Here is a 121896-nt window from a genome sequence, read left to right on the forward strand (position 1 = left end):
TGCTATCTACTGGACCTGCCCTCTACTTGTCCCATACTGGCTGATGGTGCATTCTCTGCTCCGATCCATCTTCGATGCCGAGGTGCCCTTCGACCCGAAGGTCTTCCTTCTAGGCTTACCACCTGTCTCCTTCTCTAAATTGTCACAGAAACTATTATCACATGTGCTAACCGCAGCACGCTGTCTGGTGGCCCTAAAGTGGAAACAGAAGGAACCCCTTTCCCTATTCGAGTTGCACACCACACCAGGATCAGAGATGTTAAAAGAATTGAATACCTGACAGCAGGGGCGGGTTGGGCCGGGGGGCAGGGTGGCAATTTCCCCCTAGGCTGCCCTAACATTATATGCATAATGGCCGGCAGCCGCTGCTCACGATTTTTTTTTCTTTTCGGGTCAGGGCAGGGGCTGCAAGCTGAGGCAGAGGGAGGGGCGCGGAAACTCAAGAGGCACTCACACTCACTTATGTAGTGGAGGCTGCTCTGTTCCCGCACCTCCCATCGGTCGCGCTCACACTAATCCACCGACAGTGGAGTGAGAGCCAACCTGACCTGTCAGTTCGTGTGGGGGATTCCCCCCCCTCCTCTCCTCCGAACACTGCAGCCTGTGTGAGCGTCCGCCCACTCTGTTCCCTCCCCTGCTTCCTCATTGGTAGAGGGAGGGAGCCCATCAGAGCCTCCAGCAGCTGCAATGCATCGTGGGACATGTAGTCCCGGTGGCCTAATAGCAATTCCTGGGCGCAAAAAATTCCCTAGCCTGACCACAGGAAGAGAACAAACGAGAGGCTGTGGGGGAGCAGACTGTCACCCCATGAGGCTGATCCTGAGGACAGAGCAGAGATAATGTAACTTTTTTGGTGAATGTGTTTTTTTTTTTTCTTAAAAAGAAAAGTCTTACACTATGAAGATTTCTCACTTCTTTCCCATTGTTTCAAGCTGGGAGCTGATATTATTAACCCCTTCATGCCTAAACCTTTTTTGACACTTGTTTACAAGTAACAAATCTTTTGTTAGAAAATTACTTAGAACCCCCAAGCATTATATATATATATATATACATACATATATATATATATATATATATATATATATATATATATATATTTTAGCAGAGACCCTAGAGAATAAAATGGCAATTGTTGCAATATTTAATGTCACACTGTATTTATGTAGCTGTTTTTCAAATACAATTTTTTTTGGAAGAAATACACTTTCATTAATTTACCACTTCAATACCGGGCATTTTCATCCCTTCCTGGCCAGATCAGTTTTCATTGTGCGGTCATGCAACATTGTACCCAAATACATTTTTTCCCACAAATAGAGCTTTCTTTTGGTGGTATTTGATCACCTCTGCGGTTTTTATTATTTGCACTTTAACCACTTGCCGACCAGCGCACGACGATGTACGTCGACAGAATGGCACGGGCAGGCATATTGGCGTACAGGTACGTCCAATATTCAATGCCGCCCTGCCATCGGGAGCTGGTCGGGACCCCCGTGAGTCCGGTCGCGGGACCCGCGGACTCGATTGCCGCGGGCATCCCCGCGATCGTCTCACGGAGCGGCCGAATGGAGGAAATGCCGTGTAAACAGCATTTCTCCATTCTGCCTAGCAACTAGTGACGCTGATCTCTGCTCCATGTGATTGGAGCAGAGATCAGTGTTCACTAAATGAAAGCCCAACCCCCCACAGTTAGTAACACACCCCTAGGAACACTTAACCCCTACACTGCCACCCCCTGGTTAACCCCTTCACTGCCAGTGTCATTTACACAGGAATCACTGCATTTATATAGCAGTGATTACTGTATAAATGACAATGGTCCCAAAAATGTGTCAAAAATGTCCGATGGGTCCCCCACAATGTCGCAGTCACAATAAAAATCGCTGATCGCCGCCATTACTAGTAAAAAAAAAAAAAAAAAAAAATTATTAATAAAAATGCTATAAAATTATCCCTATTTTGTAAACGCTATAACTTTTGCGCAAACCAATCAATAATCGCTTATTGCGATTTTTTTTACCAAAAATATGTGGAAGAATACGTATCGGCCTAAACTGAGGGAAAAGATGTTATTTTATATATTTTTGGGGGATATTTATTATAACAAAAAGTAAAAAAGAATGAGTTTTTTTCAAAATTGCCGCTCTATTTTTGTTTATAGCGCAAAAAATAAAAACCGCAGGGGTGATCAAATACCATCAAAAGAAAGCTCTATTTGTGGGAAAAAAAGGACGTAAATTTTGTTTGGGAGCCATGTCGCACGACCACGCAATTGTCGGTTAAAGCAACGCAGTGCCGAATCGCAAAAAGTGGTCTGGTCTTTGACCAGCAAAATGGTCCGGTCTGCAAGTGGTTAAACAAAGAAAGAGTGCCAACTTTAACCACTTCAGCCCCGGACCATTTTACTGGCCAAAGACCAGACCACTTTTTGCGATTCGGCACTGCGTCGCTTTAACTGACAATTGCGCGGTCGTGCGACGTGGCTCCCAAACAAAATTGACGTCCTTTTTTTCCCACAAATAGAGCTTTCTTTTGGTGGTATTTGATCACCCCTGCGGTTTTTATTTTTTGCGCTATAAACAAAAATAGAGCGACAATTTTGAAAAAAACGCATTATTTTTTACTTTTTGTTATAATAAATATCCCCCAAAAATATATAAAAAAAATGTTTTCCCTCAGTTTAGGCCAATACGTATTCTTTTACATATTTTTGGTAAAAAAATGGCAATAAGCGATTATTGATTGGTTTGCGCAAAAGTTATAGCGTTTACAAAATAAGGGATAGTTTTATGGCATTTTTAGTAATAATTTTTTTTTACTAGTAATGGCAGCGATCAGTGATTTTTATTGTGACTGCAACATTACGGCGGACACATCGGACATTTTTGACACATTTTTGGGACCATTGTCATTTATACAGCAATCACTGCTATACAAATGCAGTAATTCCTGTGTAAAGGACACTGGCAGTGAAGGGTTTAACCAGGGGGTGGCAGTGTAGGGGTTAAGTGTTCCTAGGGGTGTGTTACTAACTGTGGGGGGGGGGGGGGGCTGGGCTTTCATTTAGTGAACACTGATCAGCGTCATTTGTTGCTAGGCAGAACGGGGAGATGCTGTTTACAACGGCATCTCTCCGTTCAGCCGCCCCGTGAGATGATCACGGGTATGCCCGCGGCGATCGAGTCCGCGGGACCCGCGACCGGACTCACAGGGGTCCCGACCAGATTGGACGTACCTGTACGTCAATATGCCTGCCTGTGCCATTGTGCCGACGTACATCGGCGTGCGCTGGTCGGGAACTGGTTAAAAAAAACACAATATTTTTTACTTTTTGCTATAATATGCCAACTTAAGCCTTAACAGTTTAGGCTGATGTGTAATTTTCTACATATTTTTGGTAAAAAAAATTGCGATAAGCAGTAATAAGTTATAGCGTCTACAAAATAGGTTATAGATTTATGGAATTTTTATAATTTTTTTCTTTTTACTAGTAATGCTGCAATTTTTTACTGTGACATTGCGGTGGACAGATCGGACACTTTTGACACTATTTTGGGACCAGTGACTTTTATACAGCGATCAGTGCTATAAAAATGCACTGATTACTGTATAAATATCACTGGCAGGGAAGGGGTTAACACTAGGGGGCAATCAAGGGGTTAAATGTGTTACCTAGGGAGTGATTCTAACTGTGGGGGAGATGGGACTGACTAGGGAGGAGACCAATCCTATATACTAGGAACATACGATCTGTCTCCTCTCCCCTGACAGGATGTGGATCTGTGTATTTACACACACAGATCCACATTCCTGCTCTGTCATGAGCGATTGCGGGTGCCCGGCAGACATCACAGCAACTGGGTACGTGCATCGGCTCCTCGGTGACGTGTACCTCAGTGTACCGCTAGGAAGCCAAGGATGTCCTATGATAAAGAGCACACATCTATCATAGAACCTGGTCCAGGAGGCACGACTTCGTATGACAGAAGCCGCACTGGGTAAGCGGGAGATCTCCGCTCTGTGTTATCCAGCAGCTTTTCTCTCTCTAATCCCCATGCACTGAACAGACTGCATTGATGGGCTATGGTGAGGCTGCATTGATGGGCACTGACAAGGCTGAGCTGATGGGCACTGGTGAGGCTGCATTGATGAGCACTGATGAGGCTGCATTGATAGACACTAGTAAGGCTGCATTGATGGGCATTGGTGAGGCTGCATTGATGGGCATTGGTGAGGCTGCATTGATGGGCACTGTTGATGGTGAGCTGATTCGTGGATTAATGGGCCACTTGACTAGACTTGCCCCCCAGGCCTAAGGCTGCCAGCCCTCCCCTGCCTGACAGCCTCCCTAAATGACACTCTTCCGGGGCTGAAGTGGTTAAAGCGCTTCCAGCCGACCCTCTTCCTTTATCTCTCTTTCTTCTTTCCTCCTTTTCTCTCTGTCGCTCTTCCCGTCTCTCAATTTACTTCCTTTTTTTTCTTTTATTATTTAAATTGTTGCTGATTTGGTTATTGTTGCTAACTGCAAGATGCTTTGACAGAACATAGATCCCTATGATGACATGATACTAGTAGAAATGTATACAGGCGTTCCCTTTCTTTGACCTCTTTCCCCTTCCCTTCCCCACCTTTCTTCATTTCCTTACCCCTCCTTCCTCTATTCCTTACAGCATATCTCTTTCTCCCTGTGAAAGTCATTCCTAATGTTATAAGTTAAAATAGCTTGATGGGACAGTCTGCAACTGGTCCCTAGTTGATTGAACATGTATTTCTTTACAGTGAAAGACTTAATTTCTTTCTTTTTTTGCTTATATTATATGTTTTTGGTACTCCCGCCAAACACATTTTATGTTGAGATTGCTCTGTCTCGTATTCAAAGGTCCTATGTTCATGATCATTTGAAAGAAAGGCACTCTCTGAGGGTGATCGATTTTCACTTCTGTTTTGTCACTGTTTATCAATTGTGCCTTAAATAACATTTTTACTTCAATAAAAATATTGAAAAGTAAAGTAATGCAGTGCTGTATCGCAAAAAATGGCCTGGTCAGGAAGTGGGTAAATCCTTCCGGGGCTGAAGTGGTTAATGACCACATTGCATCAACTTCATGCACAAGACGTGGCTGTACCAGTTTTAAATGAGAGCACCTGCTTACTACCAGATTAAAAAATTTTAAAATTATTTTGTGTATCAACATTTTGGATGGAATCAACAAGATCTGTCATTGCTTTCCCCAGACAAGGGGAATTTCTGGCATCAGTAGATATACAAGATGACTATGTACACATCCCGATCATCCCCTTGCATGAACGCTTTCTGCCTTTTGCTGTGCGAGACCAATATTTTTAATTTGTAGTACTACCATTTGGATTCTCCTCTGCACCCCGAGTGTTCATGTAAGTGCTTGCCCCTCTTCTGGCTTTTCTGTAAACCCAGGGCATTCATGTCATAGCTTACCTAGATGACTTCCTATTGAAAGCCTCATCAGCAACACACTTGTCTGCCTACATCCAAAGGATCATTTGGATCTTTCAAATGCTTGGCTAGATAATCAACTTTTCCATGTCTGTTCTCCAAGGGGTTTTTCTTACTGTTACTCCCACCTTATTCAGAACAAGAAAATCCAACCCTTGCAAGATTTACCTTTTGTACAGGAAGGCTTACCTTGCCTGGTGTGTACGAAGACTGATAAACCCAAAGGAATACTCTATCACTCATATTTTAGCATTTCTTCAATCTGGTCTTGAACAGCATCTGGCACAGAGTACCATCAAAGGGCAGCTTTTGGCCTCATCTATTCTCTTCTAGAAGCCTCAGGCCTCACAATCCATTTTTAAACCTTCTCCAAGTTGCTCATACAGTATATATTCCCCAATTCAACTTCATTCATCACCTTGAGATCTCAACCTGGTGGTCTCTGTCCTTCAGAGACCCCCCTTTGAACTGATTAGAGACATTGCCTTCCTGGTCTCCATTATATCTGCAAATTTCTGAGTCTGCAGCTCTTTCTTGTACAGCGCTCTTTCTTCTTCTTACAGAGCCCTTTGTTGTTTAGCACTGGGACAAGGTGGTTTTGAAAACCACATCTTCCTTTCCACCTCAGTGGGGACATCCTATGTTCTATGAATACAAGTCCTGTGCCCTGTTTTGTACAACTAATGCCGTGTACACACGGGCGGACTGTAGGGCGTACTTAGTCCGTCGAAACACATTTCAGCGGACAGTCCGCTCGTGTGTGGGCTTCAGCGGACTTTTTCAGCGTGCAGTCTGGCGTACTAAGTATTTCGGATTTTTCTAATTTCTGTCCGTCGTAATTTGGTTTCAGCGGACAATCCGCTCGTCAGTAGGCTAGTTCGACGGACTAAGAATGGCGCATGCCCAGAAAGGATTTACACGGCGGAAGGGTGCTTTGCTGTGTATTGGACTTCCTATTTCTAGTCCCGTCGTACGTGCTGTACACGTCATCGTGCAAGCTTTCGACGGACTGTTTGTGCATCCGTGTGTGGTCAAGTCCGTTCAGTCGAAAGTACGACACTAAGTACGCCATACAGTCCGCCCGTGTGTACGCGGCATAAGATACAGTGGTGTGAAAAAGTGTTTGCCCCCTTCCTCATTTCCTGTTCCTTTGCATGTTTGTCACACTTAAGTGTTTCGGAACATCAAACCAATTTAAACAATAGTCAAGGACAACACAAGTAAACACAAAATGCAATTTGTAAATGAAGGTGTTTATTATTAAAGGTGAAAAAAAATCCAAACCATCATGGCCCTGTGTGAAAAAGTGATTGCCCCCTAAACCTAATAACTGGTTGGGCCACCCTTAGCAGCAACAACTGCAACCAAGCGTTTGCGATAACGTGCAATGAGGCTTTTACAGCGTCCTGGAGGAATTTTGGCCCACTCATCTTTGCAGAATTGTCCTAATTCAGTTACATTAGAGGGTTTTCGAGCATGAACGGCCTTTTTAAGGTCATACCACAACATCTCAATAGGATTCAGGTCAGGACTTTGGCTAGGCCACTCCAAAGTCTTCATTTTGTTTTTCTTCAGCCATTCGGTGGTGGACTTGCTGGTGTGTTTAGGATCATTGTCCTGCTGCAGAACCCAAGTTCGTTTCAGCTTGAGTACACGAACAGATGGTCGGACATTCTCCTTCAGGATCCCTTGGTAGACAGCAGAATTCATAGTTCCTTTTATCACGGCAAGTCTTCCAGGTCCTGAAGCAGCAAAACAGCCCCAGACCATCACACTACCACCACCATATTTTACTGTTGGTATAATGTTCTTTTTATGAAATGCAGTGTTCCTTCTACGCCAGATATACTTGGACACACACCTTCCAAAGAGTTCCACTTTTGTCTCATCGGTCCACAGAATGTTGTCCCAAAAGTCTTGGGGATCATCAAGATGTGTTGTGGAGAAATTGAGACGAGCTTTGATGTTCTTTTTGCTCAGCAGTGGTTTTCTCCTTGGAACTCTGCCATGCAGGCCATTTTTGCCCAGTCTTTTCCTGATGGTGGAGGCATGAACGCTGGCCTTAACTGAGGCAAGTGAGGCCTGCAGTTCCTTGGACGTTGTTGTGGGGTCTTTTGTGACCTCTTGGATGAGTCGTCGCTGCGCTCTTGGGGTAATTTTGGGCGGCCGGCCACTCCTGGGAAGGTTCACCACTGTTCCATGTCTTCGCCATTTGTGGATAATGGCTCTCACGGTGGTTCGCTGGATTCCCAAAGCTTTGGAAATGGCTTTATAACCCTTTCCAGACTGATAGATCTCAATTACTTTCTTTCTCAATTGTTCCTGAATTTCTTTGAGTCTCGGCATGATGTGTAGCTTTTAAGGATCTTCTGGTGGACCTTACTGTGTCAAGCAGCTCCTATTTAAGTGATGCCTTGATTGTGAACAGGTGTGGCAATAATCAGGCCTGGGTGTGGCTAGAGAAATTGAACTCAGGTGTGGACAACCACAGTTATAGTATGTTTTAACAAGGGGGGCAATCACTTTTTCACACAGGGCCATGATGGTTTGGATTTTTTTTCACCTTTAATAATAAACACCTTCATTTACAAATTGCATTTTGTGTTTACTTGTGTTGTCCTTGACTATTGTTTAAATTGGTTTGATGTTCCGAAACACTTAAGTGTGACAAACATGCAAAGGAACAGGAAATGAGGAAGGGGGCAAACACTTTTTCACACCACTGTATGAGAATGTAGACTTGCTTATCAATTACTTATCTTGGAGTAAGGTACACAGGCCCATCTGCTCTGTGTCTTGATCACTCCTTTAGCTTGCTAAACAAACTGGATCTCGTGGACTGGGCGAGGGTTATATGACTGTTCTCTAGGGGAGACCCAAGCAAGTTTTTTGCCCAATCACCACAAGGTAGCCTGTATAAAATCCATGGTCTATGAACACAATCCAATATTCTGTACTGTACTTCAAGATTTGGAATTCACAGGTAAGTCATAATTCTATTTTTCACATCAATATATATTTTTTGAATTAACAAGGTCATTGCTGTACAACATATCTAGTATTTTTTCTGACAACTTTTTGATTTGTGATAACCAAAATTGAATACTTTCTGTAGATGCTGTTTGGATCTGTGATGACTTAAATTTGCCACATACTCGTATTCACAACTATTTCAGTTCCTGTTTATTGTTAGTGATGATCCCCGAAGGGACCATTGGAAAAGATTACTTACCTGCTCAGAGGCTGCCTGCACTGCCTCTAGATACAGAAGCACACCAACAAATTCAGGCTCAGTCTAGGGATCTTTTTAATGTTTACTACAGATCTTGAACAAATGCAGGAACATACTCACAAATATCCCGGAGGACAGCTTCCTGAAAATCCTTGTTCTAGCAGTAATAGGCCCTATATTAGCAGCCACAAAATTATACTGAAGAAAGAAAGCACATCCAATCAATCTGTGACCCTATGAAAGCAGTCATAGTCCTTGCAGCAATTTTTGTTATCTCATCTTCAAGAAGTACTTTCATACCTGTAGCTGCAGGTGAAAGGCATCCACCTCTCCAGTTGAGCTTCCACAGGCAAGGTTCCTTCAGGCATGTGTCCATCAGCCTATCAGCACTTAGAAAACGCTGAAGCCTAGTAGTAGTAGCAGCTTCTCTGGAACACAAACACATGCCTTCTAGAGGGGAAGCCCCAGGGAAAGAGAAAAACTGATCTAAAACTCACACATATGTATCTTCTCCCCAGCCAAACCTTCTGCATCAGCCTCCCAAGGATTGGCTAGGGTCAGATAATTATTCATATTTCCAATGATTGATCCTCCCACACCACTTTTGCGGGAACTTTCTTCTAGCAGCAGACAGGAGCAATCAACCAGGTCTAGGGAAACCCTGAATAGACCTGAATAATTAATTGTAGCTCAGCTAATTGTAGCAGAGCCATATACTAAATGCTGCCTGCCCCAGGCAGGGGCACTCCAGCTGCTTTCAATTAGCATTTCAATATCATTGAGGTCAGGACTGACCATTCTTAAGCAAGGAATGCCTTATGTTTAAGCTATTCTTGTTGATTTGCTGCTGTGCTATGGCTCATTGTCATGTTGCATGATCTAATTGTTAAAATTTTAGATCACAGACAGGTTTCTTGACATTTTGCAATAGAATTTCCTGATACAACTTAGATTTTAGTAGTGCCAAAGTAGCGTAAAGCTGTCCGGGTCTTGAAAAGACACAACCTCATCTGACCATAGTCTCATCTAACCATAGAACATTCTTCAGTAGTGCTGTAAATGCTGTTCATTGTTTGTAGTGCTGTAAACGCTGGTTTCATTCCTCCTAATTATTGTATTGTATTGGAAACATTGCATTGTCTAGGAAACTACTGTTTCACCATTTACCCTGTCAAGGACATGGCAAGTAACTTATGTATCAGGGATGTCCACATAAAGTACACTGCCTCTGCTTTGGACATGGAGACTACATGGTGCATCCTGCCAGGGGCACATCAAATGCATGGACATTGAAACTACATGAGGTACTATGACAACAAATGGGGCACAGCACCATGGATAAAGCAGTTGCATTGCCATCCTGCCTTCCACATAGAAAGCTCTAAGACTATTCCACAATGGGCAATGCAACTCCACTGGGACACAGCAGTTGCACAGGGCATTCACAAGGGGCATGGTAACTGTATAGGGCAGTGATGGCGAACCTTGGCACTCCAGATGTTTTGGAACTACATTTCCCATGATGCTCATGCACTCTGCAGTGTAGCCGAGCATCATGGGAAATGTAGTTCCAAAACACCTGGGGTGCCAAGGTTCACCATCACTGGTATAGGGCAACAGACATTTTCAGGTCTTGCACATTATCAGAGGTATTGTTAGTGTTTTAACATGAGTGATGTACATTTTTCAGAATACAGCATTGTCAATATACTTGTGACACTGTTGGGTCTTTTTTTTTTACACTGTTGTACATTTTTATTCATCGTTTTGTATATATATATATATATATATATATTTTTTTTTTCTGTTCATTATTAGTAGTGATGGACGAACTTCCGACGGGACGTTTCGCGAACGCGAAACGCGAACGGACACAAACGTTCGCGAAAACGACCGTTCGCCGCGGGCTCCATTGACTTCAATGGGAGGCGAATTTCGCAAACCTTTAGGTCGAATTTGCGGCCACGGGGTAATTATTAGGGGGTAGCACGTAGTCCCACCACCTGGACAATAGCATAATACATGTATGAGGTGAATTTGGGATCGATAACTACAAGCATTTTTTTTTTATTTGGGAAATTGTTCTGACAATTCAGGACTATGGAGCTAATGAAGGCAATGGAGGAGAGGGAAGGTCAGGGACCAGGGTAGGCAAACAAGAGGGTGCAGGAGATACAGAGCACTGACAGCAGCACCGTAATACAGAGCACTGACATCAGCACCGTGACATACAGCGCTGACAGCAGCTCCGTGACATACAGCGCTGACAGCAGCTCCGTGACATACAGCGCTGACAGCAGCTCCGTGACATACAGCGCTGACAGCAGCTCCGTGACATACAGCGCTGACAGCAGCTCCGTGACATACAGCGCTGACAGCAGCACCGTGACATACAGCGCTGACAGCAGCTCCGTGACATACAGCGCTGACAGCAGCTCCGTGACATACAGCGCTGACAGCAGCTCCGTGACATACAGCACTGACAGCAGCTCCGTGACATACAGCGCTGACAGCAGCTCCGTGACATACAGCGCTGACAGCAGCACCGTGACATACAGCGCTGACAGCAGCTCCGTGACATACAGCGCTGACAGCAGCTCCGTGACATACAGCGCTGACAGCAGCTCCGTGACATACAGCGCTGACAGCAGCTCCGTGACATACAGCGCTGACAGCAGCTCCGTGACATACAGCGCTGACAGCAGCTCCGTGACATACAGCGCTGACAGCAGCTCCGTGACATACAGCGCTGACAGCAGCTCCGTGACATACAGCGCTGACAGCAGCTCCGTGACATACAGCGCTGACAGCAGCTCCGTGACATACAGCGCTGACAGCAGCACCGTAAGCAGCCCCAGGAGGAAGTCAGCACAGCACAGGGATGGTGTGATCCCCTCATAATAAGAACCCCCAGGAGGAAGTCAGCACAGCACAGGGATGGTGGGAGCCCCTCATAATAAGAACACCCAGGAGGAAGTCAGCACAGCACAGGGATGGTGGGAACCCCTCATAATAAGCAGCCCCAGTAGAAATATGACACCGCTCAACCTCTTCAAAGAGGAGGGTAGGGGCATATAGTACGGTGTGCTTTTTTGGGTCAGGGAAGTGAGCCAAATGAATTAAGAAGGTCTGTGTGCTTGATTCCAAAAATTGTTTATAGACATATACATGGTCTACTGATCACATGTGTTGAATTCCTCCGAGATCCATGCCTCATTCATTTTTAGAAATGTGAGGTAGTTAACACTGTGGTGAGCTAGGCGAGTACGCTTATCGGTCACAATCCCCCCTGCTGCGCTGAACGTCCTTTCGGACAGGACACTGGATGAGGGGCAAGCCAACAGTTCGATTGCAAATTGGGCAAGCTCTGGCCAGAGGTCAAGCCTGCCCACCCAGTAGTCTAGGGGTTCATCACTCCTCAGAGCGTCCACATCGGCCGTTAACCCAATGTAGTCGGACACCTGACGGTCTAGGCGTTCCCTGATGCTGGATCCGGATGACACCTGTCGATGGGTCGGCTGAAAGAATGACCTCATATCCGAAGTCACCAACACATCTTCAAACCGGCCTCTTCTTGCAGGCGCTGTTGGATTGGTACCCGCAAATCCTTCTCTGGGAGTGGGAATTGCTCCTCTGCCAGCGCACGCAAAAGCAGAATGCAGCATTTCTCGAAGCAAGGCCTGGAAGTGCTGCATTCTGACAGCCCTCTGCGACGGCGGTAACATTTCCGCCATTTTGTGTTTGTACCGGGGGTCTAAGTACGTTGCCACCCAGTACTGGTCCTTGACCCTCATGCTTTTTATACGGGGGTCCCTATTAAAACACTGGAGCATGAAGGCCCCCATTTGCACTAAAGTGGAAGCGGTGTGGTGGCCTGGCTCCTGCTCATCATCCAGGATAATGTCGTCCTCTTCATTCTCCTCTCCCCATCCTCGCACAACAGGGATCCCAGAAAGGTTTAAAGCATGCTCTTCTTGCTCCTGCTCATCCGCCCCGGCACCATCCTCCTCTGACTCCTCATCAGACTCCTGTTGTTGACTTGTCTCAGATAGAGTAGCCCCCCCTGGGAATTCATCCAGCATTGCGACTTCCTCATCTTCCCGCTCCTGCTCCTCCACAGCCTGATCAATGACACGACGCAATGCACGCTCCAGAAAGAAGGCATAAGGTACCATGTCACTGATGGCGCCATGGCTGCGACTGACCAGTTTGGTGATCTCCTCAAATGGCCGCAGAAGTCTGCATGTGTCGCGCATGAGCAGCCACTGGCGCGGTGAAAAAAAACCCAGCTCCCCAGAACCGTTTCTTTCGCAGAGTTCATACAGGTAGACGTTAACTGCACGTTTCTGCTGGAGCAGCCTATCAAGCATATAGAAGGTTGAGTTCCATCGCGTCGGGCAATCGCAAATAAGACGTCTGACCGGCAGATGGTGTCGCCGCTGAATGTCAGCAAGGCGAGCCATGGCCGTGTAAGATCTTCTGAAATGGGCCGAGATTTTCCTTGCCTGCCGCAAGATGTCCTGGACCCCAGGGTATTTGACAAGGAATCGCTGCACGACCAAGTTTAAGACGTGTGCCATGCACGGCACGTGCGTGATTTTGCCCTGTTTCAATGCGCTAAGCAGATTGGCACCGTTGTCACACACCACTTTACCAACTGTCAAATTGAGCGGTGTTAGCCACTCATCTGCCTGTGAACGCAAAGCTGAAAGGAGTGCCGGGCCAGTGTGGCTCTTTGCTTCCAGGCACAACAGACGCAGCACGGCATGGCAACGTCTCACCTGGCATGTGGAATAGGTTCTGGGGAGCTTGGGCGGTGCAGTGGAAGAGACGCTAGCAGCGGAAAAGGAGGAGGCAGCTGAGGAGGAGAGGGAGGAGGATGGAGTAGGAGGAGGAGAAGAAGAGTCAGGCCTGCATGCAATCCGTGGCGGTAAAACCAAATCTACACGGGTGCCACGGGTTACATGCTTGACGGCCGTCAGAAGGTTCACCCAGTGGGCAGTAAAACTGATATACCTTCCCTGCCCGTGTTTGCTAGACCACGTGTCTGTGGTCAGATGTATCTTGGCACCGACACTGTGTGCCAGAGATACATTCACTTGCCGCTGAACATGGCCATATAGCTCTGGGATGCCCTTCTCTGAGAAATACTTCCTTCCTGGGACCTTCCATTGTGGTGTTCCAATGGCCACAAATTTGCGAAAGGCCTCCGAGTCCACCAGTTTATATGGCAGTAGTTGGCGGGCTATGAGTTCTGACAAGCCAGCCGCCAACCGTTGGGCAAGAGGGTTATCCGGCGTCATCATTTTTTTACGCTCAAACATTAGGCCCACGGAAGCCTGCCTTTTTGCAGAAAAATGTGAGCTTGGCGTGATGGAAGGTGGAGTGGAGGACAATTGTGAGGAGAGAGGAGAAGGAGAAGTAGAAGACGAGGCTGGACGGTGAGAGCCTGCAGTGTGGCTTTGTGTGTTCCGTTGCTCCCACTGGGCTCGGTGATGGCTGCTCATGTGCCTTCTTAAGGCGGTCGTCCCTAGGTGAGTATTGGGCTTACCGCGACTAACGCGTTGACTGCAAAGATTGCAGATGGCAACGCTATTGTCAGCAGCGGACACGTTAAAAAAAGCCCACACTGCGGAGCCATGTGCCGGTGTCCTGGGAGCGCCAGATGTGACCGTACATGGTCGATGACTCGCTCCTGATACATTTGCAGTCTGCTTTGTCCCTGCTGTGCAATGTAAGTCATTGCTGCTTCTCCTCCCTATCTGCTGGTCCATATCTCCCTCTGAACTCCCCTCCTCTTCCTCTCTTGTGGGCACCCACGTGACATCACTAGACACGTCATCATCAACGTCACCTTCCCCACCGCTATAAGTAGAGTAGGCAGCAACACCGGGGACCAACCTCCTCCTTGGGCTGATCTGGGTACTGGCGTCAGACTGCTGAGTAGCGCTTGTTGCTACCTCCTCTTCCTGATCCAATACCAAGAGTGGCTGCGCATCAGAAATGTCCTCTTGATATGGATCGGAAAATAATTCCAGTGACTCAAGCGGAAGGTATGTGGTGGTGGTGGTGGTGGTCGTGTTGTTGGTGGTAGTGTCTTTGGGGGTGCACATAGCAGAGAGTGAAGAAGAGGGTGCAGATCGAGAGGATGAGGAGGGTGCAGAAGAGTAAGGCTGAGCGAGCCACTCAACCAAGTCTGGTGCATCCTTTAAAGTAATTGAACGCACCTTCTGCAACTTCCCACTTTGGCTCAAGCCTGTTGCTCCTGCCCTACCCCTACCACCCCTGCGGAAGGGCCTGCCTCTTCCTCTGCATGTCATTTTTTAAATGACCCTGTGACAAAACTCTTAGTCCCTATACCGCTGAAGGACTGCTGCAGTATAGGTGAGCGGTCAGCAGTGGTGCACGTCAACCCTATCTATTGTGGACCTATAGCGGTCCTTACAGAACAGCAGACTGTACCGCACTCAAGCCTATGTACCGTAGCACCCTATACCAAGTTACCAGTCCTTATAAGAACTTTTGTGGACCAAGCAGGTTGTGTATTAGTGTTTAGCAGACTGTACGTCAGTCCCTATACCGCTGAAGGACTGCTGCAGTATAGGGCAGCGGTCAGCAGTGGTGCACGTCAACCCTATCTATTGTGGACCGATAGCGGTCCTTACAGAACAGCAGACTGTACCGCACTCAAGCCTATGTACCGTAGCACCCTATACCAAGTTACCAGTCCTTATAAGAACTTTTGTGGACCAAGCAGGTTGTGTGTTAGTGTTTAGCAGACTGTGCGTCAGTCCCTATACCGCTGAAGGACTGCTGCAGTATAGGGCAGCGGTCAGCAGTAGTGCACGGCAACCCTATGTATTGTGGACCGATAGCGGTCCTTACAGAACAGCAGACTGTAACGCACTCAGGCCTATGTACCGTAGCACCCTATACCAAGTTACCAGTCCTTATAAGAACTTTTGTGGACCAAGCAGGTTGTGTGTTAGTGATTAGCAGACTGTACGTCAGTCCCTATACCAATGAAGGACTGCTGCAGTATAGGGCAGCGGTCAGCAGTAGTGCACGGCAACCCTATGTATTGTGGACCGATAGCGGTCCTTACAGAACAGCAGACTGTAACGCACTCAGGCCTATGTACCGTAGCACCCTATACCAAGTTACCAGTCCTTATAAAAACTTTTGTGGACCAAGCAGGTTGTGTGTTAGTGTTTAGCAGACTGTGCGTCAGTCCCTATACCGCTGAAGGACTGCTGCAGTATAGGGCAGCGGTCAGCAGTGGTGCACGTCAACCCTATCTATTGTGGACCGATAGCGGTCCTTACAGAACAGCAGACTGTACCGCACTCAAGCCTATGTACCGTAGCACCCTATACCAAGTTACCAGTCCTTATAAGAACTTTTGTGGAACAAGCAGGTTGTGTGTTAGTGATTAGCAGACTGTACGTCAGTCCCTATACCAATGAAGGACTGCTGCAGTATAGGGCAGCGGTCAGCAGTAGTGCACGGCAACCCTATGTATTGTGGACCGATAGCGGTCCTTACAGAACAGCAGACTGTACTGCACTCAGGCCTATGTACCGTAGCACCCTATACCAAGTTACCAGTCCTTATAAAAACTTTTGTGGACCAAGCAGGTTGTGTGTTAGTGTTTAGCAGACTGTGCGTCAGTCCCTATACCGCTGAAGGACTGCTGCAGTATAGGGCAGCGGTCAGCAGTAGTGCACGGCAACCCTATGTATTGTGGACCGATAGCGGTCCTTACAGAACAGCAGACTGTACTGCACTCAGGCCTATGTACCGTAGCACCCTATACCAAGTTACCAGTCCTTATAAGAACTTTTGTGGACCAAGCAGGTTGTGTGTTAGTGATTAGCAGACTGTACGTCAGTCCCTATACCAATGAAGGACTGCTGCAGTATAGGGCAGCGGTCAGCAGTAGTGCACGGCAACCCTATGTATTGTGGACCGATAGCGGTCCTTACAGAACAGCAGACTGTAACGCACTCAGGCCTATGTACCGTAGCACCCTATACCAAGTTACCAGTCCTTATAAGAACTTTTGTGGAACAAGCAGGTTGTGTGTTAGTGATTAGCAGACTGTACGTCAGTCCCTATACCAATGAAGGACTGCTGCAGTATAGGGCAGCGGTCAGCAGTAGTGCACGGCAACCCTATGTATTGTGGACCGATAGCGGTCCTTACAGAACAGCAGACTGTAACGCACTCAGGCCTATGTACCGTAGCACCCTATACCAAGTTACCAGTCCTTATAAGAACTTTTGTGGACCAAGCAGGTTGTGTGTTAGTGATTAGCAGACTGTACGTCAGTCCCTATACCAATGAAGGACTGCTGCAGTATAGGGCAGCGGTCAGCAGTAGTGCACGGCAACCCTATGTATTGTGGACCGATAGCGGTCCTTACAGAACAGCAGACTGTACTGCACTCAGGCCTATGTACCGTAGCACCCTATACCAAGTTACCAGTCCTTATAAAAACTTTTGTGGACCAAGCAGGTTGTGTGTTAGTGTTTAGCAGACTGTGCGTCAGTCCCTATACCGCTGAAGGACTGCTGCAGTATAGGGCAGCGGTCAGCAGTAGTGCACGGCAACCCTATGTATTGTGGACCGATAGCGGTCCTTACAGAACAGCAGACTGTAACGCACTCAGGCCTATGTACCGTAGCACCCTATACCAAGTTACCAGTCCTTATAAGAACTTTTGTGGACCAAGCAGGTTGTGTGTTAGTGATTAGCAGACTGTACGTCAGTCCCTATACCAATGAAGGACTGCTGCAGTATAGGGCAGCGGTCAGCAGTAGTGCACGGCAACCCTATGTATTGTGGACCGATAGCGGTCCTTACAGAACAGCAGACTGTACCGCACCCAAGCCTATGTACCGTAGCACCCTAGACAGACCAAGTTACCAGTCCTGATAAAGAGCTTTGTGGAACAAGTGAGTTGTGAATGATTAGCAGACTGCAGCAGAAGGGCAGCAGTCAAGTATAATATTCTTTCTATATTTGGAAGAAAGAATATTATACGTGTACAAGCCTATTACCGTACCACTGATACCAGTCCTGAAAAGAACCTTTGTGGAACTAATAGTAACAGCAAGTCTTTAAAATTATCCTCACTGCCTGACACACTGCTTCCTGCCTGTCCCTATACAAATTGGCAAAAAAGAGTAGGCTGGAACGATTAGCTGGAACAGCTCTTTTGTGGACCTGATAGTAACAGCTAATGATGATGATGATGATGATGATGAAGAAAGACTAATCTGGCTGAGCTGTCCCTAAAATAGCAGCATACAGCGCTCTGTCCCTTTATCTAAACTGACAAAAGAAACTCAGGCTGCTGACCTAACACCTATACCAGTCCTGAAAAGAACTTTTGTGTACCAAATAGCTAGCGTTTTCTCTGTCCCTACTCCACACAGGATCCTTTCCCTACAGTGACAGAAGAAAGAATGTAAAATGGCCACCGGATCGGGTGTATTTATAGGTTAGGGGGAATGTCCAAGTGTCCATGAGCTGTCATGTCTCAATTGGTTGTCCTGTAACACATGATAAACGTGTCACGAAAGGTTAAAGTTCTTGTATACATTAAACACGTAAGTCCGCCGGGGCGAACGACGGAAAAAGGCGTTCGAACCCGCGGACGGCGAAAGTCGGAAATTCGCCGCGAAACGACCGCCGGGCGAACCGTTCGGCCATCACTAATTATTAGGGCTTTAATGGGAATCAAATCACATTTTAATACCTAGTCATGTACAAATGTAGACAATGCTTAAGAATTTCCAACAGTTGTATGTACATATTTAAAAAAAAAATATTGTGATATATGTAATGCTTGTAGATGTTTCATCCATAAGCAGAGCCTCAAAGCCTAAACCAGCAGCTGATGAATATGCTGGAGGAGAGCCTGTGACACTACACATTCTGCTACCCAGCTGCTCTGCTGCTCAGCAGGTCACAATCTTACAGGATGCTTCACTTGAAAGTCCAGTTCTTGGATGACTCTCAGAAGACCTTTGTTGTTGATGTAAGTAGATCTATCAAACCCATTTCCATCATATGCATGACAGGATTTCACATTAGAAATGCATATAATGTAGTATAAGCTATTGCTTAAATGAAATCATACTTGCAGTCTACAGAATGTCCTTTACAAATTTGTTTGCATTTACTAGGACAATTATTTGCTTTTCTGTTTTAAAGAGACCCAGCTATTGCATGACATCAAGTATACCAGGTAGACAAAGCAGGTTCTTTGTAGTGTTGTATGATAAAATAAATGGTCATATACAGTATAGTCATTAGATAGCATATGAGGGAATTCCAAGAACAATCCTTTGCATCTATCCAACTCAGAATGATATCTAATAATTTCTTTAAAAACAAAACAAATCTTCATACCTCCATCCTTTAGTAAAGTAAGTAGGGTAACATTGCTATGCATAGGAGCCAGCTTAGGTAAAAAATAAAAGTAAATACATCAACATATTTTAAAACTCAACTTGCAAATCACAAGGAAATTGATTGACTTTTTGTTCTTTGCATGTTCTTTATTTTTGTCTTGATATGCATCATTGGTTTTCCAAGTACATTCTTCCAAAGCATTTATATAGTCAGAAATTTTAAATAAGAGCCTGTATTGATGGAAGCAAGTGATTAATCAAAAGTATACTTCAATCATACATTTTTTTTACATTGCAAAACAGTTTCTTGAAGATTATATTACCACTTAGTATAAAATGGTGACCTTTGTTATTATAACTGGACAGATACAAATTTTTTTAACAATATGTAGTCTCCAAAAAAATGATTGATTCTGCTACTTGAAAAATCTGGTTTTCAAAGATTTTTCCCACTGATTTGTATAGCCAGTTTATAATAGCACACTCCCAATAATTGTTTACCTTGTCTAAACATATTGTATAATAATAGCATATTTATTTTAAGAATTGGTGTTATGTATTAGTGTATTTACTATTTTTACTATGGATGTGTATTTAGGTAACTTTTTATCTCCTCCTGGTTTATGTGGCCATAAACACAAATATTTATTTAAGTTTAACATTTTCTGTGTTCTAATTCGATATCCTTGTTTAAGGTAGTATAACTAAATGCTTTTTCAGTTTCTGGTTTAGGTCCCACCAATAAATGCATGGACATACGTGAGAGCTTAGTATGTCTAATGCAGAGTACACTGCATTTACTTTACATGAATGTACCTATTATAAGCTGAGGTGGACTGTATATTAAACACATGGAAATCTATATATAGTTTCTTTGGAGTATAGCAAATTAGCCTAGTGGTCAAGTATATGTTATTGTAGCTAATGTGTCCATTAAAGCTTGTGCATGCCAGCTATTCTTCCAGAGTATGAACAGATCTGGCTCTTCACTTGCAGGCATTTCATCCATTTGAAGGGAATTGTGCTGTGCACGTAAGGAGCTTGTGAGTTCAGGCAGGATGAAAGGGAGAGTGGCCTGGGGCACACGGGGCCAGCACTAATACATGCCAAGACCTTATTCTATAACATAATTCTGTGAAGAAGTCAGCAGTAAAAATATTGAATCACTTAGATGTTCTCAAGAATCAAAAGATGGGGTTGTGCTATGATCTTCTTGTAGTAGACCTGCAGAATATACCACAAAAAATAATATTTTGGGTGAATCCAGGCATTTTCTTTTTCCCTGGGTTTTTTTTTTTCAATATCAATTGAGGACACTGCTGGGAGTTTTATTTCACCCTTGCCTTAACAAACGAAAAAAGGACAAAAAAATGGTTTTATTCTTTATTTTGTTATACACTTTTTTTTTACATTTTTGTTATTGTTGCATTCAAAATGTTGTAGACCTGTGGCCATAGGTACACTGTTTGAGTAAGAACTGAGAAGTTTGTAGACCAACAGGAAAAGGCAAATATGTGTACCTAGTTCTGTAAACAAGGGGTATTCCTAAATCTATAGGAACTATCTACAAATTTAAGACCGATTTCTATAATGACCTATATGCTTCAGTTTAGTGTTGGTAGTTGGGAATCACAACCAGTGCAATAGCAAGAGGAAAGAAGAGGAGTGGGGATTGGAGGAGAAGAGAGTAGTTAGAGAGAGTAGCTTCTTAGTAGAGGTTAAGTGTGGAATTCGGGGAGAGTGTTGGATAAAATAGAAGTCCCGTAGTTCTTATTTTTATCTAGTGTACTGTATATTCTATTATTTGGAGTTTTCAGCACCCTAATCTCCTTTAGGAGGTCAGATTTAGATAGTGGAGAACTTTGTTCCTCTCCTGCATGATCATCAGATAACTGCTGTTCATATTTTGATAGTACATGTTTTTTTTTGTTTTTTTTAAAGTTTAGATACTTCTTTAGTTGTTAAACCTAGATGATGGGTTTTGTATATGTTTTGTATATGTAAGACTATATAAATGTATCAACTCTTTATCATATTAAATAATTACTCCTGCATTCAACTATTTTGGTTTTAGTAATAATGATAATTATGATAACAGCGGTGTGTGTGACCCTCCTTTTCAACTGGCATAGAATTGTATTATTCTCATAATAATTTAAAGGCTATGACCAGAGCACCCCATTTCTTACATCAGATGTTAAGAGCCCCCCCCACCATCAGAAGTCAAGAGTCCCCCCACCCTCCCTTACATCACACTGCACTCCTCTTACCATGTGCTGCTGCAGGGAAAAACCTGGGAAGCAGAAAGTGCAGGGTCTTGAGGAGGGCTGGAGTCTGCTGAATGCTAAGACCAGGGAAGTCAGAAATATGGGGTGTGTGGCTGCACAGAGAGGCGCAGGATGGAGTTCTGTCCTCCGTTCGGCTGCAGACTGCTGAGATGAAGTGGAAGCAGAAGCTAAGGATTTGCCGCAGCTGCAGGAGAGGTGCAAATCAAATGGCCTGGCGGGTCACATTCGCTCACCGGCCTTGTGTTTGACACATGTGGGTTAAAGGATCAAAAGAACCTTGTACCTTCTATTGAAAGTGCACTGAAAGGCAGACAAGACCTGGTAGGCTGATATAGCCCACTGGATGGTTCAATCCAGCAGATTGCAAATTGAAATATCATTTTAGGCTGCCTTTAATCTCTAGAGTGTAAAGGACACCTGTATATAGGTTATCATTCCTGACCAGCTATTGGAAAGGCTAGTTGTCTGGCTGTCACACTAATCAGATTGCTCCAGTTTTTTCACTAACCTGGAAAAACAGTAAAGGTCTGTATATTCACTGACCTTCATTGGCTATATACAGGCAAAGGGCCAGTGACTCAAAAATATTAAAGTCAGGAGCTCTGCTTGACAGCCAGGCAACTAGCACTTGCAGATGAAGGTCAGAAAGAACAGCTTATATACAGTTTTCATCTGATGACAGATTTCCTATAAACCTGTGTCAAATAAAATGCATATTGGGCAGGTTATAGTTGTTAGGCCAAAGGACTATTGTTCTCCAATGGAGCTGATGTAACAGCAACAATGTGGCTCACAGCACATGCATATGTGTAGGATGTGGGTATGTAAAAAGCTAATTAGAGGAGAAGGTATCCAACTGCTAGAAGTTATGTAAAGATGTTTTTAGTGCATGGTCACTCCTCCTCCTTAGCTTATGTATAATCAGTGGAGTCCATTAGCATGATGGATTGGAGGGGTGAGCACAGACACGCAATCTGCTTGTCATTTTCTTGCACTGAATATTAGCTGCTCATCCAGTTCATGGCCAGCTTTGTTAAAGCCAGTTAATAGTATTAGGTGTTTTCAAAGCCCCTTGTTTTAACTCAATAGACTTCTTCTGCATTAGACTAAATTACCTTTAAATATCTCAGCATTTACTAAAGCCCTGCTACCTTATGTACATATTTATGAAGATTATTTCTGACACAACTACATCAGTTTTAGATTTCCTGGCACTTTTTAGAGAATTGCCTGCCCTTTCTATAACAAAGATGTGCACATTCTATGGGCATTAATATACTCCCTATCTTTGTATGGGTTAATGTTATTGTAGTTATTGCTGGCATTGTCTTGGATTCCATAGATATTCAGGGCACTGAGCACATGGCATGTTCCATTACTGAATGTTATAATTGTTTTAATTACATGAGGCTTCTTAACAACGACAGGAACTAGCACAGTTGTGCAGCAGAACCCACTATTAGCATGTCACTATAAAGGCAGCTAAATACCATAGCACAGCAATTTTATCCAACATCTCTTATTTTCTGGAAACTTGTTATGCTTATTCTACCAATACACAGTTCAAGTGATCGCTGAGTTATATCTCTGCTGTGCCAAACGACAGTGGAACTATATTGTTCATTCATTTCTTGATAATCACATTTTTGGCTGTATATCACCTCTAGAGATGTTTTAATCTAACAGAGGCCTATTTAAACTGTTGCTTCATTAGGTGCCCCAGACTAACACTTTGTTAGATTCCATAGTAGTTCTTAATCTGGTAAAACACCCATGTCTTTAACAGGATGTATGCAGTATGTGTTAATCAATTTCTTGAATCTATGCTTCAAATAAAGCATCAGTGGTTTGTGACTACAGTACCATTTCACAGCTGAAGTCCAAGAGCAGTGTTTCTCAACCAGGGTACTGTCCAGGCTCTCCTAGGGTGCCCAGGATAAGTGTCATGGTCCTCCTTCCCTGTCATGGCACTGATGAGCTGGCTACCAGCACCAAAATAACCAATGATGCTCTCGAGCCAAGATGCCTTTCATCCTTTTTTGCTGTAGTGATGGGAGCTGGCTCAGCAGGGCAGGTGACATGCAGAGCCACCCCCCCCCCCCCCCCCGCATTTAGGAGAAGACAGAAGTCCACCTCCTCCACCCCCTGCCCACTGCCTTGCTGCTGGAGCCAATAAGTAGACCTCTGATGTGCAGAGGGGACTGTGTGATTGGGGAGTTCTGTGATGTTGGGGACTGTGTGATTGGGGGCTCTGTGATGGGGGGGATTTTGTGGTGATGGGGAGCCTCTGCGGTGATGGGGTGACCCCAAAGTGATGAGGAAGCTCCCATTCATAGGGGCATTCTGACATGAAGGGAGTACTCTAATTTGGTTGTGGGCGGAGGGGGGCAGTAGTTGAGTGCATTGTCCCAGGCTCAGGTTTTCCTATTGATAAGTAATATTTTATTTTTTTAATCTGCTGTGCCTCCAGATTTTACATACATTTAAAGAGTGCAGTGACTGAAAAAAGGTGAAGTCCTAGATCATTGATATCTTGGTTATGTTATACAGTTTCTAACCTGGATGTCCCACAATGTACAGGCTCCTGGATTTTGTAGAACACTTCTCTGCTGGGCTGTCCTCTTGTCTTCCTGCTGCTGAACTTTCATTGCTGCGTTGGTTAACAGTTTCAGTTCTCCAGGCTCAGCATTGTCACTGTGACTGAAAGTGAGGGGCATTCCAACATCTAAGTTGTCACTGAACAAGGATTATGGGGTGTATTCAAACTGCCCACTCTGCAGTTTGGCTGCAGCGAGGGTGTGGTGCAGTGTGCTCATCGTAGACTTCTATTAGATTACACATTCTGGTTAATTTTCTGAAAGCGCACCAAAAATTCTGCATGCTGCATGTTTCAAAAAATGCACCAAAAACACACAATCGAATAGTGAATGCATGGGTAACACACACACAAATCAGGGGTACACTGCTCTGCAGTGTGAACGCGGTCTAGGGGAAATTTTTCAGTGTGTACACTTGTTCTGATGACAACTGTCTGAGAGAAGATTTCACTGGAGAGATTTTCCCTGATTTCCTGTGTACAGGACAGGAAGTGTTTTTAGTATTTTTGTAAAAAGAAGAAAAAAGCATATATATGGCATTTTCAGGTTCCCACGACTAAAACCAGAATATCAATAAAATATTTTTTATGATATTCAGACAAATCTTTCCTCTGCTTATACTCTTGCATCATTATATAGCTACATTTTTGTGGATAGTTCAATAATTTCAGCAGAGAGGCAATCCCTTCAGATGGGTGAGGTAAGGGTGGTGTTTTATTCTTCAAGGCATTTTGCATTATCACCTTTACCTCACCCACCTGAAGGGATTGCTTCTGCTGTCATTTGTGACCGATCCACTAAGGTTAGCTACTCTATCCTTCTGAACAAGCCCATCAGGGATGAAATACATTTGGGGATTGTGATTTCTTGGGCAGAGATTACATATATGCAGCTGCATACTTGCTATCAGAATAAAGTACAAAACAAGCTTATTATGTGACTCTCATCTTCTTCTATTCAATTATTTTATGGATGAAGCAGATAAAGGCTGATTGCTAGCTTCCTTTACATATGTGCTGTTGTCAGTTTTATTTTGCCAGGTACAACTACCATTGCAGGGAGGAAGATCAAGATGTATGAGGTACAGTCAATGGACTTTTTTTAGGGGGGTATACCCCATCCACTTTTAAATGTTAATGGTGTAAATAACGGAAAATTTATATCAAATACTTACCGTAATTTTCCTTTCCTGATAGGCTCCATGGCAGCATACGTGTGGGTAGCCCCGCCTCCACGATTACCCAATAGGACCCAACTCCCATAAATCTTTGCTCCTGGCTACTATCAGTGTTCCGTAACTAGCCGACTCCAGACATTTGGGAGGGAACTCCTGCTGCCATGGAGCCTATCAGGAAAGGAAAATTACGGTAAGTATTTGATATAAATTTTCCGTTTTCCTGAAAGGCTCCATGGCAGCATACGTGTGGGAAATAACTCGCCAAACACACCCGGGTGGGCAAAATGTCGAGCAAAGAACAAAAGTTTATTTAGCATTGTCAACCGACAAAACTTGCAAACCAAAATTAACAGAAGACAGAGCCGCTGGCTCTACACAGTAATGAGAAACAAAGGTATTAATAGAAGACCAAGAGGCCGCTCTGCAAATAACTTCAGGCGCCACATGGCGAGAAGCTGCCCACGATGTTGAAATACTCCGTGTTGAATGAGCCGTTAATGCCTCAGGAGGAGCCAAGCCCTTTGCTCTGTACGCCCTCTGAATGATCTGAACGATCCAGGTAGAGATAGATCTAGCCGAAGCTCGCAATCCTTTATTCTTGCCATGAGGGAGAACAAAAAGAAATTTCGTTTGTCTAAAGGGAGCTGTGACTTCCAAATATTGTTTAAGCGCGTGTCCTACGTCCAGAGGATGAACATCCTGACTCTCTGAGTTTTTGAAAGTGGGAAGCACAACTTCCTGATTCTCATGGAAGACCGAGGTTACTTTGGGATGCGATCCCAACATGGGAATCAATACTGCCCTATCTGGAAAGAAAGTCAGAAAGGGTTCTTCCGAACCTAGATTCCTAATCTCAGAAACTCTCTTGGCTGAGGTTATAGCTACCAAGAAGATGGTCTTGAGAGTGAGATCCCTTATGGACAGAGGCTCCGTAGAATCCTTTCCAAGGTTTGAGAGAAAATCCAGCACTAAAGGGAGGTCCCATTTAGGAAACCTTGGTTTTCTTTGGGGTCTGACCCTGGTAGCTCCCTTGAAGAATTGTTGTACCAGTGCATGGTTTGCCCAGGAAATACCCGTAAAGGCTGAAATAGCCGATACTTGGACTCTCAATGAACTGATAGCTAGAGGTAAATCAAGGCCTGTTTGAAGAAAGCTTAGTATGTCTTGTATTGTTGGAGAACTGCAAGAATTTTCTCTGGTAGACATATGTGCCGAAAACTTGGACCATATACGCTCATATACCCTATTAGTACTCCCGCGTCTGGAATTGAGAAGGGTTGGGATGACCTCTTCCGGACGACCAAGAGCTTCTAGCCTTTCCCTCTCAAAAACCATACCTTGAGGTTCAGACATGATGGGCATGGATGTAACCTTGTGCCTTGAGATAGCAAATCCGACCTGAGAGGCAGGGGAACTGGCTCTTGAAAACTGAGGAGCAGCAGTAGAGGGAACCAAGGTCTGTTGGGCCAGAAAGGAATCACTGCGAGAATCTCCGCCTTCTCTGACCTGAGTCTCCGAAGGAATTGCAGGATCACCGGAACTGGAGGGAAGGCGTAAGCTGTCTGAAACTTCCAATGTTCTGTGAGGGCATCTATCCCATATGCCTGTGGATCCCTGAACCTTGAGTAATATTTCGGAAGCTTCCGATTGCACGGGGAAGCGAACAAGTCGACTTCCAGGGACAATCCTAAGGTCAGGAGCCAATCGAATACTTCCCGGTGTAGAGACCACTCGTTGTTGTCCAACTCGACACGCGATAGGAAGTCCGCCTGAACATTCTGCACCCCTGGGATGTAGACTGCAGAAAGGTTGGACAAATTCTTCTGAGCCCAATTCATTATTGGCTCCGTCTCCTGTAACAGGGACCAGCTGCGAGTTCCCCCTTGCTTCTTTACGTAAGCCACCGCGGTTGTGTTGTCCAACCTTAGCATGACCGAGGCATTCGCTGTCAGATGATGGAATGACCGAAGCGCCTGAAAGGCCGCTCTTAGCTCCAGAACATTGGAGACGACTCTCTGTGATGGAAACGTCCACCTGCCCTGAGCGACCTCCGAAAGGCAGTGAGCGCCCCATCCTCGGTTGCTGGCATCTGTAGTTACCGTGACCCATGAGATGGGAATGATTGAATGGTGGTTGCGCAGGTTCTTCCCCTGTAGCCACCAAAGAAGAGACGTCCTCATGGCTGGAGTGAGGAATATGCGCTGTGTCTGGCTGGATAAGTCCCACTGTTGTAGAAACCCCTTCTGAAAGGGACGAGTGTGCCACTGGGCCCACTTTACCATGGGAATGGTGGCTGACATTGTGCCAATCACCCTCAGACATTGGAGAGCCGAGAGATGGGATGCTGCAAGGGCTGCATGAATCCTGTCTCGTATGACTCCAACCTTCTCTTCTGGAAGGGCGATAGTACCTTCTGCTGTGTTGAACTGCGCCCCTAGGAAAACAAGAGACTGAGTTGGATCTAGGTGACTCTTTTCTAAGTTCAGAAGCCACCCGAACTCCTGTAGAGTGGAGATGACTAGGTCTTTGTGCTCCAAGAGCTGATCTTTGTTCTGGGATAGCAGAAGAAGGTCGTCGAGATAGTGATGGAGACGAACACCTTTGACTCTGAGAAAGGCCACAACTGCCAAAAGAACTTTGGAGAAGACCCGTGGGGACGTTGTTAACCCAAAGGGAAGACATGTAGATTGAAGATGTTGAATGCCTACTGCAAAGCGGAGGTATTGTTGAAACTCCTTTGCCACGGGAACATGGAAGTAAGCGTCCTTCAAATCGACTGATATCATCCAGTCCCCCAGATACACGGACTGCTGGATGGTAAGCAGAGATTCCATCTTGAACTTCTCTTTGCGAATGAAGGAATTGAGATGGGTCAAATCTATTACCGGCCTCCATGTGCCGTTTTGCTTTTGAACCAGAAACAAAGGGGAATACATGCCCTCTCCACGTTCTTCTTCTGGAACGGGAACGGCAGCGCCTTGATCCAGTAAAGAGTTCACGTAGGTCAATAGGACTTGTTTCTTCTCTTTTGATTCTGGAAGATTTGTGGGAATAAATCTTAGCTTTGGGGTGCTGATAAAACCCCACTTGTGACCTGAGGAAATTGTTTTTACAGTCCAAAAATCCCGAATTGAGGCCGCCCAAACATGCCTGAAGTGGAGAAGACGAGCCCCCACCTGACAAGTTTGAGCGGGCCTAATTTCAAAAGGATTACGCGGAATCCTGCTTGCCGGACGAACCCCCTTTTGAGGTATTTTTGAAAGAAGATTGCCTGGATCTCCATGACCTTGAGAATTCTCGACCAGGTCTATAGCTCCGCGCCTCCCTGGCACGATCAGGGCCTTGTCTTCTAGGAAATGGACGCCTTTGATTTTGAAGACGTCTGTCCTGGGGAAGAAACCCAGATTTCCCACCTGTAGCCCGGGATATGGCAGTATCCAGCTTGTTACCAAACAAAGATGACCCCTCAAAGGGAATACGGCACCAGGCCTGTTTGGATGCTGGATCCGCCAGCCATGGACGGAGCCATAACGCACGGCGAGCTGAGACTGCTGCTAACATATCCCGAGATATCAGGCGGATAACATCAATAGATGCCTCCCCCAAAAAGGCAGACGCCATCCCGATTTCTTGAATAGGGGAGTCTTTTGCTGATTCAATAGAAATACCCCTCAGGAATTCCTCTACAGAGTCAGCCCATGATTCTATGGCCTTGGATACCGCTGCCATTGCAAGCACTGGTTTGCAAGCCATTCCAGAAGTCAGATATATCCTCTTAAGGTCTGAATCGATCCGCCTTTCCAAAGGATCTTTAAAGGATACCGTATCCTCTAAGGGTAGGGTTACATATCTCACCAAACGCATGAGTGCTGCATCCACCAGTGGTGCCGACTCCAGGTGCTTCACATCCTCTTCTTTAAAGGGATATAATTTCAGGATATTTGACTGCATGGAACCCTTTTTATCCACCTTGCTCCATTCCTCGGTAATAATGTCACCCAACTCTGAAAGGAAGGGAAAAAATTGTCGCTCCTTATTGAGCTGTTTAAAGAACTTTCTCTGCTTTGGTGGGGAAGTAATAGGGTCTTCCCACTTCAGAGCCTCTCTCACTGCTTTGACCAATGAAGGCACCAGTCCATAGTCAAAACCTAAACCAGGATCCTCTAAGTCAGATTCACTGTCTGAGATGGGAGCAGATAGGCGGCTTGGCTGAGAGGATTCCCATGTCTCCTGCAATGGGTTCTCTCCAGGTGGAGGAGCCAATAATTCTGACGGGGATTCACACAGCTGTAGAGCGTCCCTCTCCTGCAGAGACTCCTTCACAACCCGTCTTATTATTGACTCCAAACGCTGGTCTGCATCATCCCTTTCATCTGCAGCTTTGGAGAAGCAATGATCGCATAAGGATACGTCCGAAGGAACAGGCATCCTGCACCCCCAGCATGATTTTTCCGTACGCTTGCTGGAGTGAGCAGCAGGGGGGTGAGAATAATTCTTATTATGCTGTTCAGATCTTGACCTATGCTGGCTAGATCTTGAGGAGGATTTATGGCGGTGTGATCTTGATGATCCACTGCGTCTAGAAGTGATAGGTTGTGGATCAGACCCAGAAGGGCTGTAAGGGTAAAACAGACAGAGAGAGAAAAGGATATACAGTCAATCCTACCTATGCCAAACACTCTCTCCAATATATAAAAAGCATAAATACTAAAGACCTACCTAACATGAGCGGGCTGGCCACTAGGAGGCAGTAAGGCGTCCATATTCACAATAAACCCACAGTTTAAGAAACACTGCAACCAAAGAGAAAAATAAAACACACATTTTTTTTTTTTTTTTAAAAGCATTTCCCCAGCCTAAGGGACATGCTCTTACCTTAAACCGCCGCGCTGACAGCCCCGGGAAGTCGCTGCGACCACTGCAAACATTCCCAGGGTTCTGACAGCTTCCAAAGCCTTTTAAATTTGGCGCCCGTGACGTCATCGCCGACGTCAGACGCGAGGCGCTCGCGCACATGCGCGGGAACCAAGCCTCGGTCTCATACCGGGTTCGCACATGCGCAGAACGCCTGCATAACCCGGAAGTAGGAGAGAGGTTTGCTGGAACGCGGAAGCGAACGCAAACGGCATGGAGGAGACCGCAAGACAAACAAAAGAAATACACACAAATACAATGCTGCCATGGATAGATAAAAGGCTCACCACTCCACCAACGATCACCTGGCCGAACGGACTGGAACACACACGCCATACCTCCAGCAGATAATGGTCACCCATAGCAACGGGACACAGACCGTGCGCACTCAGGTAGGAAATCCTTTCTTCAGCGCTACTCTGCAAATACTCTCCATACCCTGCTTAACAGTCAGGGCCTATCGGAGGAAAAAATTCTCAGTCAATCAGCCAATCGATCGTCGTGAAGTTTTATTTCCAGGAAAGAAACCATCTGGTCCTACTGGGGAGGACAAAAAAGGAACACTGATAGTAGCCAGGAGCAAAGATTTATGGGAGTTGGGTCCTATTGGGTAATCATGGAGGCGGGGCTACCCACACGTATGCTGCCATGGAGCCTTTCAGGAAACCTAGATTTGCATGACTGACAGCTCATCTGTGTTCTGCTGCTCCTTCATTATCCAATTAGGCTGTGGGTATGTTCTTGACCACGTTGTGTGAATTTTGCAGTAGAGGTTGAGGATTTTGTTTGACAGAAATGTCTGGATCACAGGACGGGTTGAACAAAATTATAATTCCTAAAACAGGTTAAATAGTGCCCATATATGTATTTCTACATTTAGCTTCTAGAGTACACACACTGGGCTTGAAATAAAGTTAGTTTTTAACGCACGTACGTATTTGAATTTTAGGTAGGAATTCACTGCTAAAACCTATTCCCCAAATTTGTGTTGGCCTCAAAATATTTTACTGTAATCTTACAATTCTGTTTTCTTCTGATTTCATTACAAAATACTTTTATTAAACATGATACTGTCTGGGACTGCAGTGTGCTGGCTTATGCCTTCGAATAACAGCTGGGTCACTTGTGTCCGCACCCAAGTTATATCTATGTTTATTTCTGTTCACTCTGCTGCTTCTGTTGCCTCCTGTGCCTCGATGGGATCTCCATGTTGTGATGTCTGCCCTCTCGGCCTTTTGCAGCAGTTTAATTATTGAACTGACAGATGGAGATTAATGTCATTGACCTGACTGGATACCACTGAACTACTCCACGCTTTGGCGGACTGTGGCTAAGTCACAGTTATGTTTTTGCCCTTCTACGGTCCTGCGATCGTGGCTTATCTCACAGCAGATCTGTGTGTGTGTGTGGGGTGTGGGGGGGGCTTTTACTTTTCAGTTTCTCTATATATATTTTTTTCTCTTCATTTTGAAGTATGTAACTAAGTGTATGTCCCTGGGGTTACCCAGGAGAATATGGATTCTTGCATTTGTACCAGCAACTCTGTTGATCTTGCTAGAGGTTTCTCTTTCTCCTAGCTGCTTAAAGGCTAACTACATCTTTTATATAGGAAAATAAAGGTTTGTGACTTTGAATGAGGCATAAAGTCAGGATCAGCAAGCAGTCAAGGTAGAAAAAAAATATGTTTTATTTCTCTACAACCAAAAATGGCAAAATTGTAGCATACATGGATAGAAACATGGAAAGCATAGTAGAGCAAAAACATGTGGATAATCATACCGCATGTCAGCAATGTCATAACATATTGCATGGTAAAATAAATAAATAAAACCATCCTCCATATCAACAGATCAATGGGGCAACATACCACAACAATGAATTGCAGTCTGACAATATAGTATAATTGAAACACATGGATCCAACTGTAGAGCATATAGCATCAGTGTAAGCCTGATGCATTTTGTGGGATAATACCCACTCTTCAGGGGCAAATGCTGCATAAATCTGTAATAAAACATAGAATAAATATAACCGTATTGGAATAGTTGACCCAGGGAAAGGGGGGTGATTGAAGCAGAGGACATATAACATCCCTGGATACTTACGTCGGCCTGGTATGTGCGGCTAGATGGTGAGGACCACTAGACATGTTCCACACGAGACCTGAGATATCGGGCGCAGGAAGAAACAGGGAGCACTTAAAGTCCCCAAAGAACATGTCCAAGTGGTAATGACAATGGGCTCCACTATCTGTAGGTATAAATGTGTAACTATCTATGATGGTATATAAAATAAGAAAATAGGACGAGCCCATAACCAAATAAAGAGGAGTAGAAATCAATAGAGTGTGGAAGTGGATGTAGGGCCAAAACCGTGACCATTAAGTAGAAAAAGGCTGTGAAGTATAGAGTATAGTGATATGATATGCCACATACCAGGGTTAAACCAAGATTGGACAGTTGAACCAAGTAGAGTAAACATCGGGATGAAGAAAACTCACAGTGAAAGCTGCAAAAATTTTTTTTTTTTGCATTTAAGTCCAAATATGAGATCTGAGGACTCTTTCACCCCAAATTTCATATTTAAGAGGACCTGTCATGCTTTTTTCTATTACAAGGGATGTTTACATTCTTTGTAATAGGAATAAAAGTGTCCCAATAAAAAAAAACTGTTTTAAAATCAATAAAATAAAGTAAAATAAATAAGATTTTTTTTTTTTTAAAGCGCCCCGTCCCGACGAGCTTATGAAAACAGTGTTCAAACGACACATGTGAGGTATCGCCACGATTGGTAGAGGGAGAGCAATAATGCTAGAATTTTTTAAACGTCGCCTATGGAGATTTTTAAGGGTAAAAGTTTGACGCCATTCCACAACTGGGGCATTTTTGAAGTGTGATATATTGGGTATCAATTTACTCAGAGTAACATTATCTTTCACAATATGAAAAAAATTGGGCTAACTTTACCGTTGTCTTATTTTTTCATTATAAAAAGTGATTTTTTTCCAAAAAAAGTGCGCTTGTAAGACCGTTGCGCAAATACGGTGGGACAAAAAGTAATGGAATGGTTAAAACCTCTTTAAGATTTCATTGTGCCCTGCACAGATTCGGCACCCTGTGCCAGACCAAGCAAGCGACCCCAAAATATAACCCAACCTCCTCCTTGTTTTACAGTCAATATGGTGTTATTTTTTTATCACTCCCAAAACATTGTGGCTTGTCAATATGTATTTTAGCAAATTCCAACCTGGCTTTGATATATTTTTTTTTGTAACACTGGGATCTCCTGAGCCTTATTCCTTTGAGCCCATTGTCACAATGGATGTTCGATCACACACTGATGTACCTTGACCTTGAAGTTCAGCTTGTATCTTTTTGGAAGTTTTCCTTGGCTCTTTGTCTACCATTCACACTTATCCCTCTGTTCAGTCTGTGGTTGGTTTTCCTTTTGCAGCCATGTCCAGGGATGTTGGTTCCACCCCCAAGGACCTTAAAGTGGAGATTCACACAAAAATGGGACCTCTGCTTTTTGGAACCGCCCTCCGGTGTCACATTTGCCACCTTTCAGGGAGGAGAGGGGTGCAGATACCTGTATAATACAGGTATTTGCACCTGCTTCCGGGAATAGACTCCCGTGGGAGTCTTGCCCCTTCCCATCCCCCCTGATGTCTCCTGGGAAACACACAGGTTCCAGGAGATAGCGGGGACCAGTTAGGACGCGCATCGTGACTTGCGCATGCGCAGTAGGGAACCAGGAAGTGAAGCCGCAATGCTTCACTTCCTGATTCCCTCACCGAGGATGGCGGCGGCAGCTGCCGAGAGCTGAGCGATCAATCGACTTCTGCTGCCAACATCGCTGGACCCTGGGACAGGTAAGTGTCCATTTATTAAATGTCAGCAGCTGCAGTATTTGTTTCATAGGTGGACCTCCTCTTTTAAACTTTCCTAATATTATTTGCAATTTTAGTTATAGGAACATCAAGCTGCTTGGAAATGGTCTTAGCCTTACTTTTAACAAGTTGATTGATGTTTCTGATTTCCTCTGACAACCGTACATGTTCAGTATGGTGCACACAATGATATCAAACAGCAGAGTGACTACTATAAAATAGGCTGACTGATTTTAAGATTGAAGGCATGTGGACTACTAATTACAGAAAATGGTTTAAAATATCACTATGATCCAATTATGTCTAATCTTTTCTAGGACATTGTTCAAGCCATGAGAAAAAAGGTCATGGAAAAATGGGTACTGCCACGGGGTACATTTACCAACTCAAAAGAAATAAATAAGTACCATTCAGAAGAACTATATTAACCTTCTCCTGCCTGCCTTATATTGCAATGACAGCAGAGCGGGGCGGCTCTTGTTCTGGGCCGATGTCATATGACATTGGCCCTTTCAAATGGGCCATGCGTGTGATCGGGAACGCTTGGCGCTGTAGGTGGCAGCGTGTTCCCAGGACACAGCTCATCACCGACGGGTAAACACCAAATGACCGCGGCTGTTTACCACGTGATAGGCCGTGATCCATTCACAGCCAATCACAAATGTAAACACAGACCAGTAACTGGCTGTTACCGGCTCTTCTCTCCTCACACACCATTGGCAGTGTGAGGAGAGAAGAGCCAGGATCAGTGAGTTACTGATTTATGTCTGTATTGTACTGCACCAAAGCACACAATAAAGAGAACCTGTCACATCGCCCCATCAGCAGTGTAACAGTCCTCTCCAGTGCCCAGCAGTGTTACTGTCACCCACACCCCCCCCCACCTCCCCACCCCCAGTGCATCTGTCACCCATCAGTGACCACATCAGTACCCATCAGCGCTCATAAAGTTCACTTGTTACCTATCAGTGCCTATAACGTGCACCTGTCACCATCAGAGACTGCTATCAGTGACCGTCAGTGGTGCACCTGTCACCCATCAGTGACTGTCACCTATCAGTGCCCATAGAGTGCACCTGTCACCATCAAAGACTGCCATTAGTGACATTCAGTAGTGCACCTGTCACCCATCAATGACCGTCACTTGTCACCCATCAGTGACTGTCACCCAGTAACCGTCACCTGTCACCATTAGAGACTGCCAGCAGTGACCATAAGTGGTGCACCCGTCACCCATCAGTGACCGTCACCTGTTTCCCATCAATGACCTTCCCCTGTCACCCATCAGTGACCATCCCCTGTCACCCATCAGTGACCGTCACCTGTCACCATCAGAGACTGCTATCAGTGACCATCAGCGGTGCACCTGTCACTCATCAGTTATCCATCAGTAACCGTCACCTGTCACCCATCAGAGACTGCCAGCAGTCATCTGTCACCCGTCACACAGCCAATCACCAAAGTTTCCATCACACAGTCACCATCAGAAGTCCGGTACCAGCCAAAAGAGTTTACAGCAGTGAGGAGGCGTTTCAGATCCTCAGCATGACTGATGAGAGCAGCAGGGAGTTCTCACAGTCGTATTCCAGTTCTGATTCCGAACCTGATTTGAAGTTTGAACTGATTGAAAGCAGTGGATCGGCAACCGAATCTGAGGAAAAGGGGTCCCTCCTAAAAGGGTACGGCACTCTGAAAACCAGGCAGCCACCAGCGATAGACCCCAGGATGAAACGCCTAGGGCTGGTGCAAGGATTTTTGACACCCTAGGCGAAACCTCATTTTGCCACCCCCTGGCTCCACCCCTGACTCCACTCCCTTTCCCCTGTCCATGTATACCCCACCTTTTTAATGAAGCACCCATCAAACGCAGCCTCACCAGCGCCCATCATTTCAGCCTCACCAGTGCCCATCAATGCAGCCTACCAGTGACTATCAATGAATGTTTGCTTCCATTCATTCGGGGGTCAGGACACAGACACAGTCCCCCACCGCTGCTGTGCCTCTGACACCATTTGCGAATGAAGTGACGGCTGCCTGCTGATGCTGAGACTTAGTTGCTTTCTGCAGAGAGAAGAGAGTAGGAACACCAATGGCCGGTTGTCATAGGCGGGAGCCTACTTTGCCTAGTGGTAGCACCAGCCCTGACAACGTACCTCCCAGATGCTCTTTCTAACCCAACATGGCTGCCTTCCAACTCAGGATCAGCAAGTATTTCCCCTTTCACCACACAGCCAGGTGTGCAGGCCAATATCGAGAATTTCTCTGAAATTTTTTTTTTTTTTGCCAGACATTTTGCTTCAGTTTATTGTGGAACAGACAAATCTACATGCCCAGCAGTATATTTCTAACAACCCCCCAATCATCCTATGCCCATCCGTATGAGTGGAGAAATCTGACTTTGGAGGAATTGAAATTATTTATGGACCTCAAAAAAAAAAAAAAAAAAAATTGAAGGAGATGCTTACTGGTCCACTAACTCCATATGTCCATGTATTCTTGATATGAGGTGATTATGCACTTCCTTCACTTCAGCGACAACACCCAGTGCCCCCCCCCCCCCCCCCGAGATTATCCAAATTATGACAAATTATATAAAATGTATTTTTTCCCAAAGATTTGCTAAACTTTATGTCCCTGATCAGAATATTTGTGTGGATGAATCCCTGGGACACTTTACAGGCCGGCTAGGAATAAAACAATATATTCCTAGCAAAAAGGCCACGTATGGAGTCCAATTCTATAAGCTATGCGAAAGAGCCACGGGATATCTGTATGTGTTCTGCATATACAAAGGGAAAGATTCCCAGCTCCAGCCCCCCTGAGTGCCTGACCTACATGGGCACAACACCTGAAAAGCCATATGGGACCCACTGCTGCAAAAAATTTACCTGGGTAACTATTATGCGAGCCTGCCCCTTTTCAGACACCTACACTGTGCAAAAATCCTGGCCTGTGGAACCTCCAGAAAGAACAAGAAAGGCACAAGCATTAGTGAACAAAAAAAAAAAATGGAATGTATACATGCTGTTCACCATCCATAATGACACCATAGTCGAGGTTCACAGAAGTCGAGGTCTCCTTTAAAAACCAACAAGCGTTCAAGAATATAATTTTTAAATGGGGGTGTATTTCAATGACCAAATGCTTCAGCCCTATTTGGCGACAAGGAGGTCCGATTTCTGGTATAAGAAAGTTGCAATTTATCTTTTTCATTTGGCTATTTACAATGCATATATCACCTACACCAAATCTACAGGAAAAGCCACACCACCTTTCTAAATTTCATTGAAAAAAATAGTGACATCCCTCATCTATCAGCAAAGACCCCCCGCAGAAAACCTTCGCTCTGATGCTGTTAGCTGACTTCATGAGCGCCACTTCCCAGACAGCATTCCACCATCTGAAGCAACCCGAAGACACCAAAAAAGATGTGTATGCAGCAAAGGAGGAGTTACAAGAGATAGCAGCTACCATTGTCCCCAGTGTCCCTCCCAACCTGGCCTATGAATTGGAGAATGCTTCCAAAGTTATCATACATCCCTAAAATATTAGCCCATATTTTTAACCATTTCCCCATTTTCATTATCTGTGCTGACCATTTTCCATGCTTCCTCAAATAACCATCCCACTGCCTTCCACGTGAACTGACCCTGGCCTGTTTTTCGACTATGCCTCTGCCTAACGCTTGGAGGGCTTCCACGTGAACTGACCCTACCCTGTTTTATCGACTATGCTTCTGCCTACCGCTTGGACTGTTTCCACATGAACTAACCCTGGTCTGTTTTATCGACTATGCTTCTGGCTACCGCTTGGACTGATCTTGCTACTGTAGTACACAAGGGTCTCACGTATGTGAGGGGCTCTAGAAATGTTTTTCCAGAATGGAGAAAACAAATTTTTTGTTTTTCTAAGGGTTTCATCATTGCCAGATTAGGGTCTGAAGAAGAAGCCTCTACCCTTGTGCCCAGGTCTTACCTGACATAGGCCCACAGCCTGCTGCTGTTGACTTACTGCAATCATGCCTCTGCCTGCCGCATGCACTGACCACACCTCTACCTGCTACCTGAACTATGGAAATAATTAGCTGTAACAAGAGGCAGTATGTTTATGAAGGGCTGGAGAGTGGTACAATAATCAGTGTCTGTAGGTAACAGTGTGCCAGGACCAATATTTTAGCTGTGCTGACCACATCTCTGTCTGGACAATTCCTTTGGACAAATGCTTTGGCTGTGCTGACAATATCTCTGTACTGACTACAGACAATATTCCTGCCTGCTGCCTGGATAATTACTTTTGCTGTCACTAAGCACGTCCCTGCCTGCTGCCTGGACCAATGCTCTCCTCTGTGGACAACTGCACTTCTAAAGCCACAGGTAATATTTTTATTTTTTTTACCCTTTCCTCAATAGAATTTATTTTGGTATGCACATGCTATGTGTTAGAAATATAAAGGGCTTTTAAAAGTGTGATAGGTCCTCATGACAATAGTTGTGTAATTTATGCCTGAAGGTGCTAATTGAATACGTTAGGATGTTTACTTTCCAAAATGGGGTCATTTTGTGGGCATTTCCATTGTTCTGGTGCTCCAGGGCCTTCAAAAGTGTGATAGATTGTCACGACATTAGATGTGTAATTTATGCACCTAGAACACCTGAAGGTGCTACTTGAATGTTGGGCCTTTGTATGTGGCCAAGCTGTGTAAAAACCTCACACATGTGGTATCCCTGTACTCAGGAGTAGCAGAATGTAAAGACTCATTATGCCTTGTATAATATACATTGGGGTGTTTGCTTTCCGAAATGGGGTCATTTTTTGAGTGTTTCCATTGTCCTGGTGCTTCAGGGCCTTCAAAAGCGCGATAGGTCGTTATGACATCAGATGTGTAATTTATACTCCTAGAAAACCTGACGGTGCTCCCTACATGTTGGGCCTCTGTATGTGGCTAGGCTGTGAAAAAGTCTCACACATGTGGTATGGCCATACTCAGGAGGAGTAGCAGATTGTGTTTTTGTGTGTAGTTGCAAGTATGCATATACCATGTGAGAGACCCCAGATCCCCCTCCCCCATAAAGAGTAGCTGTCACTGCCTATTACTGACACAAGGGATGTTTACTTTCCTTCTGACAGCAATGATCTTTTTTTTTTCAAAGGGACAGTGTGAAAAAATAAAAATAGGGGAAAAAAATGTAATGTGCCCTATCCCTGCGTGCTTACACATCTGGGGGGAGGGGGGCTGTGTAATATGCAGGGGCAGGGCTGTGTAATATGCAGGGGGGCTTGTAATATGCAGGGGTAGGGCTGTGTAATATCCAGGGGTAGGGGCAGGGGCTGTGTAATATGCAGGAGGGCCATCTGTAAAATAAAGGGGTACAGAGGTTCGGCGGCTGTGTAATGTAAAGGAGTGCATAGGTGCAGGGGGCTGTGTAATGTAAAGGGGGCCGTGTAATGTAAAGGGGGCCAAAGGTGCAGGGGGCTGTGTAATGTAAAGGGAGCCAGAGGTGCAGGGGCTGTGTAATGTAAAGGGGACCAGATGTGAGGGGGCTGTGTAATGTTATCTTCATTTATTAGCATGTGAATATGGCCCTCCATGCATTCACATACATTGAATTGAGATCATTCACAAGCTCCTCCCATGTAGTTCTGGGCTGAATCCTCACTTTTCACATGATCATCCTTACCTCATAAAGCAAAATCCTGCATGGAGCTCAAGACCGAGGGCGATTGATAGAGAGATTATTCGCAAACTGAAGCAATACAAAATAACCAACAGTTATCTCTTTCTCACCAAGCTTCTTGCTGATGGTCTTGTAGCCCATTCCAGCCTTGTGCAGGTCTACAATCGTATCCCTGACGCCCTTTGACAGCTCTTTGGTCTTGCACATAATTGTGGGTTTGAATGGAAAAAAGAGATTCTATGGACAGATGTCTTTTACACACATAACAAATTATCATTAGGAGCATCTTCTTAAATTGACAGGACTAATCTGTGTACCACATGAGCACATACTGTAGCCAGTCTGTGGGAGACAGTATTATTGTCGGTTGGTACGGGATCAAATACTTATTTTACTCACTGAACTGCAACTCAATTTATATGATTTGCATCATGTGCTTTTTCTGGATTTTTGGTTCATATTCTGTCTCTGTTTTGTCTCTATTATTTAAAAAGACACCTATGATAAAAATTTTTAGACCCTTTCATTTCTTTGTAAGTGGGCAAACTTACAAAATCTGCAGGGGATCATATAATCATTTTCCCTACTGTGGACCCCAAAGAAACACAGTCACGTAAAAAAAAATTAGCCAAAAGTGTATCTAAAGGAGGTAAATCCACAGTGCAACTTGCTTCTCGCAATGTGCTAGACAACTGCCCTTAACACCTTGGTGTGCTCCGGCCCAGGCTCATGTGAAAATTACAACGCAAACAAAAGGCGGCGTAGGGCCCTATATACAGTATATCCCAGAGGGCAGCTTCAGTTCCCCCTCTAGCCCCCCACATCAAGCCCTTGACTTCTTTATGCTGCCCAGATGAACAGGGGGCTTACTTAGGAAGTAGTAACAGAGCAACATTACCTCTAGCAGGTAAAACAGACAAAATATATGCATTGCAACTGTGTATCTAGCTGTCTACCTGGAGTTCCACTTTAAAAATGTTTTTAGTCTGCTTTACAAAACTGTCACCCTACTTCACATGTCATAGATTAGCTGTAAAGTTAAATTATATAATATTTATTTTTTGTACAAAAAAAATACAACAAATATAAAATCTAAGTTTATCTTCAGCAACATTTTCCAAAAATGCCCCTATGCAATGCTATTACTACTAAATAGCACATAACAGCTGTCCATTTCAAATGCTGCACTTTCTCCCATTACACATGCACTGTGGAGGGAGGTAGGCGGCTTGCCGCAAATACTGCCAACCCCTTTATCACTCTCCATCCTTCTGGGATGGGATGGTCACTAAAATTGTGGCCACTCTACAGTGCAATTTCTCCATTTCTACCTGCAGTTGCTGACCTCAGCAAGAGAAGGTGCGAGAGAAAAAAAAAAAATAGATTTAACACTTTAATATTTTCAATGTTTTTTTACAGCAAAAAGCTCCTGGAAAGGAATTATTCAACATGAGCTGCAGCCATTTAAACCTGACAGAGAAAGAATACTTTGGCTTGGAATTTAAAAACAACACAGGATACCATGTAAGTAATCAGCTTTTTTTATTGCATATTTAAAGGTGACCATCAATGTTTTGTTGAAGTTTTTTTTTCCCCACAATTAGTGGGAATGTTATGGTGAGTGATAAACTCTGTCATTTTAGCGAACCCATCCAAACACTATCTGTAAGACTGAAACCAAGCCTTTTGATAACAAAAAAAGATTCACTCAGTTTATGCATTAATAATAAATAAATCATCAAAATATGTACATTCCATTTAATTGAGTGATCACTTTGGAACAGATTTCACAAAAATGTTGCTGCCGAGTTAGTAATCCATGTTCATTATGACAACCTTGCAGGATCTTATTGCATCATCTATTGCTAGATCTTTTTGCATCTGCTCTTATAAGCTATTTCTGGGCCTTACTACACTGCCTGCATATGTGCAATAGCTAGATCCTATTGCTTCTCCTGCTTTTCATCTATTGCTGAACCTTATTACACCTTCTCATCATTTATCGCTGGACCCTATTGCACTCCCCCTTATCAGTTATTATTGGACCTTAATGCACCTCCCCCTTATCAGTTAATACCGAACCTTATTGCACCTCTACCTTATCAATTATTACTGAACCTTATTGCACCTTCCCCTTACCAACTATTTCTGGGCCTTATTGCACCTCCCCTTATCAGGTATTATTTGACCTTTTTGTTATTTCTTTATTGTTTATTTTTGTACTTTCTGGTTATACACTATTGCTGGACTTTTATCACACCTTCTCATATGTAGCGATACCTCCAAAGGAGCTGCTTTCATTTGTTCAGTCAGTTACTCTGCCTCTCAACCCCAAAGAACTGTCTCACCCCCTCTGGCACACAAAGCAATGTGATTAATGGAATACCACAGTAATGACACACTGACACAGTATAAGTATTAATGTTTCTTTCAATTTACTTAGGCAGTAAGAACTCAAAATGGTATTGATCAGCCAGATCTGCCAGATCCTGGACAGACAATCAGGATTTGGTTGAAGTGATTTTAATAACGCTCAAACAAATATGGAAATGACAGCATCAATACAGTCAGTCAGTGACAGATAATCCGCAAATACCTTCTTCAAAACTATTGAGTACTTGTAGATATTACCAATACTAAAGGGGAACCCCAGGCCAAACTATTAATTGTTAACTCTAATGAGAGGTCTGACTTAAAGAGAGTGGTAAAAGGGCCCTTATAGCAGTAATGTCCCCATTGCAGATCTTATTGTCTTCACCGGCATGGAGGAGCTCATTAGCTTTTATCCAATGAGGTGTAGTAGCAAGCAATAGGTTTCTTAAAATAAGGAGAGCGAAAGGTGTCTCTGCACAGTGTTCAAAGTAGGTTCAGCAAAGAGTTCCTAAGGTAGAGATGTCTGTGCAAAGTGTCCCAGTAAAACCATGAGAAAGGATTTGCCCTCTCACCAATGACCAGGCCGATTTGATGCCCCCTGGACAGCAGCTCATGTAGTGACATCTGTGCAGTGGACCCGCCTTATCGATTTCCTGATGTGAAGCTCAGTACACAGGTTGGCAGGCGACCGGAGTGGTGCTGGATGGATGTCAGATGAACAGCATGGAGAGCTAGGCCCCTCTCGTCCAGGTTGGAATGTGGTATTCTGCGTGGTAGGCCGCAATCCCCCTCTCACGGCATTGGGATGGCTTCCACATGAGGGGATGCAGGAAGCAAAGAGCGGGGCCTAATCCACCCTGTACTTTTATAGCCTCTTCCACAACACAATTCTCTTGACTCTGCTGTGCAGCCTGGGATCTGTGGTCCTGTCACCGTAAAATTCAGTCAGGCTGCTCTGTGCTGGCACTTCCTATCCCACAGTTCTCTTCTGATGCTCCCTGATGATTGGCTCTCTGCCTCTGCAATAGGGAGGCAGGGGAAAGAGCAGAGTGCCTGTGAGGGTGTGTCACTCTGCACACAGGCAAATAAGAGGGTGAGAAGAGAAAACCTGCACAGGGGCCGACAGGCCCATCCATGCCTGTGTCAGTCTCTACCTGGTGGTCACTATCAAGGCCAGGAGGAACTGCTCTACAGACAAGGATTTTTTTTGCAAGAATATACAGCGATTCAAAAGCGACTCAAAGAAAGGGGCTACAATACACGAACAATAGCTAGAAGTAAAAATATAGCATTTCACAGAGATCGGGTGGATATGATTCAGAATAGTAGTGCAAATAAACATAAACAAACAGTGCAGTGTTTTCAATAGAAATAAAGTTAAGTTTGTCACTATATTCTCTTTAGAATACCCTGCACAGGGCTTCCTAAGGGAATTCCCTGCACAGGGCTTCCTAAAAGTTCTGGAAGTCACTGTGTTGCTATCTAAATACCCCATCAAGTTCAAATCCAAATAGTCTATTTGGGTTGGGTGGTGCACACAGGTGAACTCCAAATTTAGAGAGTTAGTATTAATATATTTCATAAAATAACCAATGGCATCGCCCAATCCATGCCATACTACAATCAGGTCATCAATGAAGCAACCATACCAGGCAATATTGGTTTTAAATGGATTACCGTGAGCAAATAGAATAGACTCTTCCCACCAGCCCATGTAGAGATTCGCCAAAGAGGGGGGAAATTTTGCCCCCATAGATGCACCTCGACTCTGAATGTAGTATCGTTCATCAAACATCTGACATCTATAGTGATCCAGATACATTCTGTAGACCAAAAAATTTCCTGCATGTGGGCTAACGAACGTCCAGAATCTATTATAAACCCAGGTAAATGAACAACAAGCGGTTGGAGAAATTGATCAACCCATTCTAATTTCTCCAATAGTGATCTTATGCCGGCAACTATTGGACGACCTTTCACTGGATTGTCTTGCTTGTGTATTTTGGGGATATGGTGAAAAAAACAGAATAATGGGATGTGTGACCATAAGATAATCTAGTTTTTTGATCTAGAACACCCATCTCCTTGCCTTCATCTAATAAGTGTGACAATTTTTGTTGAATGTTTGCTGTTGGATCAGAACTGAGGAGGTCGATATGTAGTGTGATATTCCAGCTGTCTAATGCCGCGTACACACGATCAGACTCTCCGGCGGACTTAGTCTGGCAGACAAACTGCTGGACTGTCCGAACGAGTGGACCTGCCCACACACGGGACTTTTCCGGCGGACTAGGTCTGGATGACCTAGTCCGCCGGACTATCCGCCGTACTTTTGAAATGAATGGACTTGCCCACACATGGAGGAAAGTCCGTTCATTTTTAGTGCGGCTCCAGGTAGCTCTGGGACTAGCGAAGGAAGTCAATGTCGCTTGCCCCGTCACCTGCTATGGACTTAAAGGGGAAGCCCTGTGCCGAAAAAACGCTGGACTGTCCGAACGAGCGGACCTGCCCACACACAGGACTGGTCTGGCGGACATAGTCCGCCGGACTATCTGCCGTAGTTTTGAAATGAACGGACTTACCCACACACACGGAGGAAAGTCCTTTTATTTTGAGCGCGGCACTAGGTAGCCGGGACTAGCGAAGGAAGTCAATGTCGCCGCCTTTGGCGGCGAGATTGACATGTCGCTGGCCCCGTCACCTGGTATGGACTTAAAGGGGAAGCCCTACGCCGAAAAAACGCTGGACTGTCCGAACGAGCGGACCTGCCCACACACAGGACTGGTCTGGCGGACATAGTCCGCCGGACTATCCGCCGTAGTTTTGAAATGAACGGACTTACCCACACACGGAGGAAAGTCCTTTCATTTTGAGCGCGGCACTAGGTAGCCGGGACTAGCGAAGGAAGTCAATGTCGCCGCCTTTGCGAGATTGACACGTCGCTGGCCCTGTCACCTGGTATGGACTTAAAGGGGAAGCCCTATGCCGAAAAAACGTTGGACTGTCCGAACGAGCGGACCTGCCCACACACAGGACTGGTCTGGCGGAAATAGTCCGCCGTACTATCCGCCGTAGTTTTGAAATGAATGGACTTACCCACACAGGAAAAAACGGCGTGGGGGTCCCCCCCTAGGTCCATATCAGACCCTTGTCGAGTCTTTTGAGTCAAAACTACTTTCTAAGTCCGCCGGATTTTTGGGTAAAAAAAGTCTGCCGGAGCCCACACACGGGCGGATTGTCCGGCGGACTCGAGTCTTTTCCGCCGGATAGTTTGATCATTTTTAGCGCGGCTCCAGGTAGCTCTGGGACTATGTCGCTTGCCCCGTCAGCTGCTATGGACTTAAAGGGGAAGCCCTGTGCCAAAAAAATGCTGGACTGTCCGAACGAGCGGACCTGCCCACACACAGGACTGGTCTGGCGGACATAGTCCGCCGGACTATCCGCCGTAGTTTTGAAATGAACGGACTTACCCACACACACGGAGGAAAGTCCTTTCATTTTGAGCGTGGCACTAGGTAGCCGGGACTAGCGAAGGAAGTCAATGTCGCCGCCTTTGGCGGCGAGATTGACATGTCGCTGGCCCCGTCACCTGGTATGGACTTAAAGGGGAAGCCCTACGCCGAAAAAACGCTGGACTGTCCGAACGAGCGGACCTGCCCACACACAGGACTGGTCTGGCGGACATAGTCCGTCGGACTATCCGCCGTAGTTTTGAAATGAACGGACTTACCCACACAGGAAAAAATGGCATGGGGGTCCCCCCCTAGGTCCATATCAGACCCTTATCGAGTCTTTTGAGTCAAAACTACTTTCTAAGTCCGCCGGATTTTTGGGTAAAAAAAGTCCGCCGGAGCCCACACTTGGGCGGATTGTCCGGCGGACTCGAGTCTTTTCCGCCGGATAGTTTGATCATGTGTACGCGGCATAAGTGCTTCCTGTTTGTAACTAGCAGTATCTAAGATCACTATGCCCCGTACACACGATCGGACTATCCGGTGGACAATCCTCCCGCATGTGGGCTTCGGCGGACTCTTTTCCCCTTAAGTCCGGCGGACTTAGAAAGAAGTTTTCACTCAATCCGGCCGTTCATTTTGAACGTGGCTCCAGGTAAATGGACTAGGGAAGGAAGTCAATGTCGCTGCCTCCATTGGCGAGATTGATACCTCGCTAGCCCCATCACCTGGTATGCACTTACATGGGAAGTCCTACGCCGAAAAAACGGAGTGGGCCCCCCCCCAAGGTCCATATCAGACCCTTATCTGAGCACGCAGCCCGGCTGGTCAGGAAAGGGGGTGGGGACGAGCGAGTGCCCCCACCCCCGAGCCGTACCAGGCCACGTGCCCTCAACATGGAGGGGTGCTTTGGAGAGGGGCGGCCCCCCACCCCAAAGCACCTTATCCCCATGTTGATGAGGACCCCCATGCCGTTTTTTTCGGCGTAGAGCTACCCCTTTAAGTCCATACCAGGTGACGGGCCAGCGACATGTCAATCTCGCCGATGGAGGCGGCGACGACGACATTGACTTCCTTCCCTAGTCCCGTCTACCTGGAGCCGCCTTCAAAATGAACGGACTTTCCTCCGTGTGTGGGCAAGTCCGTTCATTTCAAAAGTCCAGCGGACTCCCGCCATAGTCCGACAGTTTGTCTGCTGCACCTAGTCCGCCGGAAAAGTCCGGTTGTGTGTGGGCAGGTCCGCTCGTTCGGAAAGTCTGACGGACCTCCACTTCAAAGTCCGGCGGTTTGTCCACCAGGCTAAGTCCGCCAGATAGTCCGATCATTTGTATGCGGTATAAGCATTACATTTCTTACAAAACGATTGATATCCAAAAAAAAAGACAGAAATATGTACTGGGAATAAAAGATAAGCCCTTAGACAAAACAGAAATTTTTTGCTGGGATAATTAAATGCCTGAAAAGTTCAATACGTTGTTAGAAAAGTCAGTACCTAGTTCTGTAGTTTCTTGGCTTTCCTTGGCTATCTTCTGTAACCTGTGTTGTTTGTGTATTGACCCACGCCTCATCTTCTTTTTCCTCTTTGATCTGGTGGCTGTGTTGATGTTAGGCCGCGTACACACGCGCGGACTGTTCGCCCAACTTTGTCCGTCCAACAGTTTCGGCAAACAGTCCGCTCAAACTTAGCATGGACGGACATGGCCACACACGACGGACGAACAGTTTGCTGAAACCGTGCGCGATGACGTGAACGGCACGTACGACGGGACGAAAAATACAACGTCCTATACACTGCATTATAGCTTTCGGCGTGAAAATCCTTTCTGAGCATGCGCGCAACTTTGTTTGACGAACAAGCCTACACACGAGCGGACTGTTCGCTGAAACAAGGTTTCAGCGGACAGTTTTACGGAATTTCCGAAAAACCTTGTCCGTCCAACTGTCCGCTGAAACTGTCCGCTGAAAGCCCACACACGAGCGGACTGTCCGCCCAAACACTGTTCAGCGGACAAAGTTGGGCGAACAGTCTGCGCGTGTGTACGCGGCCTTAGAGGATTTATCGCAGGTTGCTGTAATGGTCCTCTCTACACATATATTGGTTGAACTAATTGACCCTACACATTAAATAGATATTCTTTCCTTTTTACAGTACCCACAAATTACAGAGTCGGACTGTAGTCCCTTATTGTAGAGATAAGTATAATTAGGGAGAATTTCAGATTGTATATTGTAGAATTTTACTGCACAGATGACTAATATATATGAAATTACAGATGTTTCCAGGGGGGCATATTTTCACACCCTGAGAAAAATGCTTAATTACATTGTAAAAATCTATAGACATAAACAAAATTATCTATTTGAAGAAAAAGTGTAACAAGTATGGTGATCCAAGTATTGAGGATTGCAGGTATGCATTAATATACACCAATTTTTCAAATACATTCAATTCTACTGGAAAATTGTGCTTTACTATAATGTTATATGGTACTGTCTAACTTATATACTCTTTAACATATATGTTTAAATACATTTTCTATCAAGTTTGTTTTAAAAGAAATATATATATATATATTTTTATACTACGCTATAGTATACTGACTTGTATGTCATGTTGCAGTTGTGTTGCTGAAAAAATAGGATTTTTATAACAGCTTACCTGCAAAATTCTTTTCTTTTGAGGTACATCACGGGACACAGAGACTCAGTAATTACTGGTGGGTTATAGGGTATCACTAGGTGATTGGACACTGGCACACCCTAGACAGGAAGTTTAATCCCCCATATAACCCCTCCCCCTACTGGAGGTACCTCAGTTTTGTAGAAAAGCAATATAAGTGTATTAGAAGAGGGGAGGGGCCTCTGTGTCCCGTGATGTACCTAAAAAAAAAAGGATTTTACAGGTAAGCTGTTATAAAAATCCTATTTTCTTTCTCGTACATCACGGGACACAGAGACTCAGTAATTACTGGTGGGATGTCCCAGAGCAATGCTATCTGAGGGGAGGGGAACCACACAACATAGGGTGTACTCAGACCTTAGGACCCTGTACCACTGCCTGCAGCACACTATGCCCAAAGGCGATGTCCTCATGCCTTCTCACATTCACCTGATAAAATTTGGTGAATGTATGGATTGATGACCAGGTTGGGGCCTTGCAGATTTGAGCCATGGAAGTCTGGTGATGCACCGCCCACGAAGCACTAATAGCCCTAGTGGAGTGCGCCTTGATCTGAAAAGGCTGAATCTTTTGCTTCAAACCATAAGCTTGAACAATTACTTGTCAAATCCATTTAGCAATGGTAGATTTCGACACTGTCTGTCCTCTCTTAGGACCCTCTGGCAATACAAACAAAACATCTGTTTTACGAACCCGAGCAGTCGCTTCCAGCTAGGCTTTGACTGCTCTCACTACATCCAAAGAATGTAGTGACTTCTCTTCCGTAGAACAGGGATTTGGAAAAAAGGAAGGCAGAACAATATCTTTGTTTAGATGAAAACCTGAGACCACCATCGGTAGAAAACTAGGATGAGGGCGTAACACCACTCTATCCTTGTGCATTATCAGATAAGGTTCTTTACAAGAGAGGGCTGCTAATTCTGATACTCTTCTGGCAGAAGAAATGGCCACCAGAAAAATGAATTTCCTTGTCAACAGAATCTGATGTATCGGTTCAAAAGGCTGCTTCTGCAAAGCTGACAGAACCAAATTCAAATCCCAGGGGTTCAGGGGCGCCCTAACTGGAGAATTAAGGCGCGTTACCCCTTGTATAAAGCTTCGGACCAAAGAATGTGAAGCAAGTGGATGTTGAAACAGAACCGATAAGGCCAAGACTTGACCCTTAATGGTACTCAAGGCCAGTTTCATCTCTAACCCATTTTTCAGAAATTTGAGGATTCTGCCTATGACATATTTTCTGGGGTGCTAACCCCTGGATTCACACCAGGAGACATATGCTTTCCAGACACTATGATGAATCATTCTGGATGCTGGCTTTCTTGCATTAATCAAGGTAGATATCACAGGGCCCGAAAGCCCACGATTCTTCAGAATGTGGGTTTCAATAGCCAAACCATTAAATTTAGAGTTTGTAAGGTAGGATGGAATACCAGTCCCTGGGATAGCAGGTCTGGATGGGACGGTAGGGTCCAAGGAGAGCATATCGCCATCTTCACTATTTCTGCATACCAAGCTCTTCTGGGCCATGCTGGGGCCACCAGAAGCACCGACTTCTTTTCCTGCCTGATCCTGCAAAGCAGTCTTGGCAGTAGCAGAATAGGGGGGAACGCATAAATCAGAGAGAACTGATGCCACGGAGTAACCAACGCATCTGTCCCGCATGCAAGAGGATCCTTCATTCTTGACACAAAGTTGTCGACCTTGTTGTTGAACCTGGACACAAAGAGATCCACATCCGTAACCCCCAATCTCTGGTATATGGCCAAAAAGACGTCTGGGTGGAGAGACCATTCCCCTGGCACTAACTGCTGGCAGTTCAAGTAGTCCACCTGCCAGTTCTCTACCCCCGGAATGAAGACTGCCGATATGCATGGCACATGTCTTTCTGCCCAGATTAAGATCTGGTTTACTTCTTCCTGCACGACTCTTGGTGCCCCCTTGGTGATTGATATAAGCCACTGCTGTGGCATTGTCGGACTGGATCCTGACAGGGCAACCCTGCAACCTGAGTGTCCAGGCTTTTAGGGCTAGATACGCTGCACGGATCTCCAGAATGTTGATGGGTAAGGCCCTCTCGGTCCTGGACCATCTCTCTTGGACAATCGACTATTCCAGGACTGCCCCCCAACCCGAAAGACTGGCAGCTGTTGTTACCACTGTCCAGGTAACTGGTAAAAAGGATTTTCCTTTCCGCAGTTTTTCGGGTATCAACCACCAGCTGAGGCTCCAACGCGTTGTAGGGGACAGATGCATCGGAAAATCTAATGCCTGAACCTTCTTGTTCCAGGCCGATAGGATACTGTTTTGCAGTAGCCTTGAATGAGACTGAGCATAGGGAACTGCTTCGAATGAAGCCACTATCTTCCCCAACAACCTCATACAAAGATGAATAGAAGGAACCTTCTTTGCCCTGACTTCCTGAATCAGTTCTCTTATAGCACTGATCTTTGCTTGGGGTAGGAATACCCTCTGCTGGGCTGTATCTATGACCAGACCCAAATACTCTAGTCTTCTTACTGGTTTTAAAGAAGACTTCTGTAAGTTGAGGACCCAACCTAGGCGTTCCAGGTAGTTGATTGTGGTGACCAAATTTTGGTCCAGGCAGGCTACCGACCGGTCTATCATTAGCAAGTCATCTAGGTATGCTATTATTGTTATACCTTGGGCCCTTAATCTGGCCAGAGGAGGGGCCAAGATCTTTGTAAACACCCGAGGTGCAGTAGCTAGCCCGAAAGGCAGAACTACGAACTGAAAGTGGCGTTTTTCTACTTCGAAACGCAGGAACTTTGGATGAGCAGGGAAAATAGGTACATGCAGGTACACATCCTTGATGTCTATTGATGCCAGAAGTTCTCCTCCTTGTAGGATGGAGACTACCGATCGGATCGATTCCATGCGAAAGGACCGTTTCTCTAGAAATTGGTTTAGATCTTTGAGACCACCCATTTGTCCCAAAATTCCTCCTGTCAGAGCCCTGAGAACTTTAGTAGTCTTCCCCCCACTCGAGTGAGCGGGGGCGCCCCTTCATAAGGAGGTCTTAGCGTTTTGTCTTGAAGACCTTCTCCCCCAGGACTTCTTTTGTCCCTGGGGTTGACTCTGAGTTTTAAGCTTAGAGTCTGACGGAGGAGGCCATCGTGACTGTGTGGTGGCTGATGCCCCTGGCACTGGAAAAAGCGCCCGTTTAAAGGAGGAATGTTTACTGGTTTTCTTTACTGGTAAAAGGGTGCTTTTCCCACTAGAGATCCCTTGGATATAATTGTCCAAGTCCTCTCCAAACAGTTTTGCACCACGAAAGGGAAATCCCGCCAGGAGTTTCTTACATGGTGATTCGGCTGACAAATTTTTCAGCCACAAGATTCTACGCATGTGTACCAATCCAAGCGTAAGGCGAGAGGTCTGAAGGATAGAATCTCTGATAGCATCAACAGTAAAACACAGAGCCGCTGGAAGGTTAGCTAACCCCCAGGCTTGTTGTTCAGGTAAGGCTTTAAGCACCTGTTTAACATGGTCTCTCAAATATTGACAGACTCCAATTGCTGCCACTGCAGGTTGTGCTACTGAACCTGCCAAGGAGAAAACATTTTTTAATAGGAATTCCATTTTCTTATCAGTTGGATCCCTAAGCATCTGAACGTTGTCAACAGGACAAGTCAGGCTTTTGTTTACGGAGGAAATTGTGGCGTCAACTGCCGGTATACCCCACATCTTAGTAAATTTTTCCTCCATAGGATAAAGTTTTTAGGAGGGAAAAAAAAAATGTTTATCTGGGTGATCCCACCCCTTTCCAGCAAACCATGAACAAGAAAGGCATGTGCAGTTTGAGGAGGTTTCAGTGAACCCAGAGAAGAAGTGGGTTCTTTAACTGACTCAGGTACGGGTAACTTAAATGTGGAACGGACCAATCCAGCAAGAATTTGCACCAACATTTTCTCATCCTGAGAAGCTGAAGCGGGCCCTTCTACACTAGATTCCTCAGAAGTGGAATCATCAGTTTCCTCCCGATCCTGTGGGGGATTCCTCTCCTTTATCCCAGAGTTCCTCACTCTGACGGTCCTGGGTGACAGAGGGGGGCCTAGTGCGTTTTCTTCCACTGAGTGAAGATGCGATTAAGGCAATTAATCTTTTCTCTAAACCATTTATGGTTGAGGAAAAAACTCCTGTGTAATGTACACAGGGACTGAAGTGCCAGAAGCAGCTGCAGCCCCTGACCCCGATGGCTCTCCTTGGCCAGCCTCCCCGGGTCCTGCAGGGGGGAAGGTGCTGCAGAGTGGGGGGTCCTCAGAGCCTGAAGGGGACCCCTTAGAGCCCCTATTCTTCGGGGTACTTGTACCTCTTTTACCCATAGTGCAAAGCAACAAAAGGTAGAGGTACCACACAAAAAATGCACTGACTGCTGAGCCCTGTAGTTTAGCAACTGCCGATCCTACTTAAGACTCAGTCTGGTGCCTAAGTAAATGCTGCCTGGGAATTCCTGTGTCTCCCACACTCACATGCGCCTGTCAGATCTGTGTCCCTCCATAGGCTGTGTGCATCTTAAAAAGAGTGCACTTTAAAGCCTGTGTAGCCTAGTGCTCTACCCCCCCTCCTCAGACCACTTCCACCCCCACCGCTCGTTTTAAAAAACGTGCGTTTCCCGCATGAGCAGAGGCTCTAACCCTGCTGGCAAGCATGGAGGGGAGGCTGGGACAGAGGAGAGGGAAGGGCCAGTGGATGTGAAGCCGATGTAATGGCGGCGGCGAACGGCGGTGGACGGGGGGCAGACGGTGGCGGGTGGTGGGGTATTTTACCGCTCTCAGCCCCCTAATCCATGGAGGGAGAATCCCAGAAGGAAAAAAACCCCTTACCTTCATCCTTCCTGGAGCATGGCTGGAGGAGCATAGAGCGTGGACACCAAGCAGACAGATCAGGCATGAAAAGGTATGTGCTCTTGGCAGCCCCCGGTGGCGACTATAGGCATAGCATACATTTACTTAAAAGGAGAAAACCTACTAGAAATAGAACATTTTTTGAGGAGTCTCCCTTACCTTATCCAGCAGCAGGGTCTGAATAACAGACCCAATCTTCACCTCTCACGGTGGTCTCCGTTAGGAAAAAAACCTTCAGAGACTGGGGCCCCCTTGAATAGGGGGGATCCGCCATTCTGGGCCCGTAAAGCACCCTGCCAGGAATATGGCTGAAAAAAACAAATACTGGATCCCAGGGTCCAGCTCTCTAAAAAGAGAAGTGTTACAGGTAAAACCTAGTTTCTTCGGACACGAGGCCCGGGTACCATCCAATTTGGTCTGGAAAAGACACTTTGAATAGATCCAGTTGCATAGCTGGCCCCAGTAAGGATATTCCAGGGAAGCTCAGCACAGCACATCTTTACTTGTGACCAACACCTAAGACACTGGCGAAAAAACTGAAGTACCTCCAGTAGGAGGAAGGGGTTATATGGGGGATTCAACTTCCTGTCTAGGGTGTGCCAGTATCAAATCACCTAGTGATACCCTATAACCCACCAGTAATTACTGAGTCTCTGTGTCCCATGATGTACGAGAAAGAAATGTATGTTTCTGTGACAGCACCATCTTGTGGTAAGTCAAGGATACAACATTTACCACCTGCATACAAAACTTGAGTGATCCTATGTCTGAACAGGCAAAGCACAGTCTTTACAGTCCTAGCTGAGATCTTTTAGTTCCAAAAACAAGTGAAAAAGTAATCATGCGTAAGCATGTCCCTGAACTGTAATTTATACAGTACCTAACACTTAATCTAAATCTGGGTTCACACCAGTGTGCTGCAATTTGTGCACAGCGCAATTGTAATTGCGTTTTACATGTGCTTTTAGGTGCACTCCCACTGACTTCTATTAAACCATGCATTTTATTAAAGTGCATTAAAAATGCACTAAGCAGTACTTTGATGCACTTTCATTAAAACTAACAATCCAATAGAAATCGATAGAAGCACACCGGAAAAATATGTATAATTGTACTGCACCCGAACCAAAACACACTAGTTTGAACCCAGTCTCACATGTTCCCTACCATTTAACATTCAATTACCTCTAAAAGATAACCTTAAAGTAGAACTAAAGGCAAATCTTTTTTGAAGTAGGGGAGGGTTATAAACCCTGTCAAGTTTTTGGTTTTGCTATTGGTGTCCCATTGGGAAGATTTCCCCTTGCTTTCTGTTGCAAAGCCACAAGAAGTGAGAGGAAAGCCCTCCAAATGGAGGAAATCCCTGGTTGTCACCGGGGGTTACCAGAAGTAGTGTCCCCATAGGACACTCTATTCCTGTTCTGGTGACAACCCAAAATGTGTTCACACTGTACACCTGCTGCCAGTTATATATTACAAACAGTGGGACAGACAAATATGCAGGACTGACACATGATGGGTGCTCTAACTACATGAACTGCTTGGCCTGCATTCTCTGTACCCTGAGCTTGTGTGGCAAGACAATCTGATTTGGGCAAAACTTAGCTTGTGTAGGGTTACAGAACATTGTACAGTGGTATTCAGTAGGCTTGTTAAAGTGTAAATTTCCCTGTCTGGGATCTGTCACAATAATTACATCTATTCATTTGAGCCTTCATGGCCATTTACTACTCCATAGCATGCTCACGCACATGCATAGTGTGCTCTAAATAAAAGCATGCAGTTGAAGGTAGTAAAACATATGATATGCCATACTCACAAAAAGAATTTTCCATCTTGCAAGATGCTTATTTTTTTAGTTAATACAGTTGTACTCATAGGTTTACATACCCTGGCAGAATTTATGATTTCTTGGAAATTTTTCAAAGAATATGAGTAACACAAAAACATTTCTTTCACTCATAGTTAGTGTTTGGCCATTTATTAATCAACTGTGTTTACTCTTTTTAAATCATAATGACAACAGAATCTACCCAAATGACCCTGATGAAAAGTTTACCACCTGCATACTTACCACCTGGTGTATATTCATGCATACCTGCAATCTTTAATACTTGGATCACCATACTTGTTACACTTTCTTCAAATAGATCATTTTGATTCTGTCTCTACAACATAAATTAAGCATTTTTTTATCAGGGTGTGAAAATATGCCCCTGGAAACATCTGTAATTTCATATATATTAGTCATCTGTGCAGTACATTTCTACAATATACAATCTGAAATTCTCCTTAATTATACTTATCCCTACAATAAGGGACTACAGTCTGACTCTGTAATTTGTGGGTACTGTAAAATACCCTGGTGATTTTGGTCTGATAACATGCACACAAGTTGACAAAAAGGGGTTTGAAGGGCTTTTAAAGGTAACCATCCTCATCTGTGATCTGTTTGCTTGTAATTAGTAGACATGTGCATTCGTTTTCGTCCGAATGCATTTTTGTCCGAATTTCAGCTATTTTCGTTTTCGTTTTGACAACCGATAACGAAAGCACAGAATCCGAAAAACGAAAGATCCGACATAAATAAATGCTTTTTCATTTTCATTGTTAAAACAGTTCGATATAGAATAGGAGATTCGACGTGACTCTGACAATCTGTGTCTATAGAACCTGTGGTCAAATGTGCCTAACCTTACCTCTATTAGTCCAAGATTATATAGAGAAAATATTCGACAGAGAAAAAAGATTTGACAGAGAGAAAAGATTCTGCAAGTTACTGTCCTAAAAAGTGTTTGAGGACCGGGGTCCTGCCCCAGGGGACATGTATCAATGCAAAAAAAAGTTTTAAAAACTGCCGTTTTTTCGGGAGCAGTGATTTTAATAATGATTAAAGTGAAACAATAAAAGTGTAATATTCCTTTAAATTTCGTACGGGGGGGGGGGGGGGGTGTCTATAGTATGCCTGTGAAGGGGCGCATGTTTCTGGTGCTTAGAACTGTCCCTGCACAAAGTGTAATTTATGCAGGAAAATAAGTCCTTTAAAATCACTCACAGCTATTATGAATTGTCGGCTCCGTAATACAGAGAACACTCATTGAAAGTCATTGATAAAAATAAATAAATAAATAAAAATTCATACCAGACCTTTTATCCGAGCACGCAACCTGGCAGGCCGCAGGAAAAGAGGGGGGGACGAGAGAGCGTCCTGTATGCCGGGTTTAATTCTCAGTATCTGTTCTTAGTCTGTATGTATGGACTCTGCACAGTACCACTTCTCTTGTCCTGTATGCTGGTGTAATTCTCAGTATCTGTTCTTATTCTGTATGTATGGACTCTGCGCAGTACCACTTCTCCTGACCTGTATGCTGGGTATAATTCTCAGTATCTGTTCATATTCTGTATGTATGGACTCTGCACAATATCACTTCTCTTGTCCTGTATGTCAGGTGTAATTCTCGGTATCTGTTCTCATTCTGTATGTATGGAACCTGCACAGTACCACTTCTCCTGTCCTGTAAGCCCCTCCCTCCTGAACTGTACCAGGCCACATGCCCTCAATATTGGGAGGATGCTTTGGGGGTCTGTGACCCCTCAAAGCACCTGGTCCCCCATGTTGATGCGGAGAAGGGCCTCATCCCCACAACCCTGGCCGGTGGTTGTGGGGGTTTGCGGGTAGGGGGCTTATCAGAATCTGGAAGCCCCCTTTAACAAGGGGACCCCCAGATCCCGCCCCCCCTGTTTGAAATGGTAAGGGGGTACAAAAGTACCCCTACCATTTCACAAAGAAAGTGTAAAAAATAGTTAAATAAGACAAACACACTTTTGAAAAATTCCTTTATTAAAAATAAAAAAAAATAAAAAAAAGATTCCAGAGGTGGTAATCCACTCTTGCTATCCAGCGACGGACGATCATCTCTCCGGGGTCCAGCGATGGTTCATCTGAATCAGCGCAGCGAATCCATCCATCTTCTGTCTCCACGGAGGAGACACTGCGGGGATTCCGGCGGCCTGACGTTTGTTATATGCGGAGGGCGGGGCCACCCGTCACCAGACCCCGCTCCCTCCTCTGACGCAAGGGGAAACCCGGGCTTTCCCGTGACGTATGGGTGACCCCGCACCCCTCTGATGTAACACAGGCAGGTTTCCGTTACATCAGAGGGGGGCGGGGTCACCCATACATCACGGGGAAGCCCGGGTTTCCCCTTGCGTCAGAGGGGGGGCGGGGTCAGGTGACGGGTGGCTCAGGCACTTCGCATATAACAAACGTCAGGCCGCCGGAATCCCCGCAGTGTCTCCTCCGTGGAGACAGAAGATGGATGGATTCGCTGCGCTGATTCAGATGAGCCATCGCTGGACCCCGGAGAGATGATCGTCCGTCGCTGGATAGCAAGAGTGGATTACCACCGCTGGAATCTTTTTTTTTTATTTATTTTTTTTTTTTTTAATAAAGGAATTTTTCAAAAGTGCGTTTGTCTTATTTAACTATTTTTTACACTTTCTTTGTGAAATGGTAGGGGTACTTTTGTACCCCCTTACCATTTCAAACGGGGGGCCGGGATCTGGGGGTCCCCTTGTTAAAGGGGGCTTCCAGATTCTGATAAGCCCCCCGTCCGCAGACCCCCACAACCACCGGCCAGGGTTGTGGGGATGAGGCCCTTCTCCGCATCAACATGGGGACAAGGTGCTTTGAGGGGTCACAGACCCCCAAAGCATCCTCCCAATGTTGAGGGCATGTGGCCTGGTACGGTTCAGGAGGGAGGGGGGGCGCTCTCTCGTCCCCCCCTCTTTTCCTGCGGCCTGCCAGGTTGCGTGCTCGGATAAAGGGTCTGGTATGGATTTTTAGGCAGACCCCCACGTCAATTATTTTTTTAAATTTGACGCGGGGTTCCCCTTAATATCCATACCAGACCTGAAGGGTCTGGTATGGATATTTAGGGGGAACCCCACGTCAATTATTTTTTTTAATTTGACGCAGGGTTCCCCTTAATATCCATACCAGACCTGAAGGGCCTGGTAATTGAATTTGGGGGACCCCCACGCTTTTTTTTTAATTAATTTATTTTTTTATCAATGACTTTCAATGAGTGTTCTCTGTATTACAGAGCCGACAATTCATAATAGCTGCGAGTGATTTTAAAGGACTTTTTTTCCTGCATAAATGACACTTTGTGCAGGGACAGTTCTAAGCACCAGAAACATGCGCCCCTTCACAGGCATACTATAGAGACCCCCCAGGTACGAAATTTAAAGGAATATTACACTTTTATTGTTTCACTTTAATCATTATTAAAATCACTGCTCCTGAAAAAACTGCAGTTTTTAAAACTTTTTTTTGTATTGATACATGTCCCCTGGGGCAGAACCCGGGTCCGCAAACACTTTTTAGGACAGTAACTTGCAAATTAGCCTTTAAAATGAGCACTTTAGATTTTGAACGTTGGAGTCCCATAGACTTTAATAGGGTTCTAAAGTTCACACGAAGTATGCTATATACTAGCTCTGTCGAATCTTCTTTATACATTCGACAGACACCATAAGCCTTCAAAGACAGATTTGACCGTAATTCATGTGGATTTTCGGACGAATGCAATTTTTGAACGAAAAAGGATATAAATAAAAACAAATTTTGGGAGTAACTAAATTAATTAATTTTTCGGGCGAAAACGAAATTCCGAAACAAAATTTTTTACTCTGCACATGTCTAGTAATTAGTGTGTGTGTGTGTGTGTGTGTGTGTGTGTGTGTGTGTGTGTATATATAAAAGGTCAATGAGTTTCTGGACACCTGACAGACCCTTTCATCTGACGTTTCTGGATTCTGAGTCATGGGGAATGCAAAAGAATTGTCAAATATCTGTGGGAAAAGGTAGTTGAACTGTATAACTGTAGTCGAACTGTATAAAACAGGAAAGGGATATAAAAAGATAAAGAAAGAATTGAGAATGCCAGTCAGCAGTGTTCAAACTCTAATCAAGAAGTGGAAAATGAGGGGTTCTGTTGAAACCAAACCATGGTCAGTTAGACCAATGAAAATTTCAGCCACAACTGCCAGGAAAATTATTTGGGATGCAATGAAAAATCCACTAAAAACTTCAGGTGAAATACAGGAATTTCTGAGAACATGTGGTGTGGCTGTTTCAAGATGCACAATAATGAGGCACTTGAAGAAAGATGGGCTGCATGGTCAAGTCGCCAGATGAAAGCCATTACTATGCAAATGCAACAAAGTATCCAGCTTACAATATGCCAAACAGCACAGAGACAAGCCTCAAACCTTCTGGCTCAAAGTCATTTGGTGTGATGAGACCAAAATTGTGCTTTTTGGCCATTACCCTAAACCCTACATTTGGAGAGTCAACAAGGCCTATGATGAAAGGTACACCATTCCTACTGTGAAACACGGAGGTGGATGGCTGATGTTTTGTAGTTCACACATCTCCAAAGGCACAGGAAATTTGGTCAAAATTGATGCCAAGATGAATGCAGTATGGTATCAAAAAATACTGGAGGAACATTTGCATTCATCAGCCAGGAAGCTGCTTATTGGACGTACTTGAACATTCCAACATGACAATGATCCAAAACACAAGGCCAAGTCGACCTGTCATTGGTTACAGCAGAATAAAGTGAAGGTTCAGGAGTGGCCATCTCAGTCTCCGGACCTCAATATCATTGAGCCACTCTGGGGAGCTCTCAAACGTGCAGTTCATGCAAGACAGCCCAAGAATTTACCGGATCTGGAGGCTTTTTGCCAAGAATGGGTAGCTTTACCATCTGAGAAGATAAAGAGCCCCATCCACAAATACCACAACAGACTTCAAGCTGTCATTGATGTTAAAGAGGGCAACACACGGTATTAAGAACTGGGGCATGTAAACATTTGATCAGGGTCATTTGGCTAGTTTCTGTTGTCATTATGATTAAACACAGTTGATTGATAATAAACCACTAACCATGAGTGAAAGAAAAGTTTCTGTTATAATTTATATTCATTGAAAAATGGCCAAAAAAAAAATCATAAATTCTGCCAGGGAATATAAACTTATGAGCACAACTGTATATACTAAAGAGTGCATCCTCTTATTGTTGCAGGTGTGGCTGGGACTTCTGAAACCCATAACCAAACAGGTGAAAAGTAAGTTTGTAAAACTCTAAAGAAAAATGTATTTCACTTGCATAACAGGCCAGAGCATTAGTTTGTCATACAAATATAATCTCATGCTATACATGTTTTATACTTCCCTGTGCAGAATGTGTTTTTTCTTTAAGATCCTAAGGAAACCATTTTCAAATTCATGGTGAAGTTCTTTCCGGTGGACCCAGGACAACTGCGGAGTGAGTTAACTAGGTAATACATATTTATTTTTGTGTTTTTCATGATAATATGCCTCAATCAAGACACTATCCTTACTTGTTTGACATAACACACCTAAAGCGTTCCTGGCTATAGCCTGTGATTGTCTGTGTGTGGAAGGCACAGTTTAATACATGGATCAGCTCTGAAAGTCTAAATAAACTTAAAGTGCCTGTGCCTAGACTATGATCTATAAAATACTATTAAAAAGTTACCAGGCAATAAAAGAACTTGGTAACAAACCATCCTTTACCTCTCTTGCTGCTTGTACTGTGCTGTAATTCATTCTCAAAGATCTTAACAAAGACTCAAATACTGCATTCACACCTTAGCTCTATGAATGCGGTAATTACTGCACTCACATTCCATTGAGAACTACAAGTCTGTTTGCTTTGGTGGCAGGTAATGATTAAGCACAAGATGTATGTGGGAAGTGTGTCTACATGACCTCATGTTGGTGTCTTTGGTGTTATCACTGTTAACAATTAAATGCAATCAGGATCTCTGGATGTGCAGCCGTTTCTTTCCTCTCTTACATGCTTTGGTGGCAGACAGGACTTGTAGTTCATTCACAGATCTCTGTGAACAAATGACACTGCCAACTCCACTGCAAATGTGGCGGCATCAGCATCCGGTGGGGGGGGGGGGGGGGGAATCACAGGGGATCCCTTCTGGGGTCGGGTGGAGTAACATGTAGTTAAAGTTGGTCTTTGAAGAGAACCATTCCAATGTGATCTTATACGTACAGTGCAAGGATTTGGGCAAACAAGCTGGTCAGTAGTACAAGAATTTCTTTCCATATGGAGCAGGAGCCCATATGGAGCCCATATGGCCAGCATCCCATGTGATTGGTCAGGCTACATTTTTTATTAAGTTTTGTTAAAATGCAGGCGAGAGGAGTGTACAATATATTTGTTATACAATGTACTTTTTCAGGTATCTCTTCGCTTTACAAATAAAAAAAGATCTAGCATCTGGGAAACTACCTTGTAATGACAACAGTGGTGCCTTGATGACATCTTACATCATTCAGGGTAAGTAATATTTTATTTCTATTGCACTGTTCCAAGATGCGAGTAGGGATTTCTCTCAGAGCTAAGGGTACAATGTCTGATGGAAGGAATTTGCATGTTGTTTCCTTTTTTTTTTTTGCTACTGTAGCTGAGTTGGGAGATTATGAAGAGGAAACTGCCAAGAAACATTTGGAACAAAATCAGTACCTGCCAAACCAGGAGTATCTGGACAATAAGATCCTTAAATATTATCAGCGACATGTGTAAGTCTAATCTCTTTGTATTCATTAAATGAAAACCTTTTAATGTAAGACCTTGGAAAACAGGAAAAGCCACAAGGCCAATGTGGGACCAAAATAAATAGTAGCTGTTAGTCACCTACAGTTGGACTTGTTCAGTAGTGTTGAAGGTGTTACCCCATTTATCATGTTCCTGAAACTAGAGAACTAAGGCAACCACTCAGATGAGTGGTGAAACATTACAGCTCAAGTCCAGTTAAATGTGAATAACTACTTCTGGTTTTATCATTACTTGGGTAAAATAAAGCTTTCGCCAATGTCTGCCACAGATCAGACCTCAGCCTTCATCTTGTGGCTTGCTGCAGAGTTACAATATCTGATCACCAGGGGAGAGAGGACTGAGGAAATGCTTCCTCCTGCCTTTAGCAGGCTGATGAAATCACCTCACCCGGGACAAAGTCACTTGACCAGAGCTCAAGAACTTATTCTTAATTATAAGCCCTTGTACACACGGTCGGAGATTCCGTTGGAATGTTTCCTATCTGAGCGTTTTGTCGGATATTCCGACTGTGTGTGGTCAGCATCGGACTGTTTCCGTCGGAATATCCGACGGACCAACTTTGCGGTAAAATTTTCAGACAAAATGCTCCGATCGGACATACTCCGATCATGTGTAGCCTACTCCGACGGACAAGGTGCCACGCATCCTCACAATCCAATTCGGACACGGAAGCGCTCGCTCAGGTAAAACTACTGCTCGTAATCGATATAGCACATTCGTCAAGCTGCAATGTTAAAAATTCTTTCATGAAGTGCATTCACTTGTTCTTTACAATGCTGCAAGAAGGAACTTCTTTTGATGCTCATAGTCACACACACTTCTCCCGAAAGTATTTCCTGACTCTTTTTTACTCATTTCATCAATACAATTTTTGAATTCGTCACATCTACACAATTTTATTTTTTTTTATTGTTTTTTGGGTGAATTTTGTGTTTTTTTTTTTTCATAAACATCTCCTTTTTTGACAGTTTTCTCATGTTTCCATTTTTTGGGGTGTGTTTTGTGTGTAAACTTACCACAACAACATTATTATATTTTGTTTTTCTTTTTTAATCTACAGGAGGTTGTTTAGTGTTGGTACCCCTTGTTATTCATTTCACTTTGTTTTTTTTAAATGTACCTGCCTGCTCACAAATAAACTGGCCTTTTCGAAGTAAAACACATATGCAAGTATTTCTTCAATCAAAAAAAAACCTTATTTAGGTGTCAGTAACAAATAAAGAGGGAGGCAGCGATGGAGAAACTGGGGAGATTAGCGAAGCCTTTGGCCCCCAGGGCACACATCAACTATTTAAACGCAAAACTTGGTGGCCTGAGGAGTACATATCTGAGGGAGAGAAGTCTGGTCCTGAAGTCCAAGAAACCCGGAACAGCAGCAGATGACATCTATGTTCCCAGGCTGTGGTACTACAACAGGCTGCATCTTCTGTCAGACCAGACTGAACCAAGGTCTTCCTTCCACGCTTCCTTCCAGGCTGTGGCTGTGGTGCTGGAGGTGTGGCAGAAGGAGGAGGAGGAGGGGCATGGGCCAAATCACACAAGTGTGTTTTTTGTGTCATTTGGCCCAACAGACCCTTGTTGAGGGTGTGAATAATTACCTCCTCACACAAGAGCTGTTCTCCCTTCTCCATTTTCTCCAGCTTGCACGCAGCCAAGGCGGCAAAGGCCTCTTGATAGGTGGGTTTGGCTTGGAGGGCCGCTGATGCCTCCCTAATTGGCCTCAGGGCCGACTCCTCCACATTCCCCCCCTTTCTCGCCCTTTTGCGTGGAAGGCGGAGGGGAGGGACCTGGCATTCTGTCAGGCTCCTTTGCCCACCCACCGCTTGGCTATCGCTTACCCCCGCCTCCTCCTGGCTGCCACTTTCCACAGCCACCTCCTGGCTGATGTCTTCCTGTGTATGAAAAAGGGACATAGTTTTAGTTTTTGGTTCATCAAACACACACAATTTTCACATCAAGACTGTTGCAAATTGTTAACCAATAGAAAAGACTATCATTCTGAGCCCAGCATTTTTCTTGTCCCCAAGGTTTTGGCCACTACTGGCTATTGATATGTGAAACACTTTCTAAAATCAGCAATTAGTGAGCAAAAATCAAGTTAACATCATTCATTTATACTCCCAAAATATGTAGAACAATACTATACCTGGCTCAAGCTGGGCTCCCCCAGTTCTTCCTGAGTGGAAGGCTGAAGACTCAGCGGGTGTGGAATGTAGCATAGGACGCATGGAAGGAAGAGTAGAGTGTGATTCTCTGGCCTCAGCCTGGTCTGACAGAAACTGCATCCTGTTATAATACCACAGCCTGGGGACATAAACGTCATCTGCTGAAGCACCAGATTGCATGGACAGCAGCACCTTCTTCCTCTCCTTCAGATATGTACTCCTCAGGCCACCGATTTTCATTTTTAAATAGTTGACGTCTGCCTTGGGGACCACCAGCTTCACAAACTCAACCAGTTTCTCCATTGCTGCCTGCCTCTTTCGTTTGTTACTATACTGAGGGTGTGTCGCTTGCCACAGGCAGGGCATCTCCCTGTATTTATCGATGAACAGAGGGAGGAAGCTATGATCAATGAACCCGTCCATAATGTCTGCAAGACACAACACAAGATAAACCCTAATGTCAGGCTAAACTCCACTAATGCAGGCCTCAATCTAGAAGCAGTATAGCCTAGTGATGTACCAAGTTCAAAATTTTACCTTCGTTCGCAAGTTCGTCGCGTCAGCTTCTCTCTCTGTTCACAGATCGTACGGACGGCACACGCGTGTTGCGTTTTATATACAGTGCGCATGTGTGAAACTCCGCCCACCCCTGACGTTCTTTCTAGACTATTCCCCGCCCCTTCGCTTTCGGCGCAGTGGGGAGAGCACATGGCGGAGAGAACGCAGGCGTGCAATCAGAGTTCCACTAACGAGGAGGAGGGTGAGGAAAGCCCGGAGCCTGAAACATCCTGATCCAGGAAGAGAAGATTTAAGGCCTCAAATATGTCTTTTGGAGAGATGTTGGAGATGGTGGACATATTGAACAGGACCGATTATGATGGGAATTATGGACCTTACCCAAACCCAAATATCAGAAAGGCCAAGATCATAAATAAAGTTGTGAAGAGTCTTCAGAAGAGTTTTGGGGTACGCCGGTCCATGGATCACCTGAGAAAACGCTGGTCAGACCTGAAACTGAGGGAGCACGAGCAGTACATAAGGATCAAGCGTGTTCTTCAAAAAAGTAAGTAGTTGTCGTGTGTTCATATGATTATTCTTGCTTGCATACATGCTCCATGTGCTTTGATTTCATGTTATGCATTTTAAAATGGCCACTTTCAAGTTCATGGTTTCATTCGTTCGTAAGAAACATCGTTCTGCAGGTAAGTATTCCAGCTCAACAGTGTCCACAATAATGTTCTCACCTTGAAACTCGGCCAAAAAACACAATTGTACAACACTTCCAAGCAATGTTTCATATTCCTATTTCTGCCCTCTGTGTGCTAATTATTCTTTTTTTACATTCTCATAGGGGAGAGATGACTCGGCAAGTATGAGGACACCAGGGACGCCACCCCTCCCAAAGAAGGCAAAATTCCAAAACCAAGAGCAGGAGGAGGAGGAGGAAGGAGAGATCGTTGAAGTTGGACAAATTGTCACCACAACAGGTGAGTGTCGGAGAACACAGCTTCCGGTAAGCTCATCAATGTATGTCACCATATTTATAATACATGGTGTGTTTTTTTGCTTTGTTTTGTAGGTGATGTGGAAGAAGAATCCCATTTTACCAGTGAAAGTGCCCAGATCCTGATTGGGGAGATAATGAGGTGCAATCAGGATTTAGAAAATATACAGCAAAACATCAATGATGTTAAAAATAAAATGAAGAACATCATTGATGTTTTGGGGAGAGTGTGAAACAGCCCAAACTAGCTAGGGTTTTATTTTTTGGCTTTTAAAACACAACTTTTGTATTTTTTGAAAATCAAAATTTGGAAGATGCACAGAGTGTGTCAACATGCGCTATCTCCCATCATGGGGGATCAATGTACGTGTTTTGTGGAAAGTGGCTGAGATGAAGGGGTTGCAGCCCCAAAACATGTACACTGATCCCCCATGATGGGGGATAGCACATGTTGACACACTGTTTGCATCTTCCAAATTTGGATTTTCCAGGGGTGACACCTCATGTGATGAAGGCAATATCAGCCCAGTTTGTACATACTCATGCCTGATATTGTCTTCACTTTTCAAATTTGAACTTTGTAAGTTCCTGTGTTCTGTATGTTACGCTTTGATACATGCCTGTTTACACAAAAACACAAAGTTAAAAAAAAATACCTGAAAGACTGTTTGTGATACACCCAATTTGTTGGTTTGTTGTAAAACCCTTTTCTAAACGCACATGTGAATGTGCTTTGATTAAAAAGTTAAATTATTAACAATGTGTGGCTTCCTTTTTCATTGCGCAAAAGATGTATTTGGAGTAAAATTGTTGTTTTTGGTGAGAATGGGTGTTATTTACTAAAGATAACTCCACTTTGCACTCCAAGTGCAGTTTCAGGTGTACTTTTGCAGTGCACTTGTAATGCATAGTGGATGTGCCTTTAGTAAATCACACCCACAGTGATGTGTTAATTTTCACAATCATGCCATTTTCCTGCCATGGTGCTGAAAATGAGCAAGATTTTGGTCAGTAATGCACTACATACATTAGTTACCAAAAACAAGGTGTATGTGTAGCAGACCCACAACATAATAAGATTATCTGAAGAAGAGACTGTCCCCTCATCTCGATCAGAACTTGGGTTTGCACTGTTGGTGAAAAAGGCACAACAAGAAAAAACATAAATTTACCTAGGAGACACCTAAAACCAAGCCAAGCAGTAAATGAAAACAAATCTTGGAGTTTCAAAGAAAAATGTATTCCTAAAATGCAGCTCAGACATTGTCTGGCATATCAATGGCCCCCCTACCCACAAAGTAGTCCATGTATTGGGTTCTGACCTCACAGGCGCTTTGGGGGGGGGGGGGGCAAGCCAGGAACGAGCAGCTTCAAGGCCCGTGAGGTTCTAATTTTCCAGAAAGTCTGCTTCTTGGCCAACTGAGACCGCATAGTTTGCAGAATGTCTTTTTAGGAAATTGTGAAGAACACAGCAGGCCAGCACAATGTGATTGATTTTGTATTCCGCCATGTGGATAGGTGTTAAAAAAGGCGGAACCGGCTGGCCAGTATTCCAAAGCTGTTCTCCACCACTCTTCGGGCTCTGGACAGGTGGAAATTAAAAATCCTCTGGTCCGGGGTGAGGGTCATCATCGGGAAAGGCCGCATCAGATGGTTTGCCAGGGCAAACGCCTCATCCGCGATGAAGACGAACGGGAGTCCTTCCCGATTCTCTTCTGGGGGTGGCAAGCCCAGACTGCCACTCTGGAGACGCCAGTAGAACTCCGTCCGTGAGAACACTCCACCATCCGTCATCCGTCCATTTTGCCCCATGTCCACATACAGGAAGTCATAGGTTGCAGACACCACCGCCAACATCACGATACTATTAAACCCCTTGTAGTTAAAATAGTACGACTCTGAGTTGGGTGGTGGGACGATGCGGATGTGCTTCCCATCAATTGCACCTCCACAATTGGGAAAGTCCCAACGACTGGCAAAGTGGGAGGCCACAGTCTGCCATTCCTGTGGCGTTGAAGGACACTGTGGAGTGAAACAAGACCAAAAATTTGTAATTTTGCAAATCAACATTGCAAGCAGATTAGACACCAACATTTTTGGCCAAGATCAGTATAACATTTTGGGAACGGAGTATTTAAAGCCTAAAGTATAAGGTCCGCTTATCAGAGTCATCACCCCCCCATCCCCCCCATCTAATGGGCCCTTGCTAAAAAATGAGGGGGGATGTTTTGGACAGGTAACCCTCTCCACTTGATTGAGAGCTGAATGCCTAAATAATGTGTGATACTTTGGGAAGCCCCTCCTTACTTACACTATTGGCAGCCCACCGGACAGGTAAGAAGTGATACCAAAAAGAAAACAAAATGGAAGCACATTTTGACATTCTACTATTACATATCAAGATAATAATAGGGGGAACATTTTTTAAAAATGATAGCATTTGAAAGTATTGAGGCAGGCCCTTGCACTACATGCTTTGGTGAACTTGTCCATAAATGTGAGCATCAAAAAGGTAGATATAGTGTGTATTGGGTTTGGTAAAGTCAGCAGATAGAGGATTGCTATCAGCTGAGCTAGCAGTTGGGGGGAGGGGGGTTCCTCATGAGTTTGTCACAACCAAAAAAAAAAAAGTCACTCTGCATGAATCGAAGCACACACATAACATTTGTAGACATTTTAGGGGGTGTTTAGGGGAAAGAAATACTATGGAGCTGACAAAAGACATTGGTAAGTGACTAGACTATAGTTTTATGGGCCAAGAAGAGCATGGTGAGGAAGTTAGTGAGGCAAATGTGCATGAGGACAAAGGGGCAGAGCATATGAATTAGAGAATATTGCAATGATGGTAATTAGGGAATGAGGAAAGAAATGCAAGACATTAGCAATCATGAAATACATAGAATGTGATGTTAAAGCTGAAAACTTACCTTCATATAGTCCTTCTGCAGGACCTGAATGATAGCAGGTATCTGGAATAATGATCCCCAGAGCCTAGGGGGAGATGCCTGTAGAGAACTTGAGGTCCTGAAGGCTTCTCCCTGTCGCCAAGTAGCGCAACGTGGCGATGAGCCTCTGCTCCGGAGTGATGGCTTGCTGCATGTAGGTATCCTGCCTGCTGATATAAGGGGTCAGCAAAGCCAGCAGACGGTGAAAAACGGGGTCCGTCATCCGGAGATAATTCCTGAAATCATCAGGATTATTCTCGCGGATCTCACGGAGCAAAGGCATGTGCGAGAACTGGTCATGCTGGCGCAACCAATTCTTGGTCCACAAACGCCTCCCCTCCCTGTTCATGGACCGGGCTTGTGTCAAAGTAAGAACCCCAACACAAAGCCCCTGCACAGCACAAACTCTACGACGAGTACGTACACGAAACATGGTTTGAAAACGGTCGGCTGGTCAGAACGGACAACAGAAACCACCGAAAAACAGCAATGCCTGAAAGAACGAACTGAATAGCAGAAGCAAGCAGACAATAAGCAATGCAAATCAAAGCGTACTATACCAAGATATAGTCCACAATGAGAAACAAATACTTACTGACTACACGCACTGATTATCAGATACGCAAAGACAAGCAGAAACTGAAGAGCAGTAGCGAACTGAATCACAAATCTGAAAAGCGCGAATCGTCTCTCACCAAACTTCTACTAACACGCGATACACACGAGATCAGCAGAAGGACCCCAAAGGGTGCCGGACGTGGTGCTTAACTTCCCTTTTCTAGTCCCGCCGTACGCGGCTTACGTCACCGCGTTCTTGGCAACCAGAAATTCCGACAACTTGGTCTGACCGTGTGTATGCAACATCACTTCCGGACCTCGTCCGGAATTAATCCATCGGAATAACTCCGACGGATTTGGTTGTCGGAATCTCCGACCGTGTGTACAAGGGCTAAGAGGTTATACTGTTGCCGTATAATGTGATATTCCAGGAATGTATTGAAGTAGACTTGTAAAGTTACTCAAGGGTCCACTTGTTAAAATATTGCCACTTACTCTTCTCTAGACCTTGCACACATAGGTGTCTGTACACCTTAAGTTTCAGCGTATTCCCCCACCCAGAAAGTCCAGGTGCTGTGTGTACCCATAGACATGAATGGCTGTGCACCAATGAACTCAGGTATATGCTAGTGTTTGCATAAACACAAGTAAAGTTTATGGTCCTATGCAAAGAATAGAAAATGTTCTTTTTTATCTTTTGCATACACTGCCGCTGGAAGAAGGGGGGTTGGCGATTCCGCATCCCAGACTTTACTACCTAGCGGCTCAGCTGCAACACTTAGCTGGAGCAATAACAAAAAATGAAGCCAATCCCTGCCATAGGCTATTAATGTCAGGGTGCCCACATAACACGCTTATGGAAGCGCTTGAAGCAAATTCGTTTAATATGCGTTGCCCAACGATTACCCAGATTGTTAAAATCTGGAAAACAGCTAAGGCCTTGTTGGGATACCAACAGGTATCCGTGTTGGCTCCCTTATGGGACAATAGGAATTTAGATGAGCTATTTAAAGTTGAAAGATGTAAGGAGTGGGTAAACCAAGGGATATATAAATTAGCGCAAATGCTCCAGGATTCAGATATTAGATCATTTGCTGACTTAAGGTCTGAATTCTCTTTATCGAATCATTCGCTTTATAAATATTTCCAGGTCAGACATGCAATCCAGGCCCAATTTAGATTACAGGAGATGCAGCTGATCGAGATCCCGGTGTTATCTCAAATTATGTCCAGGGACACGCTCAAAGGATTGATTTCATTCCTATATAACAGGCTGGGAGATAAATTGTTAGACCGAAGCGGTATGATTAAAAGTAAAGGGAAATGGGAGAGAGATGTGGGTCCGGTGTCCATACCCGATTGGGACTGGATCATGGAACAGGGAACCAAGGTTTCTATTTCTCCGGCACAGAAAGCCTCTCAACTCTTTTTCTTTCACCAGGTATATTACACGCCTAGGAAAATGTTTAAAATGGGATGGAGGGATAATGATCAGTGCCCCAGATGTGGTCGGGTTGGAGATTTCATTCATATGTTTTGGAGGTGTCCGAAACTGTTTAGATACTGGACACAAGTTATAGACCATGTGAATGAAATTTTCGGGTTGACATTGGAGGCAACAGTGAGGACCTGCTTGTTGGCTATACTGGAGGGATATAAAATCCCTAAAAATATATTTGAACCAGTTACTAGATGCCTTTTTCAGGCAAGGAAATTAATTGCCCAGAATTGGCAAGCATACTCTAGTCCACTATCAGATATATGGTTGGATAATATAAGAAAAACTATTGGTAATGAAAGGGTTTTCTTTATTAAGCAGGGTAATGGTAAGAAATTTAAAAAGATATGGGGCTCTGGATTGGGAAGACTGGGGATTCCCCTATAAGTTATTGTGATAGAAAAGGCGTTTCTTAGCTTATATAGTTCTTCCATTTATTCTCACTATGTATTCTTTTGCTCGGTGTGTCTTCTAATGGGCTGGGGATAGGAGGGGGGGAGTAGGGAGAGGAAAATTTTGTATTAGATATGGGATACCAGGACAATAGATACTGGCATGGTGTGTAGCCCGTAAATACTAGGGGATCTTTTATTACCTTTGTACTTAAATTAAATGATACAAAATTCTTAGGTGATTATACTAATCTTAAAATTTGTATAACTAAATATGCTACGATGATGTGGAATGGAGATTGAGACACGAGTGAGCGATAAGCTGAACCTAGTCTCTGGTATAGAAACACTCATGTGGCAAAAAAGAAAAAAAAAAAAAAAAAAAAAAAAGAAAAAAAAAAAAAAAAAACAAACAAAAAAAAAAAGTTGCAGGATCTCAAATGACTGTAAACAAGAGGCCTAAGGCAGGACTCAAAAAGGAAGAAAACCTTATGTGTAAAATTGGCAGGTGTATGAGAGGAGACAGGGCTTGGAGCACAAATGTTTATTTTTATCAATGTAAATCTACCCTTGATGATACAATTTGGAGCATAAAAGGTCTATACTGGAATTAGCCATTGCTACGGTAGTATAGTTAAGATGACAGCCATTACTAGGTATGCTTTTCTTACAGAGGGAAATCTCCAGCAGAGGCAGACATGCAGCTGTTAGACATAGCTCGGAAACTGGACATGTATGGAATCAAATCTCATCAGGCCATTGATGGAGAGAACATGCAAATCAATCTCGCAGTTGCTCATATGGGAGTCCTGGTAATACGGGTCAGTACAATCATGTGTAGGTCTATTACTAGGAAGTATTATACAAGGGCACTCTACTACAACCTCGGACTAAATTAAATATTTTAGATAAGTGGACCTTTATTCTGAATGTCGGTTATGTTACTCTGTCCTGGAAATTTTGTAAATAAAATATGCCATAAATGCTTCAAGAATTTTAAGGTTTTGCAGCTGTGGTTTGTCAAAGGTACAGGCCATGAACTCTCTGTTACAGGTGGGAGTATTTTATAAAGCTTATAGTGGGGTTGTTTTACCTGCATAACAATTTTCAGTTCTGCCCATCCAGTCCTGAGACTTACAGAGAGAGCTCTGTCACACAATAAAGCCCTGTTTGGTAGGGCAAAAAAACAACAACTCCCATATCAGCATGCTTATTGGTAGCACATGAGCACTGTGGCCTGTACCTTTGTCCCCATCTGAACTCGGGCTAGACAGAGACTGCAAGAGACTAATGCCAAGTCACATAAAGGTACATGCACTGCTTGCTTTGGAAAAAAAATACATTTTATGATGTATGAAATTTGTTTATTTGTGTCTTGGAGTTTAACATTAAACTGCAACCAACCCCAAGTAGAGAAGGCAGGAGGCATTTTCTGTTTACATATTCATTTACACCTAGCTTGGTGTGTCCCTCATCCACAGATTGGTACTGTTGGCTATTCATTTTCATAGTATACTGTAGGTATCAGATACATTTCTATCTAAGGTGAAATCCCCCAAAACAAGTGACACAAAATGGCAAGATGTAGCAGTTTCAAAAGCTTTAAAGCATTTTTTTGGGTTAATAAATAAATAACCTGATCCTGTTCCGTTAAAGCATGTTATACAGCACAGTGCTTGTGTTGTGTCATTTGGCCCCCTGTATACCCTAAAAAAAACCTGGATGATCCTGCCTGGCTATACCCTCCCCCCTGCAAACAGACCATGATAATCATGACTGCTAAGCCCCTGATACCGTGGTCTATTTGCATGATTCCATCAGCCACAGCTCTCCCTGTCTGTGTCCTCTGTCCTCCTCCCCCCTCCCTGCTCATACCTGGGCTGCCCCCCGCTCCTCTCTTACCTATCATAAATCTTCTTATCCCCTTTGTATTGTTAGAACATCTGTCCCTGTAAAAACTCCACCACTCTGTACCTGTATAAAAGGCTCCCGACGCCCAGCTGATCATCGGCTCTCTCCCCTGCTGACGTCAGCAGGACAACTTAGCCCCACCCACTGCAGCTGTGAGTCATAACAGAAGAGAGGAGAGCAATCAGCGGTGCGCCCGGAGTAGAGCTTATATCGTTACAGATCGGCTGATTTTTTTATATTACACAAGCACAGGGACACATGTTCTTATGATACAGAGGGAATAAGATTATATTACAGTGGCTTAACAACCACTTTAAGGCTGTAGATAAGTAAACAGTACACATAAATGTAATGTACATCAAGCTTTATATTTGCCAATCTACCATTTTAGTAGTTCTGTCATTTAAATGATATAAATCAAATCTATACTTAAAATTAAAGTATGGCTATCCAATTAGAAAAATAAGGTGTTATTTACACAGTCGAGCAGGGCCATACACATCCAAAAAATAAGAACATTGGTGCAGCGTGTAGCACAGGTGATCGCATTTACCTGTGCTACCCCCTGAACAAATATCTAATTTTTGACAATGTTTGATGTTATAAATGAGGTATAAAAATACTGTTCACATATCATTTATGATTAAAAGCAGCAGATCACCCCTGCACATGTAACAGTGCTTAGGTATAGTTCTGTATTCTACTCTCACAGGAACCTTTTATGTATTTGAAATAAGAGGCATATTCTGCCTATTGCTGATCGCTGGTTTACAATGATGTAATTAGAGGCCGGGTCTAAGAACTGGGAGTGTTGCCCAGGGACAAGTTGTGCTTCCAATAGTATAGCGGCACAGCAATGCTGAATAGACGATAAAGTAGGACTTGGAAAAAGCAGCAACAGAATGCCCACTGTAAGTACTAAAACTGATCTGTCTTTCTTTGTTTAAAAAATAGGGTTGCCTAAGTTTAGGTTCCCTTGAAATCAGTTTTTTCTCTTTTTTTCATTTTCTAGGGAAACACTAAAATAAATACCTTCAACTGGGCTACTATCAGAAAGCTGAGCTTCAAGAGGAAACATTTCCTGATCAAACTTCATCCCCATATTGATGTGAGCATTTCCGAAGTTGTTTATCCCTTTCATGACTAAGCCTATTTCTGATATTTGGTGTTTACAAGTTAAAATCCGTATTTTTTGCTTGAAAATTACTTAAAGCCCCCAAACATTATATCTATTTTTTAGCAGAGAATCTGGATAATAAAATGGCGATTGTTGCAATATTTTATGTCACACGGTATTGGTGCAGCAGTATTTTAAATGTAACTTTTTGGCAAAAGGGACACTTTCATGAATTAAAAAAAAAAAAAACAATGAAGTTAGCCCAATTTTTTTGTATAATGTGAAAGATGATTTGCATCATGTCACGCACTTATGGAATGGCGACAAACTACGGTAGCTAAAAATCTCCATAGGCAATGCTTAAATTTTTTTTACGGTTACCAGGTTAGCGTTACAGAGGAGGTCTAGTGCTAGAATTATTGCTCTCACTCGGACAATTGCAGCGATACCTCACGTTTGATTTGAACACCATTTACATATGGAGGCACGTATGTGTTTTCTTTGCTGCCCGAGCTCGCGGGGACAGGGGCGCTTTACATTTTTTTTCTTATTTAACCACTTTGCGCCGGTAGGACGTCCAGGGACGGCCTCGGCTTTCGGTGGTTATATCTGAATGATGCCTGAGGCCACAGACATCATTTAAATATCGGCGTTTTCAGCCGGCGATTCCCTGCACCATAAGAATGATCATAGTGGCTGTTCCGCCATTTAATCGTTCTTACGCGAGGCGGGACGTCCCTCCTCCCGCCGCCCTCCGGTGCTTCTACCGACTCACCGCTTCCATCAGTGAGTCGGTCACAGGATCCGCCAGCCCCCGGATAATACCATAGAGATTTCTGGCGGACCAGATCGTCCCCAGAGTCTCTATGATCGTTCGGAGGCCGGGCGCGATGTTATGACGTCACGGCCGACCTCTGCATTCAAAATAACGATGCCGATTTGGCTAGGAAGCCAGGATCGTTTTTAATTTTTTTTTATTTTAGGCTTCCCAGCCTAGAGGTGAGATATGGGTTCTTATTGACCCCATATCTCACTGTAAATAGGTCCGATCATGCCATATTTCTATTACAAGGGATGTTTACATTCCTTGTAATAGGAATAAAAGTAATCATTAATTTTTTTTAAGTGTCAAACTAAAAAAATAAAAGTAAAATTAACAATAAAAAAAAATTAAAGCCCTGTCCCTGTGAGCTTGTACGCAGAAGCGAACGCCTACGTAAGTCCCACCCATATGAAAACCGTGTGCAAACCACACATGTGAGGTATCGCCGCGAACGTCAGAGTGAGAGCAATAATTCTGGCACTAGACCTCCTCTGTAACGCAAAACATGTAACCAGCAAACATTTTTAAAGCAACGCCTATGGGGATTTTTAAATACCAAAGTTTGGAGCCATTCCACGAGCGCGTGCAATTTTGAAGCATGACATGTTGGGTATCTATTTACTCGGCGTATCTTCATCTATCACACTATGCAAAACAATTGGGCTAACTTTACTGTTTTTTTTTTTAAGCATGAAACTGTTTTTTTTTCTGAAAAAAAGCTTTTGAAAAATTGCTGCGCAAATACCGTGCGAGATAAAAGGTTGCAACAACCGCCATTGTATTCTCTAGGGTCTTTGCTAAGAAAACATATATAATGTCTGGGGGTCCTATGTAATTTTCTAGCCAAAAAATTATGAATTTTACATGTAGGAGAGAAATGTCAGAATTGGCCTGGATGCGAAGTGGTTATTTTTATATTATTAAATTGTGTTTAAAAAAAATAAAAATTTGATAACTTTTATTGCTGTCACAAGGAATGCAAACATCCCTTGTGACAGTAATAGGTGGTGACAGGTACTCTTTAAAAGACCCCCGATCCCTCCTTTACACTTCAAAGTATTCAGTTTGCCTTTTTCTGCGATTCTGAATACTGTAAATTTTCTTGAAACCGTTGCCACTGGCAGCCAAGTAAACAGGAAGTGACGTTGTGACGTCCCTTCCGTGTTGACAATCAGGAGTTGTTATCCCGGAGGAGCGGGAGGGGACGTCCCCCCCCCCCCCCGCCGCTCTGAACGGGTCTCCCGTTCCACCAGGAGACCCGATCGAAGATCCGGCTCTTCCAGAGGCTAGTGACAGACTGAAACAAAGCCGTTTCCTGCTTTGTTCCAGTTTGTCACTAGCCTCTGGAAGAGCCAGATCTTCGATCGGGTCTCCGGTGGAACGGGAGGCCTCCTCAGAGATAACAACTGAGCGGCTTTTAGACACATCAGTTGTTATCCCTGGAAAGCCAATCACCTGCTCTAAACAACAGTACAGGGATGATGCCTACAGCTGCAGGTATCCCTGTATAACCCCCGAAAGCCGAGGCCACACATTTGCGTACACTCGGCAGGAAGGGGATGCTAAGTTGTAGAATATCTCTTATTAGACGATGCAATGTATTTACTATGTGCTTGTAAGGTATCCACAGTGGAAGCAGCTTTCTTTTTTTATTGTTTCCTTGATTTAACCCAGCAAATCTTTTCCTATCTTTTTCTAGTCCATAATTCTTTGCAAGCGCTAAAGGCACCAGCCCAGTGGTATGAAATTGTGCCAATTTAAACAACGCAAGAAATAATCCTAAATATTGTTTAAACGTATTACTAAATTAGCACACATAGCAAATTTCCTTTGTGAACAATGAAATGAGCATGTGCAGTAGTGACTTGTTTTTATTGAGTTACCATCCCCCTCCCCTCAGAGGAAAGGTGACCACAGAAACAAAAACAATAATTCTTTGAGGTGCTTTGTTGGATCTGAGGCTGTATAATAATGCATTGCATGAAAAGTATTTACAAAAGGAAATACTATGGAGGTTATTTACCAAAGGCTGCAAGACTGCAAGTGCACTTGGAAGTGTAGTCGCTCTAAATCTTATGACACGTACACACAAGCGGACTTCTTGTCGGACTGAACTCCGAAGGACTTTTCAACGGAGTTCTGCCGAAACGGACTTGCCTACACATGATCACACCAAAGTCCGACCGTCTAGTACACGGTGACATACCCCAGGTCCGATGAGACTATAAAACGGAAGTTCAATAGCTCGTGAGCCACCCTTTGGGCTCCTTCTGCTAATTTCGTGTTTACCTTGAGTTAGTAGAAGTTTGGTAAGAGACGATTCACGCTTTTCAGACTCTTGTTTTTCAGATCATTTAACTGTTATTCAGTTTGTGCTTGTGAGGTTTGTATTTGCTTTTCAGTGTGTGTAGTCAGTTCGTATTGGTTTATTCAGTGTGTTTTTGTCCGCTCGTTGCTGATTTTCAGCTCGCTCGTCACAGGCCTTGCTGCTCATCAGTGCATTCTGTTAAGTTCATTCTGACCAGCCGACCGTTTTGAAGCCATGTTGCCTGTACATACTCGTCATAGAGTTCGTGATTTGCTTGGGCTTGGTGTTGTAGTTCATTCTTCAACCCAAACCCAGTCCATGAACAGGGTGGGGAGGAGTTCATGGATGAAGAATTGGTTGCTCCAACGTGACCAATTATCTCACATGCCTTTGCTTCGTGAGATCCGTGAGAATAATCCTGACGATCTCAGGAACTTTCTCAGGATGACCGACCCCGTTTTTCACCGTTTGTTGGCTTTGCTGACCCCTTATATCAGCAGGCAGGATACCTGCATGAGGCAAGCCATCACTCCTGAGCAGAGGCTAGTCGCCACGTTGCAGTACTTGGCGACTGGAAGAAGCCTTCAGGACCTCAAGTTCTCGACAGGCATCTCCCCCCAGGCTCTGGAGATCATTATCCCAGAGACCTGTTCTGCCATCATTCAGGTCCTGCAGAAGTACTATATTAAGGTAAGATTTATCCTTTAACATCACATTTTATTATATTTAATGTTTGCTAATGTATTGTATTTCTTTCCTCAATCCCTACTTACCATGATTGCAATATGCTGTGAATGTCCCCTTTGTTCTCATGCATGCTGTAATCTTTTAATGCTCCTTTTTTTGTCCTTCATGCATATTTGCCTTCACTAACCTCCCCAGTATGCTATGCTGGGCCCATATCCACCTAGTCTAGTCACTTAATGTATTTTGTCAGCTCCATTGTAGTGCTTTACCCTAAACACCCCCTTAAAATGTGTCCAAATGGTCTGTGTCTCCTTAAATTAATTTATAAGCCCCCCCTTCCCCTTAACCACTTGCTTACTGGGCACTTAACCCCCCCTCCTGCCCAGACCAATTTTCAGCTTTCAGCGCTGATGCACTTTGAATGACAATTGCGCGGCCATTCAACACTGTACCCAAATTAAATTTGTATTATTTTTTTCCCACAAATAGAGCTTTCTTTTGGTGGTATTTAATTACAACTGGGAGTTTTATTTTTTGCTAAACGAACAAAAAAAAGATGCAAAAAAAAATAAAAAATCATGTTTAATAGTTTGTTATAAAATTTTGCTAACAGGTAATTTTTCTCCTTCATTGAAATGCGCTGATGAGGCGGCGCTGGTGGGCACTGATAGGCACAGTTAAGGCGGAATTAATAGGCACGGATAAGGTGGCACCGATAGGCACAAATAAGGCAGTACTGATGGGCACAGATAAGGCGGCACTGATAGGTACCACTGATAGATGGGACTGATGGGCACTGATAGGTGGCTCTCATAGGTGGCACTGCTGGGCATCACTGATGGGCACTGGTACATGACACTGATGGGCACGGATATATGTGGCACTGAGGTGAAGCACTTTGTGTGCGAGGCAGATTGTGGGCACTGATAGGTGGCACTGATGTGTTGCACTTTTTGCTATATTTTAGGTGCCACTGGCAGGGGGCAGGTGGGCACTGATGAGCTGTCCCCAGCTCGCCGTGATCGGGACTGATGTCCCGATCACGGCCACCGGTGATCGAATTACCGGCTCTGTTATGATCACATGATCAGCTGTCATTGCCTGACAGCTGATCACGTGGCAAGGGGTCGGGATCGACCCCTTGCTCTGATCTGTGATCAGGCAAATCTCATAGACTCGCTGATCACAGAGCGCGCCGCGCGCGCCCATCAGGGGGCGCGCAGGCTGCTCATGCACGGGACTACGTCAATAGACGTAGTCTCGGCAAAGCAGGCCCGCGCTGTAGCCGTCATTCGGCTATAGCGCAGATCTCAAGAAGTTAAAATGTTGTCAAATGGTCTGTGTGTCCTTAAATTAATTTATAAGCCTCCCTTAAAATGTGTCCAAATGGTCTGTGTGTCCTTAAATTAATTTATAAGCCCCCCCCCCCCCCCTTAAATGTTATCAATGGGCTATCAGAGGGGGTGAGGAATCTGATAAGTGGGCCTTATATTTTTGTCTTCAAATAATACTTAAAATAAATGTTATACTGATGTTGTGCAAGAATGTTTTTTTGTATAATGTGTTTGCAATGTTATGTGCAAAATTACTTATATATTTTTTTTCTTGTTTGACTCCCCAGTTTCCTTCAACGCCACAGGAATGGCAGACTGTGGCATTCCATTTTGCCACCCATTGGGACTTTCCCAACTGTAGAGGGGCTATAGATGGGAAGCACGTCCACATCATGCCACCACCCCATTAGGGGGGGGGGGGGGGTTTCATAGTATCGTGTTAATGGCTGTGTGTAGGCAAAATATGAATTTCTGTATGTGGACGTGGGGAAGAATGGCTGGATGTCGATGGGTGAATCATCGCCCAGACAGAGTTCTACCAGTGTCTCCAGAGTGGTGGCCTGGGATTGCCACCTGATGCAGATAACGTGGAAGGACTCCCCTTTGTATTCATTGCCGATGAAGCCTTCTGTCTGGGCAAGCACCTGATGAGCCCATTCCCCCAAAGGACCCTCACCCCGGAGAGGAGGGTTTTTAACTACCGGCTGGCCAGAGCGAGAAGAGTTGTGGAGAATTCCTTCGGCATAATGGCCAGCCGGTTCCGCCTGCTTCTGACAGTCATACATCTGGTGGAATACAAACCTAATCATGTTGTCCTAGCATGCTGCATCCTGCACAATTTTTTAAGAAAAAATTCAAGAAATTATCTTGCATCAGTTGGGCCTGAGGCTGGACTTCCAGAGAATCCTCTGATGGGCCAGGATACTGGGCCTACTTGCTTGGCCCTCCAAAGCGCCCACGAAGTTCGGGATAAATATATAAATTAGGTAGGGGGGCCATTGCAATGCCAGACAATGTCAAATTTTTAGGGATAAAAAAAATTATCAAATAATCAACTTTTCAGAACATTTAATAAACTCCTTGAGGCTGTCTATTCTAAAAAAAAAAAAAAAAAAAAAAAAAATTATTATCAAATAAAATCTAGAAATGTATTTATTGCTTGCTTTTCTTTTTGGCTTTCCACCTAGGTTCTCCTAGTGCACTTGTAGTGGCAAGTGTATTTTCCTTTAGTAAATAAGCCCCATTGCCACTGTAAACACCAAATAACTTACAAAACCGGTATTGAGCATTGAAAGAAGAAGCCACACATTGTTGATTATCAAACTTTTTATTCTGTGCACATTCACATGTGCGTTTATAAAAAAAAAATGCTAAAAAATATATATTTAAAAAAATATTTTTTTTGGTTTAAAAAAAACTTTATTTTTTTAAAAAAAATTTACAAACAGCCATTTTTCACACATAACATATACACAAATCTGGAACTTACAAAGTTCCACAATGAAAAACTGAAGGCAATATCAGACAGTGTCAAAAATATTTCCATATTGCCTTTATCAGATGAAGGTGATGTCACCCCTGTAAAAGCCAAATTTTGAAGATGCACACAGTGCCTCAAAATACACGTCTCCCATCATGGGGGATCAATGGACGTGTTTTGTGGGTGCAATCCCTTTCTCTCACCTACTAGCGTTATGAGAAAGGGGTTGCACCCACAAAACGCATACATTGAGAGCTCCTGATGGCAGATAGCACATGTTGACACACAGTGTGCATCTTCAAAATTTGGCTTTTCAAAATTAAAAATCTTAAAACCAGAATCTAGTCATCTAAAAAGGAAATTAAATCGATTTTGTTTTAGGGAAAAAGGGATTCGTTTCTCCCCAAAACATCAATCAAGTTCTTCATTTCCTGCTGCATAGAATTGTGCATGATGTCCAGGCTATTGCGCATGGCTTCAATCTCCCCATGATCTGCCCAATCAGTCTTTGGGCGCTATCACTTGAAAATGGTTCCCCTTCCACAACCAGCACATCACCTAATATTGATGAAAAAAACATGTATTTAGAAATATACAGGCATACATAGATTCATAGATGACCTGAAGCTGGGGTATCAGACACTCACCTGGTGGGGTGCACATCTCGCCTCCTTCCTCCACATCCTGGGGGGGTGGGGCTGACTCTCCCCTATGAGAATGAAATAAAAGGTATACATAGCACACAGATATTTGATTCCAGAAATAGGAATATGAAACATTGCTTAGAAGTGGTGTATAATTGTCTGTTTGGGAAGAGATCCAAGTTGAAGACATGATTAAAATTCCCTTTTAAACAGACTGCAATACTTTTATTTTTTGGACAAGTTTCACAGATGAAGACACCCCAAGTATTCCCTGGAGCCCCTGTGTGGGTTACCCAAAAAATTTTCTCTGGTGTCCCACACTAGTACTCCTGAGTCCAGATGTGTAAACAGCTGCCAAGTGTCCTCTCCTTACATTTCACTGAATTAAGTTTGCTATTCATTCTAGTTTCAAAGACATCTAGCCAACAATGTCCTAAACTTCTTTTAATAAGGCAAATTATCAAGACCAAAATGTTGTTTAAACCCTGTATCAACTAAATACACTGTATAATTTTTCAAACAATGTTTCCTACGAACGCTTACTGTGTCCATGAACATGAAAGTAGCCATTTAAAACTGTACAACAGTAAAGAAAAGCACATGGAACAGCATGCAAGTTAATAATTAGGATAGGAACATGCGACAAGTACTTACTTTTTTGAAGCACCTTCTTTATTCTTCTGTACTGATCCAGCTCCCTCAGTTAAAGGTCGGACCAGCGTTTTCTCAATTGGTCTTTGGAGTGTCGTACCCCAAAATTCTGGTGCAGGGTCTTCACAACTTTGGATATGATTTTGGCCTTGCGCAAATTCGGCTGGGTGTACGGTCCACGCTTCCCATCATAATCCTTCCTCCGCAAGATATCCACCATCTCCTCAAAGGCCATATTGTAGGCCTTAAATCTCTTCTTCCCGGATCAGGATGTTTCAGGCTCTGGGCTTTCCTTGTTACTGGAAGAATTAACCAGCTGTGTCTCCACGATGTTGCTCCTACTGCGCACCATAGAGAGAAGGGGCGGGAAATATTTGTGAAAAAGAACGTCAGGAGTGGGCAACGCAGGCAGAGTTTCACACATGCGCAGTGTATATAAAGCTAACATGCATGTGCCATACGTGCGTGGAGGAAATGGGAACGGAAGTTGCGAGCGATGGAAACTAAGGTAATTTTGATACAAATTTTCGAACATCAGTGACCTATACTGCTTATAGATTGAGGCCTATATTGGGATAAGATTATGAGAGTTTGGGCTAACATTAGTGTTTTTGTCTTGTGCATTGTCTTACAGAAAAAAAGGAATAATAATACGTTTAAGGACCCTGAATTCATGACACAATTCACTGACAAGTACAGGGAGATGAGAAATCTGTGGGCGGTCAAGCACAGTGCATATTAGAACAAACCAGTAAGGAAGGCAATGCTGGAGAGACTTCTGGCATTTGTGCAGACTTTGATCCAAGAAGCAACCATGGAGATTTTGTAAAGGAAAATTGGGATCTTGAGAAATATGTATAGGAGGGAGCATAACAAGACCCAGAATTCCCTGAGATCAGGAGCATCAGTAGATGCGTATGTACCCAAGCTGTGGTACTTCGACAAACTGTTTTCTTGACGACCAGAGGAATCGCTTTCGACCCTTCCCTCCACCCCAGCAGAGGCTGATGAGGAGCAACCTGGGCCTTCCATCCTGGAAGAAGCGGATGCGCCCAGCTTTTATACATATTTAGTGTCCTAATATTAATGATGCTAACTAGATGTTCTAATTTATTAACTATTAATGATTTTATCCAAAAAATGATGTATACATATCAATTGACAGTAGTGTCCAAAAATGTTTGTCATCAGCTTGAAAAAAATGCTGGGCTCAGAATGATACTCTTTTATATGTATTAACATTGAATTTGCAAGTCATGAGCTGAAAATTGTGTGTGATTGATGAACCAAAAAATAAAACTATGTCCCTGAGCTCAGCCAAGAGGAAGTTCTGGAAAGTGGCAGGCAGGAGGAGGCTGGGTCCAGTGTCAGCCAAGAGGTGGCCGGGCCCAGTAGGAGCCTCACCCAATCGCAGGTGCCTCCCCTCCGCCTTCATACAAAAAGGCCCAGGAAGGGGACAGTGACAGAGGAGGCATCACTGCACCTCATTAGAGAGGCTACAAATGTCGTAAGGAGCCCCCCAAAGCTGAAGAGGCCTATAGGTGCTATATAGCCAGCAGGTTGCTCGAATTGTAGAGGGGCCAACGCCTCCAATGTGAACAAATAATTTTTGATGCACTTCACAAGGGGCTGAGTGACGAGATAACTGGCAACAGCCAAATATATGATCAAGCCCCTCCTCCTCCTCCTGCCGCAAGTCCACCAGCAGAGCTACAGCCTCCACGGAAGGCTGCAGGGAAGGGTGTAGCGAAGAGAAGAAATTCCTAAAGTTTCTCCAGAGTTGCCTTCATCTTTATTTTGTTAACCAGAATAAATGGATATTTTATTTTAAGAAAATAATACTTGCCTATGTGTTTTTTTTCAAATACATTTCTAAAAGACAATGTCAAATTAACAAGGGATACCAACCTCCTTGAGGTTCCAAAAAAAACCCAAAAAATAGAAATATAATGTTATTGTGTTAACTTGACACCAAAAAAAAACCCCATTAATAATGGTATTGTGATAACTTGACACAAAAAAAAAAATAAAAAAAAATATGGAGATCACTAGAAAATAATTTTTAAATGATCATAAAAAAGATCTTGATGAAATCCAAAATAATAAAAGATGACTACAAAAAATATTTCAAAACATTTTTATGGAGATCAGGATTTTAAAAAATACAATATCATTCATGAGATCAGGAGAAATAATCCAGAAATCTATTTGTGAGAACTCTGTGTGAATATGAGCAGCAAAACAACTTTGTTCTTCTAGCATTATAAAGAAGACAATAATGCGCTGCATTTAAACAATCAGAGAATTTGCAGCGTGAGGAATGTGCTAGCTCCAATACGAACTGTAGTTTTACCAGACCGAGCGCTTCCATCTCATACTTGCTTCAGAGCATGTGTCGTTTTTGGTCCGTCGGACCAGAATATAGACAAGAGTATTTCTCAATAGGAACTAGGTTCGGCTGAGTTCCGGCAGAAAGATTTGAAACATGTTCTAAATCTAAAGCCCGTCTGACTTTTAGACAACAAAAGGTCCATTGAAGCCCACACACCGAATTGTCCGGCGGATTTGTTCCGTCGGACCTTTGCTGTCGAAAAGTCCGGTCAAGTGTACACGGCATAAGGGGTAGATCTGAAATGAATGGAAGCTCTGCTGATTTTATCATCCAATCATGTGCAAGCTAAAATGCTGTTTTTTATTTTCCTTGCATGTCCCCCTCAGATCTACAGTGACTTCACTTCCAAGTGCACTTGCAGTGCAACGTGGATTTGCCTTTAGTAAATAACCCCTTATGTGTTGATCATCTTTTCAGTATCCTAAAAGCCTGACAATCATTGAATTTTGCAGACCTTATGCAAGGATACCCTGGAATTCACTATGGTTACTCGGGATGCCTGTAAAGCCTTCTGGAAAACCTGTGTGGAGTATCATGCCTTCTTTCGTCTGTCTGAAGAGCCTAAGTGCAAAACCAGGCCTTTCCTGTGTAGTAAGGGCTCCAATTTCAGATACAGGTAAGGAAAAATCTCCCCTACTGTAAGCTTACTGAATAAAGCAAAGAGCAATGCTATATCAGCCAATTGGAATTTTAATAACGTTTGATACAATGCAGAGGCAGAGCAAACAAATTATACATTAACATCTCAGGTATCAAGTGCTGCAAGTACAAATGAATAGAAGAATATACATGCCATCAACTAGACATGCTAAAGGCAAATTCCGGCAGGGGAAACCCAAGGATATAGATAATTGTTGGTTGGGTGGGAACAGGGGGGGGGGGGGGAGGGGAGGGATATTAAAGTGGACTTTAGAGGCAATTTAGCAAAAATGAGGGCAGTTGAGTAAGGGCCAGGGAAGGGGGTTAATGGCAGCCTAAATGTAAGATGTAGAGAGTAATAGGATACAGAAGTAGGAGGGGGTCTAGGAAGGGGGGGAGGGGGTCTAGGAAAGGGGGGGGAAGAGTGTCAGGGGCCTGGTTGGAGACTCCTATTGCATATGGTGATGTCAGAAATAGGTCTATGAATTAGAGCTTCTCAAGGGTTATGGATTCGATTTTTTGTTGAGAATAGCTCTGATTAAATCATATACCTGGATTGATAATTTCTGGACTGTTACAGATTGGGATAGGAGGGCTGAACATAATTTTGGACCACACTTGATGTTCTAATTTAGCCTGGAAAGATGCTGAGGGTGCGTTTGCAAACCCCATACAAATTTTACAATTTTCCCCTGTTCAATCTAAGAATATATCTGTGTATGGACATTTTTAAATCCCTAAAATAAAGAGGTTTAGGGAGATATGACATTTTGTTAGTGTGTTCCCTGCCAAAAAAAGAACACAGGAAAAGAATAGCAGACAGTTATTAGACTTGAGAGTTCCATGAGAAGGAATATTTAGTGTGCTTTGTATAGGGAACCAAATGAGGGGAGAATATTGATGCCTAAGTGAGGTAAGGCTGAAGGGTCAAGTGCAGTGGTAGTTATCCCCGATTTGGTGGCATAATTGGGGGTTTACAGTGATATTTAGAATTTTGGACTTAGCTCTGTTGACTTAAATCCTAAAACAACTATGAATCTCACTAGAAGGTTAAAAAGGTTTGGTCAAATAATGTGTGGATTGTAAATATTCAATAAAATGTCATTAGCGAAAAGCGTGAGTTTGGGTTGGGTATCTGCAAACTCAAGGCCAAGAATTGAGGCGTTCGCTTGAATTGCAGCAGTGAGAGGCTCGAAGGCCAAGATAAAGAGGATTGGGGATAAAGGGCAGCCCTGGGAAGTGCCTTGGAAAATAGGGAAAAGTTCAGAGGTAAAAGCTGCATATATTATTTTATTTATATATACAGAATCTCACAAAAGTGAGTACACCCCTCACATTTTTGTAAATATTTTATTATATATTTTCATGTGACAACACTAAAGAAATGACACTTTGCTACAATGTAAAGTAGTGAGTGTACAGCTTGCATAACAGTGTAAATTTGCTATCCCCTTAAAATAACTCAACACAACCATTAATGTCTAAACCGCTGGCAACAAAAGTGAGTACACCCCAAAAGTGAAAATGTCCAAATTGGGCTCAAAGTGTCAATATTTTTTGTGGTCACCATTATTTTCCAGCACTGCCTTAACCTTCTTGGGCATTAAGTTCTCCGTAGCTTCACAGGTTGCCACTGGAGTCCTCTTCCACTCCTCCATGATGACATCACTGACCTGGTGGATGTTAGAGACCTTGCGCTCCTCCACCTTCCACCATGCCCCACAGATGCTCAATAGGGTTTAAGTGTGGAGACATGCTTGGCCAGTCCATCACCTTTACCCTCAGCTTCTTTAGCAAGGCAGTGGTCGTCTTGGAGGTGTGTTTGGGGTCATTATGTTGGAATACTACCCTGTGGCCCAGCCTCTGAAGGAAGGGGATCATGCGCTGCTTCAGTATGTCTCAGTGCATGTTGGCATTCATGGTTCCCTTAATGAACTGTAGCTCCCCAGTGCTAGTAGCACGCATGCAGCCCCAGACCATGACACTCCCACCAACATGCTTGACTGTAGGCAAGATAAAACTTTGTCTTTGTACTTATCACCTGGTTGCCACCACACATGCTTCACACCAACTGAACCAACTAAACTTATCTTGGTCACATCAGACCAAAGGACATGGTTCCAGTAATCCATGTTTTTAGTCTGCTTGTCTTCAGAAAACTGCAGGCTTTCTTGTGCATCTTTAGAAAAGGCTTCCTTCTGGGAAGACAGCCATGCAGACCAATTTGACACAATGTGCGACGTATGGTCTGAGCACAGGCTGACCCCCCCCTCACCCCCTTCAAAAACGGCAGCAATGCTAGCAGCGCTCATATGTCTATTTCCCAAAGACAACCTCTAGCTATGACACTGAGCATTTGCACTCAACTTCTTTGGTTGACCATGGTGAGACTTGTTCTGAGTAGAGCCTGTCCTGTTAACCGCTGTATGGTCTTGGCCACCATGCTGCAGCTCAGTTTCAGAGTCCTAGCAATCTTCCTATAGCCTATGCCATCTTTATGTAGAGCAAGAATTATTTTTTTCAGATCCTCAGAGAGCTCTTTGCTATGAAGTGCCATGTTGAACTTCCACTGACCAGTATGAGAGAGCGAGAGCGATAACACCAAATTTAACACACCTGTTCCCAATTCACACCTGAGACCTTGTAACACTAATGAGTCACATGACACCGCAGAGAAAAAAATGGCTAGTTGGGCCCAATTTGGACATTTTCACTTAGGGGTGTACTCAGATTTGTCGCCAGCGGTTTAGATATTAATGGCTGTGTGTTGAGTTATTTTGATGGGACAGAAAATTAACACTGTTATACAAGCTGTACACTCAGTACTTTACATTGCAGCAAAGTGTCATTTCTTCAATGTTGTCACATGAAAAGATAAAAAATATTTACAAAAATGTAATGGGGTGTAGTCACTTTGGTGGGATACTGTATATATATTTTCAGGTACTTAATAGCACCATCAATTTACATTTACTTTTTCACATCAGTCCCTTACCCTCTAGGCGCTTACAATTTAAAGTCTCTAACATACATACACATACTAGGGCCAATTTAGACAGGATCCAATTAACCTACCAGCATAGATTTGGCATGTAGGAGGAAACCGGAGTACCAGGAGGAAACCCACACAGGCACAAGGAGAGCATGCAAACTCCAGACAGGTAGTGTCATGGTTGAAATTCAAACCAGCATCCCTTTTACTGCGAAAGTGCTAACCTCTACACCACTGTGCTGCCCAGATGCTGAGAGAATTTATCTTTTTTATTTTTGGTTCTTAGTGCTATAAATGCACTCTTGATCACTAATGTCCCTCTAACAAAGGGGTCTCAGCAGTAGTGAAACTACAAGTCCCATCATGCCTCTGCCTTTGGGAGTCATACTTGTAACTGTCTTGCCTTGCAATGTCTCATGGGACTTGCATTTTCTCAACAGCTGGAGGGCCACTAGTTTTGATACCCCTGCTCTAACAGAAGTGGGTTAACAGCTTCCTTCTTTTCTTCACGCTGATAGCGAAAGAAAAAAAAAGCAGGAAACTGGCTTCCGTTTACTTCCGTGATCAGCTGTCATTGGCTGACAGCTGATCATGTGGTAAAAGCCCACTGTGATTGGCCCTTTACTCTGCGGTCAGCCAATTCCTCAACAATCACCGAGTGAGCCACGTGCGCCCCCTGGGTCTGCAAGAATGGGAGAACTACATGGACTCCCTCCCAGCAAAGGAAGCCTGCCCTGTGGTCGTCTTTCAGCTATAGCACGAGCGCAAAGTGGTAAAGTGTCACTAAAGGCAAAACTTTTTTCCATTTTGGATAAAGTATAGGAGGGTTAAAACACCTGTTATTTATTTATTTTTGCATGTGCTCCTTTAGGGAGATTTCCCTTCGCTTCCAATCAAAGTAAAGTAAGAGAATCGTCATCCAATATCAACCCAAAATTTGTGATTTTCTTATACATTTGCTTTTGATGATAATGGTAAGCGGGACAAATAGAGAAGGTACATTTTCCTAATACGGACACAGACAGCAGTAAAAACCGACAGGGGTTCTATCTAATACCACCCCACTCTAGCCAAAACTAAAAAACATTTTGCCCAGTGACACTTTAGTTTGACAAGAAAATATACTACCCTTTTAGGGCGGCTGCTGGTGATCACCAATTCAATGGCATGGCTACATGGGGTCTCAATATAAAATTTAGCCTAGCCCATCTCCCCCTAGCTCTTTATGGCTTAGCAGTAGCAACACAATTTGGTAGAGTGCACCAAGCAGAAAGAAATGTTGTATAGAGAATCATTGTAATGCTGAGAAATCATTCAAATTGCATGGATGAAATTACCATTTAAGGAGAAAGGAAAATATAGATCCTTAAAGCAATACTCCAGGTATGATCCTAAATCCATAGTTACATTTGTTCAGCATGTATGCATATTTCATATCTGAAGGCCTGTTGTGCAGGCTGATGATCACTATAATAGTTGGCACTACTACAGTGATCACTTAGATCTTTTCTGGGTTCTGTGCCAACCCCACTGCATACTGACCACAGGGAGTTGCTTGCTTGGCAACTTACATAGGTTGAAAAAAAGACAAGTCCATCTAGTTCAACCATAAAAAAAATATATCATACAATCCCATATACCTATAGCTGATCCAGAGGAAGGCAAAAAAACAAAAAAAAAAAAAAAACAGAAAAGCAGGATCCAATTTGCTGCAGCAGGGAAAAATAATCCTTCCTGATCCCAGAGAGGTAAATCGGATTTTCCCTGGATTGACTTTAACTATAAATGTTAGTACCCAGTTATATTATGTACATTTAGTAAAATATCCAGGCCTTTCTTAAAGCAATCTATTGAGCTGGCCAGAATCACCTCGGGAGGAAGTCTATTTAACAGATCTTACTGTTGAGAAACCTTTCTGTATTTGGAGATGAAATATCTTTTCCACTAGACGTAAAGAGTACCCCCTTGTCCTCAGTGTTGACCGTAAAGTGACTAACTCAATACCAAGTTAACTATATGGACCCCTTATATATTTATACATGATGATCATATCCCCCCTTAATCTCCTCTTCTCAAGAGTGAATAAGTTCAGTTCTTCTCATTTTTCGCCATAGCTGAGCTCCTCCATGGCGCTTATCAGTTTGGTTGCCCTTCTCTGCACTTTCTCCAGTTCCCTGATATCCTTTTCGAGTACTGGTGCCAAAAAACTGAACTGCATGCTCCAGATGAGGTCTTACTAATGATTTGTACAGGGGCAAAATGATATCTCTCTCTCTGGAGTCCATACCTCTCTTAATACAAGAAAGGACTTTGCTCGCTTTGGAAACCTCAGCTTGGCATTGCATGCCATTATTGATCTTATGATCTTCCAAAACCCCCAGATCTTTCTCCACCATGGATTCCCCAGTTGTACTCCCCCTAGTATGTATGATGCATGCATTTTCTTAGCTCCCAAGTGTATAACTTTACATTGGTCAACATTAAACCTCATTTGCCATAGTCACCCAATTAGGTGAAGTAACTGATCACTTCAATCTATTATTATTATTATCAGTTATGTATTCCTTTGTTTAGTCCCTATAGTTCAGCTATCAATCAATACGCCAAGCACATGGTATCATTAATATCACAATACTATCACCATTGGCTATGAAATCAATACACGGTCTAAGATCAATTAAATCTCATTTATTTCCCAAGGAAATAATAAAGCGTGCATAAAATATCAATAGAAGTTACAATAATACATAGCATACAATCAAAGTACAATATAAGCCATACTTATCGACCCTTATGACTCGACCTCCTGATGGAATAGGGAGAGAGACCAAACTCATGGTTGCAACTCTTTTTGTTAAACATACCTCAGCCATACCACACCCCATAGTCCACCCTGCTTTTCCCGTGGACCAATCAGCGTCTCTGGGGCGTTTCCTCCCCCAGGCTAATCACCTCGGACAGTCCTGCCATACTTGGCCTCTGGGGGGCAGTGTCTGCCCATGAATTGCAACTGCTCTGACTGGGTTCCCATCTTGTGGCTCGATCTCGGACGCCCCCTCCCGCTCACTAACTATCTTCTTTGTTCTTGCAGACAGGCCGGCACCATATTTTCTTTGAAGTTCAGTACATTCCAGGTGGGCTGAATAGAACTCATTCTGCTATTCAAATTGTGTCTTGGTGTCACATTCCTTGCTTTTAAACATGTGAGACTGCATGGTATCAATATGGCTGAGTTCGGCTGTACAAACAGCTGTGTAGATGTATAATACTAATTCCTGTCTGATTCCAACATATGCCGCTTTGCGCCTAAAAGGCGCATACCACCCTTCTTCAGACACGGCTCCTTTTGAACAGTCCATAACTGTCTTAACGTGTGTGGTTCCCCAACATGTGCTTCCGAACCAGTACCTGTGGCACAGTCCTTAGCTTGTGTAACGCGTGGTTGTTTCCAACGAGCGCTCCAGAGACATCTCTTATGGAACAGTACACAATTGTCTTACCACGCTGTGTTTTCAACGTGTGCAGAAACAGGTCCTATGGAGCAGTCCATAATTGTTTTACCATGTGATGTTTCCCAACACGTGCCGCTTTGCCACTGAGTGACACATCTCCACCATTCTTCAGCGACAGCTTCCATGTCACCATTCTGCATCTTGGGTATCTTCAGGACGGCAGTACAGGCAAGGGGTGCCCATTCATTCACCATTCACCAGCACCCATTCAGAGCAACATATCACCCAGCTTTCAGACCCAGAGTCTTGAGGAGGGCCTTTCTTGCCCATATTACTAGCCTACAATACCCATAGGTCACACTCTACCACAAACATAAATCAACTTATTACCATAATATATACGTATATATGTATTACGCACCCCGCTCCCAACCTCCTATAACCTTTTACTGTAAATACGGGTCGGGATTAGGCAGGCTTGCTCGCAGCGGCGTTGCAGGGCTCTGACTTGGCAGCAACGTCTCCAATTTGTACACAGAGAGCTTACTGTCAAATCGTCCCTCAACTTGCATAGACAAATGGGAGACCCTTCTAGATAAATATCGCTTAACTACACATATAAGTTTACAACAATTACCAAACCCACACAATTCCACCCCTGTGCCTGGATTTCAGAGATCATGCCTATTGTATACCATGCACCTCTACCTACGGTTAGGTTCAAGGAACCCTCTAGTTCCATGACTAACACTACACCGGTATTCTTTACGACAAAGAAATAAACTCGCCTATGTCCTAAATAATACCTGGGTGCCTTCTTCCCAGCAATGATCTCTTCATCCAGAACACAGAGAGAAATAACTTCCCAACATTACTCGTTCATCCCCACGTATTGATCTGGCATACAACGGACATCGTGGTCACGCTTCCGACAAAGGGAAATATCCACCTGCCCCCAGCGTTCATCTTCTCTGATCACATGTGTGATATAGCCTCAAATGCAACAAGATAGAATCCCCAGTCAGTAAGCCCATTGATGCCACCAAATATACAGACCGAGTCTGCACTTCTGTATATGGGAACATACAGCATAACACCTTTCACAATCCAACTTAGTACAGCCCAAACAGGCATTCGACTACTACTTTGGATTAGTGTAAGCAACGTGTTTTGGCAAAATCTTACTGAGCGGTGATGCTAACTCATCAGGCCACGGTACAATCAGCTTGATGTTGGCTGATATTTCCACCTGCCACAGAGTGCGCGCCAGAGCCAATGACAGGTTTCTGTCCTCTCTACCAACCTCTCAACATGGTTGACAAAATCCGGAGCCATTCTAACCTGAGTGTTTCTGTGACTTCATTGAATGTTATCAAGGATACCACCAATCTCCCGGGTAACAAAGTCACGCTCCTTCTCTGAAGCTATGGCTGTGAGTTTGTTCCTCAGGAGGCTGATGTCCACTCCATTAACAACACCCATCACAGCTATTGTTCCCCCCCCAACATAGTGCTGAATACATCCCTCCTCTTTCGGGTTACTCCTCAGAAATAAGCATCCTACATGGACTTGATCGCATCTCTGGGAGTAAGTCACTGGTACAATGACCGCACTTGATTCAGTGTATACTTAGCACATATAGGGTGATAGGTTCCTGTCAACCACCGTGAGATGTTGCAGCGCCATGTGGTGAAGTCCTATGGTACCCTGGTAGCCAGCGTTTGTTCCCTTTATTTTAACGGAGCATGCTCCCGTGTGTATTTACTGGCATTATCTGTGCAGGGTTTCAACTTCTCAGGTGAGACATCAACCAGGCGTATCTTCCCCATGTCTAGTTCTGGTGTCCGGCATGTCCAGTAACCGAAAGCTTCTCTCTAGGACCGCTAGGATTGAGACACCACCCCTACGAGGAAGTTTTCACCCCATCGATGTGTCACCTGGCACCCTTTAGTCTGGCCAACAGCTACCTTATTATGCACAAGTGCCGGCCTGCCCCCTAGGTACCTGCACCCTATTAACTCCGTTACATCAATACATGTCATATGTTAAAACCTTTCTTCTTTCAATTCCTCCTTCCAACAAAAAAACACATATTTTACATTTTCATGTTTTGACGGATTGGATGTGTCATAATTCTTCCCCAACCTCCAACCCATTGCACATGTATTAATAACATGTTTGCATTCATCAGGAGAGACTTCAGCAAAAATATTTCACAAGTTCTCTTGCTAGGCACAGTCTTTCAGATTCAGCATTAGCACCAAATTGTCCATACGAAAAAAACAGGTATTAATCTGAATCTTTCAGTTTTCCTTCTCTCCTGATGTTTATCGGAACTAATTTGTGGTATGGTGTGGCACAGACAAACTGCCAACCAGATGATCATCTGTGATCCATGTTCCAGAAGCCTCTCCAATTCTCGCCCCACTTGGATTCTGGAAGTGAAGAACAAGAGCAGTATCAAATTCTTATCCACAATATCTGCTCGCTTACCATGTTTACTTATAGTTCCCTCCTTGGAGCCCAGGACCTCAGTATTCCTGGCTTCTGCAACTCTGACCAAACTATCCAAACAACCATGACCTCTTTAGGCTGAGCCCACTGTAAAATGGATCCCCGTGGTATGATCAAAAAATGTTTAAAACCGAACATCAATGTTGCTTCTCAAAAACATCCAATTTTACAAGCTACAAAGACAATGCATCTATCTGTATCTTTACGATGTATGCACTACCCCCTTTCAGGTGACTGGTTCTAACTGAGGGCATTGTCAATTCCCCCCCTTTCAGGTGGACTAGACCTACTACTCTTTCCACCTGAATAAAAATATAACTAAAACAGACGACTAAACCAATATCAAACAAAAAATTTTGAGAAAAAAAATAAAAATAATTAAAAAAAAATGTAAAAAAAAAATTAAAAATCTGGCCATGATCACACAAACAACATGACAAGACAACCACCATAAAACAATGACAAACACTCAACTTTTAGTTAACATCCATGGACTTTTCTCCTGCAAAGAGTGCTTATTCCAATCTGAAATACAATTAGTTAATGGGGGAAAATGGAAAACAAAACAAAACAAAGCATATGTATCATCACAACATTTTAGCTTCATTTGTAACTCTTTTTAGTACCGTATTTTTCGGACTATAAGGCGCACGTAAAAGCCTAAATTTTCTCCCAAAAACGACCGTGCGCCTTATAGTCCGGTGCGCCTTATATATGACCTGTTGACATCGCTGGAGTTCTTTGTTAACAGTATCTGTCATCTTGACGTAAACCTTCGGACTATAAGGCGCACGTAAAAGCCTAAATTTTCTCCCAAAATCGACCGTGCGCCTTATAGTCCGATGCGCTTTATATATATGGAAATATCCATTTTATCAGCCGGTCGTTGCTAGTGCGCCTTATAATCCGGTGCGCCTTATAGTCCGATGCGCCTTATATATGGAAATATCCATTTTATCAGCCGGTCGTTGCTAGTGCGCCTTATAATCCGGTGCGCCTTATAGTCCGAAAAATACGGTACTATTTATTTTTCTTTTTTTTTTTCACAAAAGTTTTATTTATTTTTCATTGTTTGCAAACAATTAGTAACTAATGAGCTCATGGTACCATGTGATAATCGATTATGCATTTACAATAACCTAACCCATGTTCTGCTATATTTTACCCACTGTTCTCACTTTGAGAGACCTGCAAACAAATGCAAATGTCCGTATACGAACCAGTTTAACTTCTTCCTGGTCTCTGGAAAACACAATTCTTATGTTAATCAGCAGTATTGGATCTTACTCAGGAAAAGTTTATAAAGACTGACAATAAGAGAAGATTAAAGAAACAAGAAAAACAATACTCATAACTGAAACATCTTTTAACCACACAAAAGAAAAACCACAATACCAATTCAGAGGTTTATTCCTGAAAGTACAAACCAAAAAATGAATATCTATATCAAGGTCCTCTATCATATTCTGAACCTGAAACTTACATCAACCCTTTTTCATAGCCGGGAAACATTGACCAGAATATTCTTATCATACCTGCAGCTCACTAAGTTCTGCTAACATCGTTTCCCCCAGTGCTATATATGAGTAACCATGCGTCTACCTCCATTTTGACTCTAAGCAACTGTCCTACATATTGCTTTTTAGTTTCTAGACCCCGCATTTGCGTTTTACAGGGGAAATGGGTTTGATTACTATGGGTTCCGTGCTGTGGATGGCTACCCCACCTGGCTGAATAACACACATGAAGCCTTGGGGTCGTTTTCGGGTATAATTTCCTTTCAATATCATTATTCGCCACCCGACAATATTTTGAAATGTGACCTCCCCTTTTACACAAAAAACATTTTAGTTCTGGTTTCCCTGCATAGGCCATTTTTTTTAGCATATGGCGCTGGAAACCCACACTACTGGATACTATTACTGCGATTGGAATGAACAGACTTTACACTTTCGTTGTCTGAGGAGTCATCAGAAGTTTCAACTCCTGAGTCAATTTCAAGTGCAGTTATCCCACCTTTATTTGCTTCTTCCACCTCGATTCCCATCACAGTACTATCATTTGCAGTAATAATAGCATCCGGGTTTTCTTCATGTTTCACTTCTAGCTTTTCTGTACACTGAGCATGTGCGGAGGGTACCTCCACTATTGCACACTTGGAGGATAACTCCATTATGGCTGCTTGTGCCTTAAGCCTTGTGATAACCTGCAAATTCTCAGCTTCCCTTTGATTCAAAGAGGCAATGCAACTTTCTCTTAATTTGCACGTTTGTTCTAATTCATCTAATCTCTGTTGCAATACACATTTCTCAGTCACTAATTGTTTAATCCGACTACGAGCATCTGCATCAGCCTTTTCAATCCTCATTGCTATATCACTTACCTGTTCCATCACTTTTTCTCTATCAGCAAACCATTCTAATTCTTTTTTGTTCCGCAATTTCTTTCATTCTCATTAACATGCATAAGGCATTGGCCATTCTCTGTTTCCTGCCTTTTTTTGATTTATTACTTATGAGACTGTTATGTGTATTACATTGTCTCAAAAGATCATTGAATTGATACATTAGCCTAGTCTCGTGAGTAAATTGAAATCTAATCCCACCATGCTTGCTAATGAAACCTTCAATGGCTTCCATTGATATGCTAATTAGCCTATCCACACTACGGTTGCTTAGACAATAGAAACCAGACAAACAACTAGATAACCCCCACAAAGACAGAGCTGTTTAAAAACTAGTCTACCTTCTAGTCGTACCAAAAAAAATAAAAAATAGATACGAACCGTTTAAATTTCCAGTGACTTGTGGTTCTACAGCATACAAGACACAAGGCATACTCTTAATGCCTTAGGCTGCAGGTTATTTTACCAGAGCTATTTCACTCTCACGTGGGTAGAAATAAAACCTATATTTCCCCCACTTTTTTTTTTTTTTACACAAAAAAAAAAACCCAAAAAAAAAACAAATACAAATCCGTTTACCCACGAATTTCTTTAGGAGAACACACTCTTATTCAATGCCCTCCTATCCGATAGCAGGCCACAGGGAATTTCTCTTGGGACCCTCACGTGGATATTTCCACTTTTCCCTCAAAATTGTGTGGTTTATCCTGTCAATCTGCGGTTATATCACATAACCAGGGATGATCAGTCCCTCTATCTCGCCAGTGCGCCAATTTGCCCTCTGGTTACAAGTTTGCAGCAAACACAACATTACGTACACATATATATATATATATATATATATATATATATATCAGTCACAGTTCTCACCAGGTTTTACGCGTGTGTTTATACCAGTGAAATATCTCACAGAATTTTCCTGCTCATCCAAGCGTGGTTTCAGAATTCGCGAGCCAGCGCCAATCTTGTCCACACTAGAGATGACTTTCAGTTCTGGGTGGCTTTGAGGGTCCTCGTGACTTACAGGGACTCAGAAACAAAAATACATTAGATTTTTGTGGATTCTGTGTAAAAATACGTTTTACACGCCTTCTGGGGTGCCAAATGAAGTAACTGATCACTTCAATCTATTATTATTATTATCAGTTATGTATTCCTTTGTTTAGTCCCTATAGTTCAGCTATCAATCAATACGCCAAGCACATGGTATCATTAATATCACAATACTATCACCATTGGCTATGAAATCAATACAAGGTCTAAGATCAATCAAATCTCATTTATTTCCCAAGGAAATAATAAAGCGTGCATAAAATATCAATAGAAGTTACAATAATACATAGCATACAATCAAAGTACAATATAAGCCATACTTATCGACCCTTATGACTCGACCTCCTGATGGAATAGGGAGAGAGACCAAACTCATGGTTGCAACCCTTTTTGTTAAACATACCTCAGCCATACCACACCCCATAGTCCACCCTGCTTTTCCCGTGGACCAATCAGCGTCTCTGGGGCGTTTCCTCCCCCAGGCTAATCACCTCGGACAGTCCTGCCATACTTGGCCTCTGGGGGGCAGTGTCTGCCCATGAATTGCAACTGCTCTGACTGGGTTCCCATCTTGTGGCTCGATCTCGGACGCCCCCTCCCGCTCACGAACTATCTTCTTTGTTCTTGCAGACAGGCCGGCACCATATTTTCTTTGAAGTTCAGTACATTCCAGGTGGGCTGAATAGAACTCATTCTGCTATTCAAATTGTGTCTTGGTGTCACATTCCTTGCTTTTAAACATGTGAGACTGCATGGTATCAATATGGCTGAGTTTGGCTGTACAAACAGCTGTGTAGATGTATAATACTAATTCCTGTCTGATTCCAACATAGGCAATCAGTGCACTGAGGTCGGCTTGTAAATTGGAGACATCCTGTAAGGTCATTATTCCACTGCATAGCTTAGTGTCATCTACAAAGACAGAAATTACTTTTACTTTCAGACCCAATATAATTTATAAAGATATTAAAAAGTAAGGGTCTCAGCACTGAACCTTGGGGTACACCACTGATAACCTTAGACCATTCAGAGTAAGACTCATTAACCACTACTCTCTGAATTCTGTCTTTTAGCCAGCTTTCTATCCATTTACAAACTGATTTTTCCAAGCCTGTAGACTTTACTTTACACATGAGCCATGGGTGGGGAACTGTGTGAAATGCTTTTGCAAAATCCAAGTATACCATGTCCACTGCCACCCCTCTCTCCAAGGTTTTACTTACCTTCTCATAAAAATAAATCAGATTTGAAAACTTCTGTCTTTCATAAATCCATGCTCTCTGTTGCTTAAAATATTTTTTTTTCCCAGCAAGAACTCGTCTATATGGGCTTTTTATTAAACTCTTCAGTATCTTCCTGACTATAGAAGTTAAACTAACAGTCTATAGTTACTTGGTAAAGACTCTGTTCCCTTTTTAAATATAGGGACCACATTGGCACCTACGCCAATCCAATGGTACTATTCCCGTCATTGAGTCCCTAAAAATTAAACACTATGGCTTTGAAATGATGAAGCTCAATTCTTTTAGGATCCGTGGGTGGATGCCACCTGGTCCAGGTGCTTTATCCACCTTTATTCTGTCTAAATATTTCTGGACCATAGCCCTCTTGAGGCAGTGTGGATCATTTGGGGCTGTGTCACTACCACCCCCATTATGGACATGAGATCCCCCATGCACCTTTGTATACACAAAGCTGAATAAAGTATTTAATAAATTTGGATTCTCTTTGTCCCCAGTCACCCACTCTAGATTATTTTGTAAAGGGCCTACATGCTCAGGCCTGACCTTTTTACTATTAATATATTTGAAGAAGTTTTGGGGGTTTGTCCTACTATCTTTTGCAACCTGTCATTTGTTTTTGTGTCCTTGATTTTTTTTTTACATAGTCTGTTATATTCTTAGTAAGATTTAAATGACACTAGTGTTCCTTTATTTTTTAAAAGCTAATTTCTTATTGCTTATAGCTTATTTAAATTTGGCCGTGAGCAATATATTTTTAGCCTTTTAAACTTATTGCCCATGGGAATATACTTTGCAGTCAGTTCACAAACAATCAATTTGAAGAATAACCATTTATATTCTGTGCCCATTGATGCCAATATTCCCACCCAGCCCTCATCCTTGGAAAAATTGCTCTCTTGAAGTCAAGTGTTTTTATTTTTCCTGTATGTGTTTTTTTTGCTTACAGCTAACATCAAATGAAATAATTTTATGGTCACTGCTACCAAGATGTTCCTTTATATAAACATTAGTAATACGCTCTGCATGGTTTGAGATTACCAAGTCCAACAGCATCATTCCTCGTTGGGGCCTCAATAAACCGGACCATAAAATTGTCCTGTAATAGGCTTATAAATTCTTGCCCTTTAACTTTCCCAGTAGTGCCATTACTCCAGTCAATTTCAGGGTAGTTAAAATCTCCCATTATTATCACCGTCCCAGCCCTTTCAATCTGTGCAAGGAGCTGAGTCTCCCCCTCCTCATTAACATTGGGTGGTCTCTAACAAACTCCAATGATTAACTTTGAACTACGCCCATCTATATGCAGTTCCACCCATAATGCTGTCATTCATGAATGCAATGTATTTTTTCAATGAATACAAAGCGTTCTTTGACTGGTGTCGGTTGAGGAGGGACAGCGACAACATAATCTCCAACTTGAAAAAAACTTTACCCACCTTCAACTGGTTTATTTCCACATAAATTGCAAGGAGGCCGGTGCTTGTGGCTGGAGTATGTACTCCGAAGGCCAAATACTTTGTTAGGCTACATTTAAAAGCATTTAATTTTCTTCACAACCTCTACCTTGTCCAATTAGAGAATGCTTTGTTTTTTAATTGAAATGAATACAAGGCATTTCTTGAATGGTGGCATTGCAGAATAAGCCCCCTGTGGTCAGTATGCAGTGGGGCAGCTGTTTGGCATAGTATCTGGAAGATAGTGGCAGTCAGTAATAGCTCAACTGCTACTACATACCAGTCTATCAGGTATGAGATATGCATGCTTCACTGGACCAATGTAACCATACAATTAATCCGGCTCAGTTCACCAAAGCAGAAGTATAATGGTCACTGTTTTTATCAATTACTTCCAGTGCTGAAAATGATAGACACTGATGCTGAAAGTGTCCCAGACTTCCCATTACCTTCAGTGCCCAAGGGGGGTTTTGTGAGATTCTTTTTGGGTTAAAACTTAAAAAGTTCCTTATTTATGTGGAGTAAAATAAATAGAAATTGTATCAAATAAAACATGCAGATCAGCAAATTGTAGGCAGGGTCATCTTTAATATTGATTGGACCCTAGGCAGACATTTTCTCACATGCAATTTTGCTCTCCACCACAAAATCCCATTGCACAGACACAGACTTATCAAAAAAAAAATAAAAAAAACGAATAATGTAAACAAAGAACTGGTTCACACTCACAGATTTCTAGACATTACTGTACATCATTACTGCTCACCCATTGGTTAATAGAGGTTACTGTTTATCATTACCGCTCAGCGATTGGTTGCTAGAGGTTACAGCACATCATTACTGTTCGCTGTCTTCCACCCTGCAGAACATCACACCTGTCTCACCTCTTCCCAGCTCTGCAGAACATCACACCTGTCTCACCTCTTCCCAGCTCTGCAGAACATCACACCTGTCTCCAGCCCTGCAGAACATCACACCTGTCTCCAGCCCTGCAGAACATCACACTTATTTCTCCCTATTCCAGCTCTGTAGACCATCATACCTGTCACCTCGCTCCCTGCAGACCATCACACCTGTCTTCTCTCCCAGCTTTGCCGACCATCACCTGTCTCCCCTCTCAGCTCTGCAGACCATCAAACCTGTCTTCCCCCTCTGCAGAACATTTACAAGAGGAGAGAAATTCTGTAGGACTGGAAAGGGGAGACAAAACACTGTCAGTAAACTAAGGAACTTGTATTAGTTTTTACCTTGCTACTGAGCCCCCATACCATGGAGCTCTCCAGGCCCGGCTTCACATGGCTGTAAAAGCTGTCAGAGCTCTATTCTTTAGCAGCCTGACCAATCTCTCCACCCGCAGGACAAAATAGGAACAGCAGCAAACCAGAAAGGAGGGAGAAGGCAGAGTCTGGAGAAAGGATAGAGTAACAGGCAGTGCAGAGGAGTCGGGCTGCCCTTAACCTTGGCAGCCTGACAACACTGAGGCAGGAGACACCTCATGTAGCAGGGTGATGGAAGCAGTCTGTGTCAGATGTTACCTCCACCCATACTTGCACCAGCCCTGCTCCAGCCATTCCCGGGTAGCCTGGGCTCAAAGGGCATCTGCTGGAAAAATTATCTGGGAAGTATAAACAACTTTTTAATCTTCTGTGACTTTCTTCAACATTTAGATGTGCTTTAGAGTGGGATTAGCCACATTTAGGTGAGATTAGAAATGTTTAGATGCGACTACATGCAATCAGATCCTGGAGTAGTGTCTCAAAATGCAGCTAACCTGACTGCACCTAAGGGCAAGCAAGTGCTTAGTTTAAACAATAATGTTGAAAAGAAAATTACATACATTTAAAAATGGCCTTTAAATTCAGTCTCTTGCAAGGCTGCAGTGGGTAGGCAAGGTTGGGAAGTGATCAAAACACAAAACTGCATGTCCAATATTAAAATATCAGTTTTGTATGGAATAACATTTCATACTTATTTATGAAAATGTGATTTTATTTAGTGGAAGAACCCAAAAACAACTGTTTGATTCCTGGACTAAAGGAAAAGCTAAGAATCTCCCTTTTGAAAGGTAAGCATTGGTTTTTAACATCCAATACATACTGCTGATAACTGCTCCTCACCCCTTAATGATTTTCTTATGTCATTCCAGGAAACACTTAAAAGCAAATCTTCATGACAGACAGTGTAGATCCTCTCCTGACCTCCTTTCTGAAGTGGCAAAACAGGTAGGATGTAAACTATATGCTAAAGCTTGAACTTTTGTTCTAGCCAGACTAGGCAGGAAATCAGACTTTAGTGGGGACGCAATCTAAGCGCATAACTGGCAATTTTCAAAATTACAGAAGGAGAAGCACAACTCTGAGCCAGGCTGCTATCTGGGGATTCTTCCTGCTTGTGCATGCCAGCACAGCAGGTAAAGCACTTCAGTATGCTGTACTCATGAGACACGAATCTCAGTGGATGGTGGTCTCCCTGCTGTACTGGCAAGCAAGATGAATTCTTAAGGCTTGGTTCACACACTACAGTTCATTTATCGTGGTTTTCGATGGATGTAGTTCACCTGTGCATTTTAGGGAAAGGGCTATGGACCTTTTTTTCTGGGTTTTGGTTCCAGACTTCAATGGATCAAAAATGTGTTTTAAAAAAACGCAAAATGTACCTTGAATATGCAACTGCAACCTGCATAGGTGTGAACCAAGCCTAAATGACAGCCCTGTTCAGAGTTGATATGATATGTGCTTCTCTTATTTTATAAGTTGCCAATTGTCTAAATGTGATCAGTACTGCACTTAGATTGCACCCTCTCTGTTCATTTTGTGTTAGACAGTTTGGCGCATTTCTCCAGTCTGAGGCTACTGCTGCTGCAAGTACACAGGCAGAAACCACGTTAACCCCCCTGGTGTACCCGATAGGACTGATATGGACTCCGCTTCTTGTCCTTATCCGTTTTAGTTTAATTTCTTGGTTACTTGAGCACAAGTTAATTCTAGCAATATTTGTTAGATATAAAAGTAGTTGGCTTACATTGTCATAAATTGTCTTTCAATGGTGAGGTTCCTATGCCTTTAAAGCTATCAGGGCCAAAAATAAAACTTTAGTATTTCACAAATGTGTACAGTAATGCAGCACAAAACCAGTCCTACACTTTGCCTCTGCGCAGTAGTAATAAGACATGTTTCTCTTGCCTTGTGCAGAGGACCAGTCCTGTATGTGCAAATGTAGAGAAAAATAGGAGTCCCGCCTAAATTAATTAACTGGTAGTACTCACCGACTCTATAGTGGAGTGGGGTGGGGGTAAGAAATGGGAACACAATCAAAAAAATAAAAATATATATATACACACACACACACCCTAAAGAGTTAACTACACTTTAATTTATTGCTTAAAAAAGCAAAATACAAAAAAAAAAAAAAAAAAAAAAAAAAAATCACAACAAGCCAAAAATCCCGCTTTTCCCCCTGTATATAGGTCAAAAAGGGAATATAAAATTCCCTAATGTTCAATACCTCCCTACATCAATAAGAACAGATAACCTATGTGAACATATAGCTGTCTCCCAAAGCTAGGGAGAAGATGGGCAAATACAACAGTCCACAGACCCCCTCCCTCCCCCTTGTTAACCACTTCCCGACCGGCGTACGTCGGCAGAATGGCACGGGCAGGCATATTGGTGTACAGGTACGTCCAATTTTAAATGCCTCCCTGTCACCGCGAGCCAGTCGGGACCCCCGCGAGTCCGGTCGTGGGTCCCACGGACTCGATCACCACGGGCATACCCGCGATCGTCTCACGGGGGCGGCAGAACTGGGGGATGCCATTGTAAACAGCATCTCCCCGTTCTGCCTAGCAACAAGTGACACTGATCTCTGCTCCATGTGATTGGAGCAGTGATCAGAGTTCATTAAAAGAAAGCCCAGCGCCCACAGTTAGTAACACACCCTTAGGAACACTTAACCCCTACACTGCCACCCACTGGTTAACCCCTTCACTGCCAGTGTAATTTACACAGGAATCACTGCATTTGTATAGCAGTGATTGCTGTATAAAATGACAATGGTCCCAAAAACATGCCAAAAATGTCCGATGTGACCGGCGTAATGTCGCAGTCAATAAAAAAATAAAAAAAATCGCTGATCACCGCCATTATTGTAAAAATATTAATAAAAATGTCAAACTATCACCCATTTTGTAAACGCTATAACTTTTCCAAACCAATCGCTTATTGTGATTTTTACCAAAAATATGTAGAAGAATACATATCGGCCTAAACTGAGGGAAAAAAAAATGTTTTTATATATTTTTGGGGGATATTTATTATAACAAAAAGTAAAAAATAATGAGTTTTTTCAAAAATTGTCGCTCTATTTTTGTTTATAGCACAAAAAATAAAAACCGCAGGGGTGATCAAATACCAAAGGAAAGCTCTATTTTTGGGAAAAAAAGGACGTCAATTTTGTTTGGGAGCCACGTCGCACGACCGCGCAATTGTCAGTTAAAGCGACGCAGTGCTGAATCGCAGAAAGTGGTCTGGTCTTTGGCCAGCAAAATGGTCTGGGGCTGAAGTGGTAAAAAAAACAAAACAAAAAAAAACACCTATAATACCTTATAAAAAAATAAAAAAAGCCACCTGTAAACGAATCACTAGCATATAATTCCTAAAAGGGGCACTGTGTCTCCATAAAACACAGATTAAAAATCACACTGTTCCATAATGGAATGATGCACGATCCACACTATTTTGAGGCACCCATATTGCTTGTTAATGTCACCGGTCGGTCAGTCAGTGGGGCTGAGTATAAACACAATGTACAGGTCACAATAATAAGTGAAAATATATGTTTATCCAAAATGGTAGGAAAACACCCTCACAGACAGGTTATTAATTATCCAATATCAATTAGTCCCTGTTGATCTCGTGCTGGTGTTAAAGTGCAATGATAGAGAAAAAAATCCAAAATACCAGAAATATTGTACAAGTCCCTAGGCACTGCAAATCCAAATAATATTGTCTCAAAGTCATAGGTTTATTCACAGGTATATTCAGTGTAACCATGTGCTAGGATTCCCACAGCATGCAGGTAAACTCCTATAAGCAACTGATATGATTTTGCAGTCTGTAGTGGTTACTCACGGATCCAGCTGGCAAGGCAGAGATCGCCACTAATCTTGCATGGGGAGCAATCTGTCAGTGTATGTGCCATGCATGCAGTTCCTCAGCAAGTGGTTCCTAATCTGTGATTTTTCTGTTGATTTGCAGTTTATGCAGTGTTTCAATGCTATCAAAGCAGGCTGATGATAATCCAACGAACAATTAGATCAATGTCCAGGAAATCTGGTACACAGAATAAAACTCAAATGGAGCATTTAGGTTAGTTGTTTCAGGTAGTGAATAATTTGCTTTCAAAACGATGTCCACAAGGGAACAGGTGTAGGCTTGGGTTAGGTATAAGACAGGGGTGCTGTCCCAGCGTAAAGGTTTACATGTTTCATTCCTATGATACCAAACCCCATAGGAATGAAACATGTGAACTTTTATGGTGGGACAGCACCCCTGTCCAATATCTACCCCAGCCTACATCCTGTTCCCTTGGCGACCATGTGGAGAGGCATAGCCTGATCGCTTCAAGCTCGAGCACGATAAATAACTGGGACTCCTCCCTCGACCAGAGGCCCTGGGTCGATTGTACTCCCAGTACTCCACCCCAGCTGGTCAGGCTGGCGTCTGTTGCGATTACCATCCAAGGAAGAGGTAGGAACGATTTCCCGGACTGAAGGGCTGGCGATCTCAGCCACCAGAGAAGAGAGTCCCTGAGTAACTGGCTCACCCAAATTTGCCGATCCAGGGAGAACGGAGATTTGTCCCATTTGGACAATATCTCCTTCTGCAAGACTCTGGTGTGAAATTAGGCGTACGGTACCACCTCGAAGGAGGCAACCATGAGGCCCAGAACTCGCATGCAGAAACGCAGCGATGACCACCTGTGGTTCATCAGCAGCTTCCTCGCGGCTCAGAGTCTGCAGTTTGTCTGAAGGGAGAAACACTCACTTCCACGGCATCCAGCAGTAAGCTCCAGGCACTGAGTAGGCACTAGTACCGACTTTTTGAGGTTCAACACCCACCTAAATTCTTGTAGAGTTTGCATGGTGATCGCCACATCCTCCCTTAATTCTGAGGCGGAAGCCGCTCTCAGGAGATCGTCTAGGTGACCAACGATTGGAGCCAATACCTTGGTAAAGACTTGGGGTGCTGAAGCCAGGCCAAAGGGGAGAGCCACAAACTGGTAGTGGTCTTCCCCTACTGCAAATCGCAGAAACTTCTGATGCTTGAGGCATATGGGTATGTACAGGTACGCATCCTGGATATTCAGAGACGCCAGGGAGTCCCCATGATGGAGTGCAGCGACTACGGAGCGAACTGATTCCATTCTGAACCTCTGTACTTTAACAAAGCAATTGAGGGCTTTCAGGTCCAGGATTGGACATACCCCTTCTTTTTTGGGTACTACAGATTGGAATAGAATCCCTGAAACCTTTCTGGCTGAGCAGGTCCCTTACTGCCCCAAACAGGGCCTCCCGGCAAGCTGGGAGTAAGGATATGCTGGAGGGAAAGAATCTCTTTGGTGGCCAAGAGAGGAACTCTATCTTGTAGCCCGATAAAATCAGTTCACAGACCCATTGGTTGGACAGCCGAGTGGTCCACCAAACTGCAAACTCCCGAAGGCGACTACCCACCCAAGTGTCGGGCGGGGACAAACCTTCATGCGGTAGCACTTTTGCTCGGTGGCTTGCGAGTGCAGGGACGCTTCTGTCCCTCAGTAGTCACCCTGTCGGACTGGGAGCATTTACCCGAGGTCCTGGGCAGACGAAAAAGTCTCTTTTGAGTGGAAAAGGAGGGCCCTTGCCTGCGGCATGGCTCCTTACCCTTCCTGGACTGTGGGAGCAACGTACTCTTTCCACCTGTGACATTCTTAATAATGACATCCAGCGAGGCTCCAAATAGCCGCTCACCAAGGAAGGGCAAATCCGTCAAGGCTTTTTTGGATGCCTGGTCTGCAGACCAGCATTTCATTTAGATCAGGTGCCGCAGCACCACTGCCGATACTGATGCTCTGGAGAGCAAGGGAAGTGTATCCAGGGCCATATCACAGACATACTTAAGGCCATGCACCAACTGGTCTGCTAGTTCCACACAGACTGGAGGAGGCTGCTGCTTCTCCAATTCACGTTGCAATAGTTTTGCCCACTCAGTAAGGGTTTTTGACACTAATGCCATGGCCAGTACCAGTGGTAGCGCTGACCCCACTACTGTAAACATGGACCGGGCCACTGCCTCGGCCCTCCTGACGGTAGGGTCCTTAAATGCAGGAGCCCCTTCTACCGGGATCGTGGCTACTTTGCTTAACCTGGATATTGGGGAGTCCACGACCGGGGGAGACTACCATTTTATAAGAAGGCTCTCCTCAAAGGGGTAACGCACCGTCATTCTTTTTGGGACCTAAAAAGGTCAGTCGTGGACTTCCCCACTCCTTGTATATGAACTTGTCAAAGTAAGTCAGATATGGGAACACCTTAGGCGTACGGGCTGGCTTACAGGACCCAAAAGGGACTGCCACCTCGGCAGAGGATTCTGCCGCATCCTGCATTTTCAGGGTATCACGCACAGTGGTGATAAGTGCTCCAACTAGAGCTTTTTCCTGCACGGACCCAGAATCATCCTCACTATCGATCGGTCCTGGTCAGCGTCCTCTGACACACCAGAGCAGGGGCCGCCAGTCACTGCGGGCCCAAGTCTGAATCAGAGCTCTCCCCGGAGGATAGGGGCAGGGGCCGTTTTTACCCCCTTTCAAGGACCGCTGCTAAAGCGTCCAAAGGCACTGCACTCTTTGCAGGCGAACCGGCTGCAATTGCAGGGAGGTCTAGGGAAGAAACATCAGCTTCTGACGCCACGCTGACCCACCCTGTCTGCCACCCTTGGGGACTTAGGACAAGGTGCTCAATCCCACCCACCTAGCTGCTACAGGGGCCCCCACCGCAGGACTCACCACCCTCACTGAGTGCTGCACCGTGCTGTCACTGATGGCTATGTCAGCTCACAAGTGCCCAGGAACAAATACTGCGCTGTTCTGAGGCACAGGAACCAGTGCTGTGGAGAAAAAACACGCCAGGGCTACAAGAAAATGGCCGCTGGGTGCCCTTGTATAGAAAAAATAACAGGGAAAATGGCCACTGACCATGTTTCTCACAGAGGCTAACAGAAAATGGGCAACGATCAAAACTGTACACAGAATGCACAGACAACGGCGGCGGTTAGCGCTATGGCGGCAGCACATGCAGAGCCCACAGACGACGCTGGAGGCATCCCATCACAGACCCACACCCGAGCAGTACAGGGTGGCTGTGGGCCACAGCACACTGTGACAAAGACATCCGTAGTCCGGTCATGTTTGTGCCCCGGAGCATTGCGCTCAACGGCTGCCCCTGGAGCCTGAGGGGCATGTAATGGCTGACCCAGCGCGTGGCTAGGGCCTGCACACGCTCGATGGCCAGGCTGGGGAGACTACAAGGATCTATATTATCCAGCCGGCTGTTGATAGAAGATCACAGGATCTTAAAATCTTGCGCAAAAGGCAAAAATCCAGAAAAAAATTCAGGCATGGAGCCTAGGTCCTTCTCCTTCACTAAGCAGAAAATAAACTGAGCTGCAGGAAGTAGGCTGAGGGGTTATTGCCAGAGGGACCTCGCCCTGAGCGGAACTGTACAGTTTTGTTGTTTTTTACATGTTCTGCCTAGTCCTCTCCTGAAGGTGGCATGATAACCCTACGGTCAAGATTAATAGAGCTGTGTCAGTCAATGAACGAAAGAGAAATCATATATCAATTGCTTATAGGAGTTTACCTGCACGCTGCAGAAACCTAGCACGTGGTTACACTGAATATACCTGTGAATAAACCTGTGGCTTTGAGACAATATTATTTGCAGTGCCTATGGACTTATACAATATTTCTGGTATTTGGATTTTTTTTTCTCTATTGTTGCACTTTAACACCAGGACGAAAGCAACAGGGACTAATTGATATTGGATAATTAATAACCTGCCCGTGAGTGTGTTTTCCTACCATTTTGGATAAACGTGTGTTTAAACTCAGCCCCACTGACTGACCGGTGACATTAACAAGCAATATGGCTGCATCAGAAAAGCATGGATCGTGCATCATTCCATTATAGAACAGTGCGATTTTTTTTTCTGTGTTTAACAGAAACACACTGCACCTTTTATGAACTATGTGCTGGTGGTTCGTTTACAGGTGGATTGGGTTTTTTAAAATTTTATTTTAAGGTGTTATAGGGGGTGTTTTTTTAAATAGAGGAGGGAGGGGTCTGTGGGCTGTTGTATTTGCCCATTTTCTCTCTAGCTTTGGGATACAGGTATAATGTTCACATAAGTTATCTGTTCTGATTGATGTAGGGAGGTATAGAACATTAAGGAATTTTATATTCCCATTTGGCCATTATACTGAGGATAAGCAGGAGTTTTGGCTTGTGTTTTTTGTATTTTACTTTATTAAGCAATAAATTAAGTTGTAGTTAACTCTTTAGGGTGTGTATAGAGCTCTATTTTTTGATCCAGTCCTGTATGTGCCTCCTCTGGTTTGCTGCAGGTAATGGAGAGGACCTGCTGGTTGCCTTCCATAGCTTTGTTCCCTGCTAGTTTTACAAAGCAACATCTGGATTCACAAAGGAGTTTAGTGAACAAAATGTAGATTTATGTCATTTGAGACTACAGAGGAAATAGGATTTTTGTACTCACCGTAAAATCCTTTTCTCTGTAATTCACCGACCGACACAGCTCCTCTCTGTAACTAAATGGGTTTGTTAGCCTGCCATTAGAACTAGGAAAAAATTGTAACAATACACAGAACTTTAGTCCCGCCCCAGGGGGCGGACCCTGTGCTAAACAACCCTCCCTGCTGCCCAGGCAGAACTCAGTACGTCAACAAGCAGTATAACGTAGAGAAAAGGAGGGGTGGGTGCTGTGTCGGTCGGTGAATTACAGAGAAAAGGATTTTACAGTGAGTGAGTACAAAAATCCTATTTTCTCTTATATTCACCGACCAACACAGCTCCTCTCTGTAACGAAATGGGACGTTCCCAAGCAGTGCCAAACGAGGGGTGGGGAAAAACAGCATTAAAAACTTAATCCACCATGGCAAGTGGGAACTAGTGAAACTAAACCCACAAAAAAACAGCAGTGTATGGAAAAACACACCGCCATAACCGGACATTCTCAACAGGAGAGATCCCCAACACCGCAAACTTTTTGTGGAAGCAATGCAACAGTGCATTAAAACAGTACTGCGCTTTTATTGAAAAACCAGGAAAAAAAATCTCAATTGCAACTACACGGCCGCCTGCAAAACTTTGCGGCCAAAACAGGCATCAGCCGATGCACTGACGTCTACCTTGTAGAACTTGGTAAACGTATGGACAGATGACCAGGTCGCCGCCTTACACACCTGAGTGACAGCAGCTTGGTGTCGGAAGGCCCAAGACGTTCCAATTGCTCTTGTAGAGTGGGCCGTGACTGGAAGGGGGGGCACCTGCCCCTTCAAGGAGTAGGCTTGGACTACAATCTGTCTGATCCACCTGGAAATGGTAGCCAACGAGACCGCCATACCCTTCTTTGGACCAGCCACCGAAACAAACAGCGAGTCTGACTTCCGAAATGGAGCCGTGGCAGACAAGTACACCTTCAGAGCGCTAACCACATCGAGAGCGTGAAAGGCCACCTCTTTGGGGTGCTTCGGCTTAGGACACAACGATGGTAATAAAATGTCCTCATTGATATGAAAAGCCGAAACCACCGTCGGTAGAAAGAACGGTTGCAGACGCAACACCACCTTATCCCTGTGGATGACCAGATAAGGCGACTTGCATGACAAGGCTGCCAATTCCGAAACCCTCCTGGCCAATGTGATGGCCACTAGAAAGACCACCTTCTGTGAAAGTGTCAACAAACGGCGGCTTCTGAAGCGCCGACAACACCAGGTTCAAATCCCATGGGGGGGGGTAACGGTGGACACACCGGAGGGACTACATGTCGTACCGCCTGAACAAAGGTACTCACTAATGAGTGAGACGCCAGGGGTCGCTGAAAAAAAAAAAAAAAAAAAGCCAGGGCTGAAATCTGCCCCTTAATTGTGATCAACGCCAATTTCTGGTCTACTCCTTGCTGAAGAAACAGCAGGATCCTGGATATAGAAAGGAGCGCGGATGCCACCCTTTCTCCTCATACATGGAGATGTAGGCCTTCCAGGTACGATGGTATACCTTCCGTGAAGATTTCCGCCCCCTCGGCATAGTTGGAATCATCAAGTCCGATAGACCCCAGTTCCTCAGCACCTGGCTCTCAATAGCCAATGCCTTTAAAGCCAGCGATGGTAAAGCAGGGTGAAAGATTGGACCTTGAGATAGGAGGTCCTCTCGCAGAGGCAGTTGCCAGGGAGCGTCTGCCACCAGACGCACAAGGTCTGCGTACCAGGGCCGCTGAGGCCAATCTGGGGCAACCAGGATTACTGGGATCCCCTCGGCTTCCACTCTGCAAAGCAGACATGGTAACAGTTTTAGAGGAGGAAAGGCGTAGATCAGCTGGTACTGATCCCACAGAGCCACCAGCGCATCTGACGCGTCTGCGAACGGATCTCTTGTCCTGGACACTAATCTTGGCACCTTCCGATTGAGACGGGAGGCCAATAGATCCACATCTGGTGTGCCCCATTTCAGGCACAGCAGCCTGAATATCTCCAGATGCAATGCCCATTCTCCTGGGTCCAGCATTTGACGACTTAGTCCGCCTGCCAATTTTCCACCCCCGGGATGTAAATGGCTGACAGGGCCGGAACGTGTCGCTCTGCCCACCCAAGTATGTGAGCGACCTCCCGAGCAGCGGCTGAGCTTCTTGTTCCCCCTTGGTGATTTATGTACGCCACACCTGTGGCGTTGTCTGACTGTATCCTGGTCGGACGTCCTTGAAGACACGTCAACCACGTGTGGAGGCACAGCCTGATCGCTCTCAAATCGAGCAGATTGATCGGCAACCTGGATTTGTCCGTCGACCAGAGGCCCGGAGCCGACTGAATCCCCATCACTCTACCACAGCCTGAGAGACTGGCGTCCATAGTGATCACCGTCCATTTCAGAGGAAGGAACGATTTTTCGGACTGAATCACCGTGGACCTCAACCACCAGATCAGAGCGTCTGACTGGCTGGCTCACCTGGACCTGTCGATCCAGGGACAACGGAGATTTTTCCCATTTTGTCAAAATCTCCTTCTGCAGGACTCTGGAACTGGGCATAAGGTACTGCCTCGAAGGAGGCTACCATGAGCACCAGTACTCGTATGCAAAAGAGAAGCGACGACTACTTGCGGTTCATCAGTAGTTTGACCACAGATCTGAGAGTCTGCAATTTGTCTTAGGGGAGAAAGACCCTCGCTTCCCTGGAGTCCAATAGTAAACCCAGGTACTCCAGACGCTGGGTCGGTACAATCACAGACTTCTTTAGGTTCAACAGCCACCCAAATTCTCGCAGAGTCTGCATGGTGATCGCCACATCCTCCTCTAATTCTGAGGCGGAAGATGCTCTCAGGAGGAGATTGTCTAGGTAACCCACGATCGCGATCCCGCGTTGCCACAGCAACGCCAATACTGGAGCCAGTACTTTGGTAAAGACTCGGGGGGCTGATGCCAGGCCAAAGGTAAAAGCCACAAACTGGTAATGGGCTTCCCTGACTGCCAAACGCAGAAATTTTTTATGCCAAAGGCATATGGGTATGTGCAGGTACGCATCCTGGATGTCCATCAAGGGGACTCCCTGGAGTCTTTGGAGTGTAGCGACTACTGAGTGAACCGATTCCATTCTGAACCTCTGCACTTTTACAAAGTGATTGAGGGCTTTTAAGTCCAAGATTGGACGTACCCCTTCCTTCTTGGCAACCACAAACAGATTTGAATAGAACCCCTGGAAGCGTTCCGATTCCGGAACTGGTACAATCACCCCGATTCAGCAAGTCTTACTACCCCTAGCAGGGCCTCCCGGCGTACCGGGGATGCAGGTATGCTGGAGGGGAAGAATCTGTTTGGCGGCCAAGATAGAAACTCTATCTTGTAGCCTGTGGAAATCAGGGCGCAGACCCATTGGTCAGATAACTGGGAGGTCCACCAGGCTGCAAACTCCCGAAGGCGACCCCCCCACCCGATACACAGGTGGGGGGCAAACCTTCATGCAGTAGCACTTTTGTTCGCAGGCTTGGGACACTTTTGACCATCCGTGGATGTCCTGTCCGGCTGGGAACATTTTGTTAAAGCACCGGGCGGAGGAAAAAGCCGCTTGTGAGTGGAAAAAGAGGGCCCTTGCCTGCGGCGTGGCTCCTTAGCCTTCCTGGCCTGTGGGAGTAGCGTACTCTTACCACCGTGGCATTTTTAATAATGTCATCCAACGAAGCTCCAAAGAGCCGGTCGCCAAGGAAGGGAAGATCCGCCAGGGTTTTTTTTGGATGCCTGGTCAGCAGACCAGCATTTAAGCCAAATCAGGCGTCTCAGCACCACAGCTGACACTGAAGCCCTGGATAACAGAGGGAGAGTATAAAGGGCAGCGTCACAAACGTACTTAAGGCCTTGCACTGGTCTGCTATTTCCACGCAGACAGGGGAGGAGTTTTGCTCTCCCAATTCGCAGTGCAAAACTTTTGCCCATTCAGTGTCTGCGACACCAGTGCAGATGCCAGTACTGGTCGCACGGCTGACCCCACAACCATAAAACAAGGAACGAGCCACCGTCTCGGCCATCCTATCCATGGGGTCCTTGAATGCAGGAGTCCCCTCAACCGGGATTGTGGTTACTTTATTTAACCTAGATACTGGGGGGTCCACGACCGGAGGAGCCGACCATTTTTTGAGAAGGCTTTCCTCAAAGGGGTAATGCAGCGCTATGTTTTTGGGGACCGAAAAGGTCCTGTGCGGCTGACCCCATTCCCTGTAGATGAACTTGTCAAAATAAAGGACAGATACATCACCAGAGGGATCCACTGGCTCCTGGATCTTCAGGGTATCACGCACAGCTGTGATAAGTGCTCCAACAAGCGATTTGTCGCACCCGGACGGAGAATCATCCTCATTGGCCGAATGGTCCTGGTCAGCCTCGTCCGATAGGTCAGAGCAGGGGTCACCAGCCACAGCAGGGCCCGAGTCTGCATCAGAGCTCTCCCCAGAGGACGGGGGCGGGGGGGTAGGGGCCTTTTACGTGCACCTTTCCTTCCACGCACCGCCTCTATTTTAGCAACAAAGGAATTAAGGACCGCTGTCAGGGTGTCCATGGGCACGGCGCTATCCGCAGGTGACCTGGTTGCAATAGCCTGAATTTTGGGGGAAGAAACACCAGTTTCTGAAGCTATGCTGACCCTACCCTGTCTGCCACCTGCAATGGGACTTAGGACACTGAAGGCCCCACCCTCCTGCTGCTGCCGCCATCTGGGGGGGAGGGAGGGGGGGATCCTGGTGCCAGACTCACCACCCTGGGGCATTCTGTGATGGTCACTAGCCGTGCCTGTAGTCCCCAGGAGGTTACCCAAGTGCAGAGTGAGGAAACTGACGGCAGCAGCTGTAGAAAATAGCGGTGAAACTATCTGCAGAGCTTGCACCAGCGTTCAAGGAATTGCCATCCAGCGACCTGTATACACAGTGGACACAGGAAACGGCATGTGAGAGCACATGTAATGCTGTCACAAGGGAACTGCGGTGAAAAGAGCGCTCAGGCTTCAAAAAAAATGGCTGCCAATGCAACTAATAGGAAAATCCTATAGAAAACGGCTGCTGAGGCTCACAAGGTGAACCTGCTTTGCCCACAGTCAAAATGGCTGCTGGAAAGCGCCATGAGGTGACAGGAAAAAAAAATAAAAAAAAATCACAGAACAGTGCTGCCTGCATTCAGCAAGAACACCTCCACAGACACCTTTTGGTACCCCCCCCAAAAAGGGACCAGGACCATCGCTAGCCACGCAGAGCCCCCCCCTACAGGTGAGAGACCCAGCGAAACACACACACACACCCTCCCGGAGGGGGGAAGGTGGGGAGATAGGGACGTGGGAGAGAAGAGAAGGAGGCGAGGTGGCCCCCGAATCGACCTCCCAGGGAATTCCCAGCTGCTCACCCCACCGAAGCAGGTCCAGTTCTGAAGAGCTGGGAAACATTCCATCACAGACCTACTCCTGCGTAGTTACAGGGTAGCTGTTGGCCCGGTATAATATGATCCAGACATCAATAGCCCGGTCATATGTATACCCCGGAGCATTGAAGCTCACTGACCCTGGGGCATTCTGTGATGGTCACTAGCCGTGCCTGTAGTCCCCAGGAGGTTACCCAAGTGCAGAGTGAGGAAACTGACGGCAGCAGCTGTAGAAAATAGCGGTGAAACTATCTGCAGAGCTTGCACCAGCGTTCAAGGAATTGCCATCCAGCGACCTGTATACACAGTGGACACAGGAAACGGCATGTGAGAGCACATGTAATGCTGTCACAAGGGAACTGCGGTGAAAAGAGCGCTCAGGCTTCAAAAAAAATGGCTGCCAATGCAACCAATAGGAAAATCCTATAGAAAACGGCTGCTGAGGCTCACAAGGTGAACCTGCTTTGCCCACAGTCAAAATGGCTGCTGGAAAGCGCCATGAGGTGACAGGAAAAAAAAATAAAAAAAAATCACAGAACAGTGCTGCCTGCATTCAGCAAGAACACCTCCACAGACACCTTTTGGTACCCCCCCCAAAAAGGGACCAGGACCATCGCTAGCCACGCAGAGCCCCCGAATCGACCTCCCAGGGAATTCCCAGCTGCTCACCCCACCGAAGCAGGTCCAGTTCTGAAGAGCTGGGAAACATTCCATCACAGACCTACTCCTGCGTAGTTACAGGGTAGCTGTTGGCCCGGTATAATATGATCCAGACATCAATAGCCCGGTCATATGTATACCCCGGAGCATTGAAGCTCACTGACCACCTCTGGAGCCGAGGTATGTCGTGGCCTGCCGAGCCTTAGCTGCGGCCTGCACACGCTTGATGGCCGGACTGGGGAGACTACAAGGATATCATTTCCAGCCTGTCACCCAGCCGGCAGTTGATAGAAGATCTCAGGATCTTTCATCTTGCACAAAAACATCAACCTGTATCAAAAAAAATGGACCAAAGGGCCCGCAGGGTTCCTAGGTCATTCTCCTTTTCTAGGCAAAATAAAACTGAGTTCTGCCTGGGCAGAAGGGAGGGCTGTTAGCACAGGGTCCGCCCCCTGGGGCGGGACTAAAGTTCTGTGTATTGTGTTACAATTTTTGCCTAGTTCTCCTAATAGCAGGCTAACAAACCCATTTAGTTACAGAGAGGAGCTGTGTCGATCGGTGAATATAAGAGAAATATATTTTAATTAATGTTTCTATGCCTAGAGGTCATCTATAAAGCATATCCAATCCCAAAACAACACAATGGCCAGTTTTGTAGCCTACCCATACTTAAAAGGTAAGTTTACCTTTACACCTGTATTTAGGGTGCAACATGGTCTAGCAGCTGCAGGCATACCCCCTCTCAGTGACAGTGAGGGGGGCATCTTCTCCCGGCACACAGTGTCACGCTTTGACACTAATGTGGCCGTGAAGGGCTCTGCTTCCCCAGGCCATTTCATTCATTCATTGTCCTCTGTAAATGGGAAACTACAAGTCCCGACAGTCTGAGTCTGTCGGCTTGTAGTTCGCAACAGCGCCGTGGTAGTTGGTGGTATGCCCATACAAGGTACAAAGACACAGATACAGTGACAGATCTGCAGGAGTTCTGCATAGTACTAGCAATCTGCTGATCACTGGTGAAATGCACGCTAGACAGGCTACCAAAACACAAAAATAGTAAATGCTTTTTTTTTTTTTTTTTTTTTTTAACCTGCAAAAGAAATGTGCGCTTATTTTATTTGTTGTTAAAAGGTGAACTTCTCCTTTAAAGAAGTTCTAAAGTCTAAAGGTGTTTTACAATGCATTCCCTGGAAGAAGGTTAACACACACACACACACACACACACCCCAGGAGCCATAGGCTTCTGCTGCTGTTAGTCAAACCCCTCTGAGGAAGGATAACAATGACCTTGCTAAATAGCATGACTTCAACTGGAGCGCACATAGGGTTGTCTCAACGTGGATGAAGGTCTTATGTTAAGCACAGAGAGTATGTATGAACCTGGAGAGGGGGCATTAAAGTGAACCTGTTTGCTGTATGACTTTGGCTGGCCTAAAACTGGCATTGAGTGCAATGATTCTGATGTTATAAAGACTTGCTCCTGGATTGTGTATACCTCATCTTTGGCACCTGCTTGTGGGTGGACTTTGTGATATCACTTCTAGTGATAGGTTTTTCTCCATCTTCACACTTGGCTGCCACCAGGGTGAAGACCACACCTTGAAGTCCTAAAGATGAGGTATTCAACTCACAAAAGAGAAAATAAAAAAAAATAAAGACCAGCAGAACTTAAAATTTTGCATTAAAATGTACCACGTTCTTAATACATTTTATTTTGTTTTTTTATGTCCACCAGCCTAATGAACTACGCTTGGTGTACACCAGCAGACCGTGTTCTAGAAGTGTCAACAGTGTGGAGTGGGATCCACTTATGGACAGGAACAGAAGGAACTCTGCAGTTGAAGTACTCTTCAGTACAAGGATGGAAAGCTACAGACCTGAGGAGATGGAGGCAGTAGCTTTGCAACAGTCCAAAAGCAGCGCTTCATTTCCTGGTTGTAGTTATAGTGATCTACTAAGTAATGCATCTCATGAAATCCAGAGGCGACCTGTGTCCTGTTATGAGGAAAGTAACAATTTCTCTGAAAACCGCAAAAGCACATCTGAAGGTAGCATGAGAGAGGTTTTGCCTTCATCACCAAGGACCTACTACACTGATACAGGCCCTGACCCCTCTTTTACAAGACATTATGTGAAAAAGGGACTACCCAATAGATACTGCTATACAGATGGAATAACCCAATTGCCACCACAGGCCTCTGCTGTAGTAGAAGAAATCATGAGGCTTACTAGTCAATCTAAGCTTTTTCCAGGGCAGCCAGCAGATCGCAGTCCAAGCGCTAGCAGATTGAAGGAGTATCACCAGCCAGTCTACCCCAGGACAAGCTGCAAAGGTAGTGCTAGTGTGGTAAGCCAAACAGATGTACATATAACAAATATGGAAGATTCTCAAGATCCTTATCCTAAAAGATCTTGGAGTCATTCAGATATGAAGTCTGAATGGTTTCCACGTGGATCAGAATTCAGACCTTTAGGTCCTTACCCTATCCTAACCAGGACTTCAAGTGTCTCTAGAAACCCCTTGCCACATAAGCTTATTCCATTACCACTTCCCCCTCCTCCACCACCTCCCACTCTCGCTCCATCAGCATCATCATCCTCCTCAAAGAAAGGTCCACAGATGACAGAGCGATATGTCTACAGCGGGACTGAATCCAGTGACTCTGAATCAGAGATCATAAATCCATACTACTATGCCGTTTTTGGTAAAAACATAAGCCATCCCATGGCTAGAGTCAGGCTGTCATCAGGCAGCCTCCAGCTAGATGACGAAGAGGAGGTTCCACTAAATGTTCCTGCATGGGGAAGCAGAAAACCCAAATCAGATAGGAAACATTATTATACTTAAGGATATTTATAGCTGAAAATTTTGGAGCAAAGGACTGAACATTACAAGTCAAGACAGTAGCCAAAGTGCAAATGGCAGTTCAGCATTGGGGCCTATAGCAGAAGCCCTAAACACAGAAAGGTGTAGCTTTGTTTGGCTCTGCCTTTTATTGTTATTATACAGCACTCAATGTCCTTACCTTTGGCAGGTTAGTAGGCCCCTGTCAGGAGGGCTCTGCATAACACTGCTTAGGTTTGGTCTTCCCCCAGAACCAGCAGTTTTACCCAGGGTAGGTCTGTGGCAGCCACAATGTAACAGATATAGATAAGCAACACAAACAGCTCAATCTGCAAAGTAGTAGCAAAGATCTGAGCTAAGCAGTCCACATTCATAATCATGTTCACATTACAATGAGCCTGTCCAGACACTTGTTCTTCTGCAGCATAATGGCTAACACATTCCTTTTAGTAAATAACACTACCCGTGTCTACTTCAACAGGTGCCTATTAAAGTGCACATCCATCACTTACCTACAAGAACAGATAACGGTTTTAGAATTTAGACAAAACTTCAGTACTTTCTACCCAGTATGCCTTGCCAAAATGTAAATCTTCATGGAGCGGTCCTATCACATTATCCAGTATATAGGTGTTTAGATCATACCTTAAAACAATCAGGAACCTACACTCTTCCTAAACAAAAGCCGCCAATGCCGTAAGATCACTATACACATCTGATAGCAGTAGCAATTTGGTACATGCTTATGCCACTCTCCTATATCCACCCTAGTACACACACACAAAAGCGAGTCTTCTACCAGAACAAAGAGCAATATTAAACAGATTTGTCACGGCCAAATCTCCATACACAATGAAATATCCCATCAAGCGCCACAGAATAATCAACCATACCGTAAAGAGAAGAGAATCGGCAAAAACTATCAAATTTTATTTTAAAAAAATCTGAAATGTACTGGTAACATCTTTTTCCAGGAGTCTTTCAGGACAGCCACCTTTGAGTGACCTTGGCTCCTCCCTTCACAGGAAACGCTGCCTTAGCTTCAAGATTCAAGCCCCTCCCGGCCCACTGGGCCCTCAATCTTCTAATAGTACATCCGACCAGCTGGGGAGACATAAGAACATGCCATACGCCTTAATCCTCCTGACTGTTCCCGTCAGGAACTCCATTAGCATGTTGGGGAATTGAACCAGCAACCCCAGTCCTGCTACACGAAACCGCTACCCACTTAACCAGTGGGCAGTCTCCTTATTGCAAACATTTTTTGGGTGGGTATTGGTGCTGTCCTTAAAGACTCCCGGAAAAAAAAAAAAAAAAAAAAAAGTTACCGGTACGCAACTCTGATTTTCCCTAAAGGTCTTTCAGGATAGCCACTTTTGAGAGGATAAACGAGGACTTAACCCTAGGGTGAAACCACTGCTTGTAGGACCCCTTTTGTCTCCCAAAGGTCCGATCCTTAGTGATGCACAGGTCCAACCTGTAGAGTTTGGCAAAGGTGCTACGACCTTTTAACGTCAAACTTATGTTCACCCACTGGATTTGAACCGAAAGTTGCAGAATAATTTCTTGGCCTCTGTGAAACTTCGAGGCTACCCCTCTTATAAAAAAAAAAAAAGAAACACCTGATTTGGAAAGATTTGTAGAAAAGGGGGCCCCTGCTTGGGAATGCCCTCTGCATACCAGCTGTTGAAAATGTGGTAGATGGAGCAGGGTTCCCTTTTCCTGCTACTTAGCAGGGCCGCCACCTCATCCAAGAACTTCGTGCCTTCTTTAGCAATTCCTCCTCGGAAGCCATGCAGGGAGAATCTACCACTCCATCCGGAGACAGCAGAATGGCACTGAGGTGAAGGTCCTCCCGGATTAGCAGTATCCACTTTTAAAACATACTGATGTGGCATTGGTAACTAGGCCCTTGCCTATATTCAGGATACTCTGCCGTTTACTATTCAAGCCCCAAGCAGGCGATACTCTGTCCGAGGCTGAACCTATGGTTCGAGTGCTGCTAGTCCGGAGTGCCAGCCACTGTTGATACAATATTTAGGATTTTTCAGGGAGGGTAGTAAGGCCGATGCTTTTCCGTGATGAGCAGCTTGGCTTGCAAAATCAAGCCGGTGACACCTCCTCACCATCCCTAGAAGAAATGATTGGAGGAAACCACTAACCACTATGGGAGGAAGGCCCCCAATCTTTCTTCGGACTGTTCAGGAGGATGAACCCCTTCATTATTTTGCCCCACCTTTCTGACCAAGACCTCTTTGGAACGTTGGTCTTTGGGACCCTGAATTCTCTTTGATTCTCTTGCTTGCTTCCCCATACTACACCAGATGGGAAAGGACTCTCACCCATCAGCCGTCCGATCTAAATGGGACCAGATCAGGACTTAAACAAAACAAGGCCTCCGTGAGAATCCCAGAGCTTAGCCTTGAATGCACTGTCCTACTTCCGAGCTTTAACTGAGAGGACTAGGGCTGAGATCTGGCAGATATATGCAGTGAAGCAGACGAGGCACCCGCACTATATGCCACCCCTTGCAAGAGCACGGGAAAAGGACAAGATTGTCTCCATCCCATCCCTGCCCCTATGTGCACAGTCTTGTCCATTGGATCTCTCCCAGGTAAGGTCTCTATGCCTGGAAAGATAGAAGGTGGCATCCAATCTGGGTACCCTACCGACGTCCTCCGTGAAAAGAAAACCTAGGCTTCAGGGCCCTTGAAAGTAAAGGTGTTTGCCCCAGATCTTGCCAATCATTGACCTTCCTGAGCCAGGAACAACTTCTTCTGTTCCCCAAAGCCCCGATACATCTGGTCATGGAGCGATAGCAGCTTCTCCTGGATTCCCAGGGGGATGTCTAAGAGATCCCCCCCTTGGGAAAACTTGTAGCGAGATGGTCTAGTAATGGTCTCCCTATGACTCCACCTGGGTGCCTGAAGTGCTAACCGACTCCTCAGCTTGTCACTAGAGCGCCCCCCCCATTAGCAGAGGATATGACTGGCAGCAGGTACAATACTCTGAGCTTGAGCTGGCAGGGGGCCAGTCTGGGCCAAAGCCCATGTGGGGGGGAGGAAGGGGGGTATGCTGGTGATTGCAGTTCCTCAGGCTCACTGCACAGGAGAGAATGCTGGGTAGAGCTGCAACTAACAGTTTGTCCACTAATCTAGCAATTATTTTTTCGATTAGTCATCGACTAAGAAAAAAAAATCGTATAATCTAGTGTGTTCTTTTTGTGGTTAGATAATTAATCCTTTGGATAACTTTACAAAAAATAACTTCTAATATTTAAACTTTTATGAATTTTTTTCCATAAA

General features: G+C 44.3%; 1 protein-coding gene across 1 annotated transcript; it reads left to right on the forward strand.

Annotated features, from left to right (window-relative positions):
* The first annotated feature begins 35539 nt into the window (after positions 1-35539).
* On the forward strand, positions 35540-121604 carry FRMD7 (FERM domain containing 7). The gene is made up of 12 exons (XM_077485745.1): positions 35540-35737; positions 41089-41193; positions 60134-60176; positions 60311-60389; positions 61332-61429; positions 61557-61671; positions 71444-71591; positions 73694-73789; positions 84570-84733; positions 101866-101934; positions 102016-102091; positions 117482-121604. The coding sequence occupies exons 1-12, from the start codon at positions 35540-35542 to the stop codon at positions 118592-118594; spliced, it is 2304 nt and encodes a 767-aa protein (XP_077341871.1). The 3' UTR covers positions 118595-121604.
* Positions 121605-121896: the final 292 nt, after the last annotated feature.

The sequence above is a fragment of the Lithobates pipiens genome, unplaced genomic scaffold, assembly GCF_037356315.1.
Source record: "Lithobates pipiens isolate NorthernLeopardFrog02 unplaced genomic scaffold, aLitPip1_a1.2 Scaffold_1, whole genome shotgun sequence".
In the NCBI taxonomy this organism is placed as follows: Eukaryota; Metazoa; Chordata; class Amphibia; order Anura; family Ranidae; genus Lithobates; species Lithobates pipiens.

Excerpts from the sequence above, each read along its gene's own strand:
- FRMD7 (XM_077485745.1), top strand. The coding sequence starts at position 35,540 with ATGACTGATGAGAGCAGCAGGGAGTTCTCACAGTCGTATTCCAGTTCT. Across the intron at positions 41,194-60,133 it reads AAAACAACACAGGATACCAT|GTGTGGCTGGGACTTCTGAA; the intron begins GTAAGTAATCAG and ends TTATTGTTGCAG. Across the intron at positions 101,935-102,015 it reads AAGAATCTCCCTTTTGAAAG|GAAACACTTAAAAGCAAATC; the intron begins GTAAGCATTGGT and ends ATGTCATTCCAG.